Source organism: Perissodus microlepis, chromosome 23 (assembly GCF_051167445.1).
Source record: "Perissodus microlepis isolate ML-2025 ecotype Zambia chromosome 23, ASM5116744v1, whole genome shotgun sequence".
Taxonomy (NCBI): domain Eukaryota; kingdom Metazoa; phylum Chordata; class Actinopteri; order Cichliformes; family Cichlidae; genus Perissodus; species Perissodus microlepis.
The window spans coordinates 1,461,920-1,598,886 of NC_140482.1; the positions used below are offsets into that span (position 1 = coordinate 1,461,920).

Genomic DNA, 136,967 nt, shown 5'->3' on the forward strand with positions numbered 1-136,967 from the left:
GGGAAACAGACACAAACGGCTCCTCACAAACCGTACACAAATTAACTCCACGTGGGCCTCGTTTTTCTTCATTTAAAAAACAAACAAACAATGAATTAATTGCATGAACTGCTGCACACTTTCATTTTTTTTAAGATACTAGAAAAGGAGTAAGCAAGGGACAGAAGATGGTTGCAGTTATATTGTTATATATCGTTATATCCCCCTGAAGGCAGGGGAATGCAGTTGGTTCCATTTGTTTGCAGTCTAGTGTCCACAGGTTTCAAAAATATTATTTTCACATTTTGTGTGGTGACAGATACCTATAACAGCAACAGCTAATTTAATTTTGGTGAAAATTGAGTCAATGTCAAAATCAAGTTCAAGGTCAGACCAAATGTAAAAGTTGGTAAAAAAAAAAAAAAAAAAAAAGTTCACTCTAAATTGAAACTTTTATGCAAAATATTTTATGCATAATCTTCAAACATCATAAGAATGTACTAAATTTAACCTTGACATTGAAGGTCAAAGTTGACCTTGAAAAATTTGTTCAATAAACCATATTGGGGCGACCGTGGCTCAAGAGTTGGGCGTTCGCCTTGTAATCAGAAGGTTATCGGTCGTTGTGTCCTTGGGCAGGACGCCATCTACTGGTGGTGGTCAGAGGGGCCGATGGCGCGATATGGCAGCCTCGCTTCTGTTAGTCTGCCCCAGGGCAGCTGTGGCTACAACTGTAGCTGCCTCCACCAGTGTATGAATGTGTGTGTAGATGACTGGGTGTGTAAAGCGCCTTGGGGTCCCTAGGTGGGACTAGTAAAAGCGCTATACAGGCAATTTACCATTTGATTAATTCATCACAGGAAAGGGCATACAGAGAGCTCTACAGCACACTTTTTAATTGTAATACATCGCTATAACGTCGCTACGACGCGTCTTTTACTACAATGTCACAATGCCATAACAAGCCGATGTCATCACGCTGTAATTAAAACATCATAAAACTATAACGTTTTTTTTTTTTAATAAAAAGGAATAAATAAAAACATTTTTTTAGCTGGACTCATTAAATAAAGGAGCATATAATATCACACTAATTCAGCATTACAAACAGCACAATCAATTAAACATACACTATACAACATACACAATATAAAATAAAGTGCAGCTCGCACTCTTATACTCTTATGGTATTTTTGAGATTCATGAACATTTCTTTTTTCAGTTTTCAATCAATCATTTATCTTAGTTTTTGATATGATAATGATAATATCATATCATAGAGCATAAAAAATAAATAAAAAAAATTATAATGCAGAACAAAACTGACTGTCAGGAAGGTGAAAACAAACTGATGATTCAAAGTGAAAGCAATCTGCAGGGAAGTATAAAAAACATAAAACATATCAACAACCCCCTCCCAATCCAGACATTCACATTTTACATTCTAAATTTTTCCCTGTGCTAATTTAGAAACAAACTCATTAAGGAGAGGTACTTAAATCTATTGTCTGTAGCCGCTGGCATTAGCACTTGAAGGGATGTTGGTGGCAGTCTGCCGAAAAGAAAATCTGACTTCGCTGGAAAAAGACAAAAAAGAACCGAGGTGTCAGTCAGGCATTTGACAAAAACACCGAAGTCTTCCTGGGAACCTGAGTTCCCAAGAAGTCAGAGCTGTGTGTCAAATTTCACATTGATGTTTACGTCTTTTAATGTGTGTGTGAATGGGTGGATGACTGGTTGTGTAAAGCGCTTTGGGGTCCTTAGGGACTAGTAAAAGCTCTATACAAATACAGGCCATTTACCATTTTTATGAAAAGCAATGCAAATTGCAAAGTTTGAACTGTACAGGTGCGAGCAGTTGGCACAACAAACATGCTAAATGCAAACTTACAGGGCTCACTCAAGTCTAGTTGGACATTTTCAAATATCATTGTTACTATGTTTGACTGTCTGTAAGTATAATATTATAGATACATGAAATATGTGTTTTTAGCAGAGGAATTCAGTTAATTTTTACTGATTTTTTTTTTGATCACAAGCTAAAGAAAGCAGAAGAATCTAAACTGAAACTAAACTACAAAAGCATCTCCTTTTACCCTGATGTCTTTGTAGTTATTTAACCGTAACACTGCAAACACTTGATCAGTTGAACTCCAGGTGTGACACACGCACACACGCACACGCACACACACACACACACACACGCACACACACACACACGTGCGCGCACACACACTCACACACGCACACACACACACACACACACACACACACACACTGTTGACCTAAAATTTGTTTGCCAAACTAACATTAAATTAAAAACAGGCCATTAGGGGACAGTTGAGCTTATGTTCTCAAACAGATGAAGCCTACCGGCTGATTATTGTGTGCTTTCCCTCTGAAAGCCTGAAATGATTCATGGAGCCGAAGAAGAGGTAGAGGACCCATGTTTTTTATATATACATGAGCATGACGGGCTGTCATGGAGGCACTTTGGTCCCCTATCATTAGATGTATGAGTTTCATTTTTCCTCTTCGTACTCATTGGTGTTTGACACGACATGTATAACAGTGCTCGGCCTAGAAATTCTCGTGAAAATAGCTGAAATAGCGATGCATATGCATAAACATGTAGCCCACCTGTTAACTACCATTACCTAACAGCAGCCACAGTGTGAGAAATGAGTGAAAGGAAAACAGGACTTTTGAAATAACATGTCAGTGTTTCATTTCCAGAAAGTGACACAGCTGATATCCTAACCCACTGATTTGTGAAACACCTTATAGTTAATTACCCAATGAATTCCTGTAGTCAGTATTAGTGTGACATAAAGATTTTTTAAGGACAGAAAGGAAAAAAAATCTTTCTTTGATAATTATCAGCAAGTTTACAAAATGTGAGTGTCTGATTGAGCATGCGTGTCTTTTTTCTTTTTCTTCACAGATACAATGGCATTAAAAATGGAGGAAATGAGCACGGTGGGATTTTTTTTCTTCAGCAATGTGGAAATGGAAAAAAGCCCCATCAATTTTCAAAATAAAGTTTTCCTGTAACACTTTGTATTTGGGTGACGGATGATTGGGATCCAGAGAAGAAGAAAAAAAGAAGAAGAAACTAGCGTGAGACAAAAACCAGTAAACGACACACAACAAAACACAAAATGGAAAAAAGTTTAATGTGACAGAAGTAAACTGCTCTCAATCATCACCCTTTGAACAACATTTAGTTGGATCATCTTATATTTATTTCATTCTTCTGCTTTTATTCTGTTGTTTTAACAGACAATCTTATGATCTACTGAACTGCTTTAATATGCACTCACCAACCACTTATTAGGTACACCTTACTACTCATTTCTTCATGGTTCAGCGAGCTGCTGGAAATATTCCTCAGAGATTTTGGTTCATATCATTGTGACAGACACAGCTGCTGCAGATTTGTCCATGATGTGACTCTCCTGTTCCACCACATCCCAAATGTGCTTTGTTGGACTGACATCTGGTGACTGTGGAGGCCGTCTGAGTGAACTCACTGTCATGTTCAAGAAATCAGTTTGAGATGATTTGAGCTTTTTCATGTGGTGTGTTATCCATCAGATGATGTGTACAGTGTGGTCATAAAGAGAAGGAAATGGTCAGCAGCAATACTTAATTAAGACCAAGATTTAAATGATCCTCAGCTTGAACTAAGGGCCTCAAAATGTGCCAAGAAAATATCGCGAACACTATTACACCACCAGCAGCTTAAACCATTGATACAAGTCAAGATGTTGTTTACACCAAATGCTGACCTGATCATCTGAATGTCGCAGGAGAAATTAAGATCGACCAAGCAATCGCCAAATTTTGATGAGCCCATACTAAATATAGTCTCAATTCTGAGTTGTTAGCCATCGTTAGTGGTGCGTTGTGATCTTCTGCTGCTCAAGGTTCGATGTGTCGTGTGTTCGGAGATGCTCTTCTGCATTCCTTGTTTGGAACGAGTGGTGGTTTAAGTCGCCTTCCTCAAAGCAACCTGCCTGCTCTCTTCTGAGCTTTGGCAAAAAACAATTCGTCTTCGCTCAGAGAACTGACGCTCACTGAATATTTTCTCTGTGTTCACTTATTCGGTAACCTCTGATTGGCTGATCTGATATTTGCTTTACCCATGTTAATGAGCAGTTGAACAGGTGTTCTTAATAATCTGAGTGTCATAGTTTGCTAATTAGAGCTTCTTTAATATATTTAACTGATTAATACATTTACATTATAATGGGATTATAGGTTAGCAGTTTATTCCTGTTTTTCATATAGCTTAACGACCAAACAGGTGAGCTTCACTTATGCCTGATACCTTGTGATTAAATGAACACAAATAAATTCATGAAATACCAGCCTGTCTCATGTGTGGTTTTTTTTAACCAGTTCACCATATTTTCAGACCGCAGTTCCCCTCTGGTACAAAGAATGTGAAAAGTCACAGATGTTAATAATTACCTGAAGAGAGTTGTTGCTGCTGTAAACTGTCACCGTGAGCAATCACTGTGACACAAACTGGAGAATTCATTTTATATTTGCATCTGTGCTCTAAGAATATGTCGCAACGTCTTCATTTAAAGACATTTCAAAAACATGTGATGACACAAGCTGGGGGGGGAGGAGACAGGACATTGGGTCAGTGCTGTGCAAAATCCCCAAATTGTATCATGTTTAAAGAGTTGCTCTTGAACATCAGACTCATTTGGGTGCCCAGCCTTTGTCATCTTTAGAGGTGAGTGTCTGATTTAATACATTCTTCTTATATAGATGGGTACACATGAAAAAACGAATAAAAGGGCAGAATTAAAGTGATAAACTGGGACTTTTTATATATAAAATTACATCATATATACCAAATATCATACCAGAAAAAATGACAAAAGACTTTTAAGCTATGAAACATATTTTAAGCCTTCCACTTAGGAGCTGATACAATAATCGTAGCTTATATTAAACAGATATTTCTCTGTAATCTAATTACTGAGTCACTGTATCGGTGTTTCCTAATTGTGCTGCATCTCATTTAACTTTAAGTCTTATTTTCATTGGACAATCACGCTATGTACAATAGTACAACAAAATTGGAGTACTGAAAGCAATTTATAATAAATAAATACCACATATAGAGAATAAAATATATATAATATGTGAAAAAATAAAATGAGTTAATCAGATCAGGTCAGGCACTTCTCTGGAGGTTATAATTTATTAAAGATGTTCTTTAAACTGTCACAGTGGTAGCTGTTTAGTTCAGCACAAGTTTGATTTAAAGCTACGAAAGGCAACTTTTGCAACCACAAATTATACCATTTTTACAAGTCAAAAAAAATTTACTTATGTCCATACACTTCCTGTTTTTGCATAGTGTTGGTAGTGCACTAATATCATTCTGTTTTCCATCTACAGCCATGTCAATTTTCTATGTCTTTGAAGAAGATTTCTTTGGAAATTTCAATGGGTCCAATGAATCCAGCACATACACTCCAGATCCAGTTATCTTAAAATGTGGATACAAACCAACGGAACCTTCAGCAGCTATTACCCTATGTTTAATCCTCATAGGCATCTTCTTACTGGCTATACCAGGAAACATGCTGGTAGGATGGGTGATCATGACCAGCCAGCAAACTCTGACTCCATCAGATGTGTACCTGTTCCACCTGACCATAGCAGACGGACTGATGGCTCTGACGCTCCCGTTCTTTGCTGTAGCACTGATCCAAGGATGGATCTTTGGAGACTTCCTGTGTAAATTCCTCAACCTCGTCATGGATGCAAACTTCTACACCAGCATCATCTTCCTTGCCTGTATTAGCATAGATCGTTACCTTGTGATTGTGCACGCCAGGGAGACACTCAAGAGCCGTCAGAGGATGTGCAGCAAAATGCTCTGCACAGCGGTGTGGGCCCTCGGTTGTGCCCTCGCTCTTCCTGCTCTTTTTAATGATGTCAATAAGAAACATGCCGAGAAGATGATTTGCTCTGTGAGCTTTGACATCGGCAGCTCCACCGTATGGCGGATCGCCACTCGGGGTTTCATTCATATTTTTGGCTTTTTGGTCCCTGCGATTGTCATGATCTCCTGCTACAGCATCACTGTTGCACGGCTGCTGCTCACTCGTGGTTTCCAGAAGCACCGAGCCATGCGGGTGATCATAACCGTGGTGATTGCATTTCTGCTCTGCTGGACACCATACCAAATAACCATCATGGTAGACATACTGCTGAGGGCTAATGTAGTACAGTTCAACTGTGCTATGAGGAGGTCGGTGAGCACAGCGGTGGTTGCAACCCACTGCCTGGCTCTGCTGCACAGCTGCATCAACCCTTTCCTCTACGCCTTTGTGGGAGAGAAGTTCAGGAAGAAGATGAAACTGCTTCTTCATAGAAAGCTCAGACAGGAAAGGATGTCAGGGTCAAGGTTCAGCAGGTCAACATCTCAGACCTCAGAGGGCATTGGAACAGTTCTCTGAGCGCTGGTTGAATTTTTTTTTTTATCTCAAGACTTCTAGAAAACAAACTGCTTTTAAATATATAAAAGAAGGAAATATTGGTCGTTTTAATTTGTCTAGTTGTCCAAAGTTTAGTTATTAGAGTAAATCCTCTCTGCACCATTTAATACATATCAATGCCACTGAATTTGGACCAAAATCATGGACTGAATAGCAAACATGGCCACCAGTAGAATCTGTGCTCCATTAAAAAAATGCAAGAGCCATATTTTTTTTATTTGGCTCATGTAAACTATTTAAAGTCTTATGTAGGGGAATTTGGACCTGATGATGTCATCTTACAGCTGTAAATATCTTTTATTTCCATTTCCTGACTTATTTTTTTCTTTTTAGGTTTTTTTATTGCTTCTGTTCTTTTTTATATTGAACTTAAAAAAAAATCTTAACTTACCTTTAATGTATCTAGTCTTGTTTGCCCTTACAGTTTAGATTTCAGATTTGAATGACTTCCTGCTTTTGCTTGTTTGCCAAATCACGTTGGAAACCATTTGTTTTTAAAGGTGCTGTATGAATAAAACTGTTATTACTATCATGTGTGAGCAGCTGGAAAGAGGATTAAATACATATTCAAGAAATAAAATGTAGCTTTTTATGACAACTGGTTTTTAATTGACTAACATTTTTATCTATTAGCTACTATTGCTACGCACAATCAACTAAACCAACTGCGACTTATGGTAGATTACTTATAAGGGTTTAAAATAAGATGAATAATTACAAAGTCTAGGTCTCTTTTCTCTTGCTGCAGGGCAGTGTGGATATTGTGTATTATTTAAATGTCCTTGCCCAGATTTCATATTACGTTTACGTGCTGCATTGCTGCCATCTAATGGACTCACTTTGGTAATAAGGAATTTCCTCTATCTGGATCAAGTCCATGTTCATTTTTACACACAACTGAATTCTGTGTCATTCTGTTTCAAATCAAATTAAATCTACTTGTTACAACTTGTATAAACATTTTATGGTATAAAGTTTGAACATATATAAAAAGTTTTCAAGATATATATTTTTCAAAAAGGCCCATTAAAGCACGTTGAATGTATATATAGTGTATAGTATTTTTTTGTTTCCCAAGAGACGTTTTACTGTATTTGGAATTCGGGGGTGACTACTTATGTAAACATGCCTGGTCCATGACTGGTACAGGCGTAACTGGGACATAATAATGCCCCACTGTACCACTGATCAGTGGGCCTTGATCAGTGGTTGTTGATCACTGGTCATGAGAATTTGCATAATTATGATTAAGGAATTGACCTCCCAGCCCATTGTTCCTTCAGTGGGCTGGTTTCAGTCATTATGCAAATGTACTGTTTATAAGATTGAAACCTGCAGTCAGCTGAGACTGAGGAAGTCACTTGGATGAGTGACGAAACGTTTCTCCCACTGAAAACGCTGGAAACTTTTGGAGACATAATAATGTGGCCTGCTAACCCCCCCGCCAGCCTACCAATTTACCTCCAACCTTTTATCACCAATCGGCAGAAGCAACAACTTCACAGCAGATGGCGATGAAGGCAAAGGAAGTTCTGCTCTCTTGTCTCAAGGGTTACCGCAGCTTCACGCGGGATACCCTTCCTGGCGAATATGCGATATAAATAAAAATGAGAAATAAATAAAAATCAGAATTAGAAGAGACTCTTGTGCATGTATAGTACACAATTTACGGGTTACTGTTGTATTAAAAATCCAACTCTATTGGCTTTAGTAAGCGACATGGTAGAGATCAAGGCTAAAACTACTTTTCCCAGAAGTCAGAGCGAAAGAAAGAAGGCGCTGCATCTCAAAAGGAACGCACAAGGTATGCCTTGTTCCTCTTCGTATTTACCAGGATTAGAGATATGTAAACTCCACTTCATTAATCCAAAGTCTGTCTGATGGCGTGACACCAGATAGGTCAGCTAATAGCTTCAAACACTGTCATTTATTAGTGGCAGTGAAGGCGTCACGACGGCACTGTTTTGTATGCCCATGTGCTATTAGCCAGTTGGCTAGCAGCCTCAGTTCGGGGTGATTGAGCTACAAACTGAAGTCGGCACGTCTCGGTCGTTGTTCCAGCAGCACAAACAAATCTCCTAAATACAGCCAGGTTTGGCAGCTAACGTAAGAATAAGTCGAGCTAATGTGAAACACTGACATGCTAACACACTTTGCTTCCCTGTGAAGTAGTTGTGTAACTTGTTGTTCCCTAAAATTTGGAAATGAGGCTGAAGTTCAGTCAGGAGAAAGCCAGATCAATCCTGGAGTTGTGCTGATGTATCACGCTAAAATAAATAAATAAGAGGTAAGAACGGTAAGAAAATTGTTTGGTAAATTTTGCCCAAAGTTTAGCAACATTAGCATATAAATGCACAATATTTGCGAGTTTTTTAATAAGTCAGTAAACAAGATTAGGCTAACAGTCTAATTGAAGAAAAAAAAAACTCAGATTATTTTCTTAAAAACTCATTTTTTTCACTTCGGTGAAGGAACTGCCATTAAAAAGTCATGCTTCAAGTTACAACAACACATACTGGGAAAACATTACATAGGTGAATACGGTTTTCCACGTCTCTGCGCATGCTCCGTTTAACCTCCGCCTAACCAGTGTTGCCAACTCCTCAGTAAGGAAAATCGCTATTGGTTGTCCTAAAAGTCGCTAGAAGTCGCTAAATGACGTCATCGCCTAATTTGCATAATTGGTCACGCTAATCTAATTGTAACCTATGTTGTCGGAGAGAGAAATAACATAGTGGAAGAGACATAAAGTGAGTAAAAAACGTCCTAAATGCATTTAGAGTTTATTTAGAACTACAAATTAAATTTCTTTTAGCAATTATTGTTTTTTTTAATGTCACAATTCCAACCCTGCTCCTTTACCCGGGCTTGGACCGGCAAAAGTGACCCGAAATAGGCACTCTGGGGGAGTTACTTTGTGTGTGTGTGTTTACAAGTAGTTTTAAACCTTGTGATCCACAAAACAGCATAAGAGTAAAAGAAGAACTGACTGCGTTACAGCACCCGCTGCTTGTTGAGAGTAAAAGCGATACGCGCTTTCACGTCTTTTTTTAGCGACTTTTTTTAGAAGAAAAAAAAAAAGTCGCTAAGGGGTCTGAAAACTCGCTAAATATAGCGACAAAGTCGCTAAGTTGGCAACACTGCGCGTAACCTGCCATGTATCTGAATGTTTCTGCCGCTCATTTATATGGAGTAGGTAGCAACAGTAGCACCAGGTTACAACCAGCAAGATCCACGGTTTCCCTCGGAGTTACTCGAGTTCAGGAGCTTCTCCTTCTCAGTGAGCCTCACCTGGCGATTCTTCGAAAGAGCAACAGGGTTTGCAGCAGCACCAGACACACTTATCAACTAGAAACAGCATGCTTTTCTCATCTATCTGTCTGTCTATCTACAGCCCTCCATTGAATAAGTGGAAGAAATTTAGTGCATTAATTATAAAAAGCTTCACCGGTTGTGGTTATTTTTTTTTATCCCGATGTGATTGCTTATATAGAGCTTTTATATATAAAGCTTTTAATACTAGGCTGCAGTTAAACAAGGCCACTGCGCTGTTGTTTTCCTTTTCACCCACAAATTAAAACATATTGCTTTTGTCTTAATATAACAAGGAGGCAGTTTCTGCCAGATAGCTAGCTGAGCCTGGATACTACTTCTAGTAGTGCACAGCTACATATAACAGTGCAGATACAGCCATGTAGGGGCATGCAGGGTAATATCTACGCCAGTTAGAACAAGCACAATTAGCCACTGTGGCAACACCTTGGAATATAAGGGAGCATCTTAAATTACCCTTAGCGGTATCTGTGGCTGGATTATTAGTAGTATGTTGAGGCCATGGCTTAGGTACGACATAACCATATAAACCAGGTGTGTAAAAGATAAGGCTTGGGGCCCAAAATCGGACAGCAAAGACTCCAGTCTGGCCAGCTGGATGTCTTTGGAAAATATAAAAAAGGGTGTACATTTTGGACTTTCACCTGTATTTTCATTAATTTTACAGTTTTGCCGACTGATTGTACCTGATATAAGCTATAGTTTCTGCTTGCCTACTCAGATGTGACACTGACACAGACTAAGAACTATAATAGATTGTTTTTGTGGTAAGATGCCTCGTAAACACAGTGTATGGTTATCACAAAGCAAAGCACATGAATGAAAAACTTGAGTAGAAAATACAAAAATTAATTATAACTTGGATTAAACATCGTGGAAGAACTGCCTTCTTTTTTGTTTTTTTTAAAAAGGCTTTCATGCCCCTCAGGCGTGCAAAAGTTGCACTGCCATCACTGTTTTGGAAGGCGCAGCAGACCAGCATTGATAAGAGTTATTGATAAGTATGGAGACACACAGGTCAGGTGGATTGCAGTTCTAGGAAGTGTTTTTCAATATCTTCCAATATTCATTGAAATGCACAGAAACATTGGGTTTACTGTAACACGTGAAGAAAACTGTCAAATCGGGGGTGGGGGGGCTTTGCATGAAAATCTTGTTTGTCACACAGATTAATAGTAAGAGTTAAAGCTAAGACCTGCTGTGTCAGAACAGACTGCGCAGCTCACATGATTGACTGTGTTTTTCAGGTGAACAATGACATTGGACTGAGCGGCTGGAAAGCTTTCTGTCTCACAATGTCAGAGAGAGGAATGGAGCAAAGGTCAACATTTTCTCTTACACGCCAGCAGCAGCATGTAGCTTTTTAACCAGCTCGTCGGATGGTTCGTTCTCACCAGTTCAGCCCTCTCTGACACAGAGAGGCAGAGGAGTTGAGTTTGTTTTCTTCATAAATTCCAGGTGGAAAGTCGGCAGCTTTTCTTATCGAAAAGAATCCTCGCATGCTGATTCGATAGCGTGAGGGGGGGGAAGAAAAAGTTACACGCCTGTGCAATGGTAGCAGAGGACACAGCAGGAAGTGGGGACAGATCAGATAGGGAGAAAGAGATGGATCAGAAAGCATCTGAAGACGCCGAGCGGCAGGAAGACGGGGATGTAGCGATGGCCGCCACTGCCGCAGAGTCTCCCTCTGGAGAGGATGAAGCCAGAGATCCCAGAAAGTGGAAGTGGTCTGTGATTTTCTTGTGTTTCTACGGGTTTATGTCATCCATAAAACCCGGGGAGCCCTTCATCACGCCATATCTGCTGAGCCCTGAGAAGAACTTCACCAGAGAGCAGGTGAGTGATGCACATTTCTCTGCGTAATTTGATGAAAGTTTGTGTTGACTGGTAACCTTCCCATTAGGGCTGGGCCATATCATATCGTTCACGGTAATACCGGTATAATGAGGCAATGATAAGAAAATGAAATATCGTGATAAAATATGGGTAAAACGCACATTTGCAGTGCCTTTGTTTTCATACGCGCATAGCGGAAAAAGCACAGCGGCAACAGAGAATGAGAAGGGCGAAAGCGGATCGTTGAATGAAACAGATGAGCCAGAATTGGTTTATAAAAATGCTGCAACTTCAGTGGTGTGGAACTGGTTTGGCTTTCGACCGTCAGATACACAACAAAGCACATTATTTGGTAGAGCATGCTAGTGGGCCGTCGTTATTACCGAACCGATTTTATGTGCTATACGGCGCTCGAAAATCTGTCAAAAAATGTTTTAGTACGACTTTGCTAAGCTAAGAAGCCGCTTGGCTTTTTGGATTGTCGGAGCATTACGGCTATCGTAGTCAGGAGCCTCGCGCAATAATACGTACTGTGCTTCAACATAATATTACCGTATTGTGTGTGGATAACCTCTTTTTAAGTTTTGTGGATATTATACATGGTTATGCTGAGGAAATGTCTGAGGATAAGTGAAAATACATTGATGGAGTTTTTTTTTTGCACTAATAAAGTTGTGGAGTTGTACAATATTTTGCCTCACATCAATTATATCGTCAGTTATATCGTTATTGCAAATTTTCAAATGTATATTGTGATAAATATTTTTGGCCATATTGCCCATCAACATTACGAGAGACAAGACCTTCCAGTTACAGTCCTGCTTACAGGAGTTTTGCAGAGTTGAAAGTCACGAGCAGTCCAAAAAGTTAACCTCTGAGACTCTAACAAGCTCTGCAGTTAAGCATGTATTGCACAATAGAATTAATGAGTTCCCTGTGGGGAGTTTACTGATCCATCTTACTGTGGTCAAAGTTCACATTCCTTCAGAGTGGGTCAGTGTAACTGCATATGTGGAGTTAGACTTGTTTGTAGAGTGGGATCACTGGAAAGTGATCACTATTCTTGTTTTCCTATTGGCCTGGCCATAAGCAAGAGGTGAGCTGCCAATTTGTCGACAGCATGTGGAAAAACACTTCCAAAGACCACAATAGCAGGTTTACAGCAGAGCCGAACTCCATGTAGAAATATCTGTTTACCTCTGAGTAGAGCTGGGCGATAGAACGATAACGATATGTATTGCGAAATAACTTTTTCTTGATAGAAAAGTTAAACTATTGCGATAGACCTCACCGCTCTTGTCCTCTTAAAAAAAAGAAAAACAGCCAATCCAAATTAAGTAGCGCAGAGCCGAACCAATCACAGCTGCAGCGTCACGTCACGTGACTTGTTACGTACAGCACAAGTGCCAAGCCGCACATGTGTATTTGTTTGGGAAGCAGCCGGCCGCCGTGCCGCCCGGATAATGGAGGAAATGAGTGTGCAGACTAGAGAAAAATCAACCGAGAGCGTGAGCGAAGGTTACTGAAGAGAAAACAGATGATGGTTCTAATGCCGGAGAGATTGTCGAATGGAAGAGCCATAGAAGTTCCGTAGTGTGAAGGTATTTCAGCTATTTCAAGTCTGACAAAAAACAGAGCAGCGCGCACTGTAAATTGTGCCGAAAGCAAGTCTGGAAGTACAATAAAGCGGTGCATGCTCAATCTCTGACTGGAAGCGCTAATTCGTCATTCGGCTTTTGTCAGACTAAAGTAACTGTTAAAACTGTTTGAAAAGCTAAGCTATACAACAAGGAGAGATTGAGAATTTCCTTTTAGTTCTCAGTTTATTTGATATTGACAAAAGTTAGTCAATTTTGTCTGTTCTTCTGTAAAACAAACTAAGATTTATTTTTAGAATTAATATTTTGTTTCTAAGTGGAATTGACAATTTAGTCTGTTTTGTTTGTTCTATTTTGAAACTTAAAGGCTTTAGCGGCTGCCTTTTGTGTAGTTTGCAATATTTGCCTTTATTTATCTGAAAAAGTCTCATGTTCCTTAAGTACATCTACCCTGTTGAACTTATTATGGGAAATAAATATTTAAATCAAAACAAGCTGCTGATTATTTCACATTTTACTTGTGAGCAACGGCACATTTAAATCTTACAAATATAGTTATTTGGCTTGTATCGTGATATATATCGTTATTGCCTGAAATGGAAAAAAAAAAACCATATCGTGATATGAGAAAATCTTATATCGCCCAGCTCTACCTCTGAGGTTATTTAAGAGCTTTAGTCCATCGATTTTCCTGTTTTTGGGATTCCAGGGAACAAGCAGTTTATCTGTCATCAGTCCCGGTGAAGCTGGTATTTGTGAAACAATCATCAGTGCCAGACAGATGTCGATGCTTTAACCAGTTCCACTGTCATGAAGTCAGCTGTGATAGAAGTCAGATAAACAGAAGGTGATTGGGGTGAATGGTTTTTCAAGTACTACGTAAGGTTTCTCAAGTTCCAGCTTATCTTACATGATTGTTTACATTTATGTAAAAAGAAAGTTTTCACAGTTTTATGTTTACAGGCGTTAACTTATGCACAGTATTTCAGTCAGGATGCGGTCTGGACTTTAACTGGACCTTTGCAAATCTTCATTCTTTTCTTCTTATCTCTTTTTTTTTTTATTTTTTTTTTTTAGCCATTCTTTTGTTAATTTGCTGCTGTGCTTGGGACATTGTCCTGTTGGATGATCCGATTCAGGCCAAACTTTAGCTGTTGGACAGATGGGCTCACATTTAGAGCAGGGCGATATGACCAAAAATATTCATCACGATATACATTTGAAAATTTGCGATAACGATATAACTGACGATATAACTGACACTAGACAAAATACTTTACAACTCCACAACTTTATTAGTGCAAAAAAAACCATCATTGTATTTTCACTTAAACAAGCAGCTGTTTTATGTGAATTAAAGTTATATAAAAATTTAACAGTGCAAATTCCTCGCTGACAGTTTAACCAAAAGGCATTTCCATTGGAAATTGGCCGACATTTCCTCAGCATAACCATGTATAATATCCACAAAACTTAAAAAGAGGTTATACACACACAATACGGTAATATTATGTTGAAGCACAGTACGTATCACTCCGCCAGGCTCCTGCCTATGATAGCCGTAATGCTCCGACAATCCATCAAGCAGTCCGGGTTCGTAGCTTAGCAAAGTCGTACTAAAACATTTGACAGATTTTCGAGCGCCGTGTACATAAAATCGTTTCGAGGTCAGTAAACACAACCAGAATTCATACATAAGGCCCATTGGATTATAAGGGGCACTCTCGATTTTCAGAAAAATCGAAGGATTGATTTTAAGTGTGCTGTATTTTCCAAAAAACACGGTAATAACGACGGCCCGCTAGCAGGCTTAACCAAAAATAGTGCTTTGTTGTGTGTCTGACGGACGAAAGCTAAACCAGTTCCACACCACTGAAGTTGCAGCATTTTTACAAACCAGTTCTGGTTCATCCGTTTCATTCAACGATTTGCTTTCGCCGCCATGCTTTTTCCGACGTGTGCGTATGAAAACAAAGGCACTGCGCATGCGCGTTTAACCCATACTCTATCGCGATATTTCATTTTTCTATCGTTGCCCAAAATTATACCGGTATTACCGTGAACAGTAGGATATGGCCCAGCCCTACTCACATTTGACTCTTAAATACTTTCCCTTTGCTTATGAATAATCTTTCTGACTTGAGATTGTGTGGAGATGCCCTTATAATCACTGAAATGTTGATGGGAAGTAACAGTACCTTCTTTAAGATCATTGCTCAGGTGTTTCCTCCTTGGTATTTTAACACGTCTGAGTGCTTCAGACCAGCAAACTGCTCACATTTCTGCTTTTACAGAGTTGGTCACACTTCCTGATGATAAATCAGTTAATAAATCATTTGATTAGCAGCAGCTGGCTGCTACTTACCCTCTTAATTCATGAAGAAACACAAAAGGTTTCTTTATTTTTTTCACATGACTGCACAAAGTCATGTAAAATTTCTCTTTTTCACCCACACTGAAGCCACAGCTGTTATTCATCAGTAAAAAAAACCCTCCCCTTTATCTTGTACACTGTTACGACTGTTACTGTGACCATAACAGTGTGCATAGTTAAGATAGTAGGCTGGTATTTGCAAAATACTAAAGTGATGCAGAATTGTGTTTTGCATCAAAGCTCTTCAGCAACTACTCCGGCAAAAATGCGGAACATTTGCTTGATGAGTGTGGTCAGGGGATTTTGAATTATTGGTTGGCCAAAACAAGCAATATTTGCATTTGCATTCATGATCTTTGTCATATTTTAATTGTATGTTAGTTGTATCCTTACAGATGTGAAGACGAATGCCAGCAATGTTGGTTTTTATTTACAGCTTCGTTGAACTTTCTTTAAACCTTCTTTTAAAAGTAAATAAACTGTATATTTGAAGAAAATAAGTTGGCACTATTTAGGGTAGAAAGTGCACTGTCAGAAAGGTTCGTGTAAGACTCAAGCTTGATTTTGCTTTTTTTCCCCCCCCCCACACCTTATTTGATTGATTTATTTCCAGGTGACCAATGAGATCACTCCAGTGCTGACGTATTCCTACATGGCTGTGCTGGTACCAGCCTTCCTGCTAACGGATCTTCTGCGTTATAAGCCGGTCCTGATTATTCAGGGCGTCAGTCAGGTGATCATCTGGATCATCCTGCTGCTTGGCGGTACGCTGCTTCAGATGCAGTTCATGGAGTTCTTCTACGGCATCACCATGGCCTGCCGTGTCGCCTACTCCTCCTACATCTTCTCCCTGGTCAACCCGGTCCTCTACCAGCGCGTGGCAGGCTACTCGCGCTCCTCAGTCCTCTTGGGGGTTTTCACTAGCTCTATCCTGGGCCAGCTGTGCATGTCCTTGGGAAACATCACCTTCTACACCCTCAACAGTATCTCTCTGGGGTTTGTCAGCTTTGGTTTGCTGCTCTCACTGTGCCTGCCCTGGCCTAAACGCTCCTTGTTTTTCAATCGGACGAATCAGGAGGAAAAGGAACTGGCAGAAGTAGCCACCAAATCTGAACTGGACAAAATGAACCCAAAAGATGGAGGGCCATCCTTTGCTGCCCCTCCATGTCCTGCGTCAACCTGGAAGGATTCTGTGTTTATGCAGATGCTTCTGGAGGTTAGAAATGTGCTGAAGAGGCCAAACCTGAGGCTCTGGTCCCTGTGGTGGGTGTTCAACTCCACAGGGTATTACCTGGTGCTCTTCTACGTCCACATCCTGTGGAACAAAGTCTACCCTGCCACTGAGAACAAGAACGTTTACAATGGGGGAGTGGAAGCAGCTTCTACATTGCTCAGTGAGACATTTCCAGACATTTTAAAAAATATCTTTACACAAATAGTTTTATTGAAATTTAATCTGTTTTGTATCCAGCTCGGTGTTGCTGCATGTCCACATGCAGCAACTTGCTACATTTAGATACAAAAAATTTAACAACTTGTGCAAAGTATAAACTAAATATCAACCATTGTCTAATTTAAAGGCTGGCAGGATGTATTTAGCTTTGCAGTGATAGCATCAAACAACTACTTAATGTAGGACACAATCTGCAGGACTTTTATTTTTTAGGAAGAAAAATCTATGATAATGACTCTGATAGACCCACATCTTCATGAAAGACTCGGATTGAAGCAAAAGTGTGATAGAAGATAATTGGGTGGTTTTTTTTCCAGGAACCAATTTGAGAGGGTCAGGAAGAGCTGAAGAATGATGATATGTGTTGTTATTTAAGACTAAAGTAAGGACTTGTCCACACATATACAAAAGTAGCTTTTGGAGTTTTAGGCTTTTATTCAATGCAAATTCACTTTTAGATAGCTGAAAAAGGATGGTTTGGGTCCAGACTAGATATAAAAGATTGACATAGCCAATGTAATGACACCCAGGCTGGTGTTTTTGTTCACCACATCTAGTGTTTTTTTGTAATCAGAGGGTCTAGCTGGGGAGTAACTCACTAGCTTTGTTAGAAAGATGGTCACATCCTCAAACTTAATTACACTTGTGTATTGAGTTTGTTATGTTCTCTGTGCAAGTGGCCAGTGTTGTTACCAGCATACTGATGTGTGGGGTTCTTGGGTTGCTGTAGTTGGTGAAGTTTGTCTTTGAGTCGATCCCTTCTGTTCCAGTTTATTAGAAAAAATGGAAGCAGAAGTAGCATCAGGGAATACTCAAAAGGAAACAATGGTATTGAATGGGCCAATCAATGTGACTGTGCCGTTACTAGGGCTGGGTATCGTCACGGATTTCTAGAATCAATTCGATTCCGATTCACAAGGTCCCGAATCGATTTGATCCACGATTCGATTTGAATCGGGGAAATTTTGCCTCAGTCAGAAATATTATAATTCTGATCACGTATCAGTACATTTCCATATTTTTATATCTATAAAAAGAAAGCTGACACTTGCGAGACTTTATCAAAGGTGTGAGCATCACAGCAGATGCCTTTGTGTCAAAGTAATTGAGGATAAAACAGAAAAACATGAAGGGGATTTTCCTGGCCTGGGATTTTATGAAAATATTCTGCAGTAGATCAAAAACGAAAGAAAACCGTTAATCAACATATGAACATTACCTGATGCTGCTGAAGTGAAGCAGCATCATGTGCCCCACCCCTAGTCATTACTAGGGCTGGGGCACATTATACCGTTCACGGTAATACCGGTATAATGTTAGGCAATGATAAGAAAATTAAGTATCGCAATAGAATATGGGTAAAACGTGCATGCGCAATGCCTTTGTTTTCATACGCACCTGGCAGAAAAAGCATGGCGGCGACAGGACGAGAAGGGCAAAAGCAGATCATTGGATGAAACCGATGAACCAGAATTGTTTTTTAAAAACGTGCTACTTCAGTGATGTGCAACTGGTTTCGTTTTTGTCCGTCAGATAGCCACCAAAGCACTTTTTTTTGTAGAATATGCAAGCGGGCCGTCCTTACTACCGTATTTTTTGGACTATATAAGACAACCAAAAATGTGATGTCCACATATGTGGACGCCAGGCCCTAGGAGGTTAATGCACATAAAAAAACAGCTGCTTGTTTAAGTGAAAATAAATTGATGGGTTTTTTGCACTAATAATGTTGTGGAGTATTTTGTGTCGCATCAGTTATATCATCAGTTATATCGTTATCCCAAATTTTAAAATGTATATCGTGATAAATATTTTTGGCCGTATTGCCCTGTCCTAGTAGTCACATTTCTGGGGTGATACATCAGTCCTCCCCCAAAGCCATGTTCTGTTGGAAGGTTTTTCTCCTGCTAAAAGGGAGTTTTTCCTTCCCACTGTTGCCAGTTGATTACTCATAGGGGCTCATCTGATTGTTGGGGTTTTCTCTGTAGTATTGTAGGATCTTTACCTTATAATATAAAGTGCCCTGAGGTGACTGTTGTTGGGATTTGGTGCTAATATAATAAATACAGTTGAATTGAGCTGTAACCACTTGAAAGCATGCTCTAAAGTTGGGCTTTTAAATATGGGAGTCTGTGGGGACAAACCTCAAGTTTTAAGACCATTAGAGGATCTGTAGTTCTTGGAAATTAGCACGTAGAAGGGTGACAATGAGCATTTGACTTAGGATATCATCTATCAGTGCTTTTGATTGGGTCATATTGTTGGCTGCTGGCTGAAAATACTTGACAGTATTGAGTATTATTATTATTATTATTATTATTATTATTATTATTACAGGGAAACACAGATTCAAATCTGTTTTCATGCGGTACCCTTTCTTTTGAATCTTTTTTTGGGCAAAATCAGATGAAATGAACTGTTGGATTTCTACCTATGATTCTGATGATTAGCTTTTTGAAATTATCTTTTAAATAATGTTTGTAAAAAAGGTATAGGCTCAAAATGGTTTTCTAAAAGTGTAGTCCTGAAAGTGACATGTGTGTTAACATAAACAGATGAGCAACTGGTGCCTGCAGTAAAGGGTACGCTCAGCTGTTTGGAAGAAGCTTAATAATTGATTGGCCAGCCCTACTCTGTAAGGGGATTACGTCAGCTTTAGATAGCAATAATTGCACTTTAAACAGTTGTAAAGATTAAAGGTAGCAGCTTCGATAATCTGGATGTCATGTGTAAGTAATGGGGTTTGATGACAAAAGTCTGATAATTGAACAGTGATTAGGAGACTTCTGTGCTGCTGCTGATATTTTTATGACAAGAACAGACTAACTTATGTCCAATATGAATAACTTTCATTTTACTGGTGACAGCAGTGCTTAGCTGACTGCTTACTCAGTCCCTCTCTACAGATTACTTGCTCTGTGCTTTAACTTAATCAGTTTAAAGACTATAACCTGTTTATTTTTCTGTAGGTGCTATAGCGTCCTTTACAGCAGGCTTTGTCAAAATTCGGTGGAACATCTGGTCAGAGCTGGTCATTGGTATCATCACAGCAGTGCAGGCCGGTCTGCTGCTTCTTATGAGAACCACAGACGACATCTGGGTCTGCTATGTTTGTTATGTACTCTTCCGAAGCTTCTACCAGTTTCTGGTGCCTATTGCCACGTAAGTGCCAAAAACAATCCCTAAGCCCAATGTATTATTTAAGATGCATCTGCTTATGATGATCTTAGTTGTAACTATGCTGGATTAAAGTTAAGTGCTATAGGAATGTGGCCAAAACTGTGGTGCTTATTATTGGAAGATTTAGGCTAGAAATATTTGGGGGGAAAAGGATCAGAACTCTGAAACTGTACTTTTTTCTTCTTCTTTTTTTCAGTCTTTGCTCAAGCAGAATGCCAAAGAAGGATAACGATCTATTATAATGACATAAGCTGACATGTTTTGTGCTGTTGATCGTACAGAATAGGTCCTCTGGTGTACATTTTTTGTTGTTTTCAGATGATTTATACCAAGTGATAACAGCATAATAATGAAGAAAATAAATGTAGCCCTCAGCTAAACTCCTAATGAAAACGTTAATGAGATAACACAGCTTTAAGTTTGATCTGATAAGCCTCAGTACGTTGTGTCTGTCTACACGTATTTTATTGCTTTAACTTCATGTAATTTCAAATAGCCTAAATACATCTACAGCGGGTAAGAATATACAGCGTATCATACATTTATACAAGACAGTTGCTCATGCTGGATGTTATTGTCTTGCCAGTTTCCAGATTGCATCGTCACTCACCAAGGAGCTCTGCGCTCTTGTGTTTGGTATCAACACCTTCTTTGGGACAGTGCTGAAGACCATTATCAGCCTGATCTTTACTGATAAGAGGGGCCTGGCCTTGGACGTGCACTCTCAGGTAAAACAGTCAAACAGCAGTGATGTTTCACACCAGTGTTTCTTGGATTTGAGAGTCCACATGCAGTAGTATAACTGGAGTTATAGTTGTCAGAAGTTTCGTGCTAATGGTGAATGATTGTTAAGTCCTGATAATTTTGGTCTATTAATATTTTTTTTTAACTTAATGACTTAAAAAAAACAAGAATTGGGTGCACACGTTGGAATTTATTTTAAATTTTCTCTAATCCACAAAGGATGAAAAGTGTACGTACAGATTTCAGAAATATACATACACCCCCAATAATATTAGATTAAATTTTAAATGTCTCTTAGTAAGTTGCACCTTGACCAGAGGTAGCTTTCAGTAAGCTGATCGCTCTTCTTGTCAGACTTGATATAGTTCAGTTAAACTAGTTGGTTTCCTGGAATGGGCGCAGCTTTTAAGTATAGTCCACAGATTTCTTTTCAGTAAGGTTGAGATCGGGGCTTTGGGATCGTCATTCCAGAAGCTTAATGTTAGGCTGCTTTATCCATTCCAAAACCAGTTTTAATATGTGTTTGGGATCATTGTTCTGGTAGAACACCCAACACTGACCAAGTTTCAACCACCTAGCTGTTGATCTGAGGTGAAGTTGAAGAGTTTGGAAGTAGTCCTTCATTATTCCATCCAATTTGTGCAATGTTCCAGTGCCACGACAGCAAAACAACCCCAGAGCATAATGCTACCACTACCATGCTTGACAGCTCATACCCAGCTCTTAGGTTTTGAAGCCTCGCCTTTACTCCTCCAAACATACCTCTTGCCATTGTGGTCAAAGACCTTTGCAAAGTGGTGAAAAATTAGAATAATTTGTGGCTGCATGCAGTTGCAATCTGCAGTTGTTTAGAAATGACTCCAAGAGACCTCCCCAAATTGTGTAACTTAACAATTCTCCCTAGTTGTTTACTGAGTTCATTGTCAAACAAATGCTGCTTATGCTGCATAGATAAACTCCCAGTTATAGTAAATCATGATCATTAATGAGAAGTTGGTAGGCATTGGCCATGTGAAATTAAGACATTGTAGAAACTTCAACACTTTATTAAAATATTCAAGTGAGGGTATGTCTATATTTGAGTCCGTATGTATAATATCGACCCTCTGTGGGTTAGAGAAAGTCTAAAATAAATTCAAACTTGTTTTCTGAAGATGTATGCTGCACAATCACTCCACCCTGGAAAAAGTTCAATGAAATCATTAAAAGCTCAAAATTATCATGACATTCATGCTCATGATGAGTTTTTGTAAACTTCTTACCACAACTGTATCCTTAATGTGTTCTGTTGGTGTAGTTTTATGTTGTACGTCAGGGGTGTCAAACTCAAATACACAGTGGGCCAAAATTCAAAACTGGATCAAAGTCGCGGGCTAACATTAATATTCATTGAAAAAAATCTTCCTCCACATATAACAAGGAATCTTTTCTTATGAACTCAAACATGTTTTGCTGAAAAACTGAGTATGGAACAAGCAAAGCTTAACACTAAACAATATATTTAACTTGTATAAACGTAAATATAACTTAATGTTGCACACATGCAAAATCAAAGTTCCAATTAAATAACACATCAGTGGAATTCATTTCTTAAATAAAAATTGTATTTGCAGCCTTCTGAATTAAATTTTATCATTCATCAAATTTTCATCATATTCTCCCACCTGCTCCTGTTTTCTGCCTTTCTTTTAGCCATTTTGGGATCAGTAGCATGGCAGTATTTGCATGGTTGCTATGACTATGGTCAACAGAGAAGAGGGTGCTAATGAGTCCTGTTGTGACTGATGCACCAAAACACCAACAGAGCATTCTGGGAATTGTAGTATTAGCAGTACATGACCTGTGTAATACCAGCAGGCCAGCTCTAATAGTAATTTTGTATGGCTTCACGGGCCAAATGTAATTAGGCTGCGGGCCAGAGTTTGACACCTATGTTGTACGTTAAAACATCTGGACAGCACCCTCAGTTGTATGTGGAAGAACCATACACATCCATGGGTGTAACCCACATGCTCAACTCTGCTGCTCAACCCACAATGTAATCAACCAAACAAAGATTTCCTTGCTTTTGGGAAAACTTGGTAGGGGGCTCGTTTCTGCTCCCTCCTGACAGCTGTCAGTGGCCATATTTCCAAACCATTATTTTGCCATTTAACAGGTTCTTTACTTCATTATCGTATTGAAATGAGAATAGTGTTTTTTTTTTGCCAGTTTAGTGGAAATTGGATTAAAATTTTGTTTGGGCTGGGATCTCATGAGGTGCAGGATAAAAAGCCTCATCCATTGCACATCTCTCTTACAGTTTCTGGTGTACTTCTTTTACTTCACTCTTCTTACTGTCGTCTACTTTGTCTGCGCTGCTGTGGTCATCTGCCGTCACTACCGAAACGAGCGGAGGGGAGGAGTAACCAGGGACCAGCCCACGCCCACAGAGCTCAGCCCTGTGGTGACAAACAAGGAGCTAGAACCTTTGTCTAATGGCAAAAGTGCCTAACCCTAAACACAAGAGGAGAAACATGTAGTTCCATAACATTGTTAGGCCATTTTTACTAATAAGCTCTTGAGAGTCACTGAGATTAGTGTTTTAGCCCCTTCATACACTCAGGTGGGTTCAGTGATGCCTCTGAGCCTTAATCAGAAGTGCCTCATGTGCAGCGACTCCAAGAGTGCAGCAGCTTGTGTCTGATGTCTGAGGAGAGATTTTCTAGAGTAATTTGCTTTAAAAAAAAAGTCACTTTGGTGTTTTTAGACATTGCTAAAGCAGCCTGGGACCTTTACTATCACAACCAAGATTTCTTAGAAAACACGAAACAACCTTGTGATATATGCTGGAGTGATTCTTTTCTATATTAGGCTATATAGGCTCACGAGACATGACCACACTTGTTTTTAACAAAACTCTCCTATTGTACTTTGTTACAATTACTGTGTTAGTGGCATTTTTAAAGAACATATGAGTATGAATGCACCTTAGTTATTGATGATGATTATCACAGTCTGACATCAGTAAGATCTTCACTGCCGATCATTTCAAGCAGCAAACTGCAGATTTTGTGCAGTGTACTCTGCTCAATGCAATGTCGTCTGGTGTCTGTTTGTATTGCAGGAGCAGCACCACAGACGATTGTAATAATCTTCATTTGATACAATGATTTCTTTTTTCTTTTTTTAGGACTAATTAACATTTATACACATCTTTACAGAAAATTAAAACCTGTTCTCAAATTCCAGTACCTCAGTCAACTGGAGCTGCTCGTGAGTTTGTCGATAAGTTCAGTAAACAACAAACCAAGTGAAATTTGTAAAACCTGATTTTATTTATTTTTGGTCAATGAATGGCTGTTTTTCTTTCTTTTCCTTGTGTTTAACATTTAAACATGCTGGGTCAGCGCTGTAGAGCAGTGGTTCTCAAAGCTGGGTCTGTGATTCTTTGGAAAAGCAACATGTCAAGCTTTTTACTTCCACACTTAGTAACTTTGGCAAAATAGAAGAGCATGTTACATATCAGAAGATTTAAACATTAATAGAAAACATGCTTAATGAGGGGATTCCTTTGAAAGACCCCAGAGAATTTCAGAGCCCCTGCTCCGGAGAACACTAGAGCCAACAGGAAGTTCAGTGGAAATGTTAAGTAAGTTTTAAAATGACTTTGCTTGATCACTTAAACAGAAGATTGAGTTATTTCTTACAGCAGATGCAATGGTAGTTTGTGTTTACTGCATTGAGTATTCAGTGGGATGATACATTTACAGTATAGATTTGTTCTCTAGCTCCAGTTCAGTGTTAAGTGCATTTTCACTTGTGTTGTAAAATCAGGAATATCTGCAATGCCATTGTGTCGTTTTAGTATTTGAAGGCAGAATTTTGTGATTGAAATCATTGCTGAAAAATGGCTATGAACATGTCTGAGTGCTGTAACAAGGAAATGAGATGTTTATTTTTTATTCACAAATAAATTACTGAGTGGATAAAAACATGCTGCCTCTGTCTTTTTTTGAGTGCAATAAACCACATTTACAATTTGATACCATGTGATAGAGCTTTAGTGTCATTATAGTTAATTATTGGACATAAATACATGACTGTAATGGAGAGTCAGGTATTACAGTGTGATCAGTAACCTTTACTATGATGAGACACTCATCAATTTAGCCCATCCTTGTCAACAGTTATTTTTTGTGTGTAGTTTACTTGCATTTATACACTAAGCTGGTGATTTACAATCGGCACAACTGATATGAGATTTTTAGGACCAATAGCAATAGTTGGTGATGCAGAAACCTGATACATTGGTTGATATTGTTAATGTTTTTTTTTTTCTTTTAGGATTTGCCTAACATTTGTTATTGTGTAGTTATTTGCAATATGTGTGGGGTTTTTTTGTTTTGTTTTTTAAAAACTCTTGTTTTTTTGTCACAACAATCGCTTGCTCGGATCAGCTGGTGGTAAGTTTGGGCTTTCAAAGCTGTTGCCAACAAGCAAGATGCAGCATTTCCTCTGGTGGACAAACTTTACAACGTCAACACTGACTATGATTGAAAGGCATTTCTCCTCTTTCTACTTTAAAAACGTTCATTTATCTGACATTGTAAATGCTGATGCCGATATCATTAAATACAATAGCCAATATATCAGGCTGACTCTAATTTATAACTTTTTTGGAGCTAAGATTCAGTTGAGACTGAGCCACTCGGTGGGCAGGAAAGGTGATGGGAAAGCCGAGGGATGCATTTATCAAACGGGGCATAGCAGCTTTATCTCAAACTGTGAAACCATCCTCCTGTGTACGTCTGCAGCAAAAATATAAAATGTAGATGTAACTCAAAAAAATCTCTGTACTGATATGGGTTGATATTTTGTTGATTTTAAGCATTTAAATAGCTGATATTCTTGTAACCAAATTTGCAGATATGAATACAGTCGAGTGTTCAGTTTTAGTTGCTTCTAGTTACACTGTGTTAAATGACCAGATATACAGATGTTTGCTCAGCTGCAGTTGCTGCTCACAGCATGATCACACAGAGCTCTTTGATTCTTATTTATTTTTTTGTACATTTCTTAGCAGGAGGCCACTTATTAACTGGACTGTTTGTACAGCTGGTGTGATGATCCTCCCGTGTGATGAATGTTTAGCCTGAGAATCTGCACATCACCTGGTTTCTGCTTCTCTAAAAGTACAAAATAAATTATGTTGAAAAGTACACACTGAATCCCCCTTTTTCAAGTGATTATAACATAGTGGATTGTTACTGTAATATGAGTAAACAGGCCCAGATTCACATTTTTTGTGTTACCTTTGTACTAAATTCATTGTCATGTTGATGTTTAAAGGAAAGACTGATATTGTAAAAACACCTGGGAACAGATCATGGTCTCAGTAAATCTGCTTTAAGGAGTAAAACATATAATCTGGAGCCTCAGGTGATGTTTCTTGGCCTGCTCGCAAAGAAAAATCCTCCTTTTGGAACTATATATTCATGTGTCATAGTTTTCACATTTCTTTACATAGTTACCTTATGTGACACATTTGTGGTTAATTGGGTGAGTAGTTTTCATAGTCTCCGTGTGCTTTTCTTATTTGGTTCATTTATTGTGTCTATGGACACTACGTTATACACTACGGAGAGTTTACACTGTACAGCACCGTGCTTCAGATGTGCTGTATTAGTAAAATATGGAGATCGAAGGCACCCTGACTTCAATCATTTGGTGAAAATCTTCTCTCAAAAAAGTTTGTGGATTTATTTATTTATTTTTATTTATTGATGGCCGGATCATGATTCCTCATAACTAAATGAAGTGGTTTCCACATGTAACCGGCTGCTGTTTTCCATTAAATAAAAGCTTAATCAGAAGCTACAAGATGAATTATGTTCCTGTATTAATGAGACCATGTACGTTATTCTCTTGCATTTTTAACAAGGCATCCTGGTTATTCTACAAAGAAACTAGCAAACCGCTGTCATCGGTCAGACTGCACTGATTTGCTGCCCTCAAGTGATGCGTTTTTTTTTTTTAGCAACACAAATTTTGAATTATTACCTTTACCAATAAACTCAGTGATTACTCTGTTTGTGTGTCTTTAAGTACAATTACAACAAAAGCTTATGGATAGCTTCTATGGGCTCAAAATGTGGTCATAAATATTTTGTACTTGTAAAAAAGATTTGTATGTGTAAAAAAGATTTGTGTGTGCGTAAAAAAGATTTGTATGTGTAAAAAGAATTTGTGTGTGCGTAAAAAAGATTTGTATGTGTAAAAAAGATTTGTGTGTGCGTAAAAAAGATTTGTATGTGTAAAAAAGATTTGTGTATGCGTAAAAAAGATTTGTGTGTGCGTAAAAAAGATTTGTGTGTGCGTAAAAAAGATTTGTGTGTGGACTTAGAAAAAAAACCCTGCAAGTTACAAGTACGAATTTTGACCCTGTTTTTCTTCCTTTCATCTGATTGGTCAATGTCATGTCAATCACAAATGTAACAATCCAATCAGAGAACAGATGGGTTTGGCTGTCGGAGGGGCGCTCTTTTGAACTGCAGGTCCTTGAAGGGTGATACAGTTTGAAGCTGGAGGATCTCTATATAAATATCCGATAGCAGCTAGGTCCGCTAACTTTCAGTAGCTGTTGAAAGGAAAAAGTTGTGGTATATCAGTGGTTAGAAATACCATTATTACTTTAGGATTAGTTTAACACAAAGTCAGGGCTGACCTGGGACCATGGCTGTGAGTCACAGTGCGCAGCATAAAAGTTCTTTCACATCAGACGCAGGATGTGCTGCTAATGCTAACTGCTAACTAAAAGCAAAGGATCCAGAATTTGTTGCGCTGGCTGCTGGGCTCTGTGGGTTTTTGCAGCAGCTCTACCTGTACTAGATGCACCTGCTCCTTGTTGTTTCTATCTCTGACTTTATGTCCTCTACAAGAGTTTCTGTTTTTTTTGCTGGTCCTTCAAATGTTCAATAAAAACATGTATGCTAATTCATAACGAAGAAAGCTTTGTAATGAAGACTGTCATTTCCAAAACACTGCCCGCCCCCACCCCGCGGTCCGCAGCGCTGTTGAAAAGGCTGTGGAAGTCCCTATATTAAACACGTAGACCTGTGACACAAAAATCACCAAACTCGGACGACCACAGACTGTTTTCCTTCGTGGTGATGAAGGAAAACGCTGGGTTGGCATGTAAAAGGGCATTTATTCCCTTCAAAGACCTGCAGTTCAAAAAAAGCGCCCCTCCAACAGCCAAACCCATCTGTTCTCTGATTGGATTGTTACATTTGTGATTGACGTGACATTGACCAATCAGATGAAAGGAAGAAAAATAGGGTCAAAATTCGTACTTGTAACTTGCAGGGGTTTTTTTTCTAAGTCCACACACAAATCTTTTTTACGCACACACAAATCTTTTTTACGCACACAAATCTTTTTTACGCACACACAAATCTTTTTTACACATACAAATCTTTTTTACACACACACAAATTCTTTTTACACATACAAATCTTTTTTACGCACACACAAATTCTTTTTACACATACAAATCTTTTTTACGCACACACAAATTCTTTTTACACATACAAATCTTTTTTACGCACACACAAATCTTTTTTACACATACAAATCTTTTTTACAAGGACAAAATATTTATGACCACATTTTGAGCCCATACGCTTCGCGTGAGCAGCAGTGGAAGATGGAGACATTTGCACATTTCACAAATAATCATCAAAGACAAAAAACAGAATCATCATTACCTTAATACTATGAAGAAAATATAAAGTAATCTACATCCACGTGTCCTTTTGGATCCAGTGATTGCATCGTATAGAGGAAATAATCAGTATTGTGTACAGACTGTTTTTGTTAAAGTGAAAACTGGTAGAAAAAAAAAAGGTTTTTGTAGGTTTTTAACATAGCTCATAAAGACACATATATATTTACATTATTTGCATCCTCACACACTGCAGCTTATACTTGACTTCCAGTTAGTTTGTGCCTGACAAAAGTCTGACAATACAGCTACAGTACATCCTCCGCACACACAGTAGGTTTGAAAGAGACAAAACATTGTTACAAACAGAATTAAAGTTCAGTGAAACACAGAAGATGAGCTAAATAAGATCCACGGTCAAAGAAGAATTAATAGAAATAATAAGACATGTAAATAGAAAACCTGCAACTTCATCCAGGCTTCAATTTTCTTAGTAGCGCACACACATGCATGAACTGTACAAAGCACTGACTGTTGTTTGACCCTGCGGCCCAAACCAAACAATGGCGTTCCTTTCCCCTCCACACACACTGTGTTTAAGGTCCTCCTCACCACACCTGGCTCGAATCACAGATCATCCCCCAGCGTTCCTCTTTAACGTGGTTGATGTGTCATTTGGTGTCAGGTATGCAGTCAATCACAGGAAATGGCACTTTGCTGAGTTTCCTACTATTGTTTAAATCTTTACCTCTTTGGAAACTCCTGGAACAAACCTCATGAAGATGTGAGATCTGCTTCAAGCCTGAAAACCTTTATGACTCCTGTTATATCTCATGTATGTATTATTGTAGGGTCTACTTTACAATATAACGCCCCTTAAGGTGACTGTTGTTGTGATTTGGTGCTGTATAAACTAAGTTAAATTGAATTTAAGGTTAAGCTTTTTGGGGCAAGTTAAGTTTTTACATCTAACTCCATCTATAGTGTTTTAAACAGTAAAAGGAAAAGAAAGAGTTGATCTTCACTGCAACGATGCAGTGCAGAAGATGACCAAAGCTGATTCTTGATCAATATCCGATTATGGTTTCTGTTCAGTTCTTTGCATCAAAAACAATCAGAAAATAGCTTTAACTTCTTACAGTAGTCAAGGTCACATGACTTGTTTGCTTAGGTTTCTGCACAGATACAAAACCGTTTAAGTGCATTTGTGTTGTTTGGATCCCACTGCTGCTCAACTGCTACGTCTGCACTTCCTGATTTTCTGAATCTAATTTTAGAAATCTTTCAGGTCATCTCAGTTCCCACCTGGCTGGTCCTCATATGATAATTGTCTCCTCTTGCAGAACAACAGCAATTTTCTGTAACCTGTACATTATTTTATGAGATATAAATAGTTTAACAGCGGTAAAGTATTTATATGATAAAAAAATGATGTTTTTTTACTGTACAATCAAAAATACTTCTACCCTTAAAAGTTTTTAAAAAAACAGAGCTGGAAATAGGCTTAATACTGTATGTCCTTGTTAACATTTGCTCTCAGATTTACTGCTGTCAGTGGACAGAAGCTTAACTAGTTTGAAAGCGTCTCACCTTGAGCCTTTTTATGCTTTTGACGAGCAGAGGCGCCGTTATCCCCACAAGCTTCTCCTGTTGTTTCAATGACAGCTTTTTAATACCATGAAAAAACTGAGGAAAAAAAATGTAAGAATCCCAATGTGGCTGAAACGTACTCCGGTGGAAAAACTCCCATAAAGAATGGTGAGATTAACAGAAAACACCGCACAGTACTGTGGACATTTTGAGACCCCTTCAGATGCTGTAAAAGATGACAGCAGCAGTAAGTGGTTTTTCACAGTTGATGACGAGCAGCATCAAGGAGTTTGAAACGAATGCTTTGAAAGGAATGTACAGTTTCCACATCATTGTTGATGCTGCCCCCAATCCATTTGTCAATCATGCTCCACTCTCCCCATATTCGTGAAAAAGACCCCAAAATACTTGAACTACACCATCTGGGGTAGTGACTTGTCCTGGACCCGGACTGGGTACGTCAACCTTTTCTGGCTGAGAATCATGGTCTTGGCCTTGGATGTCCTTTCATTCCCGTCGCTTCACATTGGCGAACAGTGCACTGCTTCAGTGCAAGTAGGAGTCCACCACTCGATGAAGCCAACAGAAACACTGCAAAAAGCAAAGATAAAATCCTAAGGCCACCAAAGTGGAAACCATCCACCACCGGGACACGCCTGTTCTGTACAAAAAACCCCAACCAAACTGTACAGAATAGGCCTTTTCGATTATTGCCTTCTCAAAGTCCACAAAACACAAGTAGACTGCTTGTGCAAACTCCCATGCACTCTGGAATATCCTTGCGGGGATAAAGAGCTGATCCAGTGTTGAAAACAGCATTGTTGCTCCTGTGTCCAAGATTCGGATGGGCTCTCCTCTCTGGCATAGACTTTCCTGAAGACGCTGATGAGTGCGATCCCCTTATAGTTCTAGAATACCCTCTGGTCCCCCTTCTTAAACCAGGAAACGCCAATCCAGCCTGCAAGTTAAGGGACACCGCCCCGGAGCTCCTCACAACGTTGCACAGATACGTCAACTAGCACATCCTACAACATTCAGCGCCTTAAGGAACAAATATCCACCCCAGGGACTGTCCACCATCTTGTTCTGGGATTACCGCCACAAGAAGAACAAGTGACTAGTTCCATTATGTCCCAAACATCCAGAACTGGGTCAACCCAAAACAATCAACTCACTGAACTCAGTTTTCTTCTTTTTGTCTGTAGGAATGATTAGTAAAAAAACAAAATGTATAAATGTTTTGCATAAACAGGCTGTGCTTAGAACAATTTTTGGAGACATTCCTAACCATTGGAAGATGGAGGCATCTGTGCATTTCACAAATGAACATCAAAGACAAAAAACTCCCTGAATCACAATCACGTTGATGCTGTGAAGAAAATATAAACGAACCCAGATCCACATCACCTTTTGGATTCAGAGATTCATTTCTTGCATGGTATAGAGGAAATGATCAGAACTGCCAGAAGTGTACAGTCTGCTTTTGTGAAAGTAAAAACCGATAAAAAGAGTGATGCATACATGTAAACACTGCAACCTGCATTTTTGTAGGTTTTATTAAACATAGTTCATAAAAACAACACATATATATTTACATTATTTGCGTCCTCAGACACTGAACCACAATAAATACAAATCCAAGGGAATAAAAACAAATATTAGTGCTTGCTGTATGAAGCAATGTGGAAACTTTAGTGTATCTGGAGATTGTTAAAGACCGATGGCGGCAGCACTGCAGCTCATACCTGACTTTCAGTTCGCTACCTGTGCCTGACAAAAGTCTAACGCTACAGCTACAGAACATCCTCTGCACACACAGTAGGTTGGAATGAGACAAAAAAAACTGTTACAAAAATAATTCACTGTACAATTCACTGTAACAGAGAAGACAAGTCAAATAAGATCTATGTTCGAAGATGAATTAATAGAAATAATAAGACATGTAAATAAAAAACCTGCAACTTTGTCCAAGCTTCAATTTTCCCAGAAGCGCACACATATGCATTAACTGTACAAAGCATTGACTGTTGTTTGACCCTGTGGCCCAAACCAAACAATGGCGTCCCTTTTGCCCCCAGAAGCTGCCAGTTTAACATCCTCCCCTCCACACTGTGAGGCTGCACCACACCTGGCTCTTATTATAAATCATCCCCCCGCGTTCCTCTTTAACGTGGTCAACGTGCCATTCGGTGTCAGGTATGCAGTAAATCACAGGAAATGGCACTTTGCTGAGTTTCCTGCTATTGTTTAAATTTTTTTTTGCCTCTATGGAAAATCTTGGAGATCTGCTTTAAGCTCGACTCCTGTCACATCTCATTCAAGTTACCTTTTTACATCTAACTACATCTGTAGTGTTTTTAATAGTAAAAGCTAGTAATTAAAATACTTCAGCAGCTTTAAGCAGGACAAAAAACAAAACAAAACAACAAAAAAAACAATACTTTCATGTCAGATTAAACATCGGATTAAAGTGAACATGAAACACTACATTTATAAAGGCTGATTTACACTGTGGAGCCCTACTCTAAACTGTCATCCTGAACTCAGATTTCCCACCTGAAAAGTCAGATCAGCCCCACCAACTGTGACTTAACAATCCAAGATGGCGGAAGTGAATGTAAACAGCAGTAAAAATGTAAAACTTATAATCTGGACTGCCACTGCTGTGATTTCAGATGAATCTTATAATCATACTCACAGCACTGAACAGGCTCTATCCACGAAGGGGCCACAGCTGTGTTCTTAAGCACCTCAGGATTCCTGATCTGTGCTTCGATAAGAAACTCAGTTGTGTTTGAGATGGGCATGTAGTAACTTATGTTGTAAACTGGTTGGGTGTGTTTGAGGAAAGAAAGACTGTTTTACTGCATAAAATAACGCTGATCACATCCTCTGAACATCTGCTCTGCCAGCTGATCGTGTGCCGTGTGTCTACATCCAACCAAAGGAGGAAAAATCAAAGACAACGGGGACAGTGTCAGACTTAAGCTTCTCGTCCTTGTAAATCACTAGTCCACCTAACTCCAACAAGCTCTGCTCATTTATAAAGTGCTCCACAAACCCTAACAATACGGCTAACAGGTGGATTCCCATATTTCAGTGCAGCTAGCCAATAATGAACGACCACTTAGTGCTGAAGAGACAGAGTGAAAGGGGACAATATATCTTTGGTACTTTAACATAAAACTCACTGCAGCTGTCACTAGTTAGCAACATAAACTAATGTAAGTCTATTAGCACCAACCAACCACATAACATCACTTTCCATACTGGCACTAAAAACCTTAACTTTAGACACATATTATTATTAAATCCAGCTTCATAGCCATTTTTTAAGAGTAGGACTCGATGCTGTAAATCAGCCTTTATACATGTAGCACTTCCTGTCCGCTTTAAATGTGTTCACAGTAACAATGCAGGGTACACGAAGAACAAAGCGGAGTCGTGAACACAAATGTATTCATCTTCTGATGGAAATGACTTCAAAATATTACATGACTCATTCATTTCAAGTCTCTAGACAAATTAAAACAACAACAACAAACAAGTAAAACTCGTTTTATTGTTGTGTGGTTTGGAGCCTCCCCCCGGTGAACGTCCATTGTACGTCTGCACTACTTGACATTCTTAAACATTTTCAGTTCGTTTGGATCTTTCAGATCATCTCAGTTTTCACCTGACCTGTCCTTACTTGATGTTTAGCCGTTTGTCATTGGCGTCTCCTCTGACAGATTTCAAAAAGAAGACAAAGAAGAAAACAGTTACACACAGCTGTTAAAAACCTGAAGGCCTTATAAATATGGCCAAAGTTTTAAATTCAATTAAATGCCGATTCAGGTGCCCCGCAACTCTCAGCTCTGTATCATGTGACTAAACCATACATTTGTGAGAGGAGGACGAAAAGATGAAAGGTGGCTCACATGGAGCAGAAAAGGAAGTGAGAAAGGAAATGAACTGAGGGACAGTATATGATGAATAAGTATTTTTAAAGCTGTGAGTCAGTCGAAGCAACTTTCACAGAGTCCAAGATCAAACCACAGAGCTGGAGATATGCTTAACACGTCCTTTATAAACTCTATAGCCAGAGTGATTTACTGCTGTGTAAGTAGTTTGAGACAGTTTTACCTTCAGTTTTTTCATCATTTCGTTGTTGAGCAGTGGTGCCGTTAGCCGCAGGAGCTCCTGTTATTTTAATGACAGAAATATACACATCAGCTTTTTAATCCCACACAAAGCCCCACTGTGAACATAAAAATAAATACAGTTTTGGGCTGAAACTTACTCTGATGTTCATCACTCCTCCAGAAATCTGAAGTGGATGAAAACCCCCCAAAAACAAAACATAAAGAACAATGACATTAACAAGAAACAGCACACAGAAGAACCACAGGTATTTCTGAGTTCTACTTTCTAATAGACAGTGATTAAAAAAAAAAAAAAAAAAAAAAAGGACTATAATTGATTTGTTACTGACCTCCTTCCCACGGCATGGACTCTGCAGAGAGAATTACAGCAAAGGACAGTAAAAGACACCAGTTTTTGTTTTATTGTTCGTAGTCATCACTGAGCTGCCAACACTTTGATATTTATATCATAAAAAAGGACAATATTTTCTTTATGATGCTATTATTATGCTGCATTTCATTGCCTGATCAGAGAATCTGATTTTGAACTAAAAATACATCCACGTTCACTAAAACGCTGCAGCATTTCTTGAAGCCAGTCAGTTCTGTTAAAGCTTCAGCTATGATGGTTTCAACATTAGAGCTGAAACTGAAGAGAAATGCTCCTTCAGTCACGTTCTGAGATCATTTATATACAACACAAACTGTTTGCACGTCTCTCCATGTTGTTCTTGTTACCAAGATCCACCACGGGCACGTGGTTTGTAAAACTAACGCATCAGTCTAAAGATGAATCACATGTGATGTATCCTTAAACTGACCGAAAATATCAGATAGTACTGACAGATAATTCACCATTTTAAAATAGAGAGTAACTGACAAAGCAAATCATACAAATAAAATTAAGCAAATGAAAACTAAATGTTTACTTTGCAGCTTCAGATTTGTTTAGGAAGCACTTTGTTTTAGACTTCTTACCTTTTTCAAAAAACCACATTCCTGGAAGAAATCAAAAGAAAATTACAACATTAGATTAGCGATCCACCATTATCAATCAGAAATGAAACTCGAATACAACCTCAAATAGACTTAAACGAAAAACCCTTATTCTGAAAGATCTGGGACAAACCCTACACTCACTAGCGACTTAATTTGTTACTCGCTAATATCGGGTTGAATCCCCTTTTGCCAAATGCACTAATTAATCAATCACCAGCAAATGTGAGCCCCTCTTTAAAATCAGAGGTTTTGACGGTGTGTCGGTCTGGAGCATTTAGGTGTCTTCCACCTGAACAAATTCACTCCAGTCAGACGTGAAATTCCAAAAAACCCAAGAGCTACATCTCAGACTCTACTGATCTCAATTAGCAGGATGAATGTTGAAATTCATGACAGTACAATTAGCAAAACACTGAACGCGTGTGTGTTGTTTGTATGAAAGTGTCTTCATTCTAAATGAACATGGCAGCGTGGATTAGGTTTGTAAAATTGCATCTGAATAAACCACAAGATATCAGAAAAATATACTTTGGATGGTTGGACTGAAGTGGACATGTTCGGCCATTAAGCACAGCACCACATTTGGTGAAAATTAAGCAAAGCAGATCAGCACACAAACCTCAACTGTCATCACGATAGTGGAAGAGTGATGGTTTGAGTTGGTTTTGAACTCAATGAACTCCTCTGTATACCAAAGTATTCTAGAGTCAAATGTGAGGCCATCTGTTGCCTTCAAAACTGTCTGAAAATTTTAATGGCACAAATTCAACAAGTTGCTGGAAACATTCAAGCATAATTTGGTTATGAGAGGTTATTTGACTTGCTGTTATCTTCAGCTGGAAGCAGTCTGAGCACTGACAACAATGAGACATTTAGACCCACAGAGCTCTGAAAACTTGAAAATCCAAGTAGATTACCAGCTTGTGAAATACTCATCTGGCACCAATAACCACATCAAAGTCACTTTAGTCACCTTTCTTTCTCATTCAGCAGCCACCTTTGCCATATATATAACGAGCAGCTGAGGAGGTGAACATGTGTATATGCTTTGTTTAAGTTCGATGCCAGCAATGCGTTTAAATAAATTACTACAGAGCATCTTTCCTAACATGTTGCATTAGCTTGTCTTTTAATAGCAAGTTGTAAGCATTAGCAAGCTGAGGAGACTGTTGTAGTTTTGAATTACATTGAGGTTCATTTCATGGTCAAGGTCATTTTTTAAAATGTTCTGCTGGCATCTGAGTAGGGATGGGTGCCGGTATCCGGTGCCATTATGGCATAAATGGTAGTAACCAGACCAAAAAGCAGCACACATTTCGGTGCTTTTTTCCCCCTGAGATGTCATACACTTCAGATTCTAGCCAATCATTTTACCTTTGAGAGCGTAGTAGGCGGGTCCAGGTACGTACGTTCTTTTAGAGCAGAGCTACAGATTAAAAATGCCCAAAGCGAAGCGGTCAAAAGTCTGGCTGTACTCCACAGCAAAAGATGCAAACTCAGCAGCCTGCAACAAGTGCTTTAAGCTGATACTGTGATACTGTCAAAGGAGGTAACACCTCGAATCTGATGAAACACCTGGCGACACATAGCGTTTTTTTAAAAGCTGAGAAATGCACCGTATTTGATAGCTTGCTGCGAGACCTCACATCATGCACATCTACTGCGGGTGTGGTGCCTGTTATCGGACCCGGAGTTAGCAACATCCCCCAAAAACCCGAAGAGGAGAGTCCTGGCCCCTAGCCCTGCCAGTGTAGCAGAAATGATGAGGATGATGATGATGCAGCAGCAGCCGTTCTTCTCTGCGTGAGTAGCTTAATGTTGTTCGTGTGTAATTTACGTTGAGTAGGCTAACCACGTTATTACATTAATGCATGTAAGGTGAACTAGCAAACACCGTCGTAGTTACATGCGGCTGTCTTCTTGTTTGATGGCAGGTACTCCCTTCACCCTGGCCAAAAAGGCTAAAATGACCAAAGAAAAGAGGGAAACAGCTGAACATGAGAGGTTTTTAGACAAAGTTTGTGTTTTTTTTCCATTGTTTAAGCACTGCTTCCAGCCAAGAGTGATACCATATATGCCCCATAGCTGCAGAAAAGGCTAACATTGTTATTTTTTTTTACAAAAAAAACAGCTGAACATGAGAGGTTTTTGGACCAAGTTGGTGTTCTCCATTCTTTAAGCACCGGTTCGAGCACCGTTTAAGCACCGGCATCGTTTCAAAAGTACTGGTTTGGTACTGGTATCGATAAAACCTAAACGATACCCATCCCTACATCTGAGCCTATGAGTTTGGGGGACAGGGGGATCACAATACTGAATATCAATATGCTGATAAAAAACTGTATTTATTTTGTCACCTGTTTTCCATTTATGAAAGGCAACCAGCAGTATGACGACAACCAGCAGCACGATGAGCACTGTAAGTCCCATGTAAATGTTTGGAGCTCCTCCAGGTGCTGTAAAATAATGACAGCAGCAGTAAGTGGCTTTTCAAAGTTGATGACCTGTAGCATTAATAAGTTTGAAAGGAGTGTTTTACAGAAATAACTCACGAGGTATCAAAGAGAATGAGTCTGAAGAGATGGTGATCGGTTCACTTCTCTCCCGGCTGATTGGGTTTTGTATCTCACAGCTCAACTCATAACTGCTTGAACTGTTCACCTGGAACTGCAGTGAAATTGTTAATATAATTGAAACCACAGAGAAGAAGTCTTCACACCTTCTAAAGTCTACTTAAAATACCTTATGAACAGTATATTGTTTCCCAGATGAAACATGCATCCCAGTATCATCTGACATCCACGTGTAGCTGACTGCAGTGGCTCTGGCTGTGTTTCCTTCACAGATCAACTCACATTTGCTCTCATCACAGGATTTGTTAACACTGGGTACAGGGACGGGAGCTGTTGTTAGAAAAGGAAACAGGAAAATTCATCATGTGATTCACTTTCATTAGTTTTGATGTAACATACTAAACACTTTCAGTTTTACTTGATAAGCTGAACACAGTTTGATTTATCCACTTACAGAGGACGACGAGGCTAACTGGAGTGAGTCGCCTGTTGTTGATCTCGGGTGTGTAGCTGTTGCTGTCATTATGTAACAGACCGCTGATCGTCATCACACCAGTGGAAGTGTCCAGGTGGCCACGATCTTCAAACACATATGATACTGTTACCTTTAACTCATCACTGATAATCAAAGATGGGACCACTGCACCACTAACACAGCTTACCATGAAACTGACGATAGCCTGTTGCATTCGTTTCACCTGTCTCCCACTCCATGGCTTTGTTAGAACCTTCTTTCCATGAGATTTGTGTGATGGGGCCAGACACAGAGTTGGCAGGTGGTTTTAGGACAGCTTCTCCTCCCACTTTTCCATAGACTGTATCTGCCCAGATAAATGATCAGATTAAATACTTTAAAGTTTCTATTAGTAACTGGTCACATATTCAATAATGAAGATCAAACTGTTCTTTAGGAAAAAAGTGACTAATTCTTTAAAGTAGTGTGAAAGTTTCATTCTGAATAAAGCTAAACTGCACACATACAACACGTTTCTATAAAACTGCTTTGGCATTTCAAACATGCATCGTGCTGCTGTGTCACGCTGCTGTCTGTCTCATTGTATGCTAACTAATCCTGACTTATTTATCACCTGTTTGACACACGCTGTTACAGCTGTAGCTTCCAGTTCACCTCCTTTATTCTGGAGTCTATAAGGACTCAGTCCTGGTGTGCTAGCTTTTGTTGACTGTAAGAAACTGGCTGAAAACACTATGTGAACGCCGGTTTGCACTGGGTGGGGTCACAAACAGGGAAAATCACTAAACTACGATTCAGCTTTCATAAAAACACCCACCCACTCCGCAAAAACACAATTTTCACTATGTGCTACAAAACGAGCTGCTTCAAGGATCCTTCAAGAGGACAGCAGACTTACCCGCATGTACTGAAGGAGACACGGCAGCTAGGAGGACACACAAACAGCCGAGCCACACGATTAGCGTCTCTGAAGGCCACATCTTCGTCACTTAAACGGTCATAAACAACGAAAACTCCAGGCTGGAAGTACCGAGAAACATGCCAGATAAACTCAAAAACCAAACGCACAGTAGTTCAGACGAGCTAGCATAAACAGTCAAGCTAGCATAAACACCGAACAGCACAGGGCGAAAAAAAACGATGAAAGTGAAAGCAGGGTGGGAGTCCCCGCCACAACCCGGACATGCCTCTGTAACTAACACCCACAACGTGGTTATATTGTTGGATAATCACCATAAAGCGTTTGATACCAATAAAACTAACTTTAAACGAGGTTAAGCAAAGTTAAAGTACTTTTTAGAAAGTAAATGGAAAGTTAAAAAAAAAAAGAAAACAAACGTCATTTTCTCCCCCTGGCGACAATAATGTGTTACTGCAACCTAAGAAAAAGCTCCACTCAATCTTATTTACGTCTTCAGAAATATGCATCCTGTGGTTATGAGATAAAAACTCATATTGCAGCACACTTACTAGTGACCAACATTTCTCATACCCATGTGTGGACACTCCAGTCAAATCTGATAAAGAGGAGTAATGCTTCCCTTTGCTGTACTACAGGTATTTTTTTTAATCTCAGGTCTTATTAAATTCAGAAAAGTGCTTTATTTAAATTACAGCATTCACTTTATTTACTTTGACTGTTGATTGTACAATATAAATGCTCTTTTGTGTCCCAGTAACCACTGAAGTTAAAGTTAAAATAACTGCCCAAATAAATGCCAAAAGACATTTCATTTCATATAAGCAAAGAAGAATTAACAGTGAACCGAAAGACAAAAAGTAAATCTTAAAAATGCTGTCAAAAGTCAAATGAAAATATAACCAAGTAGATTGCAGCCAAAAGAGTTTTTAAATAGTTTTTTCTTTCAATGTTTTAGGTTCTAGTGGTTATCACAAACACAATGAAATACCTATGTGGTTCCTACCTGTTTTAATGAATCCTGGTGATAAAGAAAGGAGCTTTTCAAAAGGATGAAACTGAAACAGACTACACACATTTCCTGAAATAATGGACACTGTAGTAATTATTTTAATCCTTTTGAAATATAACAGAGGGACTAGGGTGAAAATCAATATTTAACCACATTTCAGTGGTTGAGCTGTCAGTTTGTCCATTATTAGCAGTGTAAACTTGTCACACACACTGACTGGGAGCCCCTGTCAGAGAAAAGTGAAGGTATCACAAAGCTTCCTGCAGTATTTCTTTCTGATCCTTAACCTCCTAAGACCCGAACTCTTCCATGGCATGTATTTTTAATTTGTCTTTGATATTTGGGCTGATTGGGACCTCATGAATGTAAAAACAAAGAATCACCAGATTTTTTTTTACCCGATTTTTGTTTCTAAGAAAAATAAGAGCCACATATGAAGACATTCATTTTAAATTTTGATAAAACAGAAGCAGTATAATGTCCTCGCAAGGGGATATCAGGCCCTTGTGGAGCTAAATTTAATATTTTGGTCTAGACAACCCAAAATGTGATGTATTTTAATAAATTAAAATACTTTAAACAAAACACAATTACATTATTATTATTATTATTATTATTATTATTAATAATAATAATAATAATAATAATAATAATAATAATAATAATAATAAAAACAGCGCGTATCGATGTTGATGACGCTAGACGTAGATCGAATGCTGATTGGTTGAAACACTGAGTTGACCAGGGAAAGAGAAAAGCTTCACGGAAGTGGACAAAAATGCAGGCGCTCGAAAGTTTCGAGGAACAGTTAGCTGAACAAATTGCGTTACACCACAACCTTTATGACCCTGGACACAAGTATTACAAGAACCCGCACGTTAGCATCAAGTCGTGGCAAGAAATAGCAGCCGCCCTCCAGACAGAGCCGGACAAATGCCGGGAGAAGTGGAAGCAACTTCGGGACAGGTATGTTCGGGCCAAGAAAAAGTTCAACAGCAAAAGCAGCCAGCCAGCGAGACCAGCGAGAACCCCTCCGCTGCTGAAGTCCCTGTCGTGGCTGGACGGGTACGTGAAACACAGGAATGCCGTGACGAGGTACACAATAGAGGTACGAGACGCAATAACTTCCAGCTGTGCAGGAAAATAAAATAAATAAAAATAAACAAACTATAAGAAGGTTTGGGGTTTTTACAGTTCATGTGTCCTTAATAGAGTCCCGAAGACTTCTCATCCTCCCCCGCAGGGCCGGCCCAGGTGCTGGAAGACATGGCTAACCCTGTAAGTGTTCCTGTTTGTGTGTGATGTTTTGATGCCCTTCACCTGTATGTTTAGCTATGTACAGTCATAGCGGAAGTGTTTGGTGGTGTTACTGAATCTCAGTATTTTTACACTGGTGCTTTTTTCCTTTAGTATCCCGATAAATCCCAGAGTTCAGCTGCAGCATCCCCTGGACCGTCACCACATAACAGCAGCCAGGGAGGCGAAATACAAGTAAGAGCTTTTACAGGACTAGCCTGACTGGCACAGACATGTGTGGTTCATCTGTTATGCTATTTTAAATATATTTGTTATAGCACTGTGTATAATCAGATGACAAAAACTTGGTTGCTTATAAACACTTAACAGAACCATATTTACATATGGAAAAAACGGGAATATACACATGCACAAATGGAGAATGTAACATTACATTGACAAGGTGATGATGAAATAAACAAAATATATGTGGAAATTAAAAGAATTAGGATTTATAAGAAGTTTTTGGAAAAAGTTATTAATAATTGCCTCATGTCAGATATGTTTCTGCAAATTCATCTTCACCCATTGAGGAGGAGATGTGGTCCATACAATACAGTCATTATGGTAAGGTTAATAACTGCTTGATGATGCTTCCTTGACTAGTAATTTCCCATTCTGTTTCGTTGCAGTTGATGGAGTCGACTCTGCCGAGCCCCTCCAGGTCCGAGGGCAGCCCGACACGGCGCTGCATCACCCCGACCCCACAAAGCCGGCCTAATAAAAGGAAGGAACACGATGAGGACCACGCCACCACCTCCATAAAAGACCTGCTAACGGACTGCTCCAAAATGGCAGCATTACGTGACATGTGTGTTGTGCAAGGGGACGAGCTGGACGAGTCGCACTACTTTGGAATCGTGGTCGCAAAGGGGCTGCGGACATTGCCGGACAAAATGCGGGCAGATGCCATGGCACAGGTGATGGTGCTGTTGAGCAACTTCCGTCAACAAGCTTTCGAGCTGCAAACAACAAACGACAACAAGAAAACCTGATGGCACGTCTTTGTTGTCCTTTTTTTTCATCCATTCTTACGCGTTGTTCTTAATATCATAAAACCTTTGCTTCCATCTTCTGCTTTTGTCTGTGAGGCTCGTGGAGAGAAGCTGAGAGTTTCTCTGACAGCATGCTGTGAAGTGTGAGCTCGCTACACTGACTGTTGCTGACAGTTTCAGGACATTTTTATAGTTGTCAAGTGTTTAGTTTATATGTGTGCACATACATCCGCCAAGTCCCGCAATAGCTTTATTACAAAAATACAGGAATTATAGCACAAATGTATATATTATATGTTTATATTAAATATGTAGTGTATATTTATAAAATCTTTGAACTTTTATTTATAATTATGTGCTTTGTTTGTCTGGTACACTAGATGACTGACTTTGATTTAGGAACTAATACTGTGACGATGATGAGAAGCAAGACAATAGTTACCAGGATGTCGCCGCTCTTTGTAGTTTGTATAGACAACGGGAAAGAGCACTGTTACTACACTGTACACACCATAAAACTGGCAAGTGTATCTTGATCATGGTCCCTGTGGTGTTTTGCCACAGCGCCAGTCTGATAATAGCTGACTGCTCTGGCCCAACAAATCGTCTTAAATGTCGAGACTTTGTTGAATGTAACTTTAAAGCCTAATGAAAATCAGGGTGGTATTGCTCGTATAAAGAAATTAGCTTCCCACTTTTCCTTTCAAGAAACTACAGAAAAGAATTTGTTTACTGCAAAATTTGTAAATTTGAAACAGCCCGATTTCTTAGTAATTACAGCAGTAATTTAACATAGTAGAGAAAATGGAGAAACAGTTTTTGATACCCAAATGTGCACATCTCTGTGAAATTCCTAATGATTTATGTCTCATAATGTGAGAGCTAGCAGACAGCTGTTAGAAAAAGGAGAACAATGCACAGCTTATTTCTTTCTTTCTTTTAATCTGAAAAAGCAAGAGGAACAGTTCAATTCCATTCATAAACCTATTGTTAATAGTGTGATTACATATCCTGAATTAATAGCAAAATACTGTTCTGCCTTTTACAATGAACTGTTCAAATCCAGCCACTCATCCAGTCATCTACATATAATGTAATGAATATTAAGATTTGTAGGAATCAGTCAGCTGAATGGAAGAGTGGATGTGATGCTCTTCTCACTCTGGGAGAAACAAGAATAGCCATTTTGAAACTGAAGTCCCTAAAACTTCTTGTTTTAAAGTCTCGAATTATTACAGTTATTAGATATCGGTGTCGTTTTGGTTAAAAAAAAGCTAAAATGATTTCTGTCGTTTGAGACTACAAAGTCAAGTTTGCAATTAAAACCCATGAGGCCTGCTGTTAAAATAGCTTTATTAAGCTGGTTTTAGTCTTGCAGTACTCTGGATAGTAGCGTCACCTTCACCTTGCTCCATGTTAGAAACTCCATGATATCGTGTTCCCTGCTCAGGGTAGCACACTGATGCGCATTTATTCAGTATTCTTCGGGACTGCAGTCGGCAGCCAATAAGAGTTAAAACTGGTTGCACATGGGTGTCAGGTTGACACTGCGCCCGCTGCACGCTACAAGGTTAACAAGTTCCTCTCTACTGAGCCCAGACGGACTAGCCACAGACATTTTCTACATTTACAGAATAAATAAGTTTGTGTATTTCCTAAATATTTTGTTCTTGTTGTTTTTTTGTTTTGCACAAAAGCGAAATGCAATGAGGAGCGTTGTCATGAAGCTTTTCCTGAAGCTGCCTCCACTGAGTGAGCAGCGGCGCCCTCTGCAGTTTGTGTGTGGAAGTGCAAAAGCTTACAGCACCTGGTATTCCCAGGCGGTCTCCCATCCAAGTACTGACCAGGCCCGACCCTGCTTAGCTTCCGAGATCAGACGAGATCGGGCGTGTTCAGGGTGGTATGGCCGTAAGCGAGGGAAGCCCGCAATAAAAGACCTTTTATACTTGGCAAATGTCACACACTTTAAAATATAGTATTGTGCTAAGCTTCACATGTTACAGCGAAAACATGCAAACCTTTGTTGCGAACTGCAGCTTCAACACTGAGCTGCAAAAATGCTTTTCCCGCGGTAACGTCACCATAATAACACATGTTAGTTTCTCACAGCACAGTGTTAAAGTGACAGAGAGCACACAGTGTGTTAGGACCATTTGGAAGTCCAACATTTTTGTGGTTTGGACAATTCAACGTATATACAGGACATTAAAAAAACGTAAGCGTGACTGTGTCATCACAGCATGTATAAAAAGGCTGTTTGTGAAGCAGTCCCTCGCTTACGGCCACACCACCCTGAACACGCCCGATCTCGTCTGATCTCAGAAGCCAAGCTGGGTCGGGCCTGGTCAGTACTTGGATGGGAGACCGCCTGGGAACACCAGGTGCCGTAAGCCTTTGCACTTCAACACACAAATGACAGTTGAAACGGATCTGAGGCACTCTTTAAGCTCATTTTCGAATAGGATGGTTAGTGAGTCTTGCGCAAAGAGCTCTTCCACTGATGTAGTAATGTCAAATTCTTCAAGCGTTACATCAATATCACCGTACGTGCACAGAGCACCTGTAGATGTTTTTGTGCAAACACTCACAATTGTTTATGACGTGAATATTGCAGCATTAAGTATGCATTATAACTGTGCTGTCATGTGCAGCTATTAAAAAAAGTAGAAACTAATCAATATCCTTCACTCTAAATTGTTTTTTAAATCCCAATAAATGGGTTACAGTATCTACATGAACCCCGTTCTCGAGGAAGCCTCTCGCTTACGGCCATACCAGCCTGTTCTCATCTGATCTCTGAAGCTAAGCAGGGGCGGTCCTGCATAGTAGCGTCACCTTCACCTTGCTCCATGTTAGAAACTCCATGATATCGTGTTCCCTGCTCAGGGTAGCACACTGATGCGCATTTATTCAGTATTCTTCGGGACTGCAGTCGGCAGCCAATAAGAGTTAAAACTGGTTGCACATGGGTGTCAGGTTGACACTGCGCCCGCTACAAGGTTAACAAGTTCCTCTCTACTGAGCCCAGACGGACTAGCCACAGACATTTTCTACATTTACAGAATAAATAAGTTTGTGTATTTCCTAAATATTTCGTTCTTGTTGTTTTTTTGTTTTGTTTTGCACAAAAGCGAAATGCAATGAGGAGCGTTGTCATGAAGCTTTTCCTGAAGCTGCCTCCACTGAGTGAGCAGCGGCGCCCTCTGCAGTTTGTGTGTGGAAGTGCAAAAGCTTACAGCACCTGGTATTCCCAGGCGGTCTCCCATCCAAGTACTGACCAGGCCCGACCCTGCTTAGCTTCCGAGATCAGACGAGATCGGGCGTGTTCAGGGTGGTATGGCCGTAAGCGAGGGAAGCCTGCAATAAAAGACCTTTTATACTTGGCAAATGTCACACACTTTAAAATATAGTATTGTGCTAAGCTTCACATGTTACAGCGAAAACATGCAAACCTTTGTTGCGAACTGCAGCTTCAACACTGAGCTGTAAAAATGCTTTTCCCGCGGTAACGTCACCATAATAACACATGTTAGTTTCTCACAGCACAGTGTTAAAGTGACAGAGAGCACACAGTGTGTTAGGACCATTTGGAAGTCCAACATTTTTGTGGTTTGGACAATTCAACGTATATACAGGACATTAAAAAAACGTAAGCGTGACTGTGTCATCACAGCATGTATAAAAAGGCTGTTTGTGAAGCAGTCCCTCGCTTACGGCCACACCACCCTGAACACGCCCGATCTCGTCTGATCTCAGAAGCCAAGCTGGGTCGGGCCTGGTCAGTACTTGGATGGGAGACCGCCTGGGAACACCAGGTGCCGTAAGCCTTTGCACTTCAACACACAAATGACAGTTGAAACGGATCTGAGGCACTCTTTAAGCTCATTTTCGAATAGGATGGTTAGTGAGTCTTGCGCAAAGAGCTCTTCCACTGATGTAGTAATGTCAAATTCTTCAAGCGTTACATCAATATCACTGTACATGCACAGAGCACCTGTAGATGTTTTTGTGCAAACACTCACAATTGTTTATGACGTGAATATTGCAGCATTAAGTATGCATTATAACTGTGCTGTCATGTGCAGCTATTAAAAAAAGTAGAAACTAATCAATATCCTTCACTCTAAATAGTTTTTTAAATCCCAATAAATGGGTTACAGTATCTACATGAACCCCGTTCTCGAGGAAGCCTCTCGCTTACGGCCATACCAGCCTGTTCTCATCTGATCTCTGAAGCTAAGCAGGGGCGGTCCTGCATAGTAGCGTCACCTTCACCTTGCTCCATGTTAGAAACTCCATGATATCGTGTTCCCTGCTCAGGGTAGCACACTGATGCGCATTTATTCAGTATTCTTCGGGACTGCAGTCGGCAGCCAATACGAGTTAAAACTGGTTGCACATGGGTGTCAGGTTGACACTGCGCCCGCTGCAAGGTTAACAAGTTCCTCTCTACTGAGCCCAGACGGACTAGCCACAGACATTTTCTACATTTACAGAATAAATAAGTTTGTGTATTTCCTAAATATTTTGTTCTTGTTGTTTTTTTGTTTTGCACAAAAGCGAAATGCAATGAGGAGCGTTGTCATGAAGCTTTTCCTGAAGCTGCCTCCACTGAGTGAGCAGCGGCGCCCTCTGCAGTTTGTGTGTGGAAGTGCAAAAGCTTACAGCACCTGGTATTCCCAGGCGGTCTCCCATCCAAGTACTGACCAGGCCCGACCCTGCTTAGCTTCCGAGATCAGACGAGATCGGGCGTGTTCAGGGTGGTATGGCCGTAAGCGAGGGAAGCCCGCAATAAAAGACCTTTTATACTTGGCAAATGTCACACACTTTAAAATATAGTATTGTGCTAAGCTTCACATGTTACAGCGAAAACATGCAAACCTTTGTTGCAAACTGCAGCTTCAACACTGAGCTGCAAAAATGCTTTTCCCGCGGTAACGTCACCATAATAACACATGTTAGTTTCTCACAGCACAGTGTTAAAGTGACAGAGAGCACACAGTGTGTTAGGACCATTTGGAAGTCCAACATTTTTGTGGTTTGGACAATTCAACGTATATACAGGACATTAAAAAAACGTAAGCGTGACTGTGTCATCACAGCATGTATAAAAAGGCTGTTTGTGAAGCAGTCCCTCGCTTACGGCCACACCACCCTGAACACGCCCGATCTCGTCTGATCTCAGAAGCCAAGCTGGGTCGGGCCTGGTCAGTACTTGGATGGGAGACCGCCTGGGAACACCAGGTGCCGTAAGCCTTTGCACTTCAACACACAAATGACAGTTTAAATGTTGAAACGGATCTGAGGCACTCTTTAAGCTCATTTTCGAATAGGATGGTTAGTGAGTCTTGCGCAAAGAGCTCTTCCACTGATGTAGTAATGTCAAATTCTTCAAGCGTTACATCAATATCACCGTACGTGCACAGAGCACCTGTAGATGTTTTTGTGCAAACACTCACAATTGTTTATGACGTGAATATTGCAGCATTAAGTATGCATTATAACTGTGCTGTCATGTGCAGCTATTAAAAAAAGTAGAAACTAATCAATATCCTTCACTCTAAATTGTTTTTTAAATCCCAATAAATGGGTTACAGTATCTACATGAACCCCGTTCTCGAGGAAGCCTCTCGCTTACGGCCATACCAGCCTGTTCTCATCTGATCTCTGAAGCTAAGCAGGGGCGGTCCTGCATAGTAGCGTCACCTTCACCTTGCTCCATGTTAGAAACTCCATGATATCGTGTTCCCTGCTCAGGGTAGCACACTGATGCGCATTTATTCAGTATTCTTCGGGACTGCAGTCGGCAGCCAATAAGAGTTAAAACTGGTTGCACATGGGTGTCAGGTTGACACTGCGCCCGCTACAAGGTTAACAAGTTCCTCTCTACTGAGCCCAGACGGACTAGCCACAGACATTTTCTACATTTACAGAATAAATAAGTTTGTGTATTTCCTAAATATTTCGTTCTTGTTGTTTTTTTGTTTTGTTTTGCACAAAAGCGAAATGCAATGAGGAGCGTTGTCATGAAGCTTTTCCTGAAGCTGCCTCCACTGAGTGAGCAGCGGCGCCCTCTGCAGTTTGTGTGTGGAAGTGCAAAAGCTTACAGCACCTGGTATTCCCAGGCGGTCTCCCATCCAAGTACTGACCAGGCCCGACCCTGCTTAGCTTCCGAGATCAGACGAGATCGGGCGTGTTCAGGGTGGTATGGCCGTAAGCGAGGGAAGCCTGCAATAAAAGACCTTTTATACTTGGCAAATGTCACACACTTTAAAATATAGTATTGTGCTAAGCTTCACATGTTACAGCGAAAACATGCAAACCTTTGTTGCGAACTGCAGCTTCAACACTGAGCTGTAAAAATGCTTTTCCCGCGGTAACGTCACCATAATAACACATGTTACTTTCTCACAGCACAGTGTTAAAGTGACAGAGAGCACACAGTGTGTTAGGACCATTTGGAAGTCCAACATTTTTGTGGTTTGGACAATTCAACGTATATACAGGACATTAAAAAAACGTAAGCGTGACTGTGTCATCACAGCATGTATAAAAAGGCTGTTTGTGAAGCAGTCCCTCGCTTACGGCCACACCACCCTGAACACGCCCGATCTCGTCTGATCTCAGAAGCCAAGCTGGGTCGGGCCTGGTCAGTACTTGGATGGGAGACCGCCTGGGAACACCAGGTGCCGTAAGCCTTTGCACTTCAACACACAAATGACAGTTGAAACGGATCTGAGGCACTCTTTAAGCTCATTTTCGAATAGGATGGTTAGTGAGTCTTGCGCAAAGAGCTCTTCCACTGATGTAGTAATGTCAAATTCTTCAAGCGTTACATCAATATCACTGTACATGCACAGAGCACCTGTAGATGTTTTTGTGCAAACACTCACAATTGTTTATGACGTGAATATTGCAGCATTAAGTATGCATTATAACTGTGCTGTCATGTGCAGCTATTAAAAAAAGTAGAAACTAATCAATATCCTTCACTCTAAATAGTTTTTTAAATCCCAATAAATGGGTTACAGTATCTACATGAACCCCGTTCTCGAGGAAGCCTCTCGCTTACGGCCATACCAGCCTGTTCTCATCTGATCTCTGAAGCTAAGCAGGGGCGGTCCTGCATAGTAGCGTCACCTTCACCTTGCTCCATGTTAGAAACTCCATGATATCGTGTTCCCTGCTCAGGGTAGCACACTGATGCGCATTTATTCAGTATTCTTCGGGACTGCAGTCGGCAGCCAATACGAGTTAAAACTGGTTGCACATGGGTGTCAGGTTGACACTGCGCCCGCTGCACGCTACAAGGTTAACAAGTTCCTCTCTACTGAGCCCAGACGGACTAGCCACAGACATTTTCTACATTTACAGAATAAATAAGTTTGTGTATTTCCTAAATATTTTGTTCTTGTTGTTTTTTTGTTTTGCACAAAAGCGAAATGCAATGAGGAGCGTTGTCATGAAGCTTTTCCTGAAGCTGCCTCCACTGAGTGAGCAGCGGCGCCCTCTGCAGTTTGTGTGTGGAAGTGCAAAAGCTTACAGCACCTGGTATTCCCAGGCGGTCTCCCATCCAAGTACTGACCAGGCCCGACCCTGCTTAGCTTCCGAGATCAGACGAGATCGGGCGTGTTCAGGGTGGTATGGCCGTAAGCGAGGGAAGCCCGCAATAAAAGACCTTTTATACTTGGCAAATGTCACACACTTTAAAATATAGTATTGTGCTAAGCTTCACATGTTACAGCGAAAACATGCAAACCTTTGTTGCAAACTGCAGCTTCAACACTGAGCTGCAAAAATGCTTTTCCCGCGGTAACGTCACCATAATAACACATGTTAGTTTCTCACAGCACAGTGTTAAAGTGACAGAGAGCACACAGTGTGTTAGGACCATTTGGAAGTCCAACATTTTTGTGGTTTGGACAATTCAACGCATATACAGGACATTAAAAAAACGTAAGCGTGACTGTGTCATCACAGCATGTATAAAAAGGCTGTTTGTGAAGCAGTCCCTCGCTTACGGCCACACCACCCTGAACACGCCCGATCTCGTCTGATCTCAGAAGCCAAGCTGGGTCGGGCCTGGTCAGTACTTGGATGGGAGACCGCCTGGGAACACCAGGTGCCGTAAGCCTTTGCACTTCAACACACAAATGACAGTTTAAATGTTGAAACGGATCTGAGGCACTCTTTAAGCTCATTTTCGAATAGGATGGTTAGTGAGTCTTGCGCAAAGAGCTCTTCCACTGATGTAGTAATGTCAAATTCTTCAAGCGTTACATCAATATCACCGTACGTGCACAGAGCACCTGTAGATGTTTTTGTGCAAACACTCACAATTGTTTATGACGTGAATATTGCAGCATTAAGTATGCATTATAACTGTGCTGTCATGTGCAGCTATTAAAAAAAGTAGAAACTAATCAATATCCTTCACTCTAAATTGTTTTTTAAATCCCAATAAATGGGTTACAGTATCTACATGAACCCCGTTCTCGAGGAAGCCTCTCGCTTACGGCCATACCAGCCTGTTCTCATCTGATCTCTGAAGCTAAGCAGGGGCGGTCCTGCATAGTAGCGTCACCTTCACCTTGCTCCATGTTAGAAACTCCATGATATCGTGTTCCCTGCTCAGGGTAGCACACTGATGCGCATTTATTCAGTATTCTTCGGGACTGCAGTCGGCAGCCAATAAGAGTTAAAACTGGTTGCACATGGGTGTCAGGTTGACACTGCGCCCGCTACAAGGTTAACAAGTTCCTCTCTACTGAGCCCAGACGGACTAGCCACAGACATTTTCTACATTTACAGAATAAATAAGTTTGTGTATTTCCTAAATATTTCGTTCTTGTTGTTTTTTTGTTTTGTTTTGCACAAAAGCGAAATGCAATGAGGAGCGTTGTCATGAAGCTTTTCCTGAAGCTGCCTCCACTGAGTGAGCAGCGGCGCCCTCTGCAGTTTGTGTGTGGAAGTGCAAAAGCTTACAGCACCTGGTATTCCCAGGCGGTCTCCCATCCAAGTACTGACCAGGCCCGACCCTGCTTAGCTTCCGAGATCAGACGAGATCGGGCGTGTTCAGGGTGGTATGGCCGTAAGCGAGGGAAGCCTGCAATAAAAGACCTTTTATACTTGGCAAATGTCACACACTTTAAAATATAGTATTGTGCTAAGCTTCACATGTTACAGCGAAAACATGCAAACCTTTGTTGCGAACTGCAGCTTCAACACTGAGCTGTAAAAATGCTTTTCCCGCGGTAACGTCACCATAATAACACATGTTACTTTCTCACAGCACAGTGTTAAAGTGACAGAGAGCACACAGTGTGTTAGGACCATTTGGAAGTCCAACATTTTTGTGGTTTGGACAATTCAACGTATATACAGGACATTAAAAAAACGTAAGCGTGACTGTGTCATCACAGCATGTATAAAAAGGCTGTTTGTGAAGCAGTCCCTCGCTTACGGCCACACCACCCTGAACACGCCCGATCTCGTCTGATCTCGGAAGCCAAGCTGGGTCGGGCCTGGTCAGTACTTGGATGGGAGACCGCCTGGGAACACCAGGTGCCGTAAGCCTTTGCACTTCAACACACAAATGACAGTTGAAACGGATCTGAGGCACTCTTTAAGCTCATTTTCGAATAGGATGGTTAGTGAGTCTTGCGCAAAGAGCTCTTCCACTGATGTAGTAATGTCAAATTCTTCAAGCGTTACATCAATATCACTGTACGTGCACAGAGCACCTGTAGATGTTTTTGTGCAAACACTCACAATTGTTTATGACGTGAATATTGCAGCATTAAGTATGCATTATAACTGTGCTGTCATGTGCAGCTATTAAAAAAAGTAGAAACTAATCAATATCCTTCACTCTAAATAGTTTTTTAAATCCCAATAAATGGGTTACAGTATCTACATGAACCCCGTTCTCGAGGAAGCCTCTCGCTTACGGCCATACCAGCCTGTTCTCATCTGATCTCTGAAGCTAAGCAGGGGCGGTCCTGCATAGTAGCGTCACCTTCACCTTGCTCCATGTTAGAAACTCCATGATATCGTGTTCCCTGCTCAGGGTAGCACACTGATGCGCATTTATTCAGTATTCTTCGGGACTGCAGTCGGCAGCCAATAAGAGTTAAAACTGGTTGCACATGGGTGTCAGGTTGACACTGCGCCCGCTGCACGCTACAAGGTTAACAAGTTCCTCTCTACTGAGCCCAGACGGACTAGCCACAGACATTTTCTACATTTACAGAATAAATAAGTTTGTGTATTTCCTAAATATTTCGTTCTTGTTGTTTTTTTGTTTTGTTTTGCACAAAAGCGAAATGCAATGAGGAGCGTTGTCATGAAGCTTTTCATGACGCTGCCTCCACTGAGTGAGCAGCGGTGCCCTCTGCAGTTTGTGTGTGGAAGTGCAAAAGCTTACAGCACCTGGTATTCCCAGGCGGTCTCCCATCCAAGTACTGACCAGGCCCGACCCTGCTTAGCTTCCGAGATCAGACGAGATCGGGCGTGTTCAGGGTGGTATGGCCGTAAGCGAGGGAAGCCCGCAATAAAAGACCTTTTATACTTGGCAAATGTCACACACTTTAAAATATAGTATTGTGCTAAGCTTCACATGTTACAGCGAAAACATGCAAACCTTTGTTGCGAACTGCAGCTTCAACACTGAGCTGTAAAAATGCTTTTCCCGCGGTAACGTCACCATAATAACACATGTTAGTTTCTCACAGCACAGTGTTAAAGTGACAGAGAGCACACAGTGTGTTAGGACCATTTGGAAGTCCAACATTTTTGTGGTTTGGACAATTCAACGTATATACAGGACATTAAAAAAACGTAAGCGTGACTGTGTCATCACAGCATGTATAAAAAGGCTGTTTGTGAAGCAGTCCCTCGCTTACGGCCACACCACCCTGAACACGCCCGATCTCGTCTGATCTCGGAAGCCAAGCTGGGTCTGGCCTGGTCAGTACTTGGATGGGAGACCGCCTGGGAACACCAGGTGCCGTAAGCCTTTGCACTTCAACACACAAATGACAGTTGAAACGGATCTGAGGCACTCTTTAAGCTCATTTTCGAATAGGATGGTTAGTGAGTCTTGCGCAAAGAGCTCTTCCACTGATGTAGTAATGTCAAATTCTTCAAGCGTTACATCAATATCACCGTACGTGCACAGAGCACCTGTAGATGTTTTTGTGCAAACACTCACAATTGTTTATGACGTGAATATTGCAGCATTAAGTATGCATTATAACTGTGCTGTCATGTGCAGCTATTAAAAAAAGTAGAAACTAATCAATATCCTTCACTCTAAATTGTTTTTTAAATCCCAATAAATGGGTTACAGTATCTACATGAACCCCGTTCTCGAGGAAGCCTCTCGCTTACGGCCATACCAGCCTGTTCTCATCTGATCTCTGAAGCTAAGCAGGGGCGGTCCTGCATAGTAGCGTCACCTTCACCTTGCTCCATGTTAGAAACTCCATGATATCGTGTTCCCTGCTCAGGGTAGCACACTGATGCGCATTTATTCAGTATTCTTCGGGACTGCAGTCGGCAGCCAATAAGAGTTAAAACTGGTTGCACATGGGTGTCAGGTTGACACTGCGCCCGCTACAAGGTTAACAAGTTCCTCTCTACTGAGCCCAGACGGACTAGCCACAGACATTTTCTACATTTACAGAATAAATAAGTTTGTGTATTTCCTAAATATTTCGTTCTTGTTGTTTTTTTGTTTTGTTTTGCACAAAAGCGAAATGCAATGAGGAGCGTTGTCATGAAGCTTTTCCTGAAGCTGCCTCCACTGAGTGAGCAGCGGCGCCCTCTGCAGTTTGTGTGTGGAAGTGCAAAAGCTTACAGCACCTGGTATTCCCAGGCGGTCTCCCATCCAAGTACTGACCAGGCCCGACCCTGCTTAGCTTCCGAGATCAGACGAGATCGGGCGTGTTCAGGGTGGTATGGCCGTAAGCGAGGGAAGCCTGCAATAAAAGACCTTTTATACTTGGCAAATGTCACACACTTTAAAATATAGTATTGTGCTAAGCTTCACATGTTACAGCGAAAACATGCAAACCTTTGTTGCGAACTGCAGCTTCAACACTGAGCTGTAAAAATGCTTTTCCCGCGGTAACGTCACCATAATAACACATGTTACTTTCTCACAGCACAGTGTTAAAGTGACAGAGAGCACACAGTGTGTTAGGACCATTTGGAAGTCCAACATTTTTGTGGTTTGGACAATTCAACGTATATACAGGACATTAAAAAAACGTAAGCGTGACTGTGTCATCACAGCATGTATAAAAAGGCTGTTTGTGAAGCAGTCCCTCGCTTACGGCCACACCACCCTGAACACGCCCGATCTCGTCTGATCTCGGAAGCCAAGCTGGGTCTGGCCTGGTCAGTACTTGGATGGGAGACCGCCTGGGAACACCAGGTGCCGTAAGCCTTTGCACTTCAACACACAAATGACAGTTGAAACGGATCTGAGGCACTCTTTAAGCTCATTTTCGAATAGGATGGTTAGTGAGTCTTGCGCAAAGAGCTCTTCCACTGATGTAGTAATGTCAAATTCTTCAAGCGTTACATCAATATCACCGTACGTGCACAGAGCACCTGTAGATGTTTTTGTGCAAACACTCACAATTGTTTATGACGTGAATATTGCAGCATTAAGTATGCATTATAACTGTGCTGTCATGTGCAGCTATTAAAAAAAGTAGAAACTAATCAATATCCTTCACTCTAAATTGTTTTTTAAATCCCAATAAATGGGTTACAGTATCTACATGAACCCCGTTCTCGAGGAAGCCTCTCGCTTACGGCCATACCAGCCTGTTCTCATCTGATCTCTGAAGCTAAGCAGGGGCGGTCCTGCATAGTAGCGTCACCTTCACCTTGCTCCATGTTAGAAACTCCATGATATCGTGTTCCCTGCTCAGGGTAGCACACTGATGCGCATTTATTCAGTATTCTTCGGGACTGCAGTCGGCAGCCAATAAGAGTTAAAACTGGTTGCACATGGGTGTCAGGTTGACACTGCGCCCGCTGCACGCTACAAGGTTAACAAGTTCCTCTCTACTGAGCCCAGACGGACTAGCCACAGACATTTACAGAATAAATAAGTTTGTGTATTTCCTAAATATTTCGTTCTTGTTGTTTTTTTGTTTTGTTTTGCACAAACGCGAAATGCAATCAGGAGCGTTGTCACGAAGCTTTTCCTGAAGCTGCCTCCACTGAGTGAGCAGCGGCGCCCTCTGCAGTTTGTGTGTGGAAGTGCAAAAGCTTACAGCACCTGGTATTCCCAGGCGGTCTCCCATCCAAGTACTGACCAGGCCCGACCCTGCTTAGCTTCCGAGATCAGACGAGATCGGGCGTGTTCAGGGTGGTATGGCCGTAAGCGAGGGAAGCCTGCAATAAAAGACCTTTTATACATGGCAAATGTCACACAGTTTAAAATATAGTATTGTGCTAAGCTTCACATGTTACAGCGAAAACATGCAAACCTTTGTTGCGAACTGCAGCTTCAACACTGAGCTGTAAAAATGCTTTTCCCGCGGTAACGTCACCATAATAACACATGTTACTTTCTCACAGCACAGTGTTAAAGTGACAGAGAGCACACAGTGTGTTAGGACCATTTGGAAGTCCAACATTTTTGTGGTTTGGACAATTCAACGTATATACAGGACATTAAAAAAACGTAAGCGTGACTGTGTCATCACAGCATGTATAAAAAGGCTGTTTGTGAAGCAGTCCCTCGCTTACGGCCACACCACCCTGAACACGCCCGATCTCGTCTGATCTCGGAAGCCAAGCTGGGTCGGGCCTGGTCAGTACTTGGATGGGAGACCGCCTGGGAACACCAGGTGCCGTAAGCCTTTGCACTTCAACACACAAATGACAGTTGAAACGGATCTGAGGCACTCTTTAAGCTCATTTTCGAATAGGATGGTTAGTGAGTCTTGCGCAAAGAGCTCTTCCACTGATGTAGTAATGTCAAATTCTTCAAGCGTTACATCAATATCACCGTACGTGCACAGAGCACCTGTAGATGTTTTTGTGCAAACACTCACAATTGTTTATGACGTGAATATTGCAGCATTAAGTATGCATTATAACTGTGCTGTCATGTGCAGCTATTAAAAAAAGTAGAAACTAATCAATATCCTTCACTCTAAATTGTTTTTTAAATCCCAATAAATGGGTTACAGTATCTACATGAACCCCGTTCTCGAGGAAGCCTCTCGCTTACGGCCATACCAGCCTGTTCTCATCTGATCTCTGAAGCTAAGCAGGGGCGGTCCTGCATAGTAGCGTCACCTTCACCTTGCTCCATGTTAGAAACTCCATGATATCGTGTTCCCTGCTCAGGGTAGCACACTGATGCGCATTTATTCAGTATTCTTCGGGACTGCAGTCGGCAGCCAATAAGAGTTAAAACTGGTTGCACATGGGTGTCAGGTTGACACTGCGCCCGCTGCACGCTACAAGGTTAACAAGTTCCTCTCTACTGAGCCCAGACGGACTAGCCACAGACATTTTCTACATTTACAGAATAAATAAGTTTGTGTATTTCCTAAATATTTCGTTCTTGTTGTTTTTTTGTTTTGTTTTGCACAAAAGCGAAATGCAATGAGGAGCGTTGTCATGAAGCTTTTCCTGAAGCTGCCTCCACTGAGTGAGCAGCGGCGCCCTCTGCAGTTTGTGTGTGGAAGTGCAAAAGCTTACAGCACCTGGTATTCCCAGGCGGTCTCCCATCCAAGTACTGACCAGGCCCGACCCTGCTTAGCTTCCGAGATCAGACGAGATCGGGCGTGTTCAGGGTGGTATGGCCGTAAGCGAGGGAAGCCCGCAATAAAAGACCTTTTATACTTGGCAAATGTCACACACTTTAAAATATAGGATTGTGCTAAGCTTCACATGTTACAGCGAAAACATGCAAACCTTTGTTGCGAACTGCAGCTTCAACACTGAGCTGTAAAAATGCTTTTCCCGCGGTAACGTCACCATAATAACACATGTTAGTTTCTCACAGCACAGTGTTAAAGTGACAGAGAGCACACAGTGTGTTAGGACCATTTGGAAGTCCAACATTTTTGTGGTTTGGACAATTCAACGCATATACAGGACATTAAAAAAACGTAAGCGTGACTGTGTCATCACAGCATGTATAAAAAGGCTGTTTGTGAAGCAGTCCCTCGCTTACGGCCACACCACCCTGAACACGCCCGATCTCGTCTGATCTCGGAAGCCAAGCTGGGTCGGGCCTGGTCAGTACTTGGATGGGAGACCGCCTGGGAACACCAGGTGCCGTAAGCCTTTGCACTTCAACACACAAATGACAGTTTAAATGTTGAAACGGATCTGAGGCACTCTTTAAGCTCATTTTCGAATAGGATGGTTAGTGAGTCTTGCGCAAAGAGCTCTTCCACTGATGTAGTAATGTCAAATTCTTCAAGCGTTACATCAATATCACCGTACGTGCACAGAGCACCTGTAGATGTTTTTGTGCAAACACTCACAATTGTTTATGACGTGAATATTGCAGCATTAAGTATGCATTATAACTGTGCTGTCATGTGCAGCTATTAAAAAAAGTAGAAACTAATCAATATCCTTCACTCTAAATTGTTTTTTAAATCCCAATAAATGGGTTACAGTATCTACATGAACCCCGTTCTCGAGGAAGCCTCTCTCTTACGGCCATACCAGCCTGTTCTCATCTGATCTCTGAAGCTAAGCAGGGGCGGTCCTGCATAGTAGCGTCACCTTCACCTTGCTCCATGTTAGAAACTCCATGATATCGTGTTCCCTGCTCAGGGTAGCACACTGATGCGCATTTATTCAGTATTCTTCGGGACTGCAGTCGGCAGCCAATAAGAGTTAAAACTGGTTGCACATGGGTGTCAGGTTGACACTGCGCCCGCTGCACGCTACAAGGTTAACAAGTTCCTCTCTACTGAGCCCAGACGGACTAGCCACAGACATTTTCTACATTTACAGAATAAATAAGTTTGTATATTTCCTAAATATTTCGTTCTTGTTGTTTTTTTGTTTTGCACAAAAGCGAAATGCAATGAGGAGCGTTGTCATGAAGCTTTTCCTGAAGCTGCCTCCACTGAGTGAGCAGCGGCGCCCTCTGCAGTTTGTGTGTGGAAGTGCAAAAGATTACAGCACCTGGTATTCCCAGGCGGTCTCCCATCCAAGTACTGACCAGGCCCGACCCTGCTTAGCTTCCGAGATCAGACGAGATCGGGCGTGTTCAGGGTGGTATGGCCGTAAGCGAGGGAAGCCCGCAATAAAAGACCTTTTATACTTGGCAAATGTCACACACTTTAAAATATAGTATTGTGCTAAGCTTCACATGTTACAGCGAAAACATGCAAACCTTTGTTGCGAACTGCAGCTTCAACACTGAGCTGTAAAAATGCTTTTCCCGCGGTAACGTCACCATAATAACACATGTTAGTTTCTCACAGCACAGTGTTAAAGTGACAGAGAGCACACAGTGTGTTAGGACCATTTGGAAGTCCAACATTTTTGTGGTTTGGACAATTCAACGCATATACAGGACATTAAAAAAACGTAAGCGTGACTGTGTCATCACAGCATGTATAAAAAGGCTGTTTGTGAAGCAGTCCCTCGCTTACAGCCACACCACCCTGAACACGCCCGATCTCGTCTGATCTCGGAAGCCAAGCTGGGTCTGGCCTGGTCAGTACTTGGATGGGAGACCGCCTGGGAACACCAGGTGCCGTAAGCCTTTGCACTTCAACACACAAATGACAGTTGAAACGGATCTGAGGCACTCTTTAAGCTCATTTTCGAATAGGATGGTTAGTGAGTCTTGCGCAAAGAGCTCTTCCACTGATGTAGTAATGTCAAATTCTTCAAGCGTTACATCAATATCACCGTACGTGCACAGAGCACCTGTAGATGTTTTTGTGCAAACACTCACAATTGTTTATGACGTGAATATTGCAGCGTTAAGTAATCATTATAACTGTGCTGTCATGTGCAGCTATTAAAAAAAGTAGAAACTAATCAATATCCTTCACTCTAAATTGTTTTTTAAATCCCAATAAATGGGTTACAGTATCTACATGAACCCCGTTCTCGAGGAAGCCTCTCGCTTACGGCCATACCAGCCTGTTCTCATCTGATCTCTGAAGCTAAGCAGGGGCGGTCCTGCATAGTAGCGTCACCTTCACCTTGCTCCATGTTAGAAACTCCATGATATCGTGTTCCCTGCTCAGGGTAGCACACTGATGCGCATTTATTCAGTATTCTTCGGGACTGCAGTCGGCAGCCAATAAGAGTTAAAACTGGTTGCACATGGGTGTCAGGTTGACACTGCGCCCGCTACAAGGTTAACAAGTTCCTCTCTACTGAGCCCAGACGGACTAGCCACAGACATTTTCTACATTTACAGAATAAATAAGTTTGTGTATTTCCTAAATATTTCGTTCTTGTTGTTTTTTTGTTTTGTTTTGCACAAAAGCGAAATGCAATCAGGAGCGTTGTCATGAAGCTTTTCCTGACGCTGCCTCCACTGAGTGAGCAGCGGAGCCCTCTGCAGTTTGTGTGTGGAAGTGCAAAAGCTTACAGCACCTGGTATTCCCAGGCGGTCTCCCATCCAAGTACTGACCAGGCCCGACCCTGCTTAGCTTCCGAGATCAGACGAGATCGGGCGTGTTCAGGGTGGTATAGCCGTAAGCGAGGGAAGCCCGCAATAAAAGACCTTTTATACTTGGCAAATGTCACACACTTTAAAATATAGTATTGAGCTAAGCTTCACATGTTACAGCGAAAACATGCAAACCTTTGTTGCGAACTGCAGCTTCAACACTGAGCTGTAAAAATGCTTTTCCCGCGGTAACGTCACCATAATAACACATGTTAGTTTCTCACAGCACAGTGTTAAAGTGACAGAGAGCACACAGTGTGTTAGGACCATTTGGAAGTCCAACATTTTTGTGGTTTGGACAATTCAACGTATATACAGGACATTAAAAAAACGTAAGCATGACTGTGTCATCACAGCATGTATAAAAAGGCTGTTTGTGAAGCAGTCCCTCGCTTACGGCCACACCACCCTGAACACGCCCGATCTCGTCTGATCTCGGAAGCCAAGCTGGGTCTGGCCTGGTCAGTACTTGGATGGGAGACCGCCTGGGAACACCAGGTGCCGTAAGCCTTTGCACTTCAACACACAAATGACAGTTGAAACGGATCTGAGGCACTCTTTAAGCTCATTTTCGAATAGGATGGTTAGTGAGTCTTGCGCAAAGAGCTCTTCCACTGATGTAGTAATGTCAAATTCTTCAAGCGTTACATCAATATCACTGTACGTGCACAGAGCACCTGTAGATGTTTTTGTGCAAACACTCACAATTGTTTATGACGTGAATATTGCAGCATTAAGTATGCATTATAACTGTGCTGTCATGTGCAGCTATTAAAAAAAGTAGAAACTAATCAATATCCTTCACTCTAAATTGTTTTTTAAATCCCAATAAATGGGTTACAGTATCTACATGAACCCCGTTCTCGAGGAAGCCTCTCGCTTACGGCCATACCAGCCTGTTCTCATCTGATCTCTGAAGCTAAGCAGGGGCGGTCCTGCATAGTAGCGTCACCTTCACCTTGCTCCATGTTAGAAACTCCATGATATCGTGTTCCCTGCTCAGGGTAGCACACTGATGCGCATTTATTCAGTATTCTTCGGGACTGCAGTCGGCAGCCAATAAGAGTTAAAACTGGTTGCACATGGGTGTCAGGTTGACACTGCGCCCGCTGCACGCTACAAGGTTAACAAGTTCCTCTCTACTGAGCCCAGACGGACTAGCCACAGACATTTTCTACATTTACAGAATAAATAAGTTTGTGTATTTCCTAAATATTTCGTTCTTGTTGTTTTTTTGTTTTGCACAAAAGCGAAATGCAATGAGGAGCGTTGTCATGAAGCTTTTCCTGAAGCTGCCTCCACTGAGTGAGCAGCGGCGCCCTCTGCAGTTTGTGTGTGGAAGTGCAAAAGCTTACAGCACCTGGTATTCCCAGGCGGTCTCCCATCCAAGTACTGACCAGGCCCGACCCTGCTTAGCTTCCGAGATCAGACGAGATCGGGCGTGTTCAGGGTGGTATGGCCGTAAGCGAGGGAAGCCCGCAATAAAAGACCTTTTATACTTGGCAAATGTCACACACTTTAAAATATAGTATTGTGCTAAGCTTCACATGTTACAGCGAAAACATGCAAACCTTTGTTGCGAACTGCAGCTTCAACACTGAGCTGTAAAAATGCTTTTCCCGCGGTAACGTCACCATAATAACACATGTTAGTATCTCACAGCATAGTGTTAAAGTGACAGAGAGCACACAGTGTGTTAGGACCATTTGGAAGTCCAACATTTTTGTGGTTTGGACAATTCAACGTATATACAGGACATTAAAAAAACGTAAGCGTGACTGTGTCATCACAGCATGTATAAAAAGGCTGTTTGTGAAGCAGTCCCTCGCTTACGGCCACACCGCCCTGAACACGCCCGATCTCGTCTGATCTCGAAAGCCAAGCTGGGTCGGGCCTGGTCAGTACTTGGATGGGAGACCGCCTGGGAACACCAGGTGCCGTAAGCCTTTGCACTTCAACACACAAATGACAGTTGAAACGGATCTGAGGCACTCTTTAAGCTCATTTTCGAATAGGATGGTTAGTGAGTCTTGCGCAAAGAGCTCTTCCACTGATGTAGTAATGTCAAATTCTTCAAGCGTTACATCAATATCACCGTACGTGCACAGAGCACCTGTAGATGTTTTTGTGCAAACACTCACAATTGTTTATGACGTGAATATTGCAGCGTTAAGTAATCATTATAACTGTGCTGTCATGTGCAGCTATTAAAAAAAGTAGAAACTAATCAATATCCTTCACTCTAAATTGTTTTTTAAATCCCAATAAATGGGTTACAGTATCTACATGAACCCCGTTCTCGAGGAAGCCTCTCGCTTACGGCCATACCAGCCTGTTCTCATCTGATCTCTGAAGCTAAGCAGGGGCGGTCCTGCATAGTAGCGTCACCTTCACCTTGCTCCATGTTAGAAACTCCATGATATCGTGTTCCCTGCTCAGGGTAGCACACTGATGCGCATTTATTCAGTATTCTTCGGGACTGCAGTCGGCAGCCAATAAGAGTTAAAACTGGTTGCACATGGGTGTCAGGTTGACACTGCGCCCGCTGCACGCTACAAGGTTAACAAGTTCCTCTCTACTGAGCCCAGACGGACTAGCCACAGACATTTTCTACATTTACAGAATAAATAAGTTTGTGTATTTCCTAAATATTTCGTTCTTGTTGTTTTTTTGTTTTGTTTTGCACAAAAGCGAAATGCAATGAGGAGCGTTGTCATGAAGCTTTTCATGACGCTGCCTCCACTGAGTGAGCAGCGGTGCCCTCTGCAGTTTGTGTGTGGAAGTGCAAAAGCTTACAGCACCTGGTATTCCCAGGCGGTCTCCCATCCAAGTACTGACCAGGCCCGACCCTGCTTAGCTTCCGAGATCAGACGAGATCGGGCGTGTTCAGGGTGGTATGGCCGTAAGCGAGGGAAGCCCGCAATAAAAGACCTTTTATACTTGGCAAATGTCACACACTTTAAAATATAGTATTGAGCTAAGCTTCACATGTTACAGCGAAAACATGCAAACCTTTGTTGCGAACTGCAGCTTCAACACTGAGCTGTAAAAATGCTTTTCCCGCGGTAACGTCACCATAATAACACATGTTAGTTTCTCACAGCACAGTGTTAAAGTGACAGAGAGCACACAGTGTGTTAGGACCATTTGGAAGTCCAACATTTTTGTGGTTTGGACAATTCAACGTATATACAGGACATTAAAAAAACGTAAGCATGACTGTGTCATCACAGCATGTATAAAAAGGCTGTTTGTGAAGCAGTCCCTCGCTTACGGCCACACCGCCCTGAACACGCCCGATCTCGTCTGATCTCGGAAGCCAAGCTGGGTCGGGCCTGGTCAGTACTTGGATGGGAGACCGCCTGGGAACACCAGGTGCCGTAAGCCTTTGCACTTCAACACACAAATGACAGTTGAAACGGATCTGAGGCACTCTTTAAGCTCATTTTCGAATAGGATGGTTAGTGAGTCTTGCGCAAAGAGCTCTTCCACTGATGTAGTAATGTCAAATTCTTCAAGCGTTACATCAATATCACCGTACGTGCACAGAGCACCTGTAGATGTTTTTGTGCAAACACTCACAATTGTTTATGACGTGAATATTGCAGCGTTAAGTATGCATTATAACTGTGCTGTCATGTGCAGCTATTAAAAAAAGTAGAAACTAATCAATATCCTTCACTCTAAATTGTTTTTTAAATCCCAATAAATGGGTTACAGTATCTACATGAACCCCGTTCTCGAGGAAGCCTCTCGCTTACGGCCATACCAGCCTGTTCTCATCTGATCTCTGAAGCTAAGCAGGGGCGGTCCTGCATAGTAGCGTCACCTTCACCTTGCTCCATGTTAGAAACTCCATGATATCGTGTTCCCTGCTCAGGGTAGCACACTGATGCGCATTTATTCAGTATTCTTCGGGACTGCAGTCGGCAGCCAATAAGAGTTAAAACTGGTTGCACATGGGTGTCAGGTTGACACTGCGCCCGCTACAAGGTTAACAAGTTCCTCTCTACTGAGCCCAGACGGACTAGCCACAGACATTTTCTACATTTACAGAATAAATAAGTTTGTGTATTTCCTAAATATTTCGTTCTTGTTGTTTTTTCGTTTTGTTTTGCACAAAAGCGAAATGCAATGAGGAGCGTTGTCATGAAGCTTTTCCTGAAGCTGCCTCCACTGAGTGAGCAGCGGCGCCCTCTGCAGTTTATGTGTGGAAGTGCAAAAGCTTACAGCACCTGGTATTCCCAGGCGGTCTCCCATCCAAGTACTGACCAGGCCCGACCCTGCTTAGCTTCCGAGATCAGACGAGATCGGGCGTGTTCAGGGTGGTATGGCCGTAAGCGAGGGAAGCCCGCAATAAAAGACCTTTTATACTTGGCAAATGTCACACACTTTAAAATATAGTATTGTGCTAAGCTTCACATGTTACAGCGAAAACATGCAAACCTTTGTTGCGAACTGCAGCTTCAACACTGAGCTGTAAAAATGCTTTTCCCGCGGTAACGTCACCATAATAACACATGTTACTTTCTCACAGCACAGTGTTAAAGTGACAGAGAGCACACAGTGTGTTAGGACCATTTGGAAGTCCAACATTTTTGTGGTTTGGACAATTCAACGCATATACAGGACATTAAAAAAACGTAAGCGTGACTGTGTCATCACAGCATGTATAAAAAGGCTGTTTGTGAAGCAGTCCCTCGCTTACGGCCACACCACCCTTAACACGCCCGATCTCGTCTGATCTCAGAAGCCAAGCTGGGTCGGGCCTGGTCAGTACTTGGATGGGAGACCGCCTGGGAACACCAGGTGCCGTAAGCCTTTGCACTTCAACACACAAATGACAGTTGAAACGGATCTGAGGCACTCTTTAAGCTCATTTTCGAATAGGATGGTTAGTGAGTCTTGCGCAAAGAGCTCTTCCACTGATGTAGTAATGTCAAATTCTTCAAGCGTTACATCAATATCACCGTACGTGCACAGAGCACCTGTAGATGTTTTTGTGCAAACACTCACAATTGTTTATGACGTGAATATTGCAGCATTAAGTATGCATTATAACTGTGCTGTCATGTGCAGCTATTAAAAAAAGTAGAAACTAATCAATATCCTTCACTCTAAATTGTTTTTTAAATCCCAATAAATGGGTTACAGTATCTACATGAACCCCGTTCTCGAGGAAGCCTCTCGCTTACGGCCATACCAGCCTGTTCTCATCTGATCTCTGAAGCTAAGCAGGGGCGGTCCTGCATAGTAGCGTCACCTTCACCTTGCTCCATGTTAGAAACTCCATGATATCGTGTTCCCTGCTCAGGGTAGCACACTGATGCGCATTTATTCAGTATTCTTCGGGACTGCAGTCGGCAGCCAATAAGAGTTAAAACTGGTTGCACATGGGTGTCAGGTTGACACTGCGCCCGCTGCACGCTACAAGGTTAACAAGTTCCTCTCTACTGAGCCCAGACGGACTAGCCACAGACATTTTCTACATTTACAGAATAAATAAGTTTGTGTATTTCCTAAATATTTCGTTCTTGTTGTTTTTTTGTTTTGTTTTGCACAAAAGCGAAATGCAATGAGGAGCGTTGTCATGAAGCTTTTCCTGAAGCTGCCTCCACTGAGTGAGCAGCGGCGCCCTCTGCAGTTTGTGTGTGGAAGTCCAAAAGCTTACAGCACCTGGTATTCCCAGGCGGTCTCCCATCCAAGTACTGACCAGGCCCGACCCTGCTTAGCTTCCGAGATCAGACGAGATCGGGCGTGTTCAGGGTGGTATGGCCGTAAGCGAGGGAAGCCCGCAATAAAAGACCTTTTATACTTGGCAAATGTCACACACTTTAAAATATAGTATTGTGCTAAGCTTCACATGTTACAGCGAAAACATGCAAACCTTTGTTGCGAACTGCAGCTTCAACACTGAGCTGTAAAAATGCTTTTCCCGCGGTAACGTCACCATAATAACACATGTTAGTTTCTCACAGCACAGTGTTAAAGTGACAGAGAGCACACAGTGTGTTAGGACCATTTGGAAGTCCAACATTTTTGTGGTTTGGACAATTCAATGCATATACAGGACATTAAAAAAACGTAAGCGTGACTGTGTCATCACAGCATGTATAAAAAGGCTGTTTGTGAAGCAGTCCCTCGCTTACGGCCACACCGCCCTGAACACGCCCGATCTCGTCTGATCTCGGAAGCCAAGCTGGGTCGGGCCTGGTCAGTACTTGGATGGGAGACCGCCTGGGAACACCAGGTGCCGTAAGCCTTTGCACTTCAACACACAAATGACAGGTGAAACGGATCTGAGGCACTCTTTAAGCTCATTTTCGAATAGGATGGTTAGTGAGTCTTGCGCAAAGAGCTCTTCCACTGATGTAGTAATGTCAAATTCTTCAAGCGTTACATCAATATCACCGTACGTGCACAGAGCACCTGTAGATGTTTTTGTGCAAACACTCACAATTGTTTATGACGTGAATATTGCAGCGTTAAGTATGCATTATAACTGTGCTGTCATGTGCAGCTATTAAAAAAAGTAGAAACTAATCAATATCCTTCACTCTAAATTGTTTTTTAAATCCCAATAAATGGGTTACAGTATCTACATGAACCCCGTTCTCGAGGAAGCCTCTCGCTTACGGCCATACCAGCCTGTTCTCATCTGATCTCTGAAGCTAAGCAGGGGCGGTCCTGCATAGTAGCGTCACCTTCACCTTGCTCCATGTTAGAAACTCCATGATATCGTGTTCCCTGCTCAGGGTAGCACACTGATGCGCATTTATTCAGTATTCTTCGGGACTGCAGTCGGCAGCCAATAAGAGTTAAAACTGGTTGCACATGGGTGTCAGGTTGACACTGCGCCCGCTGCACGCTACAAGGTTAACAAGTTCCTCTCTACTGAGCCCAGACGGACTAGCCACAGACATTTTCTACATTTACAGAATAAATAAGTTTGTGTATTTCCTAAATATTTCGTTCTTGTTGTTTTTTCGTTTTGTTTTGCACAAAAGCGAAATGCAATGAGGAGCGTTGTCATGAAGCTTTTCCTGAAGCTGCCTCCACTGAGTGAGCAGCGGCGCCCTCTGCAGTTTGTGTGTGGAAGTGCAAAAGCTTACAGCACCTGGTATTCCCAGGCGGTCTCCCATCCAAGTACTGACCAGGCCCGACCCTGCTTAGCTTCCGAGATCAGACGAGATCGGGCGTGTTCAGGGTGGTATGGCCGTAAGCGAGGGAAGCCCGCAATAAAAGACCTTTTATACTTGGCAAATGTCACACACTTTAAAATATAGTATTGTGCTAAGCTTCACATGTTACAGCGAAAACATGCAAACCTTTGTTGCGAACTGCAGCTTCAACACTGAGCTGTAAAAATGCTTTTCCCGCGGTAACGTCACCATAATAACACATGTTAGTATCTCACAGCATAGTGTTAAAGTGACAGAGAGCACACAGTGTGTTAGGACCATTTGGAAGTCCAACATTTTTGTGGTTTGGACAATTCAACGTATATACAGGACATTAAAAAAACGTAAGCATGACTGTGTCATCACAGCATGTATAAAAAGGCTGTTTGTGAAGCAGTCCCCCGCTTACGGCCGCACCACCCTGAACACGCCCGATCTCGTCTGATCTCGGAAGCCAAGCTGGGTCTGGCCTGGTCAGTACTTGGATGGGAGACCGCCTGGGAACACCAGGTGCCGTAAGCCTTTGCACTTCAACACACAAATGACAGTTGAAACGGATCTGAGGCACTCTTTAAGCTCATTTTCGAATAGGATGGTTAGTGAGTCTTGCGCAAAGAGCTCTTCCACTGATGTAGTAATGTCAAATTCTTCAAGCGTTACATCAATATCACTGTACGTGCACAGAGCACCTGTAGATGTTTTTGTGCAAACACTCACAATTGTTTATGACGTGAATATTGCAGCATTAAGTATGCATTATAACTGTGCTGTCATGTGCAGCTATTAAAAAAAGTAGAAACTAATCAATATCCTTCACTCTAAATTGTTTTTTAAATCCCAATAAATGGGTTACAGTATCTACATGAACCCCGTTCTCGAGGAAGCCTCTCGCTTACGGCCATACCAGCCTGTTCTCATCTGATCTCTGAAGCTAAGCAGGGGCGGTCCTGCATAGTAGCGTCACCTTCACCTTGCTCCATGTTAGAAACTCCATGATATCGTGTTCCCTGCTCAGGGTAGCACACTGATGCGCATTTATTCAGTATTCTTCGGGACTGCAGTCGGCAGCCAATAAGAGTTAAAACTGGTTGCACATGGGTGTCAGGTTGACACTGCGCCCGCTACAAGGTTAACAAGTTCCTCTCTACTGAGCCCAGACGGACTAGCCACAGACATTTTCTACATTTACAGAATAAATAAGTTTGTGTATTTCCTAAATATTTCGTTCTTGTTGTTTTTTCGTTTTGTTTTGCACAAAAGCGAAATGCAATGAGGAGCGTTGTCATGAAGCTTTTCCTGAAGCTGCCTCCACTGAGTGAGCAGCGGCGCCCTCTGCAGTTTGTGCGTGGAAGTGCAAAAGCTTACAGCACCTGGTATTCCCAGGCGGTCTCCCATCCAAGTACTGACCAGGCCCGACCCTGCTTAGCTTCCAAGATCAGACGAGATCGGGCGTGTTCAGGGTGGTATGGCCGTAAGCGAGGGAAGCCCGCAATAAAAGACCTTTTATACTTGGCAAATGTCACACACTTTAAAATATAGTATTGTGCTAAGCTTCACATGTTACAGCGAAAACATGCAAACCTTTGTTGCGAACTGCAGCTTCAACACTGAGCTGTAAAAATGCTTTTCCCGCGGTAACGTCACCATAATAACACATGTTAGTTTCTCACAGCACAGTGTTAAAGTGACAGAGAGCACACAGTGTGTTAGGACCATTTGGAAGTCCAACATTTTTGTGGTTTGGACAATTCAACGTATATACAGGACATTAAAAAAACGTAAGCGTGACTGTGTCATCACAGCATGTATAAAAAGGCTGTTTGTGAAGCAGTCCCTCGCTTACGGCCACACCACCCTGAACACGCCCGATCTCGTCTGATCTCAGAAGCCAAGCTGGGTCGGGCCTGGTCAGTACTTGGATGGGAGACCGCCTGGGAACACCAGGTGCCGTAAGCCTTTGCACTTCAACACACAAATGACAGTTGAAACGGATCTGAGGCACTCTTTAAGCTCATTTTCGAATAGGATGGTTAGTGAGTCTTGCGCAAAGAGCTCTTCCACTGATGTAGTAATGTCAAATTCTTCAAGCGTTACATCAATATCACTGTACGTGCACAGAGCACCTGTAGATGTTTTTGTGCAAACACTCACAATTGTTTATGACGTGAATATTGCAGCATTAAGTATGCATTATAACTGTGCTGTCATGTGCAGCTATTAAAAAAAGTAGAAACTAATCAATATCCTTCACTCTAAATTGTTTTTTAAATCCCAATAAATGGGTTACAGTATCTACATGAACCCCGTTCTCGAGGAAGCCTCTCGCTTACGGCCATACCACGCCTGTTCTCATCTGATCTCTGAAGCTAAGCAGGGGCGGTCCTGCATAGTAGCGTCACCTTCACCTTGCTCCATGTTAGAAACTCCATGATATCGTGTTCCCTGCTCAGGGTAGCACACTGATGCGCATTTATTCAGTATTCTTCGGGACTGCAGTCGGCAGCCAAGAAGAGTTAAAACTGGTTGCACATGGGTGTCAGGTTGACACTGCGCCCGCTGCACGCTACAAGGTTAACAAGTTCCTCTCTACTGAGCCCAGACGGACTAGCCACAGACATTTTCTACATTTACAGAATAAATAAGTTTGTGTATTTCCTAAATATTTCGTTCTTGTTGTTTTTTTGTTTTGTTTTGCACAAAAGCGAAATGCAATGAGGAGCGTTGTCATGAAGCTTTTCCTGACGCTGCCTCCACTGAGTGAGCAGCGGCGCCCTCTGCAGTTTGTGTGTGGAAGTGCAAAAGCTTACAGCACCTGGTATTCCCAGGCGGTCTCCCATCCAAGTACTGACCAGGCCCGACCCTGCTTAGCTTCCAAGATCAGACGAGATCGGGCGTGTTCAGGGTGGTATGGCCGTAAGCGAGGGAAGCCCGCAATAAAAGACCTTTTATACTTGGCAAATGTCACACAGTTTAAAATATAGTATTGTGCTAAGCTTCACATGTTACAGCGAAAACATGCAAACCTTTGTTGCGAACTGCAGCTTCAACACTGAGCTGTAAAAATGCTTTTCCCGCGGTAACGTCACCATAATAACACATGTTAGTATCTCACAGCACAGTGTTAAAGTGACAGAGAGCACACAGTGTGTTAGGACCATTTGGAAGTCCAACATTTTTGTGGTTTGGACAATTCAACGTATATACAGGACATTAAAAAAACGTAAGCGTGACTGTGTCATCACAGCATGTATAAAAAGGCTGTTTGTGAAGCAGTCCCTCGCTTACGGCCACACCACCCTGAACACGCCCGATCTCGTCTGATCTTGGAAGCCAAGCTGGGTCGGGCCTGGTCAGTACTTGGATGGGAGACCGCCTGGGAACACCAGGTGCCGTAAGCCTTTGCACTTCAACACACAAATGACGGTTGAAACGGATCTGAGGCTCTCTTTAAGCTCATTTTCGAATAGGATGGTTAGTGAGTCTTGCGCAAAGAGCTCTTCCACTGATGTAGTAATGTCAAATTCTTCAAGCGTTACATCAATATCACCGTACATGCACAGAGCACCTGTAGATGTTTTTGTGCAAACACTCACAATTGTTTATGGCGTGAATATTGCAGCATTAAGTATGCATTATAACTGTGCTGTCATGTGCAGCTATTAAAAAAAGTAGAAACTAATCAATATCCTTCACTCTAAATTGTTTTTTAAATCCCAATAAATGGGTTTCAGTATCTACATGAACCTGTTCTCGAGGAAGCCTCTCGCTTACGGCCATACCAGCCTGTTCTCATCTGATCTCTGAAGCTAAGCAGGGGCGGTCCTGCATAGTAGCGTCACCTTCACCTTGCTCCATGTTAGAAACTCCATGATATCGTGTTCCCTGCTCAGGGTAGCACACTGATGCGCATTTATTCAGTATTCTTCGGGACTGCAGTCGGCAGCCAATAAGAGTTAAAACTGGTTGCACATGGGTGTCAGGTTGACACTGCGCCCGCTACAAGGTTAACAAGTTCCTCTCTACTGAGCCCAGACGGACTAGCCACAGACATTTTCTACATTTACAGAATAAATAAGTTTGTGTATTTCCTAAATATTTCGTTCTTGTTGTTTTTTTGTTTTGTTTTGCACAAAAGCGAAATGCAATGAGGAGCGTTGTCATGAAGCTTTTCCTGAAGCTGCCTCCACTGAGTGAGCAGCGGCGCCCTCTGCAGTTTGTGTGTGGAAGTGCAAAAGCTTACAGCACCTGGTATTCCCAGGCGGTCTCCCATCCAAGTACTGACCAGGCCCGACCCTGCTTAGCTTCCGAGATCAGACGAGATCGGGCGTGTTCAGGGTGGTATGGCCGTAAGCGAGGGAAGCCCGCAATAAAAGACCTTTTATACTTGGCAAATGTCACACAGTTTAAAATATAGTATTGTGCTAAGCTTCACATGTTACAGCGAAAACATGCAAACCTTTGTTGCGAACTGCAGCTTCAACACTGAGCTGTAAAAATGCTTTTCCCGCGGTAACGTCACCATAATAACACATGTTAGTTTCTCACAGCACAGTGTTAAAGTGACAGAGAGGACACAGTGTGTTAGGACCATTTGGAAGTCCAACATTTTTGTGGTTTGGACAATTCAACGTATATACAGGACATTAAAAAAACGTAAGCGTGACTGTGTCATCACAGCATGTATAAAAAGGCTGTTTGTGAAGCAGTCCCTCGCTTACGGCCACACCACCCTGAACACGCCCGATCTCGTCTGATCTCGGAAGCCAAGCTGGGTCGGGCCTGGTCAGTACTTGGATGGGAGACCGCCTGGAACACCAGGTGCCGTAAGCCTTTGCACTTCAACACACAAATGACAGTTTAAATGTTGAAACGGATCTGAGGCACTCTTTAAGCTCATTTTCGAATAGGATGGTTAGTGAGTCTTGCGCAAAGAGCTCTTCCACTGATGTAGTAATGTCAAATTCTTCAAGCGTTACATCAATATCACCGTACGTGCACAGAGCACCTGTAGATGTTTTTGTGCAAACACTCACAATTGTTTATGACGTGAATATTGCAGCATTAAGTATGCATTATAACTGTGCTGTCATGTGCAGCTATTAAAAAAAGTAGAAACTAATCAATATCCTTCACTCTAAATTGTTTTTTAAATCCCAATAAATGGGTTACAGTATCTACATGAACCCCGTTCTCGAGGAAGCCTCTCGCTTACGGCCATACCACGCCTGTTCTCATCTGATCTCTGAAGCTAAGCAGGGGCGGTCCTGCATAGTAGCGTCACCTTCACCTTGCTCCATGTTAGAAACTCCATGATATCGTGTTCCCTGCTCAGGGTAGCACACTGATGCGCATTTATTCAGTATTCTTCGGGACTGCAGTCGGCAGCCAATAAGAGTTAAAACTGGTTGCACATGGGTGTCAGGTTGACACTGCGCCCGCTGCACGCTACAAGGTTAACAAGTTCCTCTCTACTGAGCCCAGACGGACTAGCCACAGACATTTTCTACATTTACAGAATAAATAAGTTTGTGTATTTCCTAAATATTTCGTTCTTGTTGTTTTTTTGTTTTGTTTTGCACAAAAGCGAAATGCAATGAGGAGCGTTGTCATGAAGCTGCCTCCACTGAGTGAGCAGCGGCGCCCTCTGCAGTTTGTGTGTGGAAGTGCAAAAGCTTACAGCACCTGGTATTCCCAGGCGGTCTCCCATCCAAGTACTGACCAGGCCAGACCCTGCTTAGCTTCCGAGATCAGACGAGATCGGGCGTGTTCAGGGTGGTATGGCCGTAAGCGAGGGAAGCCCGCAATAAAAGACCTTTTATACTTGGCAAATGTCACACACTTTAAAATATAGTATTGTGCTAAGCTTCACATGTTACAGCGAAAACATGCAAACCTTTGTTGCGAACTGCAGCTTCAACACTGAGCTGTAAAAATGCTTTTCCCGCGGTAACGTCACCATAATAACACATGTTAGTTTCTCACAGCACAGTGTTAAAGTGACAGAGAGCACACAGTGTGTTAGGACCATTTGGAAGTCCAACATTTTTGTGGTTTGGACAATTCAACGCATATACAGGACATTAAAAAAACGTAAGCGTGACTGTGTCATCACAGCATGTATAAAAAGGCTGTTTGTGAAGCAGTCCCTCGCTTACGGCCACACCACCCTGAACACGCCAGATCTCGTCTGATCTCGGAAGCCAAGCTGGGTCGGGCCTGGTCAGTACTTGGATGGGAGACCGCCTGGGAACACCAGGTGCCGTAAGCCTTTGCACTTCAACACACAAATGACAGTTGAAACGGATCTGAGGCACTCTTTAAGCTCATTTTCGAATAGGATGGTTAGTGAGTCTTGCGCAAAGAGCTCTTCCACTGATGTAGTAATGTCAAATTCTTCAAGCGTTACATCAATATCACCGTACGTGCACAGAGCACCTGTAGATGTTTTTGTGCAAACACTCACAATTGTTTATGACGTGAATATTGCAGCATTAAGTATGCATTATAACTGTGCTGTCATGTGCAGCTATTAAAAAAAGTAGAAACTAATCAATATCCTTCACTCTAAATTGTTTTTTAAATCCCAATAAATGGGTTACAGTATCTACATGAACCCCGTTCTCGAGGAAGCCTCTCGCTTACGGCCATACCAGCCTGTTCTCATCTGATCTCTGAAGCTAAGCAGGGGCGGTCCTGCATAGTAGCGTCACCTTCACCTTGCTCCATGTTAGAAACTCCATGATATCGTGTTCCCTGCTCAGGGTAGCACACTGATGCGCATTTATTCAGTATTCTTCGGGACTGCAGTCGGCAGCCAATAAGAGTTAAAACTGGTTGCACATGGGTGTCAGGTTGACACTGCGCCCGGTGCACACTACAAGGTTAACAAGTTCCTCTCTACTGAGCCCAGACGGACTAGCCACAGACATTTTCTACATTTACAGAATAAATAAGTTTGTGTATTTCCTAAATATTTCGTTCTTGTTGTTTTTTTGTTTTGTTTTGCACAAAAGCGAAATGCAATGAGGAGCGTTGTCATGAAGCTTTTCCTGACGCTGCCTCCACTGAGTGAGCAGCGGCGCCCTCTGCAGTTTGTGTGTGGAAGTGCAAAAGCTTACAGCACCTGGTATTCCCAGGCGGTCTCCCATCCAAGTACTGACCAGGCCCGACCCTGCTTAGCTTCCGAGATCAGACGAGATCAGGCGTGTTCAGGGTGGTATGGCCGTAAGCGAGGGAGGCCCGCAATAAAAGACCTTTTATACTTGGCAAATGTCACACAGTTTAAAATATAGTATTGTGCTAAGCTTCACATGTTACAGCGAAAACATGCAAACCTTTGTTGCGAACTGCAGCTTCAACACTGAGCTGCAAAAATGCTTTTCCCGCGGTAACGTCACCATAATAACACATGTTAGTTTCTCACAGCACAGTGTTAAAGTGACAGAGAGCACACAGTGTGTTAGGACCATTTGGAAGTCCAACATTTTTGTGGTTTGGACAATTCAACGTATATACAGGACATTAAAAAAACGTAAGCGTGACTGTGTCATCACAGCATGTATAAAAAGGCTGTTTGTGAAGCAGTCCCTCGCTTACGGCCACACCACCCTGAACACGCCCGATCTCGTCTGATCTCGGAAGCCAAGCTGGGTCTGGCCTGGTCAGTACTTGGATGGGAGACCGCCTGGGAACACCAGGTGCCGTAAGCCTTTGCACTTCAACACACAAATGACAGTTGAAACGGATCTGAGGCACTCTTTAAGCTCATTTTCGAATAGGATGGTTAATGAGTCTTGCGCAAAGAGCTCTTCCACTGATGTAGTAATGTCAAATTCTTCAAGCGTTACTGTCCGAAAGCCTCCTTATATTTCAATCGCATCGCTATAAGTGGAACGTTAATTTCTGCCGATAAGTTCCACTTTTTTCTTACTGTTTGCTGCGGTGATGACGTCACATGCTTTTACGACGGTCCTGCCGTATCACGAGTCGGAGGAGCACTAGGCATGTTTTTCTTCATGAGTGTGGGGGAATAGCGATCTCCAGCCGTGTGCGTTCCTGTGCAAATGTGAGTCAAAATCCCTCCAGTTCTACGAGTCTATTTCCACTTATAGCACGGGTTGTACTTTGACGTTAATTACAGGTGGTTTATGCTAGGAGATTTATCGAGATTGGTAGAGGCATGTGACTTACCACCGTAGCATTTGTTGCGGGTTGGATCTGTGTACCGCAGTCGTGTTATTTAGCCACTAGAGGGCACTGAAGACCATGTAATTGCTGACCTTTCCTAATTTGGGGGCATTAGGTCTTTTCTGTTGTCTGAGATATGCAGATATTCTTGTTTCCTGCCTGTTCAAATGGGATTGTGGGACTTTCTTATGTCAGAGCATTCAGCTGATTATTTGTGTTACAGTTCATTATATTGGCATGATGTTGGGAAGTGACGATTGTTATATTTACATGTGAAAATTGTTTCTCCTTGTTTCTTGTTATTCAGAACCACACGTCTGTCCACCCCTCCCACATTTGTTAAGTATGCCCACTGCTGTACTGTTGAGCTGCTGTTGACTTCCATTAAAGTATATCCGGACATCACTCTCTGTGCCTCACTCTCTGACCGGAGTTTAAGTCCTGAGGGAGCTATCATCCCAGCATCCCAGAGATAACTCTCTAACAAGTGGTCCTTCGAGCCGGATGATAGCTACACTGAGGACGACATGGAGTTTAAGCACCAGGATATCCCTGACATATCCGTGCGACGGAAAACTCAGCGAGAGAGACATCACCCGGCTTACTTTGATGATTATGAAGTTGAATACCAACCCAAATCAGGTACATCCACTGATAAACCAACAGCAGGTGCAGAGGCAGGGATGGCTATAGATCAGCGCTCTGCCAAGCAGCGCTCGACCTCTTCACGATCACATGCCTCAGGTTCTCAATGCAGCAAACCTAGATCCCAGGCTAGTGGTCACTCACCTTCGGGAGGCTCTATCATCGCAGGGCTAACTGATTTGCAGACAGCGATGTTGGAAGAGAAGATGAAGGGCATGGAGCTAGCAGAATTGCAGCGGCAGATGATGGAAGAGAGCCTAGCTGAGGAACAGTGTTTAATCTTGGATGCTCAGGCCCGGGAAGCCCTCAGTAAGAAGGAAGAACTATACATGCAGCAAGAAAGGCAATGACGTCAATTAGACGAAGAGGCACGTACTGCTCACAACACCAGAGAATCTATTATCAGACGTCTATCAATGCAGCGTCGACTCAAAGAGAAGGAGATGGAGCTAAAGAAAGCTTCCCTCATTGCTGCTTTTCTTCGTGATCAGGAAGATGGGCTGCCACCACCTAGACCTTTAAATAACTGTGAGTATGACTCGGGGCTTCAGGCTTACAGCAGTGGTGTAAACTCCCAAGTGAATCTGTCAGAGCAGCCAGCACATAACGGACAGCGACGTAATATGACCAGCAATGCGAATGCTTTCCCACCTTCGATCTTGCCAGTGGATGCATCAGTACCAGATACGCAGCCCTTACATCCCACCAGCTCCTCGGCTGACCTGGAGCCAGTATCTGAACCTCTCCATGGGTGTCCAACGCAACATACCAGTCCCACTATGGATACTCCCTCAGCTGGTCATCAGTATGGTCAGCAGCTAGGTGGAAATCACCCCCCTATTACCTACTCGACTCAGACTCTCCAACCTGCAGCAGAGGACAGCTCTAATATCCCTAACCGACAATCACAGCCTCCTGGAAAGGTGAAACATCAGGGATGGCTTCCTCCAGTGCCATACTCAACACCTAATCAGTTTCTACCGCTTCCTGATTTACAGTCCCGCCTGCGGGATAAAGTCGGACCAGCTGGCTGTGGGCCCACGGCGCCGTCTTTACAGTCAGAGATACCGTTGCCACCTACTGACAGCAATGGCAACAACTTGATGGAACTGCTAATTGCCAGCTCGTATGGGATCCCCAAGCCAGCACTACCTTCTTTCGCCAGTGGTAAGGAAAGTGATTTTGCACTTCTTAAGATGGCTCTGGACAGTCTGCTTGGCAGCCATACTCATCTCACAGAGCAGTTCAAATATCAAATCCTTCTGGAGCAGTTAAAACTACCAAGTGCTTACAAACTAGCACAAGCATATATGCATGATCCCCTGCCATATACTACAGCACTCCAGGCTCTCCAAGACAAATATGGTCAACCTCGTCAGCTCGTACAGAGTGAACTTGGATCTATCCTGAACTCTCCCCAAATCCGGGTGGGGGACCCAGAAGCCTTCGACAATTTTGCTCTGGATGTGCAGGCTTTAGTAGGTATGCTTCGATCACTGGAAGGTGAAAACGGCTACGAACTGCGATGTGGCTCTCATGTCAATAAGTTACTGAGTAAGCTCCCAGCAAGCTACAGAGATGGGTTTGTTGAGTACAGCCTCAGTCGTGGGATACTGAGAACTGGAACTGACAAGACATATACCCTGCCAGATTTTTCGGCCTGGCTCCAAGTGAAGTCGCAGGCCAAGCGCATATCCAGTAGGGCAGCTGACATGTTTCAGGATCAGACCAAACAAGGTCAGAAAGGCAGGAAAAGCCAAAGATATCCTTCCACTGTGTATTACAACACAGACAACAGGAAGGGGGATGGAGCTCAGCTGGAACCAGGTCATTGGACACCTCCCATTAAAGGGAAGATTAAGCCAAAACCTTACTGTCCATACTGTGACAACCGTGAGCACTACCTTAATCTTTGCCCCAAATTTAAGACACTGTCCACCACCCAAATTGCAGAGTGGATGAAAGATAAAGGTTGTTGGCGTTGTGGACGGAATCACGCACCTGATGTGTGCACCCTGAAGGCACCCTGTAAAGTGTGCAAACAGCAACATCTTACAGTGCTGCATGAGGTTTGCCAACAGGAGCCCAGGAAAGTCCTGATGGTTGGCACTGCCCCAGATACGTCCACCATCTACATTGATCACCCAAACCGTCCTCATAAGGTCCTGCTAAAGGTTGTGAAGGTGTATCTGTACAATGCTGAGTATTCATTAGAGACCTTTGCTGTACTAGATGATGGTTCTGAACGATCCATCATCCTACCACCAGCCGTGCAGCACCTCAATCTAGGGAAGGAAGCCGAGACACTTCCATTAAGAACTGTTCGTCAGGATGTGATTCACCTGCAAGGGGCCTCGGTCTCCTTTGAGATTTCCCCTGCCCATGATCCTAAGGTGAGATACCACATCCATCATGCCTTCACTGCTGACAAACTGGGCCTCTCCAAACACAGTTATCCGGTTAAGGCACTCATGCAAAAATATGCACACCTGCAGGGACTCCCACTTTCCCCTGTCGACAGGGTGCAGCCTTTAGTCCTTATTGGCTCAGACTTCCCTCATCTGCTTGTCCCAACGAAGCCTGTACGGTCTGGCCCTCCTGGGGGTCCATTGGCAGTCTGTACCCGCCTTGGATGGGCTCTGCAGGGTCCAGCTAACTTAGCCCAGTTCGCTGTGGAAGAGCAACAGTGTCTCTTTACTGGGACCACAAGCAATGATCTCCTTCAACATGTAGAGCGATTGTGGAAGGTGGATGTACTCCCATACACAAATGTGAAGACCGCGACACGTTCTAAGGAAGATCAGAAAGCACTTGAAGCTCTTGAGCTGCGCACAACCAGGATGCAGGTGGAGGGAGCGACGAGATATGCAACGCCCCTCCTCCGTCGCAAAGACAGTCCTCGCCTCTGGGCACCCAGGCTGACCTTGCTACCACAGCTACGGAGTACTGAACGTCAGATAGCGAGAGACCCAGGGCAGGCTGAAACCTATTGTCAGGAAGTGCATAAACTGGAGGTGGTAGGCTATGTTGAGAAACTATCACCTGAGAAGGTGGATTGTTCGGGCGAGTCATGGTATCTACCCCACCATGTAGTTCACCACAACAACAAGGCTAGACTTGTATTCAACTGCTCATACCAATACAACGGGCTAAGCCTCAACAGCCAGTTGCTTCCAGGTCCAATTCTGGGACCTTCACTGCTTGGGGTCCTCCTCCGCTTCAGGAAGCATACTGTGGCCATAAGTGGTGACATCAAGGCAATGTTCCACCAAATTCGGTTGCTGCCCGAGGACAAACCTCTGCTCCGCTTCCTATGGAGGTCTATGAGGAAGGATGAGGAGCCAAGCGTGTACGAGTGGCAGGTTCTGCCTTTTGGTACAACGTGCAGTCCTTGTTGTGCCACCTATGCCCTCCAAAGACATGTCAGGGACAACAGCCAGGGTAATGAAGATATCTTGGACATGGTGGAGAGGGCCTTCTACGTCGATAACTGTTTGCATAGTCTCCAATCTGCAGAGGAGGCTAAGACACTCATAGATCGGATGCGGGAGTTACTCGCCAAAGGGGGATTCGAGATTAGGCAATGGGCCAGTAACATTCCATCAGTGGTGGAGCACCTGCCAGTGGAAGCCAAAGCAGCCAGCACAGAGCTTTGGCTCTCCCAGCACAACCAAGACCCAGAAGAACCAGCTCTGGGCCTTCGTTGGAACTGTCTCACTGACCGCCTTGGATACAGGCATCGACTTGTGGAGTACTCTCTGCCCACACTGAGAAATGTTTACCGGGTGATGGCATCACAATATGATCCTCTGGGCTTCCTCATACCCTTCTCAACTCGAGCAAAGGTTCTAATTCAGGATCTTTGGAAGGCAGGAGTTGGATGGGATGAACAAATCCATCCTACGGCCCTACTAGACAGATGGACACAGTGGGAGAAGGAACTAGTGAACTTGCCACAGGTGGAACTACCAAGATGCTATGTCCCACCAAGAGCAGACGTCGGGAGACCAGATAGAGGGGCTCACATATTTTGTGATGCCTCTGAAAGAGCCTATGGAGCAGTAGCCTATCTGCGAACACAGGACTCCCAAGGCGACGTCCACGTGGCATTCATGATGGCGAGGTCAAGAGTAAGCCCCCGGAAACAGATTTCTATGCCACGTTTGGAGTTATGTGCCGCTCTTGCCGGAGCCCAACTGGCTAGAGTACTGGAGACCGAGCTGGCATTTCAACCCAGTGACATCACTCTATGGAGCGACTCAACAACAGTTTTGACCTGGATCCAATCTGATTCATGCCGCTATAAGGTCTTTGTTGGTACCAGGATTGCCGAAATACAAGATCTTACTGAGGTGTCAAGTTGGAGATATGTCAACACCAAGGACAATCCGGCTGATGACCTCACGTGAGGGAAAACCCTTCTCGAGCTGAGTCAACCAAACCGTTGGACTCAGGGCCCACCTTTCCTTTTAACGAACCCTGATACCTGGCCAACTCTCCATGAAGGTGAAGGTCAAGAAGACGATGGGGAGCTGAGAGGAACAGCATTCTGTGGAACCACCACCACATGCAGTCCACAGCAAACGGTGCCAATTTCCAATTTTGGCAAATGGAGTGAAGTGGTTAAGGCTACCCATCGGATCCTTCATGGGGCGGCTGCTGATCACGAAAACCATGTCATGACTGCTACAGATGCATCAGCTGCTGAGCTGCATCTCCTGAAACAAGCTCAAAATGATAGCTTCCCCGAGGAATTACAGGCCCTGGCTGCTGGTAAGGCAATTCATAAGCAGAGTCGCCTGCTAACACTTGCTCCAGAGTATGACCCGACTATTGGACTGATAAGAGTTGGGGGAAGACTCAGAAGAGCAGAAGGTCTGGACTTGGATGCCATGCACCCCATAGTCCTTGACCCGCAGCATCCGGTGACTAAACTACTGATCAGACAATATGATGAGCAGCTGTTGCACCCTGGGCCAGAACGAGTGTTCGGGGAGATGAGGAGAAAATATTGGATTCTCCGAGGAAGGGAGGCAATCAAGTGGCACCAGCACAGCTGTGGTGAGTGTCGAAGGTGGCGAGCCAGTCCTGATATTCCTCGGATGGCAGATCTACCCCCCGCGAGGCTGCGCCTATACAAACCACCCTTTTGGTCCACTGGAGTCGACTGCTTCGGCCCTTACAACATCAAAGTGGGACGGCGCACCGAAAAGCGCTGGGGTATCATATTCAAATGCATGACTACGAGCTGTGTGCATCTTGATCTGTTGGACAGCATAGATACCGATGCCTTTCTCATGGCTCTGCGTCGGTTTATTGCACGCCATATGAGATCCTATCTGACTGTGGTACCAACTTCAGGGGAGGAGAGACCGAACTGCGGTCTAGTTTCTCAGCTCTTGAAGCCCCCATTAAAGAGCAGCTGGCGGAGCAGAGGATTGAGTTCCAGTTTAATCCACCAGTTTCTCCCCATTTTGGAGGTACTTGGGAACGGGAGATAAGATCTGTGAAGACAGCTCTTCAAGTGGTGTTGGGAGGCAATACGGTCACAGAGGCAGTTTTGCAAACTGTGCTGATCGAGGTGGAAGGGATCATTAATGCAAAGCCTCTCGGGTATGTCTCTTCGGATGTAGCGGATCTGGATCCAGTCACACCCAACTTATTGCTAATGGGGCGACGAGATGCATCACTCCCCCAGGTGATTTATGCTTCGAGTGAGATGCTGGGAAGACGGCGATGGCGCCATAGTCAGATTCTGGCGGACCATTTTTGGTCCAACTTCCTGCGTCACCATCTGCCGAATCTTCAGAGGAGACAAAGATGGCAGGGGGAAACTGACAACTTAACCACATGACAAGTGGTTATGGTGGTTGACTCACAACTACCGCGAGCGCAGTGGCCTATCGGAAAGGTGGTCAGGGCCTGTCCAGGACCAGACGGTCGGGTGAGGACTGCTGAGGTGACAATCAAGGGACAGACATATCTTCGACCAGTTGCCAGATTAGTCAGACTCTCGGCCTGGGAGGACGATGAGGACTGTAAACCCAATGATGCTTAGACTTTCGGTTGAAGAGCAAATTTACTACTTAAATTTGGGGGCGGCTGTGTCCAAAAGTCTCCTTATATTTCAATCGCATCGCTATAAGTGGAACGTTAATTTCTGCCGATAAGTTCCACTTTGTTCTTACTGTTTGCTGCGGTGATGACGTCACATGCTTTTACGATGGTCCTGCCGTATCACGAGTCGGAGGAGCACTAGGCATGTTTTTCTTCATGAGTGTGGGGGAATAGCGATCTCCAGCCGTGTGCGTTCCTGTGCAAATGTGAGTCAAAATCCCTCCAGTTCTACGAGTCTATTTCCACTTATAACACGGGTTGTACTTTGACGTTAATTACAGGTGGTTTATGCTAGGAGATTTATCGAGATTGGTAGAGGCATGTGACTTACCACCGTAGCATTTGTTGCGGGTTGGATCTGTGTACCGCAGTCGTGTTATTTAGCCACTAGAGGGCACTGAAGACCATGTAATTGCTGACCTTTCCTAATTTGGGGGCATTAGGTCTTTTCTGTTGTCTGAGATATGCAGATATTCTTGTTTCCTGCCTGTTCAAATGGGATTGTGGGACTTTCTTATGTCAGAGCATTCAGCTGATTATTTGTGTTACAGTTCATTATATTGGCATGATGTTGGGAAGTGACGATTGTTATATTTACATGTGAAAATTGTTTCTCCTTGTTTCTTGTTATTCAGAACCACACGTCTGTCCACCCCTCCCACATTTGTTAAGTATGCCCACTGCTGTACTGTTGAGCTGCTGTTGACTTCCATTAAAGTATATCCGGACATCACTCTCTGTGCCCCACTCTCTGACCGGAGTTTAAGTCCTGAGGGAGCTATCATCCCAGCATCCCAGAGATAACTCTCTAACAGTTACATCAATATCACTGTACATGCACAGAGCACCTGTAGATGTTTTTGTGCAAACACTCACAATTGTTTATGACGTGAATATTGCAGCATTAAGTATGCATTATAACTGTGCTGTCATGTGCAGCTATTAAAAAAAAGTAGAAACTAATCAATATCCTTCACTCTAAATTGTTTTTTAAATCCCAATAAATGGGTTACAGTATCTACATGAACCCCGTTCTCGAGGAAGCCTCTCACTTACGGCCATACCACGCCTGTTCTCATCTGATCTCTGAAGCTAAGCAGGGGCGGTCCTGCATAGTAGCGTCACCTTCACCTTGCTCCATGTTAGAAACTCCATGATATCGTGTTCCCTGCTCAGGGTAGCACACTGATGCGCATTTATTCAGTATTCTTCGGGACCGCAGTCAGCAGCCAATAAGAGTTAAAACTGGTTGCACATGGGTGTCAGGTTGACACTGCGCCCGCTGCACGCTACAAGGTTAACAAGTTTTGTGTGTGCGTAAAAAAGATTTGTATGAGTAAAAAAGATTTGTGTGTGCGTAAAAAAGATTTGTATGTGTAAAAAAGATTTGTATGTGTAAAAAAGATTTGTGTGTGCGTAAAAAAGTTTTGTATGCGTAAAAAAGATTTGTATGTGTAAAAAGAATTTGTGTGTGTGTAAAAAAGTTTTGTATGTGTAAAAAAGATTTGTGTGTGCGTACAAAAGATTTGTGTGTGCGTAAAAAAGATTTGTGTGTGGACTTAGCCCAAAAAAACCCTGCAAGTTACAAGTACGAATTTTGACCCTATTTTTCTTCCTTTCATCTGATTGGTCAATGTCATGTCAATCACAAATGTAACAATCCAATCAGAGAACAGATGGGTTTGGCTGTCGGAGGGGCGCTTTTTTTGAACTGCAGGTCTTTGAAGGGAATAAATGCCCTTTTACATGCCAACCGAGTTTGGTGATTTTTGTGTCACAGGTCTACGTGTTTAATATAGGGACTTCCACAGCCTTTTCAACAGCGCTGCGGACCGCGGGGTGGTGGCGGGTAGTGTTTTGGAAATGACAGTCTTCATTACAAAGCTTTCTTCGTTATGAATTAGCATAGATGTTTTTATTGAACATTTGAAGAACCAGCAAAAAAAACAGAAACTCTTGTAGAGGAAATAAAGTCAGAGATAGAAAAGACAAGGAGCAGGTGCATCTAGTACAGGTAGAGCTGCTGCAAAAACCCACAGAGCCCAGCAGCCAGCGCAACAAATTCTGGATCCTTTGCTTTTAGTTAGCAGTTAGCATTAGCAGCACATCGTGCGTCCGATGTGAAAGGACTTTTATGCTGCGCACTGTGACTCACAGCAATGGTCCCAGGTCAGCCCTGACTTTGTGTTAAACTAATCCTAAAGTAATAATGGTATTTCTAACCACTGACATGGCACAACTTTATCCTTTCAACAGCTGCTGAAAGTTAGGGGACCTAGCTGCTATCGGATATTTATATAGAGATCCTCCAGCTTCAAACTGTATTACCCTTCAAGGACCTGCAGTTCAAAAAAGCGCCCCTCCGACAGCCAAACCCATCTGTTCTCTGATTGGATTGTTACATTTGTGATTGACATGACATTGACCAATCAGATGAAAGGAAGAAAAATGGGGTCAAAATTCGTACTTGTAACTTGCAGGGGGTTTTTTGGGCTAAGTCCACACACAAATCTTTTTTACGCACACACAAATCTTTTTTACACACACAAATCTTTTTTACGCACACACAAATCTTTTTTACACATACAAATCTTTTTTACACACACACAAATTCTTTTTACACACACAAATCTTTTTTACACATACAAATCTTTTTTACGCACACACAAATTCTTTTTACACATACAAATCTTTTTTACGCACACACAAATTCTTTTTACACATACAAATCTTTTTTACGCACACACAAATCTTTTTTACAAGTACAAAATATTCATGACCACATTTTGAGCCCATAGTCTCCCATCCAAGTACTGACCAGGCCCCACCCTACTTAGCTTCCGAGATCAGACGTGTTCAGGGTGGTATGGCCGTAAGTGAGGGAAGCCCGCTATAAAAGATCCATCCATCGTATTATTCAAGGCGGGGTGGGGGAACCTATTCGAGGTACCATAAGGCAAGTGGTGGGGCACTCCCCTGGACAGGCACCAGTCTATCACATGGAGACAGGCAGTCATTCACACTCACATTTGCATCTTTGGTCCAGTTGGCCAAATAGGATCTATATATATATATATATATATGTGTGTGTGTGTGTGTGTTAGGTTAAGCACAACTAGCAGTAATTGCCTTGATTAACAAAGTAGTTGTTCAAACATCAAGATTTCATTGTGTTTTCCTGAAGTTTTTAACTTGTGTAGAATGAATTAAAACAAATTTCACTCTACATACTTAAATAAATCACTTCAAGTCAATGCAAGTATACTGCGTTGATCCAACATAATCTGATTACATTAAACCACCAAATGCAAAATGTGTTGGTTTGACATGGTCAAAAATGGGTTATTGTACTTTGTTAAATCACGTGGAAAAAGGTGCCATGATTAAATTGTGTTCATCCAACAACAGATTTTTTTTAGTGTAGGAGATGATCTGTTTGGCCTGCATCTTATCTCTAAGTCGCTTCCAGACGTAGGCCTCCTTCTGTGGGTCAGTGAACCCTCTAATCAAATCAAATCAAATCAATTTATTTATATAGCACTTTTCACAGGATAAAAACCACAAAGTGCTTCACAGTAATATAAAACAGAAATACATAAAATACATTAATAATAAAACACACAGCGCAAATCTAATTAAAAGCCAATCTAAATAAATGAGTCTTAAGCTGCTTTTTAAAAGAATAAATACAATCAAGGCAACGTAATGATGGAGGGAGAGCATTCCACAACCTGGGGGCCACCGCTCTAAAAGATCTATCACCTCTGGTTTTAAAATATGTTCAAGGGACTACCAACAGCCTTTGATTAGATGATCTCAGGCTGCGAGAGGGAGTGTGGGGTTCTGAAAGATCAGAAATGTAAGCAGGGGTATCACAATTCAAAGCTTTAAAAGTCAGTACCAAGATTTTAAAATGAATTCTAAAATGTACTGGAAGCCAGTGTAATGAACGTAACACTGGTGTTATGTGCTCTCTTTTTCGTGTCTTAGTTAAAAGCCTTGCAGCAGCATTCTGGACTAACTGGAGACGGTCAAGATTCCTTTTGCTCAAACAAAGAAAAAGGCTGTTACAATAATCTAAGCGAGATGAAATAAAAGCATGAATAACCATTTCTAACTCAGATTTAGACAGCAAAGTTCGCAGTTTGGAGATGTTTCTTAGCTGAAAAAGGCAGTTCCTAATTAACTGGCGACAGTGTTGTTCTAGGGACATGGCAGAATCAAACATCACACCAAGGTACCTGAGGCTCAGGTGAACAGATGAGCCAAGAGAACCAAGATGCTGTTTGAGTAGAGATATCTGGTTGTCGGGGGCAATAATTAATGTTTCTGACTTCTCAGAGTTCAACTGAGGTATCTCATTGGCTGCTGCAGGTCGTGTGGTTATCCAGAGGCGAGCAGAGGGAAGTAAGTTCCCCCTGTTGAGGTTCGTCTGCAGCACATCTACTGAGGTGGACTTTCTAGGGTCAGTTAAGATCTCAGTATTGTGGAAGTCCAGAGGAAGCTGACACTCATCCAGGCCATCAAAGATTAATATAACCTTAAAGTCTTCAAATCTGCAGATTCCTGCTTTTTTGGTTTCAGTGAAGAAATGATTAACAAATCCCACCAAGCTGAAATGTTCTTCTTTCAGCACATTAAGTTCTCTGAAGGTGATTGGAAATGTGAATTCGATGTCCTGATTGGCTTAATCTTCTGCCCAGTCCAGAGTAAACTGAGTCACTCTCCAACTCTCCTATATCTCTCCCCCACCTGCAGAGTGAACTCCTAGAGAGCAGAGACCCCCTGCAAGGATGTAAAAACCTCCCCACCAGCTGAAGAGGCCCCTAGTTCTGCCGATGCACCAGAGGCCCCCTGCGCCAAGGCTGTGCATGCACCCACCCAAAACCCAGCGATACACCAACCAGAAACCAAGCCCCCAAGGCTCAGCCAGAGCCCCGGCCCAGAGGCGGAGCACCCCCAGAACCCCAACAGTAGTTCTTTAATGTTAGTGGGGAAATCATAAACTCTTAAAGTCACCATGTTTCATATTTGACTCAGTTTTCCTGTTAATACTCCATCTACATCTACATCTTTAGTTTCAGTGTCTGAACTATGAACATTTTTGGGTCTGTAGTCTTACAACTGATAATTTACCCTCGCACCCACGCATGCCTCGTGAGCTAAACGTGTATTCACTAGAGTCACCCAAGTTCTGCTGACATGCTATTCTCTCAGTGAATTTGAGTATCTCACATGAACATAGTACTCATCTTAACTTTATTCAAATTAAAGCACTCACCTTCCAGGTATTGAGACTGATAATAGCATACAGTCAATAGCTGAGCATAATAAAGTGTTACTCTTCCCACTAAAAAATGTTCAGAGAGAGAACAAAAGGGAGAGATCGAGATGCAACTAAATCTTTCCTTTTTTTAACTTAATGCTTGAATATAAAATGCATCATTTCAAGGTTTGAGCTCATTTTTTACTGCATTCTTTCTATAAAAGAGGTGTTCAGGAAAAAGGAGCACTACATATATTTTAAGAGATTCCCAAGATCAGTCCTCCTAACTAGTCTAATCACAAAATTATCAAAGGAGACGGTTATTTGCGATTGTGGCTCAAGAGTTGGGTGGTCGCCTTGTAATCGGAAGGTTGCCAGTTCGAGCCCCGGCTTAGATAGTCTCGGTCGTTGTGTCCTTGGGCAAGACACTTCACCCGTTGCCTACTGGTGGTGGTCAGAGGGCCCGGTGGCGCCAGTGTCTGGCAGCCTCGCCTCTGTCAGTGCGCCCCAGGGTGGCTGTGGCTACAATGTAGCTTGCCATCACCAGTGTGTGAATGGGTGAATGACTGGTTGTGTAAAGCGCTTTTGGGTCCTTAGGGACTAGTAAAAGCGCTATATAAATACAGCCCTTTTACCATTTAATCCCTCTTGGATAAGTATAAATGTGTCAATAACAGGAACTATAATAGCATGTGTAAAAAGTTGTAGATTTATTTATTTTTTGCTGTGTTTTACTTGCATCTATCTGAAAGAGCGAGTATAAAAACAAAAAATTATTTTATATGACATGCTGGAATATGCAGAAAATAGGTTTAAATGTTAAACAAATATCTTCAAGACAAAGACTGCTGCATGTAATTTAATTTATGCTTAATGCAATGTGCATAAGGTTAAAAGATTAAAACTAACATAACAATTTTTAAAAAGAGACTTTTTCATTGAATTCAATTTTATATGATGGATATTGCAGAAAAAATAGAATTGGGCTGAAAGATCTATTGCTTTAAGTGTTCAGGCTGTGTATCATGTTTTTAAATAGAAACTAAGTAATAAGTAACTAATTACTTTTGAGAATAAGTGATCAGTGATGTAACGGGATTACTTTTTTGGAGAAGTAATTAGTAATAAGTAACTAATTACTTTTTTCAACTAACTTAAACAAAACTGGTCATTATACAGCTGTTAAACCGAGCTCTACAAGTCTTAAGTTGTGAAAAATAACTGGAGATAACTTATTATATATATGGAGATAGGCTCAAATATCACCTGTTAAAAATTGTGTTTTTGCTTTCTCCAGGTAAAAGTATCCTCCAGGTCCAGTGTGTGTGCTGTCTTTTGCTGACATCGAAACAGATTTCTGCAGGGTATAAGCAACTTTGCAACTTCAAGGTGAAGAAGTGTGATATAGTTTACAGAAAGTTTACACCCTCTATTGATTTCTGTTGAAATAAACTTTTTTAAATCTCACCTGGATATGGTTGAGCTGTATTCTTGCCAAACACTTCAGCAAAAGACACAGAGATCCCACTACAACATAGAGCTAAAGTTTAATATGACATTAGCATACAACAGGGAAATGGTTCTCAGAATATGCTAATATTATGGATGTCTGCTTCTGATTTGAATAAAGAAAAGTACTGTGGAGAAATTTGTGTATGAACAAAGATGTTGCAGTTAGCTCGTTTTGTGAGGTCTAATTTACATAACAGTTCACTGAGTAAAGAACAGCATAACTTTTGTACTGTACCTCCATGTGATCTGACTATAAAAGAAAAATGCTTTAAATTCCTGGATCACTTGACATTTATGAGTTAGTTTGCTTTAGCAAATTATATGTTTTGACATTTTTGTCAAATGAATATCAGATCACATGGCCAATATAGGATTCAGTTTTGTGTTACTGTATTAAATTCAAGCACCAAAATCTACATAATGATTAAATAATATCCCCCAAATGCGTAAAGGTTTAAAACAATGACAGGACAATACAGATATACTGGGATCACAAGAGTAATTCATAATGTTATAGCTCAGTTGCCTTTTGTATCAAATAAATTAGCTTCGTACATTGAATGCAGAGCTGTCTGTGAATATAACTGACTTCCACTGTCCAGATATGGATTTCGTCCCATGCTATCCTGAGCTAGATTATGTGAGTAGGCAAATTTTGTATAACCTACATATCATACATGCAGGGCTGCCTCTAGTGATTTCTGTTGAGATAAACTTTATTTTTCATGCAAAATGTAGAGGCTATCAGATGATGACCTTTCATGCAGACACTATATAATGAATCCACAGTATCCATTTACCAGCTTCAGAGAATTTCTCTTCCTGAAGACATCTTCGTCTACTGGTGTTTCAGCCAGTTAACCCACCACTCATCAGTCAATCAAAAGATTAAGGTAGGTGTCCTAACGTGGAAAAGTTTGGATTACTTGGAAAGCTATGAAAGCCAGAGCAGGATGTTTATTCAGAGTAATTACAGAGCATTAACCAAATACAAACAATATTTGAATATAAAAGTATTTAAAAGTCACGTATTGTTCTGTTTAAAATCTTGTTGGTTGACAAAGATCCACAAAGTAGATTTTTCAGAGCAATGTGCTGCATGTTTTTAATGATTACTGAATTAAATAAAATCAAATAAACTACTGTCAACTGCTCCACTAAAACTAAAATGAAACAGACTAATGTAAATGTTTTTGCTGCTTTTCTTCACCAGGGAATCATGATGGTTCAGTGCACCTGTTTACTGCTGCTGCTGCTCTCCACTGCTGTGTTCTCACAAAATTATGACAACTTCATAGTGAAACACACACTTGTGAAGGCAAATGATAAAAAAGATTGTGATACTTTGATGAAAGTTGTCAAAACACCTGCAGGAGAGTGCAAGGGAAAAAATACTTTCATTGACGAACGTGACGAGAAAATAATTCAGGACATGTGTAAAGATGTATCTAAAAAGCAATTCGTTAACTTAACATATAATTGGTTTGACTGTGTGACAAAAACTATAACGGAACCTTGTTCATACACACAAAAAAAACCTAATGAGAGGAAGAAGATACTATGTGAAAAAGACGAATCCAAGAATAAATTTCTACCTGTACACCTTGAGAAGGAGAAAGAGAAGACTCAGCAGTTGATTCCAGTTTGAAACTGTTGTGTTGTCTTAATTACTTGTTCAAAGAATTTCTTAAAATGTGTTGATAATCACTGACTGTCTTCTGACAAACATGAAGAGGAATCGTAAGGATTTGAGTTGATCACATGTAAGAATCCAGAATAAACTTCTTTCATCCAATTTAATGCTGCAGAAGATTTGTTGCAGAAAAGTTGTCTCTTTATTTCTCAATCTCAGGGTTCACAAATTCTTATATGATGTTAAAATCTAAAGAAAAAAATGCTCTGTCCGTCTTGTCTGTGCTATTTTGGGGGGCTTTTAAAAAAATAATATTCATAATTTTATATTGAAGAATTTCAGAAATGTTGAGATTAACTTACCAGAATTCTCCAATGCTGCAGTTCACTGACATGTACAGTTCTGGTTAGAAGTTTTTATCCTCTCGTCATGGGCATGAATGTCATGGTAATTTTGGGCTTTTGATGATTTCTTGGAACGAATCTTTTTCCAGGGTGGAATGATTGTGCAGCATACACCTTTAATGACTTTAAGAAAGCAAGACTTGGGGGGACAAGTTGGAATTTATTTTGGACTCATCCACACAGGTTCAAAAGTCTACATACAGCCTCAAATATATACATGCACCTCCACCAATATTTGGTAAATGCCTATAGTAAGTGTATGTAAACTTCTGACCACAACTCTATCTGTATTAAAAGGGAGTGGCAACAGAATTTCAATAGCAAAACAGCATGCATGACTATTCTTATTGCAGGCACACCTACAAACAGTTCTGGAGTGCATATTTCTCCTCATGAAACACAAAAAAAATAAACCTCACTAAATTTCCACTGGAAAAAAGAAATCGCAGCAATGTTCATTTTTGCACAAAGCATGAAAGCTGTCAAATTTTGACCTTCACTGGGGAGTAACGGAATACATGCACCGGCGTTTTGTATTTAAAATACAAAATATGACTGTATTCTGTTACAGTTACTGTTTAAATAAGTGGTAATCACAATACAGTTACTCTGTTGAAATAAATAATTTCACGGCAGTCATTTCCAGTTTCAAATATTATGCTATCCCCTCTCTATCCTTATCCAATTTTGATGATTTGGCACCGTTGGGTGCAGGTTTAGCTGCCAGCCCGGGTTTGAGTACAACCCGGAGCCCTTTTTTTAATTATAGTTTTTTATTTACTCAATTTCCATCTGGGATGAATAAAGTTTCTCTGATTCTGATTTCTGGAAACCCAAACAAAACACGCAAAAAGAGGCAGTAATGTAAGCGTCCTGTTAATGGTGGTGGGGTCAGTTACACAATGGACCCAGAGCCAGCAGTGCACGGGCAGGAATGCATTTACAACACCACTTCATAAGAAAAATGGGATGGGATGAAAAGTCAGTACCTTCAATGTACTATGCTGTGTGATTTTTGTTACTGTTAATTAAGGAGCTTACATTGTTAGCTGGCATTACACGAGGTGAGTGCATAGACTGCAGACTGTTAGGCCGTTTCTAAATACTCATGTACGCAAGTTCTCGCTAGTCCAGACTTCATAAGTTCACACAGCAGTCCAGACTTCCCAAGAACCCAGTGCAATCGTTCTACAATTGGAAGTGCAGTGTACTTGATGACATCGCTGCTGTCCCTTCTTAATTTAACTCTGATTAAAATTAATTAATTAAGGAAATTAATTTCCTGCAATGGAAATTACACATGACATAAAAACAATATACATGATGTAGTAGATTTCTTTGAGAAAAACCAATATCATTTGAACTGAACAAAAATGTAAAATATAATCTGATCATTTTTGGAGCAGCCTTCGGGATCTAAATGTATTAATATGCTGTTTTTAGACTTGATGTATTAACAACCTGCTAGCTGACTTTTCCAGGCAGCTTTTCACCATTACTAACCAGGTTAGTAAACTGTGACAGACAGTTTAGTTAGTTTGAACTGGTTAAATGCAAAGCTGTTTTACTGAAAGCATACATTAACTTAAAGGAGAGCCAAAACTAACATAAACAAAATGGCCCCAGTCTAAACAAAATCCCATTAATCTAACTAAATTACAAAAAAAACCCCTTTCAAACCTACAACTCAACTCCCTAATATATCAAGGAAAAAGAGGGTGTCTGTCACAGATTTCAACTGTATTTCAATAGCATTTTTCTCTGCCAAGGACTTGCAGGTGGAAATTAACTAATCTTTAAATCTGGGACAAGCCATCTTTTACTACTGTGAGGTTAACTTACTGTGTGCACGATCCTTGAAAAAATAAATAACATTTGCTCTGACCTTGAGTGATTCCCCTGGCAGCACCATGTCCTGGATGTCCTTCCTTGTCCTTCCAGCCTGTACAGGGGAGCAGGGTCTGGGGTTTTCTTTCCATTACTTTATATAGTAATGAAAAGATGACTGGACTCCCTTTAAAAGGAAAAGGCTTGTTGGTACAGCCAAACACCATTAAAATCTAAATCTAATTTTTTTTACTTTTGCATTTACCTTTCATTATTTACTTACATGGTATGCTGCTGATATTCCAAACAAAATCTTTCCTGCCTTGTGGTGTTTGGATGAGCTCAGACTGTGATCTGTCTCCCTCTGTTGGTCAATGTAATATCACACAGACCCTAAATTTACAAAACTATGATAATCTAATGTTTATTTTTCTACAGTTTATTACTGCCAAAAGGTGAAAATCAAAGTCAGATTCCTACATGATTTGTGTTACTTGACTACAAACAGGTCAAATCAGAGCACCTGCTGTGTCTTCCAGTCAATCCAGGATCAGTGGTTTAGAAATGTTTTGTTGCTGATCTATTTTTAGGGCAGTATGACTGACACACAGTCACAACAAATGGAAAAGAAACTGTCACCTTGATTCTGATAGACTTTATTTGACAGTCATTATAGATGACAAACATTACAGTTCTTGAGATTCTTTCTATTGTGATATGATACAGCAAACTAGTAAAGTTATTAACTGCAACTTCAATATTCAGAGGTGAATTCTTTTACAGAGATGTGCATCAGTGTTACAGTGACAGGGGTCTGCATCATCTAAAAGTTACATTTGTTAAGGTAAACTATGGTATATGTCCCACAATCAGAACACCCTGAATACGCCTGCCTACACAAGTGAAATTGTGCTAGGCCTGTTTTTTCACTTCTCTTTACAAGCTGCAGAGGTCGCCACTGCTCAGGAAGCTGCAGGGAAGAATGTAGGCCATATATATAAACAGGTTCTCAAAATCAAAAAATAAATATATTTTATTCAAATGAACGAAACTCTTTAATTGTCAAAATGAATAGCTGAACCCAAAACAGATGACAAATATAGAAACTGAAACAAACTCTCAAATAAAGTCCAAATACATCAAAATTACACCTAAAAAGGACAAAACTGACAAATAAATGCAAAAAACCCGAGTAGGAATCTATTAATTAACCATTAGATTTTGAAAATGTAGAACAAAAATAAACTGCTTCAGTGGAAACATTTCCATTTCGAGACACCTTGTAGTTTTAGGTAATATGATCTTACATTCCGCATAGAAACTGACTTCCAACAGGGATAGAAATAATTTCTAGTAAATATTTATCAAATTTTTAATCCACTGTTTATATAAAATGTCATTTTTAGTTAAAAATGATTCCTGACACAAAGACGCGTGTTCGGATGACTTTGATTTATTCATCAGAAACTTGTTTACGTAAATTAACTCGAGGCCTCTGATCAACATCTGTAAAAATCTTAGAGTGGAAAACACTGCATGAGAATGCAAAATGTCTCATAAGAAGTGTGCTCTCACAGCATCACACTGTGGCTGGACAGAAGGTTTACTTGTGGTGTGTTACGCCAGTTTAGCAAAGATATGTCTAACCACATTCTTCCTTTCATGGCCACAAGTAAGCACCTAATGACTCACTGCAGCCGGGTGATGCATCCTTACACAAAACTCTGCACAACTAACACTTTTTAAGAGCGAAATAGATCCTAGTATTGATATGATAATTTTAGAAGTCATTGCATTACATTTGATTTAATATGATATAAGGCTTTGTGTCTTTTTAAAATGTTTACCATTTGTTCCTTCTAACCATGATTGCCATCATTCATTTTAAATATCACACAGGGCAGCTCATGTCATTCACGTCTTTACGTGTTTGTTCTGTTCTGACTGAGCCGTTTTGATTTGAGTTAGGATTTTGTGATCAGTGCATGAGAATGACTGCTTGGTTAGCAGGAAGGTTTATGAGAGCTGATCAGAAAAAATAAATAAAAATAAACACATTTACGTGTTCCACTTTAAAAAAAGTGTTGTGTAGGTGTGAAGACAAATATATTTACCAGCAGGTTTTACATTTCAGAGACCCCAGAGGCAAAACAGACCTGATTAAGAGCAAATAAGAAAACAATGTCAGAAACACTACATGGCAATTAAAGAATATACTCTAATAATATAATAATATGGTGAAGGTACATGCAATGACAGAAAATGCTAATCAAATCAGAATGATGGTCACAGGTGATGCATGGTGTGAGAAAATGTGCTGACTCACTCCTAGGTGCTGTATGAGTCTGAGAGATGAAGCAGGGAGCACAGTCTGCTGGTCAAAGACTGCATGTATGCACTGACACCACACACTATTACACACTATGACTTCATCTGCTAAACTACTTCCACAAAATTTGGGCACTTCCAACAACCCTCAAGTAAGGCCTTACTATGGTAAATATGGGTAAAATTGATCACCACATGCAATAATACAGTAAATTATATTAATTAAATAAAAATGGGGATTTAGGAAACAATAAAAGAGAGTGGAAAACCCTTTTTATTTCCAAATATCCTGTAATTTAATGATAAATTCTATTTCATTATGTAGCAGGATTGTCACAGCGTTTATTTCTCTGATTGACGTGTTCCAGTGGACTTCAAAGTCAGGAAAGTCATTCAGTTGGAGAGTGGAGTTAAATTATCATCCACTCTAATTACTTACAATTTGGAATCTGTATAATCAGCTCCTCTGTTCTTAAATCTGATAGCGTGTCCTTTTTGTTTGGAGCATGGAAGTATGCTGTACATGTGTTTACCTGCTCATGATCTGAGTCATACCAGAATTATAGCTTAAAGGCTTTATTCTTGACAAAAAGTGAAGCAATGATGCTAAACAGTCATTCTGTCAAGATCTCTGTTGGTAGCTCATCACAACCTGATGCACCGCTGCAGCCGCTGACATGGGTCAGAAATGCTGAGTTCAACACTCGTGTCGTGCTATTGAGCGCAAGCATAAAAGCTCAAATGTGCCTTTCATAAGGTAAATGTAGTTTTTACTGAACAATTGTGAAGACATGTTTTGATAGCTTAATGAAAATCACGTCTCTCTTTTTCAGAATACAGAAAGCACTTTAAGGAAGAATAGCATGTAGCAAGTACTCATTTTATATTATTTGATCAGTATGTGTATTTTTTTGTTCTTTAGCACAATCACACGAAAAGTATGTGAACCTTTTAACTGGTTACAAGACAGACACACACACACAAAATAAGGCTTTTCTGCCTCTTTATTTATCACACAAGCGGATTTCGAATGATCAAAAAACAACTTCAGAGAAGCCTTTCAGATAGCTGCAGACCAGACATGCATAGAGAGAACCGATGTCCGGAGACGGTCCTCAGAGAAGTACTCGCTCATTTTGTGCTTTAAAGCAAAATGTGAATGTGGTTTATTTTTCAGAAATATGCAGATAAAACTCAAAAATACTCATTAGCAAATTTCATCACTTGCAAATACATTTTTAACACGTGTAACCCATAAAGGTTACACAAAGAAGTCCAAAAAAAATGCATGAATAAACAATGAAACAATCGAAAACAAATAATCAAAATATAGCAATGGCAACATTAAAGGGTTTGTGGCACAGGTAAAATTCTTTGTTCAGCTCCATTCAGATTTATTTAAACAGCGCCAGATCACAACAACAGTTGTGTCAATGCGCTTTATACTGGAAGGTAAAGCTCGTACAGCATTACAAAGAAAACTGAAAAAAGCACAACAATCTTTAATTTTCACTGTCATAATCAAAATTGGCATATATGCCCTGCTCAAGATGTACTGGTAGGCCATTTTCACATTTTACCTTCTTCTTCTTTCCTTTGAGTGCTAGAGACTTGTATTTACAAGGCTTCACACTTTTCATCTTACAGTCAATAACATCAAATTTGTGGGTGATGTATTCATTTTTTTTACCTTTACACAAAGCCTTAACCTTTTCTGCTTTCTGGTTGATAAACGTATTAATTCGCTTGCACTGATTGATGCCATTAACGTTTTTCATCATGTCATCACATTTACGAGAGCCGTTTTCTGGAAGGATGTGTTTCTTTTTGAAATCATTGTAAGTTTGCGAGAGCACAGCAGCACAGAGCAGCAGCAACAGCAAACAGGCACTCTGAACCCTCATGATTCCCTGGGGAAGGAAAACAGAGAATATTTAAATGAGTCTCTCCTCTGTACTGTTTTGGTTTCATTGATGTAATTCAACAATCATAAAAAACCTACTTAAAAAGCTTAAGATCAAGATTAAAAAAAACATTTGTAGTAATCTAATCTGGAAAATGAACTTTGTGGTTATTTTTCTAAAAGCTTTTAGATTACAGGTACAATAAAACAATACTCACAGAAAATGATGTGTAAAATAATGAAAATAATACTGCATAGACTTACCCTACTCTTTCGACTGTTAGTGTTACATTAGAAACAACCACAATTTTCTTTGCTGCACTTCTCAAAATTATCTTAGTTTTTGCTTTACTGACAGCAGACTTACCTTGACTTGTGAGTTGGTTGCTGGTTTGGGCACAAGGTGGTCGTCTGCAGCACCAGCTGGTAAAGATATCTTCAGTCAGTGAATTTCCCTGAATGTGGTGAATGGTTACAGTGAATTAATTCTGTGTCAAACTAGACACAAATCAATGGAGACATTTCAGATATTAAGCTTTAGCAAAATCGACCTAATCACAGAAACCACATCATGTTTATCAGATATGCAAATTCACTGAGACTAGAATATGAGCGGTTCCTGTTGTCTTCCTGTCTTTATTGTCTGTAGAGTAGATTCAAACAGATTAAAAGGATTTATATTTAGCATTTAGAGGATATTATTTCAAAGTGCATTTTATTAAATACATTTATTATAGTATCACAACAAAAGTATGGAAACCTGTTTAATGTCCCATAAATTTGATCGGGTCTTCATTTTGACACAGAAATTTCACTTCAAAATCTTATGAACTTAAATAATGAGTCAAACACAACTTTTTCTTCATTTGCATTTTAAGATGATGAAACCCCAAAATCTGATGTGGATACCGATGTAGACGTGACCAAAGGGCCTAGACCGATTACTGCTGGCTTGGAGCTCTTTGAAGAACAAATACTGAAGAGTTTTCTGACAGACAGAACACCTGACACATACAGACGATGACACCTCTGACTGAATGGGAATAACTACCTAAGAGCTTCCAACTACAAGATTTACAACAATAACAACACAGTCCTTTACTTTGAGTGTTTCAGTGTGTATATGTGCTGCTGGTATCAGTATCCAAATACTGGTATCTGATGGCAAAACTAAAGTTGGTGTAGTTATTGAACTAGGTTTAACACTAAATTAGCAGGTATTTCAGCCCCAGTGCTCTGATTCCCATCATGGTGAAGAGAGGTTGATTAAATTGGAACATGCAGAGGAATGTTAGAACAGATGAATTTTTATCCCCCCCCCAATAAATACATAAATGAATAAATAGAATAAATAAAATAATAATAATAATATCAGGATGCAAGGAGATTAAATGATGATTAAGTAGGTCTAAAGATCTCCGTAAATTTTATTACACTTGAGCAAAAAGTTACACAAATGCAAACTTTTGTTAAAATCAAAATAGTTCACAGACTGACCTGTGTGCAGCTGAGGCTCATCCGAAAAGAGAAAATTAGAAAGAGGTTAAATGAACCCCGATTTCTCTGTGTCAGCCCCTTTTATGCTACACAACTTGTACTACTGCCCTGGTTACCACTCACACTAGCACACATAGCTTAGCAACCACATTTCCTGTCCACTTCATGTCTGTACTCTGAGCCTTTATGTGATATACACAAAAACCACACCAGCAGAGTCACAGCAATGTGGCTGCAAATGAAGGAAATGCACCTACTTTCTAGAACTACTTTCTTTCCAGCACGTACAAATATTTGTTTGTGTACTTTCCATTTTTTATGTCCATTTACAAAGACATGCTTGCTTTAATACTTAATCACATCCTTGTAAATAACAAACACTTACAGACACTTCAGCAGAACTACTAAACTGTATTCACATTTAAAAATAGTTAGAAAGCAGAAAATAGAGAAGACATATTGTCATCTGCTTTTGCATTCAGACCTGACTTGTTCTCCACTTTGGTTCAGGAGGAGAGAGGAGTGTAGTGGTGGCTACTCGTGGTGGCTGCGAGTTACGGTACATTATTATCATCATTATTATTAAAGCTATGCATTATATCAGATAGCTGTAGTTAGCACCCTGCTAATCCAATGTAAAAGCAAATCAAAGCTGAAAGTCAGATCATAGTGTTGTATTTTGAATTAAAACCCTTCAAGTAACGATAGTGTTACACTGTCAGTTACCACCATCGTGGGCATCTCTATGAGTTTATGAACAAAGAAACTGTGAATGCTAATAATCTACTTACAGCATCTATGGATGTCACAGTCACAAACCCAGATGTCTACTAGAAAATACCCGAGTTGTTTAAACTGTCACTTTTAACTTTTAAATCAAGGTTTTAAGAGCTCTCATCGTTATCAAGTATTTCCAGGTGCAGCTTTTTCATTGAATGACAGGAGCGCCCTCTGCCGTTTGCATAGAGAAGGGAAAAAGTTCACAGCAACTGGCATTCCCAGGCAATCTCCCTCTCCCACTCAAGATTTATAGTTGAAATGGTAAAAAGGCAAGGGCTAACTTGACAGAATACAGAATAAAGTGAGAACAGAAAAAATATTTCTTTATTAACAAAAGAAGAGATGCAGTTGTTATTGCTAGATCGAGACTTGGCTACTGTTGGCTCTGATAGGGAAACACCGAGATGGCAAATGTTAATGTGAAGCACTGAAAGTCAAGGAACATCCTAACTGAGTGTGTCAATCAACTAGAGCAGCTGTCTTTAATATGCACACACTTACAAAAACTTACACTTACAAAAACAAAGTAATTCTTGCTTAATTGGAAGACAGTGTCTTTTTACACAGTGTGTTTTTTGTCCTGTCTTCCCTCCCTCACCCCCAGTCGATGGCTTCCCCGTTCTAGGTCTGGTTCTGCCGGAGGTTTCTTCCTGTTAAAAGAGAGTTTTCCCTTCCCGTTGTCGCCAAGTGCTTGCTAACAGGGAGTCCTCTGATTGTTGGGTTTTTTCTCTTTGCTATTGTAGGGTCTTTGGGATTTGGCTCCCTCTGTTGGTCAATGAGATCTTGTGTACTTGCAAATAACTGTTGTTATAAATAAGACCCTACTAGACTGGAAGTCCTATGTACAATTGTGCATTGAACTGTACTATATGCGTTATTTTTTTTAGTTTTAGTTTTGCACTTGGTAGTAATAATTTGTCATCTCACTTGCTACTTGTCACAGCCTCCTGTGTTTCAGTTTTCTTTACATACCACCAATTCACAACCATGGTTACATCAAGGTGCTTTATGCTGTAAAGAATCGACACTATTACAGAGAAAACCCCCCAAATCAGATGACTCCCTATGAGAAGCTCTAGGTGACAATGGGAAGGAAAAACTCATCATGCGAAGCCCACCAAAGCATAGCCTTTTGCAGCATAATTAAGAAATGGGTCAGGGTCACCTGATCCAACACTAACTATGAGCTTTATCAAAAAGGACAACTGAAAAAAGACAAAGTGCTTAAACAAACACCACACACATAATAAGGATTTCTTTGCGTCTTTAGTTAACCAGAGGTGGAAAGAGTACTAAAATATTTTACTCAAGTAAAAGTACTATTACTTTGCTGAAATTTTACTCAAGTACAAGTAAAATTACCTGTCTAAAAATGTACTCAAGTAAAAGTAAAAAGTAGCTCATTTAAAATGTACTCAGAGTAAAAGTTACATAGTTACTTTTCTGTCAGCAGGAGGACAGCCGCTTCTGAGTAGTGCAAAAAAAGACAGTGGGATATAAATCTCAAAGTAGTTCTTTTTTAGTGAAAAGAAAAACTTTACAAATTAAAGTGCAGTGGCAGTTAAACTGCAAGTCTATACATGAAAATGGATAATGGTCACCAAACCAATCAACCAAACTGTCAGGTATCACAGTGTTTTCAATACAAAACCATATCATTCGTTCACATGAGAATGTGTTCTAAACTGTCAAATAAGAGAACAAGTACTGAACTGAACGGCAGCTGCTTTAAAAATGTTTTTTCATTTTTTAAACTTGGCCCTGCCCTACTGTACCTCTAGATTAAAGTTCCTGTATCCATCCTAGAGTGTTACTCTCTGAACCTCCTGTTAATTTTGAGGAGCAGTTGATTTTCAAAGTTAGTAGAGTTCATCCTTGCTCACTTTGCAGTGAACAGTAGTCCAGCACAGCTAAAGAGACGCTCGCAGGCAGCTGAGGCAGGCAGGCCAGTGTTAAGTTTGAGAGAAAGTTTTTTGACGTCCCTAATAAGACATCAATGCATTACATAGCTACCGCTGGTAAATTATACCAATATACCTCGTGTTTTGTTTTATTGGACAGTAACAGGCTAGTTAACGGGAGGTTGCAAGTGCTAATTAACAAGTAACAGAAGTCAGCTGTCTTTGACTAATCTAAGGTAAGTGAGCGCTCTGTTATTCTTTTGCCTGCAGTGTGAACATATGTGGGTTAAGTAAGAAAGTAGCCGCTTCTGTCTTTAATTTAACTATTTTTTAAAATAAATTATTATTATTAACAAACAGGAAAAACGTAGGTAAACACATTTTCTTTTGGCAACTTACCAACCCAGTAAAAAAAAATGTAAGTTGCGTGGACAACAACGTGCCCGATTACAGCAAGTTGCTATACCAACCAACGTTATCTGTGTTCTTCACAGATGTGTTAACGTAATGTGATTAATTTGAACACAGCCTCTTTGCTACCATAACGGTACGAGTTGTATTTAACTTACCTCTACATGCTTGCGCAGGTTTGATGTGGAATTTTTAAAAGCTGCTAACTCGGTCTCTCTGGACAAACACAGCTTACACTGCATAATAAAGCTGTTGCCTTTCTTGCACTTGAAGCCGAAATGGTCCCTTAAATACGGCCGGGGGTTCACATCCGTTTCTTCGAGTTCAGGGTCAGCAGAATTCGACGGGGCTTCTTTTTTCACTGGATCCGTAACACCGATGTCAGACTCCATCTTTAACGTGACCTTAGCACCAATTTGTTCTACTACCCATTGTTCCCTGCAGTATTTCCGATGTTTTTTTTTATTTTTAATTTACTCAGTAACGGGTGTGATTGAAAACGTAGCGAACTACAATACTTTTTAAAAAATATACTTAAGTAAAAGTAAAATTACAGACTTGAAAAATTACTTTAAAAAGTACAAATACACAAAAAAACTACTCAATTACAGTAACGCAAGTAAATGTAATTCGTTACTTTCCACCTCTGTAGTTAACACACCATATAGGCGACCAACAACACCTTCAAACGAACCTTTCCGGTAGCTTCAGATCAGACATGCACAGCGTTCAAGAGGACAAATGTGTAGAGATGCTTACTTTAGTTTATTCATGATGTGGGTGTCACCATCTTCCTCACAGGAAAGCAGCTTCAGTTAATAATTTCATGAGTTTCGTCCATAAGACATCAGATAAACATTAGAATAAAACATAGAATAAAAAGTATGAGCACAAGGTTCAAAACAGATATGAATCTGCAAGTGAAATACAAGTATCTTTACTTTTTATTTCAAGTTATTTACCAAGTTGTGTAAAAAGTCAATTTCTGATCAAGAATGTCGTTTACATCCATGACACCCTGAACAAATTCAACCTCATGCTCTCTGAAGCTAAGCAGCATTGGGCCTGGGTGGCACTTGGATGGGTTGACAGGTTCCTGCAAAGATATCAGTTTAATCCTAAATACAAGAAAACAACCCAGCATAATCAGGGAACGTGCTGCTGTGCGACTCTGAGAATTAACAACATGATGAGTCTCCTTATAAAAAAAACAAACAAAAAAGAAACTAGCAGGAGATCTTGTGAGGGCAACAAGGTAACAGCAGCGCTATATGCAAAATAAGTTTGGAGACATTAAAGAATATCTTTGTCATTCATATATGAATACACCTGTGGATGCATCGGTTATTAAAATAAAACTCTTGTGACTGTCGTGAACCCTCTTGTTATGGCCCGTCTAGGGGTGGCCATACCACAACATAAGGGTGATCCATCCTCATCAGACCCCAAGCAGCTACATCACATAACTGGAAAAATTTGATAATGATTTATTTACAATGAGTTGTTTTGTAAGATTATTTGACACAAAGGAAGGAGCTGATTATAACTTCAGGGTACACCCAATGCCAAAACAACAACAAAGAAAGGAGCCTGTCTCAAGGATTTAACAAACTTACCTACTCTAAAAGATTAAACCAAATGACAGCAACCTGCCTCCCTAAGAAAAACATGAGAAAACGATAAACAAAAAGGCAGTCCACTCCTACATAAGACGAACAGCATTGGGCAAGTAACAAAGGTCTGCTGGTTGGGATGAGCTGAGGATGAATGACTGGCCGTCCATGGCATTGGAGGAAAACAACACATGTAATCAGGAATTTCTGTGTCTTTATTGAACACAACATAAGCATTCCCAGTATGGTGAAAAATACAAGGGGACTTCATAAATAAATAATCAATCAGCAGCTTCTAACAAGACTTTCTGGTAGCTGAAGACATGCACAGCTTCAGGAGGATCAACAGGTGGACCTTAGAGAAACAAGTGTTTGTGGCACAGGCAAAGCTAAGCTAATATTAAATGTAACATTGTTTATATCCATTTTTTACACATGATTTTATATGGACTCTTTGATCAATCTGGTTGCATTTGATAACATCTGTACTTAAAAGGATAATTGTAATTACAATAACACATAATATGTTTTTTAAAAGGTAATTCCATTAACATTAAGACTCATAATAACTTTTTACCTGTTAAGATCTGGCTGATCTTTTCATAACTCTTAAATGCAGTTACAATATTATTTTAGTAACTCATTCCTCTGACTACTCCTTCTGTGTGACTCTGTTAAGAGGCTCCAGCTGCAGCCACAGGCCTCCCTCTGCACACAGGGCGATTTGGGGAAGACGGCGAACTCTCCCCGAGCTGCTCCCGAGTTCAGGGTTGACCCCTGGGATCAGTCGAAACCTGAGCAGGGTCAGCGCTACAACAACTCGAAGCTCCGTAAAAGCTATGTAACTTGTGTAACTCAGCTACAGAAATGTCAGAAGGTCAGAGCATTACCTGTGTACAGTGTTTAAGGCTTGTTTGAATCGTTCCCCCTGCTGAGTCTTCCAGTAAATCCAGTCCCAGTGGTGAAAAATGTTTTCTCGCCGATGTGTTACAAGGTCACTGAGCTCCACTATGGCTGATACGTACTCACTGGGAGACCTGAAGGGACAATCTTCTTAGAAACTGACAACTACAACAAAAATGAAAGATATCAGTTGAAATAAATGGCTGTTCTCACTCCTGACAGTTGCTGTCATAGCTGAAGGCACATTTTAGTAAACTGTCCAGAGTCAGCAGAGTGATGTGGTCAAACATCTCCAGATTAGTTTTGCCTTCTGCTACAAGTCGGCACCACTTGTCCTGAAGACAGAAACAAGGACGGATTAACAGGATAAAGATATCAGCATAAGCAAGGAAAGAAAATCACATTTGGGGGGTGATTCATGCAGTCTAAGTTTTCAACTTAAAGCAGCTGAACTGTTCAGGATCGGTTTAAGATGTTATTGGACAAACAGTGAACACTATGATTTGATCTCAAATACGGTAACTTATGTTATACACATGAATTTTAAAGATCACCTAAGTTCTGTGCAGTCAGTGTAGATGTAGATTGTGCGTTTGCCTGTTCAGCCTCCTGGATAATTTTTTAAAAAAAGTTTACAATTTTTTTTTTTAAACTAAGAATAAATAAAAACGAATGAATAAAATACGTATTAGTCTATTAGTCCCCCCCACACACACACACACACAAAACAAACAAAAAAACAAACAACACCCCCCCATGTAATGTTAATATTACCATGCTTCAACACATTCTGCACTTTCATGAATCTAAAGTAAACAGTAATTTTTTTTCCACTCGTCTTTACTCGATCTGTACAAATCTAAGTTATTATTATTATTATTAATAAAAGATATAAACATCTCATCAGTGCCACTGTTTGTGTATTGTTTTAAATGACAGCAGTTTGAAAGCATGTGAAAACGTCGGTGTATCCTATGAAAATTGCTGATAAGGAAACATTTGATCTTCTTGAAAGAGTGGCTGCTAAAAGGTGTGGTGCACTAAAACAAATGAATCATAAAACTGAAAAATTTTAAAAGGAAAGAAGAAGAAAACTCCTTTCTGGAGGTGAAGGAGTAACTGATGACTGCAAGTCATCAGTGTTATCAAGATGCTGTCAGACTGCTGGACAATTCTGGAAATCACTACAGAAAATTATGTAGTAGTTTTGTAGAGGGTGTGTTACTCTTCACCAAAAGAAATATGAATAGCAGGCATCACATTGATGAGTCTTATTCTGCTGAAAGTTTCTTCCTGCTGAATGTAACTTTTTCCTTCCGACCCCCAGAATGTGCTTGCTCATAGCAGTTCACTTAATTACTGCTGGATTTTTTCCAATACTGTAAGTTGTTTAACTAACAGTCTAAAGCATCTTAAGGTGGCTGTTACTGTGTTCTGTGTGCTCTTACTGCAATTAAAACCCGAATGACTAATTTAGAATCTGAAAATAACTGAAAAACGTATTTTTCTGATGGTTGTACCAGTTTTAACAATGTTTGCTTGTCTTGTTTGTGACCGGTGGTACCCCTGTATACACTAATCGTATCAACTTCTTAACCCTATGTGACTTAATTTAACATTTTCAGAAAACTTGACCTGTGACCCCTGACTTTGAGGCCGAGGTCACTGAGAATCGAACTTGTCTGAGCTTTTTAGTAGATGCACCTATGGTATCGATTTCAAAACTCCATGTAGCCTACGTCTCAAGTTATCGCATTCACAAACTTGGTTGTCCACATTGCCCGCTTGGAGGTATGACGATGAGCTGAGGGATAAACTCAAACTGTCATGCGATCAGCTTTGTGTGCATAACTGCATGCGTGATTGTGTGTATCTTACATGCATGATTTTAGATGAGGAGTTAAATACAGCAATGTAGCTCTTCAATATATCAAAATGAAAACTGGTATAAAGTCCACACTTTTCCCGTCAGTCCTGCTCACATCTCCAATGGTTGTACACGTTGTCATTAACATGGCTTCACTCCACATCAGCCGCTTTGCTCGCTAAAACACCGGTGTCGGCACATAAGGACGCTGTCATAGCCTGTCAACCACGTTGATTAGCTGCGTATATACGAATGCGATATTGGCTGGACTATGGGATAAGGTGGCATCGTTCTAATCCCATACTAGAGCAGCCAGTCACTCACTGACTAACACTGCAAAACAGAATTGTTAAAGTTTTAATTTTAATTTCAATTCAGGTAGATTTTTTTTGTGGGCAACACAGATTTTCTGTGCGCAGAGACGTGCCAGCAGTGTGCAATTGCACACGCGCAGCTAAGAGGGAACATTGGTCATGAGTGCACGTAGCAGCAGCTTAGCAACCACATTTCCTGTGAACTTTTGATGCCTGTACTCTCAGCTTATATGCAGCACATACCAGGCAAACAGAGTTACAAACATATGACTGCACACAAGGGAAATGCATTTGCTTCCTGAAACTACTTTCTTTGCGAAGACAAATATGTTCAGACATTTTTTGTAACAGACAGCTCTGCATATGACACTTTTCAAAATCAGTGAGCAAGGGACACTTTATCTTTTGCAAAAATGATTAAGCGATTTTATTGTTGCCAGAAGTCTCTTCTCTGAAGAAGTAGCAGCATCTTGTGCAGTTTGTACAGAGAAGTGGAAACGCTTACAGCACCAGGTATTTGCAAATCCAAATCCTTTTACTAAAACAAATGTTTTCATGCTAACACTAACAGAACTGTGACTCTGTTTTGCATTTTGGGCATAACTGATGGACTAATTTGTAGAATTATTTTGTATGTGAGTGTTCAGCTTCAGTTATTAGCTTTATGCTGTGCGGACTCCTTTCATCTGAAGTAAGACTTCAGATAAATATTGTTGAGTGAAAATTAACAACACAAAGTTGAGAAAATTTAAAGTCTTGATTTTTTTATTTAAAGTTATTCACTAAATCTTCCAACATTCACCTTCTGAAGCTTTTTTTATGACAGAGACCAAGTTGTGTACCACCCTCAATACGTTTAACCTTATCTGATCTCCAGAGGTGGGAAGTAACCAAGTATTTGTACTATGTTACTGCTGTACTTAAGAAGATTTATCAGGTATCAGTACTTTGTTCAAGTATTTATTTTTCTGACAACATTTTACTTTTACTCCCTACATTTTCAAACCAATATCTGTATTTTTTACTTATAATTTTCAAATCAGGCTCGTTACTTTAAGTGTAGTGGTGTCATTTATAGCTTACACTCAGTGGTTAAAGTGGGCTGGAGCAAGTGCAGGTGTCTATTTGCTATACTTAGCATCTTGCTAACACTACAGAAGAGGAATGAGCATAAAGGGAGTAATATTTTTCAGCTCAGCAAACATAAGCAAAAACGTGCTTACACGTTATTTCAATTATTCTAATTATTAATTCATTTACATTTAAAATGATGATGCTTAGAGTCATTCACTGAACTCAGTCATTATACCAACTTTAAACAGTTTAGTAATATACAGTATACCTTTAGTGTAGGGAATAGAACTCAGCCAAGATAGCTGTGAAACATCAGGTTACATCTTGTTGAGTTTAATCCACAAAGAGTAACAGCTCATTTAACATTTGTATTCTCATGTACTGATATTAATTTTGTAGTATATTAATATAGAAGGTCTAGTTACATGTGCATAAAAATAGATAGTAGAACTGTCTACTTTTTACTTTCGTACTTTGAGGACATTTCAGAGCCTGTAATTATTCACTTTTGCTCGAGTAAAGAACTTGAATCAGTACTTCAACGTTCAGCATTGGGCCCGGTTAATACTTGGATGGGAAACCTCCTGGAAATACCAGGTGCTGTAAGCTTTTTCACTTCGACACACAAACTGCAGAGGGCGCTGCTGATATCTATTGTAGCTGGAGACACAATTCAGTAAGACATGGTCAGACTGTATCAGTCCTTACTACAAATCAGGAAGGCAACAAATATTTTTTTCACAGCACTGTAAAACAACACAGAGTTACACACATTGTGTGGCATCATCGTAATAGTTACTAATTGTGTTGAGCAGGTGTTCATTTTCAAATTAATGTCAGCAGATTTTTGCTAATTTACTGTATAGAGTAGGTAATAGATAGCCATGCAGTGATACAAGCAATCCAAAACTACATGAAACACATGACATTAGACATAATAGGCCTTCCTCATTGGAGACGTGTTGACTTCTCAGTCACATGATTAGCAACAATGATCATGCTGATCTGTGTGTGCCTGTGAGCTGTTGGCAAAACTTATTGTTGCTGCTGTTTTCTTTTTACCCTCTTTTTTCTAAGTTAATCAGAAAAAAGTTTTCCGCCATAATTTTCTTTATTACTCCATTTACATAAATTCAACTGGAGTTTTGCTTTTTCAGTTCAAATTTAGGCTACGTCCACACGTACACGGGTGTTTTTGAAAACGAAGATTTTCCGTTTTCGTGTATAAAAAAAATCCCGTCCACACATAAAAGCCAAAAACGAAGGAAAACGCTGCTAGGAACATGCCAAAGCAGCAGGTGGCGCTATATTCCTATCCGTGATGCAAAGATGCAAACGCATAGAAAAATCTGCGTTTTCAAAAATACCCGGGTACGTGTGGACGTAGCCTTAGACTCTTCAGTTCTGTGTACTATAGCTGGCATTTATTGTAAAATGCCAAAGTGAGTACTTGATTCTTCTGTTTCTAGTAGAGGTAATACAGTAACATGGCTATTAGTGCAATACCAGAGATAGCATTTATCCACATAACAATGCTGTAAGAATTGTGTTTAAGTAAAACCTGAAGATATTTCACTTGAGTAGCCCGTGCTACATTTTAATACCACAATAACTATTTGATTAGTCTCACCATCAGTTTATGATTATGCCAGTACTGAACACAAAAATGTAAGAGACAAATCAAGAGAGCCTGGTTTGTCAGATTGCACATTTTTATTTTAGTTAAATGATCTCCAGATGATCAAAAAGTGAAGACATACAAATGTTAACTTATTAATAAATGTTGTTACAGTAGTTTTGATTGTGACTGCCAATCACAATCATGTTCTCAGAACTGTTAAAACACACATTATACACGATAATGTCATGTAAGGATAGTAACTGATCCAAAGGACATCTTCAGAGATGGTCTTCAACAAACTCAAAGTGCTTCAACAAGCAACACACACATAATCAGGAATTTCTATTGTTTATTTAAAACAGCATTAAATTGAATGACATTTTATTTATATAGCACCAAATCACAGACCCTACAATGATTAAACATTTCAAACTATTTTATGATATACTTGAGATAGTACATGTTCAAATTCACATTTTTTATGAACTTATTGCTTCCTCATAGACACATTTCAAACAATTTCATACTTTCTATCTGTTAATTTTGTGGTTTTAGAAAGCCTTTATTAAATCAAATGTAAATGTTTATAAAGGAAGGTCAAAATTAAAGGCTTGTGGCACAGGCAAAGTTTGGGCAGAGCCTGACTGATGGGACTCTTTTTGTGACTTATTTACTCAGATTCAGCATCACACAATAAAATATATAACTGATAAAGAAACAGAAAGGCAGAGAACCGTTTAAGGCATCATTGAAACCTGATACTTCAGGCCTCAAGGTGTACAGGTAGGCCATTTTCACATTTTATCCTTTTGTTTTTTCTGAGTGTTAGCATTTGGTATAAACAAGGTTTGCTGCTTATCATTATGCAGTCAATGACATCAAATTTGTGGGTGACAAACCCCTTTTTGTTAGTGCTACACAAAGCAACTACTAAGGTCACCTTATCTTTCATGAAAGTATTTATTGACTTACACTGATTTATGTCATTGACATTTATCATCATGTTATTACAGTCATGAGAGCCCTTTCTTGGAAGGACGTGTTTCCTTTTGAAATCTTTATAAGTTTGTGAGAGCACAGCAGCAGAGAGCATCAGCAGCAGCAAACAGGCACATTGAACCTTCATGAGTCCCTGGTGAAGAAAAACCAAACATTTATATTAGTCTGTCCTCTTTAAAGTTTTGATTTTAGTGGGCAGTTGTCTGTAGAAAAAAGAAAATATAATATTGTTTAACCAGTCATAATAAAAACAACATTTTCTGAGTAAATGACATCCAACACAATACTCTGGGAAATGAACTTTCTGAATTTTTGTTTACATTTTTGTGGAATTCCAAGAAAAATAGGACCTTTTTAGTACACTATAACAGTAAGTAAAGAAAAAGAAGAAAACAAAACAAACTTTTTATAATATACTAAATTTTTGTAATGCAAACTTGCTGAATTACTTAGTTTTGTGACTTGACTGAGAACGGGTTGGTTGGTTAATCTGCGGTGGACATAAGCTGGTCGTCTGAAGCACCAGATGGTAAAGATGTCTTTTTAGATTAAATCTGATGAATATGGTTTAATTATAGTAAATACATTACACAGTGACCTGCTGATAGACTCTTTAACTTTAACAAAAGCAAAGTAACCACTAAAGTCAGCTGTGTATGTGAGATATATGACTTGAACAACATCCAACAACGAGTCACTTATTTTCACAAACAGCTCTGTGTGTAAGTTATGGAGGTCATTTATCAGATATACAAATTCACTGAGACGCTATTACTTTTGTTTTCTTTAACTCTGAAGCATTCCAAGGATATTACTTAATTAATGTAATACTTTTTTTGTATACAACTTCTAGTCTTCTTCTTCCCCTTTCAGCTGTTCGCTTTAGTTATCATCCTATCCTTAGCATCCTCATCTGTCACACCAGCCCTCTCCAGCTTTGTCTCCAAAACCTGTCCCTCTGATGTAATCATTTTTAATCCTGTCAATTCTGGTCAGTCTTAGTACTAACAAAATGCAACTGCCATTATTATTATAGTTTTATCATTAATGATGGACTAAAAACACAGTATTCATGCAGTTTTATGATGTACATTTTTCAGATATCAGTGTTTATAACCAAAAGGCCTACGAAAATGTTATTACCCACTAGCAAAAGGTTACACAAAGGCAAAATGGTAAAATATAACAAGTCCAAAGACTGACCTGCTTAAAGATGAAAATCACCAAAAAAGGAACAAAAAGTCAAACAAAACAGCCAAGGGAAAAAGAACCCTGATTCCTCTGTGCAGCTCCTGCCCTACTCCTGTGGTATGCAGAGCAACAGTTTAGCACCCACACTTCCTGTCCATTTCATAGTGTGTATTTTAAGCCCATATACGGCATATAAACAACTAACCAACAGAGTTACAGAGACATGACCACAAGCAAAGGAAATGCACTTACGCCCTTCTCTGCTAATGCATATATATATATTTGGTTTAATACATTAACATTATTATTATTATTTGTGACTTAAACTAAAACAAATATTTTTTTATCATGATGCAAACCATAAAGGGCCAAAGTGCTCAAATAAAAAGTCCTTTTATGTTGTCAGTCATCACACCATGTGCACCTTTATGAGTTTACATGAGAAATATGTCTTATCTGATCATAACAAAACAAAAGCTGTTTTCTAGACTCCAGTGGTGTTGCAGACAGGGGGTGTACAGTGTGTTCACAAGAGTCACACGTCCTGCAGACGTGACATTGACTCAGTGAATTTTGACCATGTGACATGCAGAGGTGCTTATCTCTCTACAGAGATGGAAGTCACAAAACAGTTTTGCCACTTTAGCTTTTCTTTCTTTATTTTTAAACTTCTGTACCGCATTAACCATTTCCCGCAGTAAGCTATTGTAATAGGTAATGGCAAAATAAGTCATGTGTACATTACAGCTGAGTGAATATGAACTTTGAAATGTTTCATCTGAAATTACCATGGCCAAATCTTTAATGGGGCCACAGTGTGTATAAAGTGTAATTAATAATACAAGAAACTACATCATGAAACTTCTAACACAAGACTTTAATACTGGGACATTTGGCATCTTGATAAGTTGAACTTTAACTGTTACTACATATTGTTACTCCCAAATAAATAAGAATAATCAAAAATATTTAACTGGAACATGTTTTGATCAAAAATCTAAGGGTTTAGTGTCCTCAGACAATCTAAAAGTGTAATTACTTCTATTTTGTTTTTAGCTTTTCGAGCATATACTATATGATATGCAATGTACCTTGACCTACATTAGATAGATGTCTGTCATATACAGAAGAGACAACAGAGATGTGCAAATAGTTTATTGGCAGACTGGCAGAATATTATTTGATGTATATATTTTGTGGCAGAATAATTATAAATTGTAGATATATTCAGAAGTATAGAGATACGTGTCATGTTAGAGTCATGCCTGTGGCCACAAGTGCAACTGGTCTTCTGGTTTAAAATGCGGAAATATGAGCAAACTGTCAAAACATTTCACAAGTCTGTCAGTCACAGAATAAATGCCACATCATAGTTCATCTGTTGTTGCACCAGATATGTTAGCAGAGTGTGCACGAACTGTAGAAATCATCAGTTATATAAATATAGTGCTGTGAAAAAGTGCTGTCACAGTTTGGCCAACAAACATGCAGGAATACCTTGTTTAATGTAAAACCAGCTTTGAATAGTAAACTGTGTCTACAAGCTGTTGTGGTCATTTGTTGTGACAGTTGCATTGTTTCCTAATCACAAATAGAGAAGTGCTAAAGCGTCTCAGGAAGGTTGCAAAAGTGATGCAAATAATTATCTGAGATGTTTGTGCTTTTATGTATAAAAGCGGAAGTGCACAGAGTCTACGTTCTGACAAAGGCAAGCTATAACTTGTAAATGTAAAATATAATATCGGTCTTCAGTCTTCACTTCATGTTTGGTAAGAACATTCATTTATCATATATTATAGGTAAGAAACTCATTGATAGACAAAACTCTTAACTGAAGTTCACACACAGGTGTAAAGACGTGTGTTGAAAGTCTGAATTATTGATTCTGCTCCACTTTGCAGATTACCAACTCATTCCTGAGCCACTGCAAGTTAACCAAACAACTACAAGCAAAAACAAAAAAAGGTAGAGTGCTGGGTAACCGATATTTTTGTATGTGAAACTGCATTTAGCAAAAGCAGTGTCTCTGTGGCTCTGTTATTACAGAGCATCAAATAAAAGCAAACATTTTGATGGAGGCTCAACACTGTTTTACTGTAAATCTACACATTTTCAGATAAAACCAAAGTAAAATGTGATCAGTGTCATCCAGTTGATGTGCACTATATCAAATTTATGACAGATCTACTACACCAGTAACAAGAATGAGGAAATATTAATGTAAATGCTCTGTTTTCTTTATCAGGGGATCATGAGGTTTCAATGTGCCTGTTTGCTCCTGGTGCTGTTTTCTCCTGCTGTGCTCTGTAAAACTGATGACAAGCTCAAAACTAAACATATTGTTGTGAGAAAGGGCTCCTGTGATCAAATGATGAAAAACATCAATGGCAGAAATGAATGCAAGGAGAAAAACACTTTCATCAAAGAAGAGTATTTGGAATCAGTTCTGACTGTGTGTGTAAAAACAAACACAGGATTCATCCCCAGAGAGTATGACGTTATTAAATGTAAACAATCGAGCAAGAACCCTTGTTCATACGAGTACACTGAAACCAAACTTAAGGTGATAAAGTGTAACAATGGAAAACCTGTACACCTTGATGCGTGGAAGGATTAAAGTTGAAAGTGATGCTATTCGTGCTTCTTTACTTGGCAGTAACATTTATCAAAATGTTAATTATGTGGCTATGTTCAGTTAATTCTGGAAATTAAAGGATGTATTTTGGAAGTGTAAGAATTTGGGAAACATTGAATATAGCAGAATAAACTTTCTTCCTCCAGCAATCTTTGTTTGTCTTTTGATTTATTGGATTTACAGCTATGAATATGTTTTGAAGCAGAATACATGCTTGCATTTTTCACATTGTCAATTTATCTGGACACAAACCAAAAACAAAACTGGAACTGGGAGGACTGGGAGTATTGTGTTCTGGGCATTTTTGTAACCTGTGCTAGAGCAAAACTGTTTTTTTGGTTTTTTTTACAGCACATTAACAAAACGGAAACAAAATTCTTATAGAGTTCTTGTATACGCTGTAAAAAAAATCTGTAATTTTACATTTTTCTTCTGTTAAATCTTTGCAGAATTTTACCATTATATTTAAATACAAGAAATATATGAAAAAATTACAAAAATAGGGAATGAATTAACATGTCAAATGTAAAATAACATTTTAAAAAGCCCAAACTGTTTATAAACATTTTATTATTTTAAATTAAAAAAATAAATATTTATAAAATGAGATTTTATTTTTAAGTGTTATTGTATTTACCAAGAATTTAGCTTTTTTTTTTTTCAGAAAACGACTAATTTAACATAATTTCACAAATATGTAATGTTTATTTAACAGAAACTGTGAAATTCTCATTTAATTTTCTCATTGAATATTATTAGTAGACTGTCAAAATACATATATAATTATCTTTGAAAACTATAATTACTGTACAGTAGTTGCCAGATTCAGAAATGTATATTGTATACAGATTATATATAGATTTGTTATTACGGTATTCACAAATTTAATGAGTATGAACAATTGCATGTAAATTACAGGTTTGCATTATTAAAATGCAATCAATCATTTAATATTATTTTACAGATGGCTATTGAAATAATAATAATAAAAATAATAATAATAATTATAATTAAAGTACTATCAGTTATGTAACACTAAAAATTAGCAATATTTTTGTACTTATTTTTTTTAATTGAAAAATATCAGAAGTGAAAGGGTTATATTGAGAAAATTGTGCCGCCAATCAGTCAAAACATTTTGAATCTTAGTTCTTAACAGAAGCAGTGTTAGTGCTGGTACTCTGCCGCGCAACCTCGACAAGATCTGAAATGATGTGATTGTAAATTGAAAACTTTTATCCAATAGCCAGCAATAAGGAAAAAAATTTGGAGGAAGGAAACAGGCCATTTATAGTTTGTACCTGGTGAAGGATGACAAACAGGATTAAAAAAAAGGATTAAATGTTGGGACACAGGAAGTGTGATTAAAAGCTGTCATTGGAAAACTGAATTTCATAACTCTATAATGTTTAAGTAGGTAAATGTTTATATAAAAATCAAAATGCCATGCCGTATTACTGCACTGTTATGATAGTATCAAACAAACCAAAGCTAATATTAAATGTAACTTTCAGTGTTTATATGGAATCCAGTCTGATTCGATAAGATTTGTATTTAGCAATGTAATTACATGTGGATGTGATTACAATACCAATAACATTTAATAACATTAACATTTTTACATTTTTTAAATTAAACGTCATTTTAAACTTTGTAGGTTGGAATAACTTTTTAAAAAAAATATTTATTAAATATCACGATTTCTTACATAAAGTTAGAAATAAATTATATCAATAACAGTTGATAGAATCAACAATGACAGTAGATTGTTATAATTACAAACCCAGATGCTAGTTTTACAGTATTTAAGAGCATTTTGACTTTTAAGGGTGGTATGTAATATTTGTAATTTTTATGATTAAATAAGATTATAATAACAGTACTTTTCTGCAACTCTAAGGTTGATCAGTTGTGCTGTAGCAACATTTCATCATATTAATAGTTAAATGTAATCATTTTTACACATGTAAATACCTTTTACCATTAAAATTTAAATCTGTAAAAAAATATTGCAGGTAAAAGTTAAAGCTATAAAGCCGTATATTTATGTTATATCTCAAAAGTTTTTTTTGAAATTCACTTATTTTTTTTCTTAACAGTACTTAAATACAGAACTGCAGTATATCGAAGTTATGACAGATCAACTGTGCCACCAAAATGTAAGAAAGGAAACAAAATTGTGAATGCTATGTTTCTTTTTATGTTAAAGAAGATAATTTTTTTATTTGCCCAGTTAAATGTTGATTTCTGACAAGAAAATTTCAGCCCTTATATTAATGTGTGAAACCTCAAAACCAAACTGCTAATTACGGTCTGAGAGGTACATTAAAGAGTTGCATGGTTATTATTGCATTTGCCTAAAAAGTTACTGCAGACAGATAACGTTTGTCAGTGGGCATCAACATAGATACTGCATTAAGTTTCACTTCCTGGCTGATCTTTTCTTTACTCTTTTCTCAAAAAAACAAGTTACTATATCATCTTATTGGCTCATTCATCTGACTGCTCCTGCTATGTGGGTGTGTTCAGAGGCTCCAGCTGCAGCCACAGGCCTCCCTCCGCACGCAGGACGAGTTGGGGGAGACGGCGAACTCTGCTGCTCCCGAGTTCAGGATTCACTCCTGGGGTCAGTCGAAACCTGAGCAGGGTCAACGCCACAACAACACGAAGCTCCGCCATGGCGAATTTCTGACCAATGCAGTTCCTGTTAAAATATACTTGTTATTTTGCTACCAAAACATTTCCTAGTTGTACTGTTGGGAATAATTCTGAAACTGAACCTGGGGCCTGCGGAGAAGGGGATGAAGGCATGAGAGGTTTGGCTCTTTTTGTTGCTTGGGTCAAATCGCTGGGGATCATATTCCTGGTTAGAGAGCAAATGACAAAGATTCAATATGATAGATTTGTATCAAAAATTAAGATGATCTTACTAAGTGCTTACATGTGGGTTTGTCCAAACAGTGGGGTTACGGTGTGTTCCATAAATGCTTACCAGGCAGATTGTACCTGGTTTACAAGAAACAATTAGTTGAGTTAGTTAAAGCTTAAACTTTCCTTTTACAACTTCAACATTTATTCGTTATCAGCTTCTCTCATTAAGTGTGTAACGACATTAAAAACTGGAACTAATATATAGTAATCTCTCCTTAAATAGTATCCCTTAAAGTACTGTCTCACAAATGAAAGTTAAAGCATGATTTATGACAAGACACAGCTCTTGAATCTCCTAAGTCTATTTGGAAATCTTGAAAGAGAGTTTCCCCCCTCACCCGCTGGGATTGTTCGATTTCCTGGCAGCACCATGTCCTGGGTGTAACTCCGTGTTACAGCCTGCACAGGAGAGTGCAGTCTGAGGCTCTCTTTGATGCACATGGTGGTGAAGGGAAGGTTGGACAGATCCTCCCTTAAGATCAAGTCATGTCAGTGCACTGAGATAAAATTCACATGTAAACATCTGAAACTACCAATAATGTTCTTGGCATTTGTATTTTCTGACCACTGGATTTCATGTCCATCTCGTCCCTCCATCAAGTCCATCACTTCCTGTCTGCATTTTTCCTGATAGTGTTCATGGCGTGCTAAATTATACAGCGTCCAGCAGATGGCACTGGCTGTTGTGTCATGACCTGCAGAAGAAGAAGGAAGATTTGCAAAGTGTGAGGATAATGACAACAAACTACCCATATGGAAAAGAAATAGTAAAAACTTCTATGTGATTACTCATGAAAGTGGCCACTTTCATGAGTAAATCATATCAGGCTTACATGATTTACTCATGAAAGTGGCCACTTTCTCATTACTTTCATATATTGTTTTAGTAAGTATCCAAAACATACAAGTTTCATTATATAATTTTTCAAGGGATCTTATATCTGTTTTCACTCTTATATGCTTTTCATACAAGTTTCACACAAGACAGATACAAACTTTATAAGATTTATAAATATCTTTTCCATATGGGTATGAGCTGCAGCTTTAAAGAGACATCCTAGAGTATACAGCAGCAGTTACCACTATGGTGTAATTTTTATGTGTGATCACAGATGTTACTGTAACATGTCACCTGCAAACATGAAAGTGTTGGCCTCAGCCTGCATTTCCTCGTCCGTTATTCCTTGCCCATCTTCATCCTTCAACACACAGACATCTTGCAACTAATGCAGTGCCAAAAATGTAATGCATGTTAAAATGCCCTGTTTCACTTCTAGCTATTTACCTACACTGTGGCCAATTTCAAAGTGTCCCCAACACCATCTTCCTACACACTTTCACTTAGTTTACGCATATGTGTGGAAGGTCCATAACATCACCTGTTCCAGGCCACTAATGACTGTCTGCACAGAATTCCACATATAGATCAGCTCTACATGATTATTTCAGAGCTGTCTCAGTAATAGTTCAAATAAAATGGCTCTGGAAGCGAATAACTGATGCATACTCAATAATCCAGCTAATTAAATCCCAAAAGGTTGATTTTGTTCATCTGGATGTAGCCTAAAACACTACATCCAGATGAACAGAAGCTTAACCAAGAATATATCATATGGAAAGGGTATTATTATATAACTGCCTGAAAACACACCACAAACTGCAGGATAATTAATATGCGGAGGCCCAGAAAAACAAGTCATTGGTCACTAAAAGGACTTATCCAGCACCCACTCAGATGCCCATGAGAGCGAGCCTGTATAGCATATATATATATCCAACCAGCTCGAAGAATATGCAATGAAATCAATACAGTCGAATTCCATTTGGCCAAAGATATGTGTCATCTAAATATTGTCTTACTCCCAAAGCAGCAGAAACTGTGCTGCATGCTAAAACACACGGGGAAAATGTAGAGAGATCTAACAACTAATATTTTGCTATGAGATTTGCTATGATACATTCTTCATGCAGGTAGAATGAAGTGAAAGATTTAATTTTTCTGCAAAGAGGTTTTAATAAACAGTTAATGTAGTACAATGTGAACAAAGTGCCTTGTTGATTTAATCATTTTTAAACATGAGTGTATACATATATATACACAGAGTAACTTTTAATGTTTAAATGTATGAAAAGTTTTAACTTTAATGTGCAGCTGTATGAAATATACAGCAGCAGCAAAAGTGCACGAAGTAGTAAACTAAATATGACTCCAGGTAATTTATTTTTCATCTCTGTGAGATTTTGACATCTAGTATTGTGTGAAGTCAGCTAATGCAGAGAAAGTCTGGCTATGTTGAAATTTCCTCATTATGAATCATCTACATGTTACAAACCCTTATTTAAGAGACACTTAAGCCGATGCAGTATTTAAATAAAAAAATGGCTCTATATACTCCTTTTTTCCACTACTACCTCCTCCTGGTATCTACTTGGCTCAGCCCGGCTCATTTTCTTTCAGTCGCTTTCTATTAAAGTTGAGTACCAGCCTACCTTTGTCAACAACAGGATGTCTACAAAATCTTTCCTCTTCTGGGCTGTTGGAGCGATTTCAGATTGTGCTTCTGTCTCCCTCTGTTGGTTAAGGAGGGTGCGGCGCTTCTCAACCACATCCCTAGTGAACCTGTAAACCAGAATGCAGCAGTTTACATCACTAGCCTGCCTTTACCATACTCAACAGTTCATTACACATAATTACAAGTTACTATTCAAGAATATTACAGCATCAAAAGTATCTAGAACATTAGATTTGCCCTCAGGCCTCTGGCGTCTGGGCCTGAAGCTCGGTCCTCTCTGGCACAGCTGGCTGCCGGCAGAGCCCGCGGGCACGCCACTGCAACCCCCTCTGGCCTCTGCTCCGTAGCTGCTGGGTGACCTCTCGTTTGGGGCTCTACTCAGCTCTTCCCAGGAGGGTGGCACGGTTCCCCCCCCTTTGGTGGTCCTCCTCGGGTCCTCGTACTCTGGGCCCTCTGGATGTCTGGGGCCTGGATCTCCTCCATACCTGCTTCATACCCTGGGGGACGGGGCTATGGCTCCCCACACTCCCTAGCAGATCGTTACATGGAGAAACCTTTGGAATACAAGCATGCTGATCCACACAGGTGTGCACACAGGTGTACACACGGGTGTTCACAGACGCGGACTACACCTTTCGTGGCTGCTGCCTCAAAGCACATTGTGCGCTGTCTATCTTGCGTGCTGCACAATAGCGTTTAATATTTAGTATCTACTGTTATCTACTGCTAGCTAGTTTATTGTGATGGTGCTGTATTTATTATGTTGCTCTTTTTTTGTTTGCTTTCTCTTCTGTTTTTTTTCTCCATACAGGTGATCCAGGCGTTTTGTTTGTTTGTTTGTTTGTTTTTTCCTTTCTTCCCCCCCTTCTCACCGTCTCTTCTCCCCTTTGGTTTTCTTTCTCTCCTTCTCTTTCTTTCATTCTTTCTCCCTGTCCTATCCCCCAGTCATGTCTGTCCCGTTTGTAGCAACCGAAAATAAAATAAATACATAATTGTAATAAAGGTCAATCAAATGGACCAATATGGCAAGGCCATGATGATCCACTTGGTAAAATAAATCCGCTTGGCATCTTTCTTGGCCTTAAGACAACAATTCTGATGGCTAAAGATCCAAATGGGACAACAAAAAAAAAAAAACCATTAGATTTAAATAGATTTTTTTTCAACAGCATTGCACAAGGAAAAGAAGATAAGCAACATAAAGGACGGTAACAGTTTAGTTTTCACCATTTGGGAGTAACAATGTGTCATCACAATTGCAGCCTTCTATGTGACTTGTGTAACTCAGCTGCAGAATGTCAGAAGGTCAGATTATTACCTGTGTACAGTGTTTAAGGCTTGTTTGAATCGTTCCCCCTGCCGAGTCTTCCAGTAAACCCAGTCCCAGTGGTGAAAAATATTTTTTTCTCTACGCTCTATTATCAGGTCACTGAGCTCCACTATGGCTGACACGTACTCACTGGAAGACCTGGAGGGACAATCTTCTTAGAAACTGACAACTACAACAAAAATGGGAGATATCAGTTGAAGTAAGTGGCTGATCTCACTCCTGACAGTTGCTGTCGTAGCTGAAGGCACATTTCAGTAAACTGTCCAGAGTCATCAGAGTGATGTGGTCAAACATCTCCAGATTAGTTTTGCCTTCTGCTACAAGTCGGCACCACTTGTCCTGAAAACGGAAACAAGGAGGGATTAACAGGATAAAGGTGTGAGCATAAGCATGGAAACAAATCATATGTGGTGTGTGATTCATATGGTATATAAGTCTTCAATTTACAGCACCTGCTCTGTGCATGATCAGCATACGTTTTTGACAATACTGGAAAATATCATAATATAATATTAAAATATATAAATAAAAAAATATACAAATATAAAATCTATAATCTCCTTAGGGATTAATAAAGTATTCTGATACTGTTTGATTCTGAAATCTGTAAAAACTATGACTTGATTTGTTTTGCAAGCAAATATGGAAAATGTATTTATATCACACGCATACGCAATTTTGAAGGTCACTTGTAATTCTGCAGTTTGGAAGCAGTGTAGATGTAGATTGTGTATTTGTCTGTGTTTGGCCTCCTGGACTATTTCAGGACTATTTCTTTACTGAGATTAAATATCATACATTGATTAAAGCCTATAAAATAAAACATCTTTTTGAAGATAAAAACACTTGAATTTGGGTAACAATTCCCCACAGCAACATGGATTTTATGGAATTTCTTCCTGTTAAAATGCAGTTTTTCCTCATCACCATCGCAAAGTGCTCTCTCATAGAGGGTTGCTTGATTGTTGGGGTTTTCTTCATTACCACAACAATCAAGAATTAGAACATGAATTCAGTTAAATTCAAAACACTTGAAATCACAACAACAATCACCTCAGGGCGCTTTATGTTGTGAGGTAAGAACCCTACAGTAATAACCCTGCCAATCACTCAACCCCCTATGAAAAAGCACTTGGTGACAATGAGAAGGTGAAACTCTTTCTTAACAGAAAGAAACCTCCAGCAGAACCCGGCTCAGGGATGGGCAGCCATCTGCAGGAAGCGAGACAGGACAAAAGACAAGAAATGCTCAGTGCATCGTGGAATGTTTCTAAGATTTTTAGGTCAGAAGACAAAAATAAAAACTTTATCTGGATTTAGAAGCAGGAAATTAGAGGTCACTCAGTCCTTTAGGTCTTTGAGATATTTCTGTTGTTTAACTAATTGGTGTGTGTCGTGTGGCTTGATAGATAAAGCTGGGTATCATCAGCATAGCAATGAAAAATGCATGCTAAGCCTTCGAATAATACTGCCTATTGGAAGCATTATATAATGTAAATAGAACGGGTCCAACCACAGAACCCATGGAGTTCCACATTTAACCTTAGTGTGTATAGAGGACTCCCCATTCACATGAACAAATTGTAGTATGTTACTGTGGATAAACCACAGCAGTGCATTACCTTCAATGAAAAGGGCATGTTCTAATCTCTGTAGCAAAATATTATGGTGAGCAGTATCAAATGAGGTCTAGCAGGATAAGCACAGAGAGGAGGCCACTGTCAGAGGCCATAAGAAGATTATGGGTAACCTTCAATTAACTTAATTTGTAACCTGAAGTTAACTGGAAACCTAATTTTCCTCATTGCTGTACCAGTTTAACCATATGCAGTTCTTAAAGGTTTCAAATGTTTGCTTGTCTAAATATGTCAGTAAAAACTAAAATTAGCATGTTTTGTGTATGTGTATGTGTGCCTGTGTGTCTCTTACATGCATGGTTTTAGCTGAGGAGTTAAAAATGGCAATGTAGCTCTTCAAAATATCAAAATGAAAAGCTGGAGTGAGCAGCCGCCTCTTGCGAGACCACACCTCTCCGTTACTGATCAACACACTGTTTCCTGAGAGAAAAAAGAGAGTTTGCAGGAATAATTCTTTCCTGTATTTCCTATGTTCTATTAAGACTGGGTAATTTAAAAAAAATTGACAGTGATCCTATGTTGCAACCATGGATGAGAAAAACTGAAATGTCTGACTTACCCAGCCATGGCTGTAGATGGTGATAAATGAGTTCATCTTTCACTGTGATGTTGGCTGAAAAAAGTAAATAACAGATGATGTGAGAGAAGAACAAAAGCTTTGGAAATGTGGTTTAATACTGACTGACTGTTGGTGTTTTACCCTACCAGGTGCCATAAGCAGAGGTTTGACGTAGTCAGGGTGGAAGAGTCTGACCAGGTGATAGAAAGGACCGAGGAACCAGCAGCAGGAGTGTTTGTATGTCTGCACCAGGTCATCCACCCGCTGAAGACCTTCTTCTGTGCTCTGCATCTAAAATGTTTCATCCCAAAACAAAATTTAAAGTTTTGCGGTGTTTAAAACAGTCGAAGAGGAAATAATGGTGATATTTTGCAACAGAAAGTAAACCCTGTTTAACTCAGAACTCTACAGTTATGTTATGATTTAGAGATAAATATGTCAAATAGATCATAAAAGTCTAGATGATTGCTGTGTGTCGTACCTTCCCAAGATGGCCCAACAGCCATGAATGTGTCTGTGGTTTGCTGAAACAGGACAACTTGTGAGTGTACCAGGCGTGACGCAGCAGCAGCCTCGCAGTCCAAAGTGCAACCACAGTAAACAGTCCAGTACTGAAAATGTACAGGACTGAAGAGAGACCTGTCCAGCTGAGGACCAGAGCAAGGACAGTGTGCAGGAGAGTCATCACTAGGAGAGAGAAATTAGCATTCAGAAGTCCAAGTTTCTCACCACTGATCCTGCTCTGTTGTGTTTCTTATAGGGGGAAGTTGCTGATGTTGAAACATGTAGAGAGGAAACTGCTCCACCCCACCAATTCTGATTGTAAATACTGAAAGGTTAAAGTATTACACTGAACTGCATTGCTCTAACTGCATCAATTTGTTGAAACCACTGAAAGGCATTGCATTGTTGTACTGTGCAACAGTGCTGGAAGCAGTTTGTACATAGAGAAGCAAAATATTCCAAAATATGCAGTTGTAGAAATATAAACATTATCCCATCCTGGAAAAAAGCTTGCTAAAAAAGTGAAATGGCAAAACACACAAAAAAGCAAACAAACAAACAAAAAACCCTAGAAAGCTAATAACCAAATTAAATGTCCGCCCCCAGAAATGTAAAATAAAATTGTATGTGTATGTAAGAACAAAGCTAAATTTTGACATAGTGTCTTAGAAAGTGTTTCAGAAAGAAAGCTTAAATGAAGAAAGTGGCATGCATTTCTCGTTCTCCTTCACAGATCAAATCACATGGGGCAACATGTTTACCACAGAATTCACACAATTGGTACAAGAGGAAACATTTTTAATTCAAGATTAAATTCTCGCAGTACATTTTTTTTAAGTTGTGGCTTTAATAGAATAAAAAATCCAGTTTGGGATGAGCCTATTGTAGTTGAGCTCTTGTTAGTCTCTGTCATTTCATAAAAACTCCACATGTCATGTTTCCTCTCAAAGGAAATCTCAATGACAACTGCACCATGGGCACAACAATTCCTAAACTTTTAAATGAGCACTAACTAATCACAGCATAGAATAAAAATGACAATTGTAATCATGTATCAGATTTTGTGTACATGATGATAATCTTTGCAAAAAACACAATTTTTTCATTTAACAATAATGTTAATATCTGTTGATATCACCAACTGTCTTTGTCAAATTCACTCAGATTGTTTATTGCACATCTTTTTTGTTTTGGTAAGTGAATCACGTTGAATATGAGGGAGCTCCAGAGTCTAATAGCATAAATGTGCAAAATATATTTTATTGATGTGTCTTAAAAACATATCAACAAGCATTTTTAAATACCACTATCAATCATTTATCCAGGTCTGGGTCATAGGGTAGTACTAACCATACATGCCCAGACCTCACTTTCCCCAGCTGCCTCTTCCAGCACTTCTACCATTTGGTTTCCAGGCCAGTCATCACACATAATCTTCCCATCCTGCCCTGGTCTCCTATCTGTGGGACAAGCCCAAAACGCCTCATCTAAGACTCCAATGCAGGATGCATTAGGCGTCCTGATCAGATGCCTAATGCACCTTAGATGATTCCTTTTGATGGAGACCCTGTATGTGTCAGGACTCACCTTATTGTGATGAGATGTTAGATTTCAGGAGCAATGTTGTCAGGGCAAATGGTCCTGGGTGAGGGGTCAGACTAAGTGCAACTCAAAATCTGAAATCAGTCCATAAACTGATTTCTGAATATATAAACCTTACTGGAGATACCCAGGGACACCGGTGGAGACCCCATCCTGATGCTAGGTCTGGTGAGGGAGCTTGTTTGGGAGTGCCTGGTGACCAGGCCTTAACTCAATAGTGGTCTGTTCTTCTCTGGGCCAGTATTTGAACATTCAAAAGCATGAGGCTAAACACACACACAAGAAAAGCCAACAGTTTTCAAAAAGAGGCAGTCTTCCTTTCAGGTTCTAACCAGGCCGGATGGTGCTTAGGCTCCTGACATTGTGAATATTCAGAGTCGTGTGTTAGTGGCAGGATCAGACACATGCCAGTCATTACCACAAAAACCATCTGAGTGTGTTTATGTCCACAGAAGCAAGAAAACACATCTGAATACAGTGACGCAGTGAGTTAGTACACTACATACAGAGAACATAGTAATGCATTAGTGAGACATGACTTTAGGTAGAATAATGTTAAAACGAAACGCAGCTGCACAGTTACAGAGGCAGCATTGCATGTAATTGTTGTTACAGCCTCTATAAAGCACTGTTTGTTATTGTGAGGATTCCTAGAACCATTCAGGACACTGAAATTATAGAAAACACTAAGAACACACATACTCTTAAGTACTACAGCATGCAATAATAACAAAGTTACAGTCATTGACTTTTGTTTGTATACAGACTTAAAGGGATGAGCAGCAGTAGTGCTCAGCAGTGACACTGCTTTACAGCTTAATAAGAATTTGACACCCACTTGAATAAAGAAGAGCAGTGTATTATATTTCAACAGGAAAAAGCCACAGACAGTATTGCAAGATCACAGCCGAAGTCAATTTCCCAAACTAGAAAACAGCTTGTTCTTCAGTATAATTGCAAACACAGACAAATACATCCTGTTTTTCTTCTCTTTGGGTTCATACCCCACGACGTGGTTTTTATGTTTAAGCATAAAAGGCTTCCATGATGTTCCTGATGGCCACATCTGGATTTATTTGCAGTAACTGCTCTGCCAGTGTGCATTACAAGTCAGGCTCAGGCCTGCACTATATCAGAATCAATACTACAGCTACAGTTGCATCATTTTTTCTCATCCAAAGAAGAGCTTTGAGTGTCCTTCTCCTATTCCTGAAGACTACTTAAAAGCTGCCTAAAATACTTCAGGCTGTGCTAAGCATAAAAGTACTACAACTGTTTTTGCGTTATATCCTGTATTTCCACGTATGCTTGCAAATGGTTCATTGCACCCATTTTCCTAGCAGAATATAAAGAAATAAGGGGGTGGCTCAAGACTTTTGGACACTACTGCATGTTGCAATACAACAGTGTTAGGTCATTGTCCTCATTGTATTGATGATACAGGAATAGGAAATGTTCCTACATTTGAATTTAATTAGAGTATTGTAGAGTACTACACTTTATTTGAATGGAGATAGCCCACACACAGTTGTGCATATGATATACATGTTCACAAATCCATCGACATGGTAGCATATTAAAAATCTATTTTGAAGCTAGAAATAAGCTTAACAGTCACCGGCCTCACATGAAGACTTAAGCTACACTCAACACTTAATTCCCTACAGTTTTAAATATAGTTTTAATATGTGTTAAAGTCTTGCTAGAGAACAGTTAGTGACGTGTTAACAGACGGATTAGATATAATGCATCACTTGCATTTTATCAACTGGCATTTACAATTTTTACCAAACAGGGGAAGAAAAACTTTTAGAAAAACTCAATTTATGTCATTTTATTTAACAATTTTTTTCTCCACGAAACAACAAGACTCCAAGCAGAAGAAACCCCCCAAAACAACACCCACTGACAAAAAGAGGCACACTGTGCGCTTTTACAGACAAACTGTAAAACAACAACTTTATTTTTCTCAAAAGTATACTCATTACTAAACTGTGTAAAGACATTAGTCCCAGCTTCTCTTTTCATGTGCAACGACTGCAAGTGATCAAGTGCAACAAGTGTCAGCAACAATCTCACTGAAATATTTCTTTTCATTTTCAAGTTTTTCATTTGTAAAGTGACCTATAAATAATCAGCTTTTCTTTACACTACTGAGATTCAAACAAAACATTAAATCATTACAAACACTCAGGATGCGTCCTCAGCTTGAAGGCAAGCAGGCAGAAGCAATGACAGCCAGCATCTTCTAATACTAGACTGGTCTGGTACAGCTTGGAATTGACTAGACTGATCTGTATCCAAGTTGAAACTAGCCTGGATCGGCCCACTACAGCCTGATCCAAATGTGACAAATGGAATTTTCAGGTCAGACCCATCAATGCTCCCTAAAGAAGAAGTGACTCCAGTCTGTGCTGAGCTTTTACTGCCTTCCTGCTTTGTATCAACTTGTGGTTCAGTGGAGCAACTGATGCTCATCTGCGATTGGTCAGCATCCATTTTTGACTGTTGGGCTGGTGTCATCAGCCAGTGTGGCCGACTGTGCTCATTGGTCAGATGATGAGGCGGGTCCAGGGGAGAGCTGCTGTCAGAGGAGGAGCTAAAACGACAAAAGTTTTACTCTAGAAATTACACAACTGGCAGCCAAGGTTAACCAAAAAAACAAAACAAAACAAAAAACATGTTGATCAATTCTGACATTTTTATTTGCGGTACCCTCTGTCAAAAGTATTTCAGCCATTGTTTCAAGATCATATATTCTACTAGTACTAATATAGGTAAGAAAAAGACTTGCCTGATGAATGATGTCTGCAGAGAAGCAGAGGATGACGAGTAAGCTGGCTGGCTATTTTTATGTGGGCTTGCCATGGTAACATAGTCATCATGAGATAACACAGATGAGCTGCGGCTAACATGAGGGGACATGATCATGTATCCCAGTCCCTCCCTGTCGTCAATGGACTCCTGCATCTCACAGGCTGCGGCATCACATTGGTCCATCTTCATTTCCATGTCACTCCAAGTTTCAGAAATGGACCTATACTGAGATCTGCAAGGGCTGAAATTAAAGCTCGAGCTTGGAGATGATTCAGGATTTGTTTCGTCTGGTTCGAGGGGCTTTACACAAGACTGTGCAGGACTAGTCTGTATGTCAGGACTTCTGGGGAACAAGACTAAGGGACGCTGTGGTCTTACATTCACCATTCTGTTTCTGTATTTAGGTCTGCAGCGTTTTGAGGCCAGAAGGCCTTTATTCTGACTCTGACTGGAGACTGGAGAGCAGCTCAAATCTGGAAGAACTCGTAGTGCCCGAACTGCCTCCCGAACTGCCTCGTGAATATGCTGGGCCAGTATTCTGTTTCCTGTAAAGAACATATACACCAGGATGACTCACACTCTTTACTTTTATCCAGTCAGGCCTCAACACAACATTTTTTGTTTGTTTAATTACCTTGGTCATTTGTTTCCATCCAAATCTCTCCAGGACCATTTGGTGCAGACCTGCCGAGCTCCAAGTAGAACAAGCCCTCCAAGTGGCCAAAGCGGCGAACGCTCAACAAAGGTATCGTGACGGATGGCAAATCATTTCCTGCACCCACTCTCACCAAGATCAGAGATGTTGCTGTGAGGCAGAGCCGATTCTCACCAGTGAGGGACTTGGAACTACCCAGACCTCTGGGCTTCACCGTAATGGGCCAAACCTTAGACAATGTGAAAGAAACAGGTTGGAGCAAGACAGCTGGGAGGTCTTTTTAATTATTATTTTGAATTTGCTGAGGGTGTCAAAGCAGCCATCTGATGAAAATATGAATTCTGCACAGTCCTTTTTTTATGTTTAATCATTAGATTAGGTTTCTTTTTGAAGGAGGTACAGCACTTGTGTGGCATAAATGTGTCCTATTGAGAATAAGGTTGTCATATTTGCCATTTCTGATTGATTCTGAGTATCAGGGAAGCTACTCGCTTTGATCAAGATGTTATTAAATTCAGTATATTTAATCAACTGCTTATGATCTTAACTACAACCGAAAAGTGCTCTAACCTCTTTAAAGAAAGCAGCAGGGGGCAGAGTGCAATAGCCATCATCGTCTTCATCAGCCCCTTCGCCATACTCTTCATCGTTTTGCTCTTCCTCCATCAGTTTCTTAAGGGCTACATACCAATCCTCCTGCTCCTTCTGGTCCTCCATCACCAGCACCATGGTCTGATCCTTGGGATACAACGCCACAGTGTGGCCTTTCCGGGAACTGGCAATCCGGCTCACGCCAAGACAGCACCGCAAGTAAATCACTCTGGGGAATTAAATACAGTTAGATTTTAATGCTTCTTCAGATGAGAATGAAAGACATACATCCTATAAACCCTCTACAAACACACCTATTTTTGGACACATGTTTTGAGTATCATACTTTTTAAATTTAGGACTACCTGCTAATAGTTGAAATATTTTTAACTGTATTATTATTTAGAGATTTATAAAGAAACTACTAAAAACATCAATTTGAGGGTGCTGTATTACAGTACATTTTACAACAAACAAATACACTAGTATAATAATTTTGTACCACTTAATGTGACTTAATAGAAACTACGAGCCTCGGTTAAAGGCTTCACATATAAAGTCACTTTTACCGACCCTTGTTTGCTCGACCCAAACAGCGCAGTTTTGCCAGAAGACTTCTCCTTTGCCATGAACTTCTCCTGGCTCTTGTACCACTCGAGTCGGCTCGGCCCAGTGTGACTCCCTGCTCTGAGGACAAAATATCTCTTGTGGTTCCGCTCCAGCTTCCCCAGGTAACCTTGTTTCACCACATCAGTCTGCAGCCCAGACGAGGTCATGAGGGCACTGGCCAGATGGCCCAGAGGGATGGAAGTTTGACCGGCACAGAAAAGTTCCTCATACAAATGAGGCGAAGGACCCTCATTCAACTGACGGCTCCCAGAGTCTTCGTCATGCTCAATTTTACCATCATTCGAGAAAGGCTGCAGAGTTTTCACTGGCAGACATTTTTGGATGGAGCTGCTGTCATGACATGAAAGAGGGGAACAGGAAGCAGGTGGAGATTTTCTTTGGTTGGTGAACCAGTCGTACCCTTCTGCCATTTCATTCAGGACAACCTTTAAACCTGCTGCATGCAGAGAGGGAAAGTAAAAGTGGAGTTAATGAGATGACAGAGGCTCTACCAACAATATTATTAATACTTAATTTAAAAATAACAAAAACAACTCAGTGAGTTGTGGCTCATTTTATTTATTGCTTCTAGAATGGTGAACATTTACTTTATGATTTATGACAATATTGTAGTTTTGAATTTAAATCTGATCAACACAAGTCACTGTATCTTTGTCCCTGTTTAGAGTTAAAGTTTGATGATGTATCCCACAGGTGTGAATAAAAATAAATCAGATTTTACAGTTTCTCCAACAAAACAAACATCCTCCATACACTGAAGTGTTTTGTTCAGTTTCTAATTGCTGGGGCCCAGCAGAGTACCAGTCTGAATAGTTGTTTGTAGTGAACCAGACAGTTGTTTTGTTTTAAACTGTGTGACTTTTGAGCATTATTGTTGGCAAAAACCTGGGAAATTATGAAAAAAAAAGTGTGCAAAAACAAAGCAAATCACAGAAGGGGAATCAAAACTAAGAAATTAAGAGTAAACAGAATCACAAAAGTTCCGATGTTTCCTACGTTAACAGCGTGCAGGCATTCTGTAATCAGATTATGAGTTTGAACTTGGAGCTGATGAAGTTATCTTTCCTGTGACCACAGAAATCTGGTGGATAGATGAACTAAAGATACAAAGCTGAGCCAGGTTTTATTTATAAAAGCACCTTAAAAACAGTCACAATTACATATAAGAATAATTTTTTTTTTTAAAAAAAAGTGCAAGACACAAAAACATGGATTGACACAATAAAATAAAACAATAAAATAAACATTTCACACTTGGTCAAACGCCACACAGAAAAAGTGGGTCTTCCAAGCAGATTTAAAAATGCCTTTGAATGCAGACTAAGCCTACGTGTTTATTCTGGTTTCTTTTAATACTAAACTACTGTAAACTGCTTTTTCTCTCACTCAGCTGGTGTGTCTGCAGCAGCAGTGTTATTTTCGGTCTGTATTGGGCGTAACAGTTTCATATCTTTACTATAGCATAATTTTATCATCAATTCTGCTGCCAGTAAACTTCATTTTTGTGATTGGGTTAACTTAGCAATCTGATAACCAGCACTGTGTGCCTGTTCCCGCTGATTGTTGATGTTACACTAAAGAGAAGCCAGATAACAGAATGGCACCCTGGGTATGATGAACTCAGTCTTTAGTACAGGGACCAGATCACTACTGAACACTATCAAAACAAACAACAGACACTAGATGATGAGATTTTCCTTCATAAATCATTTTGAGCATTATCACAACTGCACAAGGTATTACAACCTACTGAATTCAGCTCAAGCTACTCCAAGAACTGCCTCTTAAACTAAGGTCTCTTTATGATGCAAGCTTTCAGCAGTTCAATATTAGAATGGATTGCTCCCTATGGATTTAAAGAATGTCTAATATGATAGTGGAGTTCAAAGCACACATACCAGAGTCATTCACAATACCCTGCAAATAATGAAACGTGCTATAGCAATGCATAGGGTGCGTGGGGTTCATCAGAGGGTGGGGGTAATAGCAGCAGTGAGGCTCTTAGGTTCATGGCCAAATGTCTCAGGTCAGCAGACGGTCAATGCAACAAGGTCCTCCACCCAAAGAGCGATTCGTTCCATTCTCTCCATTTTATAGCCTCTATAACGAAGGTCAGTTAGCTAAGATGATAGCAAAGCAGCAGGAATGTCCATTTCGTAACACAAAACAAAGCAAAAATATATTGATGACTCTACCCTGGAAACAAGCAAATAACAACTGACACAGAAAAGTAATAAAAAGATTTCTGGACACCGTTAACTAATTTGCCTGTTTCTTTTGGCATGCCAAGTTCTCCACAGAAAGTAAGCCTTAGGGGGAGAAAATCACTCAGTGCTTTATGTAAACGAAAAAACAGAAGAATAACCCGAGGGCAAACTACTTAGACTGCTAAAAACATGACTGTTCAGCTAATTTGTGGAGTAAAACCGTTTGCGTACAAGAAATGTGACAAATTACAGATTTTCGACGTAAAACAACTTTTTAAATGTACTAAAATAAAACTACACATTTGTGAATAGTACAGTTTAGGGTCTCACTTCGGAGTTAACAGCTTCTTCCCATCAGCTAGCAGAGTTATCCACTGTGGAGGTTTCCCACATTTCTTAGAGTGAAACTTACCTGTGGCAGGCAGCTATAAGTATAACAGCTGTAGGTACGCGCTTTCCCGGCTGCTTTCATAACACGCCGCTGTTTCCAAAACCATTTCACGTCACTCTCCGGGCTCAGTGTGTTTGTCTCTCAGCTGCTCCGAGATTCCAATCAGTGTGGCCTTCAGGGGTCTCTCGTGAAAAACACAACTGTATGAAACCATACAGTCCATGGTGGAAAAGAAAAGAAAAAAAAACTGGACAGATGCGTTGAAGTACAGAGCAAAGTCAATAGCTTGGCTGTATTGAGCTTTAAATCTGAGCTTTCAGTAGTATGAAAGTGAAAGTTTTACCTGGCTTAATCACCATGGTAAGCTATGCTGTGAATTAGAGGCGAGCAGATCGAAACAAATATAACCTGATACCGGAGCAGAAGCTTAAACTACAAAGCAGGATTTTGGCTTATGTAGGTAACTTCAGGGTTACCTATACTATGAAGGGGGTTCACTTCTCACAGGATTAAATCGCCATGGTAACTTATGCTGCGAATCAGAGGTGAGCAGATCAAAACAAATACTGCTTATTTCAGTTAAAACAAAGTCTATTGTATCGATACCAACATGTATTGGGTCGATACTAGCATAACAGGGCTGATATTTTGTTTCAATCCTCTATGTCCAGTATGTAGCCCACTGTAGCTGTACTATGAAAAATGTCAGAACTTTTTTGCACTGACTGTCACATCTATTTTATTTATAGCCTCGCTTTTAAACAATGGAAGTTAACACAAACTCCTTAAGAGACAGGTATGTTTACATTTCAGGTCTCCAAAAACCCCAGTTTCAAAAAAAACCTGAAAACCTGAGGTGTGTTTTGTTGTGTTAACAGTGATTTAGTGCTCATTAAAATGTGTTAAGAATTTGTAACTTGATGATTAATCTCATAAGTCACGACGCACTGCTCACCCAGACATAAGCTGCCTTTGTAAGATCAAAATATCGGTATTGGTACCGGCCATGTAATTACTTAGCATCCGATCAGTACCAGAAGTTGCACTATTGCACATGCCTGCCTTGAACCAAACCTGCACCAGAGCAGATTAAGATCTATCTTAGAGATTAACAGGTATAAAATCGCTGCCTACTGACCCATCAGTTTTACAGAATATAGTGTCACCATCCCTGGAAGATCTTTCAGATCTCTGTGCGTGACACCCTGATTAGAAGTTTTTTTCATTCCCAGATGAGCATCTCGTTGAATGTCTCCATTACGAACAACTTGCTCCAACCCTATACATATCAAATATAACACAGCGAGGTCGTGCTTTTCACATCAGACTAACCTCTTTGTGTGGCAATTTGCTTTGTTACCATCAGGGGTTTCCTTTATGACACATAAACTATGCACCAGTTAGAAAGATTTACTTTTCTCTTAAACATGAGCTACAAAATTTTGTAGTATTTCAAAAAAGAAATCTCGTAAGGTAAGAAGGAGTATTAAAGAGGAATTCTGTAGCACAGCAGGTGACTGATGTACAAATCCTTCAGTTATACTTCATGATTATACTTGGGATTGTAGCTGCTGTATTTAAACTTCCCCATCTCTGGGTGGACATGACTCTAGGAATATTCAAATCCTGGTTCCAGTGCCTGCATAGACTCAAGGTATCATCAGAGAGAACTGTGGCATGTGTTGTTCTCCATAATATTGCCTCTCTTAGCAGCACCCTGCCATATGAGTGGATGAACCTGGGGAAGAGGATCCTGTTCACCCTGAAAATGTTCATGATGCAAGAGCTGTCAGAGAAACCATTTGCTAAAATCGCTTTTCAGATTAGTTTACCCCACCCCCAGAGGATAAATGAGGACTCTTTATTCAACATTTTATTTGTTCTTCTTTATTTCCTACAAATACAAAACCAACCATTATCATTTGTGGATTTATCTGAGAGTAACCACCTGTAACATGTTACCCACCTCTAACTGGTGCTCCAGTAATTCAATTTCCAGATCTGTCTTTCTAATCTGACGATCCAAGTATGTGATTTCTTTGTCAGTTTTCGTCATTGTTTGGATGAGGTGCATTTTGTAAATTTCTTTAACTGGTAACTGTAAAATGTAAGAATGGCTTGAAATGTATGCATGGTGCAGTTTAAATAAAGCTATGAAAATGCAGAATGGCATTGAACGTCTCACTGTGTTAATATGTGCTGGGGTAGTTGATGGAGCTTCCTCTTGATAATGTTCGGCCTTGCTCTGTTAATTTAAAAGATAAAAACATGAATATGAAGGTTGTTTTCCAGTCATCGTCATCACTTCACTGCACATTTCAAATACAAGAACACACAACTAAAACATACCTCTACTGTCATGGTGTGTACCTCACTAGGTCTATCTGGTTCTATCTCAGCAGATAATGTATCCTTATCGTCATCTTTGTCTGCTTCCTGTGATGAAGAGCAACATTCTGTTTTAGAAACCTTTCTTTAGAAATATCTCAGGAGCACTCAGTCACCTACTTACAGATGGAAGGGATGGATATGCTTCTGCTGAAGTAGGAGTCTCATCAAGGCCATCAGCAACTGTTGAAATAAATATGCAGATGTGTTATAGCACATGATGGCATTATGAATAAGTCAGCAGGGAACAGCATTCCTAAGTAATAAAGACATTATGGAAAATGCATGTCCAAGCTAATACTAGTAACAAGGATCAGTACTGCACTGCTGATGAAGAAATGTAGCTACTGTTTCACCAAATGCACTGAACCTTTAGTTGAGACAATGCAGACAGAAATGATCCCATTTCAAACACTTGTGATTTGTAATTTGTAGTATAACTCACTATGTACTTTGGTCAGACGTGGCCAAAGAGTCTGGCTGAGATGGTTCCTGAAGTATTGCTTCTTTTTAGTTATTTTTTTAAAGAGATATAAATGAATTCGATTTTTTGTTTGTTTGTTGCATTGTATTTGAACCTTTATGCTTTGTCTTTTACTTCACTCAGTGATTCATTAAATTTTCATTCACTTTTTACTTTCACTTTAACACTTAAAACTGTTGGCACTAAAATTTACTTGGTTATGTTTATAAAAAGGAAGGAAATGAGAATTTCATCCCACATATTCAAATTTCATGTATGTGTGTGCTATAAATAATTACATTTTATGCAGACACTTGCGCTCTGTGGGGTGACGGGCTCAGCCACCGGGCATCCAGTATCCTTACTCTTGGAAAACTCTTCTGCCTCAGTCAGCATGAATGGAGGTGCCCCTTCAACCACTTTGCGAGCCTCTGCCTTCTTTCTGTTAGCTAAATTGAAGCCATATGTTAATCTGAGCAGGATATTAGGCCTGTGGGTTTAAAAAAAAAATTATGGACTCATATACAAAAGAAAAGGTGGGCCTTACCTGTTTGAACTATGTTTTTATATTTCATTTTCAGTTGCTGCCAAGTCCTTTTTGTTCCCGTGGGATTGCACCTTAATTAAAATTATGAGTTAAAATTCGCCTGTAAATGCATCTCAGGATTCACATGTATTTTCTAGTATTTACCGTTTCAACTCACGCATTTACACGCGCTGCAATTCTCTCCCACGCCAGTTCTCTCTCCTTTGCTGCTGCAGCCGTGTTGCCTTTCTTGCTAAAAATGTGTTCGTACTCTCCATATACACTCAGCAGAATATCTATTTCAAGTGGGGTGAAGTAAGCCGAGCGTTTTCTCTGCCCGGTTTCCATGGTGAATCATAGGCTTTAATTTAAAAAGCCTATGATCCATAGGCTTGGATTTAAAAAAAAAATGGTATCACGCACGTGCTTACCTCAGGGTGGGCATACTCAGAGTTGATTAAACTAACTCTGATCAGCTGTTCTGGACGCTCAGCGTTTATCAATTCGGAGTTTCTTTTGAGTTTGTTGATCTCCCTTCCTGGATAAGAGCCCTGCTATACAGTCTTCTTCTTCTTCTTTTTATTATTATTATTGTTGTTGTTGTTGTTGTGGAAGAATTGTGTGTTTGTATTCAGAGTTACGTCATGTATTTCTATGGACATAAAACACTCCGTGGTTCTTATAGTGATGACTGACATGCCTCATGCATGCTGAACACTCCCGATATGAAAATCTCTTTCTACTTGGATGGGAGACCGCTTGGGCACTTCCTTCTACAAGCTGCAGAGGGCGCTGTTTCTCCTTTTACACATGCTACAGTGTCATGTTTTTATTGCCGCATGAAGATTATAAGTATCATTATAGAGTTTCTTTTTACATGTTTTTGTGCACCTGCCAGTTTAAAGGCACATTTATTTCAGCATTTTTATGTCAGTTAAAACTAAGTCCATTGTTGCAAATTAGAGAAAATGTTGTGTATTATGTAACTGTCTGAAGCACAATGGATC

At 40.4% G+C, this 136,967-nt stretch overlaps 7 protein-coding genes, 2 long non-coding RNA genes, 41 other non-coding genes and 3 pseudogenes across 57 annotated transcripts; 26 read left to right on the top strand and 27 right to left on the bottom strand.

Moving 5' to 3' along the window:
- Positions 1 to 5,405: 5,405 nt before the first annotated feature.
- Positions 5,406 to 7,442, top strand: LOC146360647 (C-X-C chemokine receptor type 2-like). Its single transcript, XM_084921708.1, has one exon. It carries the CDS (start codon positions 5,406 to 5,408, stop codon positions 6,468 to 6,470), a length of 1,065 nt encoding a protein of 354 aa, XP_084777834.1. The 3' UTR covers positions 6,471 to 7,442.
- A 793-nt stretch (positions 7,443 to 8,235) lies between these two features.
- On the top strand, positions 8,236 to 25,003 carry slc19a1 (solute carrier family 19 member 1). 2 transcript variants are annotated; one of them, XM_084921718.1, is made up of 6 exons: positions 8,236 to 8,313; positions 11,090 to 11,678; positions 16,264 to 17,044; positions 20,073 to 20,265; positions 20,870 to 21,011; positions 23,330 to 25,003. In XM_084921718.1, exons 2-6 carry the CDS (start codon positions 11,394 to 11,396, stop codon positions 23,519 to 23,521), a joined length of 1,593 nt encoding a protein of 530 aa, XP_084777844.1. In that variant the 5' UTR covers positions 8,236 to 8,313; positions 11,090 to 11,393; the 3' UTR covers positions 23,522 to 25,003. The 2 variants fall into 2 exon arrangements, with proteins under 2 accessions (XP_084777844.1, XP_084777845.1); XM_084921719.1 differs by lacking the exon at positions 8,236 to 8,313 and adding an exon at positions 8,337 to 9,827.
- Positions 25,004 to 31,848: 6,845 nt separating this feature from the next.
- LOC146360649 (lymphocyte function-associated antigen 3-like) lies at positions 31,849 to 39,781 on the bottom strand. The gene is made up of 11 exons (XM_084922261.1): positions 39,392 to 39,781; positions 38,681 to 38,839; positions 38,473 to 38,598; positions 38,188 to 38,348; positions 37,998 to 38,112; positions 37,803 to 37,901; positions 35,425 to 35,445; positions 34,797 to 34,817; positions 34,605 to 34,631; positions 34,448 to 34,504; positions 31,849 to 34,046 (listed from the first exon to the last, which is right to left on the bottom strand). Exons 1-11 carry the CDS (start codon positions 39,471 to 39,473, stop codon positions 34,021 to 34,023), a joined length of 894 nt encoding a protein of 297 aa, XP_084778387.1. The 5' UTR covers positions 39,474 to 39,781; the 3' UTR covers positions 31,849 to 34,020.
- Positions 39,782 to 41,157: 1,376 nt separating this feature from the next.
- Positions 41,158 to 44,334, top strand: LOC146360650 (uncharacterized). The gene is made up of 4 exons (XM_084920353.1): positions 41,158 to 41,532; positions 41,637 to 41,702; positions 41,835 to 41,915; positions 42,353 to 44,334. Exons 1-4 carry the CDS (start codon positions 41,203 to 41,205, stop codon positions 42,713 to 42,715), a joined length of 840 nt encoding a protein of 279 aa, XP_084776479.1. The 5' UTR covers positions 41,158 to 41,202; the 3' UTR covers positions 42,716 to 44,334.
- Positions 44,335 to 44,510: 176 nt separating this feature from the next.
- On the bottom strand, positions 44,511 to 44,629 carry LOC146360651 (5S ribosomal RNA). The gene has a single exon (XR_014799585.1). It is a non-coding gene; the product is annotated as a 5S ribosomal RNA (ribosomal RNA).
- Positions 44,630 to 44,989: 360 nt separating this feature from the next.
- On the top strand, positions 44,990 to 45,108 carry LOC146360652 (5S ribosomal RNA). The gene has a single exon (XR_014799555.1). It is a non-coding gene; the product is annotated as a 5S ribosomal RNA (ribosomal RNA).
- An 836-nt stretch (positions 45,109 to 45,944) lies between these two features.
- LOC146360653 (5S ribosomal RNA) lies at positions 45,945 to 46,063 on the bottom strand. Its single transcript, XR_014799586.1, has one exon. It is a non-coding gene; the product is annotated as a 5S ribosomal RNA (ribosomal RNA).
- Positions 46,064 to 46,423: 360 nt separating this feature from the next.
- LOC146360654 (5S ribosomal RNA) lies at positions 46,424 to 46,542 on the top strand. The gene has a single exon (XR_014799556.1). It is a non-coding gene; the product is annotated as a 5S ribosomal RNA (ribosomal RNA).
- An 831-nt stretch (positions 46,543 to 47,373) lies between these two features.
- LOC146360655 (5S ribosomal RNA) lies at positions 47,374 to 47,492 on the bottom strand. Its single transcript, XR_014799588.1, has one exon. It is a non-coding gene; the product is annotated as a 5S ribosomal RNA (ribosomal RNA).
- A 360-nt stretch (positions 47,493 to 47,852) lies between these two features.
- On the top strand, positions 47,853 to 47,971 carry LOC146360656 (5S ribosomal RNA). The gene has a single exon (XR_014799557.1). It is a non-coding gene; the product is annotated as a 5S ribosomal RNA (ribosomal RNA).
- An 844-nt stretch (positions 47,972 to 48,815) lies between these two features.
- Positions 48,816 to 48,934, bottom strand: LOC146360657 (5S ribosomal RNA). The gene has a single exon (XR_014799589.1). It is a non-coding gene; the product is annotated as a 5S ribosomal RNA (ribosomal RNA).
- Positions 48,935 to 49,294: 360 nt separating this feature from the next.
- LOC146360658 (5S ribosomal RNA) lies at positions 49,295 to 49,413 on the top strand. Its single transcript, XR_014799559.1, has one exon. It is a non-coding gene; the product is annotated as a 5S ribosomal RNA (ribosomal RNA).
- An 838-nt stretch (positions 49,414 to 50,251) lies between these two features.
- On the bottom strand, positions 50,252 to 50,370 carry LOC146360659 (5S ribosomal RNA). Its single transcript, XR_014799590.1, has one exon. It is a non-coding gene; the product is annotated as a 5S ribosomal RNA (ribosomal RNA).
- Positions 50,371 to 50,730: 360 nt separating this feature from the next.
- LOC146360660 (5S ribosomal RNA) lies at positions 50,731 to 50,849 on the top strand. The gene has a single exon (XR_014799560.1). It is a non-coding gene; the product is annotated as a 5S ribosomal RNA (ribosomal RNA).
- Positions 50,850 to 51,693: 844 nt separating this feature from the next.
- On the bottom strand, positions 51,694 to 51,812 carry LOC146360661 (5S ribosomal RNA). The gene has a single exon (XR_014799591.1). It is a non-coding gene; the product is annotated as a 5S ribosomal RNA (ribosomal RNA).
- A 360-nt stretch (positions 51,813 to 52,172) lies between these two features.
- LOC146360662 (5S ribosomal RNA) lies at positions 52,173 to 52,291 on the top strand. Its single transcript, XR_014799548.1, has one exon. It is a non-coding gene; the product is annotated as a 5S ribosomal RNA (ribosomal RNA).
- Positions 52,292 to 53,134: 843 nt separating this feature from the next.
- On the bottom strand, positions 53,135 to 53,253 carry LOC146360663 (5S ribosomal RNA). The gene has a single exon (XR_014799592.1). It is a non-coding gene; the product is annotated as a 5S ribosomal RNA (ribosomal RNA).
- Positions 53,254 to 53,613: 360 nt separating this feature from the next.
- Positions 53,614 to 53,732, top strand: LOC146360664 (5S ribosomal RNA). The gene has a single exon (XR_014799564.1). It is a non-coding gene; the product is annotated as a 5S ribosomal RNA (ribosomal RNA).
- Positions 53,733 to 54,568: 836 nt separating this feature from the next.
- Positions 54,569 to 54,687, bottom strand: LOC146360665 (5S ribosomal RNA). The gene has a single exon (XR_014799593.1). It is a non-coding gene; the product is annotated as a 5S ribosomal RNA (ribosomal RNA).
- Positions 54,688 to 55,047: 360 nt separating this feature from the next.
- On the top strand, positions 55,048 to 55,166 carry LOC146360666 (5S ribosomal RNA). Its single transcript, XR_014799565.1, has one exon. It is a non-coding gene; the product is annotated as a 5S ribosomal RNA (ribosomal RNA).
- An 834-nt stretch (positions 55,167 to 56,000) lies between these two features.
- Positions 56,001 to 56,119, bottom strand: LOC146360667 (5S ribosomal RNA). Its single transcript, XR_014799594.1, has one exon. It is a non-coding gene; the product is annotated as a 5S ribosomal RNA (ribosomal RNA).
- Positions 56,120 to 56,479: 360 nt separating this feature from the next.
- LOC146360668 (5S ribosomal RNA) lies at positions 56,480 to 56,598 on the top strand. The gene has a single exon (XR_014799549.1). It is a non-coding gene; the product is annotated as a 5S ribosomal RNA (ribosomal RNA).
- Positions 56,599 to 57,441: 843 nt separating this feature from the next.
- Positions 57,442 to 57,560, bottom strand: LOC146360669 (5S ribosomal RNA). The gene has a single exon (XR_014799595.1). It is a non-coding gene; the product is annotated as a 5S ribosomal RNA (ribosomal RNA).
- A 360-nt stretch (positions 57,561 to 57,920) lies between these two features.
- LOC146360670 (5S ribosomal RNA) lies at positions 57,921 to 58,039 on the top strand. The gene has a single exon (XR_014799550.1). It is a non-coding gene; the product is annotated as a 5S ribosomal RNA (ribosomal RNA).
- Positions 58,040 to 58,885: 846 nt separating this feature from the next.
- LOC146360671 (5S ribosomal RNA) lies at positions 58,886 to 59,004 on the bottom strand. The gene has a single exon (XR_014799542.1). It is a non-coding gene; the product is annotated as a 5S ribosomal RNA (ribosomal RNA).
- Positions 59,005 to 59,364: 360 nt separating this feature from the next.
- Positions 59,365 to 59,483, top strand: LOC146360672 (5S ribosomal RNA; annotated as a pseudogene).
- Positions 59,484 to 60,319: 836 nt separating this feature from the next.
- LOC146360673 (5S ribosomal RNA) lies at positions 60,320 to 60,438 on the bottom strand. Its single transcript, XR_014799619.1, has one exon. It is a non-coding gene; the product is annotated as a 5S ribosomal RNA (ribosomal RNA).
- A 360-nt stretch (positions 60,439 to 60,798) lies between these two features.
- Positions 60,799 to 60,917, top strand: LOC146360674 (5S ribosomal RNA). Its single transcript, XR_014799566.1, has one exon. It is a non-coding gene; the product is annotated as a 5S ribosomal RNA (ribosomal RNA).
- Positions 60,918 to 61,755: 838 nt separating this feature from the next.
- LOC146360675 (5S ribosomal RNA) lies at positions 61,756 to 61,874 on the bottom strand. Its single transcript, XR_014799596.1, has one exon. It is a non-coding gene; the product is annotated as a 5S ribosomal RNA (ribosomal RNA).
- Positions 61,875 to 62,234: 360 nt separating this feature from the next.
- LOC146360676 (5S ribosomal RNA) lies at positions 62,235 to 62,353 on the top strand. The gene has a single exon (XR_014799554.1). It is a non-coding gene; the product is annotated as a 5S ribosomal RNA (ribosomal RNA).
- Positions 62,354 to 63,196: 843 nt separating this feature from the next.
- Positions 63,197 to 63,315, bottom strand: LOC146360677 (5S ribosomal RNA). Its single transcript, XR_014799597.1, has one exon. It is a non-coding gene; the product is annotated as a 5S ribosomal RNA (ribosomal RNA).
- A 360-nt stretch (positions 63,316 to 63,675) lies between these two features.
- On the top strand, positions 63,676 to 63,794 carry LOC146360678 (5S ribosomal RNA). The gene has a single exon (XR_014799545.1). It is a non-coding gene; the product is annotated as a 5S ribosomal RNA (ribosomal RNA).
- An 836-nt stretch (positions 63,795 to 64,630) lies between these two features.
- Positions 64,631 to 64,749, bottom strand: LOC146360679 (5S ribosomal RNA). The gene has a single exon (XR_014799598.1). It is a non-coding gene; the product is annotated as a 5S ribosomal RNA (ribosomal RNA).
- Positions 64,750 to 65,109: 360 nt separating this feature from the next.
- On the top strand, positions 65,110 to 65,228 carry LOC146360680 (5S ribosomal RNA; annotated as a pseudogene).
- Positions 65,229 to 66,071: 843 nt separating this feature from the next.
- Positions 66,072 to 66,190, bottom strand: LOC146360681 (5S ribosomal RNA). Its single transcript, XR_014799599.1, has one exon. It is a non-coding gene; the product is annotated as a 5S ribosomal RNA (ribosomal RNA).
- A 360-nt stretch (positions 66,191 to 66,550) lies between these two features.
- Positions 66,551 to 66,669, top strand: LOC146360682 (5S ribosomal RNA). The gene has a single exon (XR_014799546.1). It is a non-coding gene; the product is annotated as a 5S ribosomal RNA (ribosomal RNA).
- An 843-nt stretch (positions 66,670 to 67,512) lies between these two features.
- On the bottom strand, positions 67,513 to 67,631 carry LOC146360683 (5S ribosomal RNA). Its single transcript, XR_014799600.1, has one exon. It is a non-coding gene; the product is annotated as a 5S ribosomal RNA (ribosomal RNA).
- A 360-nt stretch (positions 67,632 to 67,991) lies between these two features.
- LOC146360684 (5S ribosomal RNA) lies at positions 67,992 to 68,110 on the top strand (annotated as a pseudogene).
- An 836-nt stretch (positions 68,111 to 68,946) lies between these two features.
- Positions 68,947 to 69,065, bottom strand: LOC146360685 (5S ribosomal RNA). Its single transcript, XR_014799622.1, has one exon. It is a non-coding gene; the product is annotated as a 5S ribosomal RNA (ribosomal RNA).
- A 360-nt stretch (positions 69,066 to 69,425) lies between these two features.
- Positions 69,426 to 69,544, top strand: LOC146360686 (5S ribosomal RNA). The gene has a single exon (XR_014799561.1). It is a non-coding gene; the product is annotated as a 5S ribosomal RNA (ribosomal RNA).
- An 844-nt stretch (positions 69,545 to 70,388) lies between these two features.
- LOC146360687 (5S ribosomal RNA) lies at positions 70,389 to 70,507 on the bottom strand. Its single transcript, XR_014799623.1, has one exon. It is a non-coding gene; the product is annotated as a 5S ribosomal RNA (ribosomal RNA).
- A 360-nt stretch (positions 70,508 to 70,867) lies between these two features.
- On the top strand, positions 70,868 to 70,986 carry LOC146360688 (5S ribosomal RNA). Its single transcript, XR_014799552.1, has one exon. It is a non-coding gene; the product is annotated as a 5S ribosomal RNA (ribosomal RNA).
- Positions 70,987 to 71,821: 835 nt separating this feature from the next.
- LOC146360689 (5S ribosomal RNA) lies at positions 71,822 to 71,940 on the bottom strand. Its single transcript, XR_014799601.1, has one exon. It is a non-coding gene; the product is annotated as a 5S ribosomal RNA (ribosomal RNA).
- A 360-nt stretch (positions 71,941 to 72,300) lies between these two features.
- On the top strand, positions 72,301 to 72,418 carry LOC146360690 (5S ribosomal RNA). Its single transcript, XR_014799570.1, has one exon. It is a non-coding gene; the product is annotated as a 5S ribosomal RNA (ribosomal RNA).
- An 840-nt stretch (positions 72,419 to 73,258) lies between these two features.
- LOC146360691 (5S ribosomal RNA) lies at positions 73,259 to 73,377 on the bottom strand. Its single transcript, XR_014799544.1, has one exon. It is a non-coding gene; the product is annotated as a 5S ribosomal RNA (ribosomal RNA).
- A 360-nt stretch (positions 73,378 to 73,737) lies between these two features.
- Positions 73,738 to 73,856, top strand: LOC146360692 (5S ribosomal RNA). Its single transcript, XR_014799562.1, has one exon. It is a non-coding gene; the product is annotated as a 5S ribosomal RNA (ribosomal RNA).
- Positions 73,857 to 74,699: 843 nt separating this feature from the next.
- On the bottom strand, positions 74,700 to 74,818 carry LOC146360693 (5S ribosomal RNA). The gene has a single exon (XR_014799620.1). It is a non-coding gene; the product is annotated as a 5S ribosomal RNA (ribosomal RNA).
- A 360-nt stretch (positions 74,819 to 75,178) lies between these two features.
- LOC146360694 (5S ribosomal RNA) lies at positions 75,179 to 75,297 on the top strand. Its single transcript, XR_014799567.1, has one exon. It is a non-coding gene; the product is annotated as a 5S ribosomal RNA (ribosomal RNA).
- Positions 75,298 to 97,401: 22,104 nt separating this feature from the next.
- On the bottom strand, positions 97,402 to 99,775 carry LOC146360695 (uncharacterized). 2 transcript variants are annotated; one of them, XR_014799531.1, is made up of 3 exons: positions 99,699 to 99,775; positions 97,778 to 97,865; positions 97,402 to 97,417 (listed from the first exon to the last, which is right to left on the bottom strand). It is a non-coding gene; the product is annotated as an uncharacterized LOC146360695 (long non-coding RNA). The 2 variants fall into 2 exon arrangements; XR_014799532.1 differs by lacking the exon at positions 99,699 to 99,775 and adding an exon at positions 98,908 to 98,953.
- A 7,197-nt stretch (positions 99,776 to 106,972) lies between these two features.
- Positions 106,973 to 114,610, top strand: LOC146360696 (uncharacterized). 2 transcript variants are annotated; one of them, XR_014799513.1, is made up of 3 exons: positions 106,973 to 107,209; positions 113,483 to 113,546; positions 113,827 to 114,610. It is a non-coding gene; the product is annotated as an uncharacterized LOC146360696 (long non-coding RNA). The 2 variants fall into 2 exon arrangements; XR_014799514.1 differs by lacking the exon at positions 106,973 to 107,209 and adding an exon at positions 107,225 to 113,350.
- A 584-nt stretch (positions 114,611 to 115,194) lies between these two features.
- On the bottom strand, positions 115,195 to 123,996 carry cyp4f3 (cytochrome P450, family 4, subfamily F, polypeptide 3). Its single transcript, XM_084922288.1, has 13 exons — positions 123,668 to 123,996; positions 123,333 to 123,477; positions 123,187 to 123,240; positions 122,920 to 123,047; positions 121,208 to 121,329; positions 120,979 to 121,128; positions 119,638 to 119,767; positions 118,280 to 118,346; positions 117,713 to 117,842; positions 117,486 to 117,619; positions 117,158 to 117,222; positions 116,997 to 117,079; positions 115,195 to 116,920 (listed from the first exon to the last, which is right to left on the bottom strand). Exons 1-13 carry the CDS (start codon positions 123,869 to 123,871, stop codon positions 116,728 to 116,730), a joined length of 1,605 nt encoding a protein of 534 aa, XP_084778414.1. The 5' UTR covers positions 123,872 to 123,996; the 3' UTR covers positions 115,195 to 116,727.
- Positions 123,997 to 126,942: 2,946 nt separating this feature from the next.
- LOC146360698 (uncharacterized) lies at positions 126,943 to 132,912 on the bottom strand. 4 transcript variants are annotated; one of them, XM_084922697.1, is made up of 6 exons: positions 132,605 to 132,912; positions 129,929 to 130,418; positions 129,335 to 129,584; positions 128,744 to 128,993; positions 128,087 to 128,654; positions 126,943 to 127,891 (listed from the first exon to the last, which is right to left on the bottom strand). In XM_084922697.1, the coding sequence occupies exons 2-6, from the start codon at positions 130,393 to 130,395 to the stop codon at positions 127,483 to 127,485; spliced, it is 1,944 nt and encodes a 647-aa protein (XP_084778823.1). In that variant the 5' UTR covers positions 130,396 to 130,418; positions 132,605 to 132,912; the 3' UTR covers positions 126,943 to 127,482. The 4 variants fall into 4 exon arrangements, with proteins under 4 accessions (XP_084778823.1, XP_084778821.1, XP_084778822.1 ...); XM_084922695.1 differs by having other exon boundaries at positions 129,929 to 130,421; positions 132,605 to 132,911; XM_084922696.1 differs by having other exon boundaries at positions 129,929 to 130,421; positions 132,523 to 132,612.
- A 1,574-nt stretch (positions 132,913 to 134,486) lies between these two features.
- On the bottom strand, positions 134,487 to 136,314 carry LOC146360699 (uncharacterized). Of its 2 annotated transcripts, none has more exons than XM_084920543.1 (6): positions 136,139 to 136,314; positions 135,982 to 136,052; positions 135,734 to 135,883; positions 135,096 to 135,154; positions 134,933 to 135,019; positions 134,487 to 134,828 (listed from the first exon to the last, which is right to left on the bottom strand). In XM_084920543.1, exons 1-6 carry the CDS (start codon positions 136,306 to 136,308, stop codon positions 134,514 to 134,516), a joined length of 852 nt encoding a protein of 283 aa, XP_084776669.1. In that variant the 5' UTR covers positions 136,309 to 136,314; the 3' UTR covers positions 134,487 to 134,513. The 2 variants fall into 2 exon arrangements, with proteins under 2 accessions (XP_084776669.1, XP_084776668.1); XM_084920542.1 differs by lacking the exon at positions 136,139 to 136,314 and having other exon boundaries at positions 134,487 to 134,681; positions 134,769 to 134,828; positions 135,982 to 136,106.
- Between the last annotated feature and the right edge of the window lie 653 nt (positions 136,315 to 136,967).

Coding starts and splice junctions, on each gene's coding strand:
- LOC146360650 (XM_084920353.1), top strand. CDS start 41,203: ATGCAGGCGCTCGAAAGTTTCGAGGAACAGTTAGCTGAACAAATTGCG. Junction 41,703..41,834: donor TGGAAGACATGGCTAACCCT/GTAAGTGTTCCT, acceptor TTTTTCCTTTAG/TATCCCGATAAATCCCAGAG. Junction 41,916..42,352: donor GCCAGGGAGGCGAAATACAA/GTAAGAGCTTTT, acceptor GTTTCGTTGCAG/TTGATGGAGTCGACTCTGCC.
- LOC146360649 (XM_084922261.1), bottom strand. CDS start 39,473: ATGTGGCCTTCAGAGACGCTAATCGTGTGGCTCGGCTGTTTGTGTGTC. Junction 37,902..37,997: donor CTCATTCTCTTTGATACCTC/GTGAGTTATTTC, acceptor ATTATTTTACAG/CACCTGGAGGAGCTCCAAAC. Junction 34,818..35,424: donor AATGTGGTTTTTTGAAAAAG/GTAAGAAGTCTA, acceptor TTCTCTCTGCAG/AGTCCATGCCGTGGGAAGGA.
- slc19a1 (XM_084921718.1), top strand. CDS start 11,394: ATGGTAGCAGAGGACACAGCAGGAAGTGGGGACAGATCAGATAGGGAG. Junction 17,045..20,072: donor AGCAGCTTCTACATTGCTCA/GTGAGACATTTC, acceptor ATTTTTCTGTAG/GTGCTATAGCGTCCTTTACA. Junction 21,012..23,329: donor CCTTGGACGTGCACTCTCAG/GTAAAACAGTCA, acceptor TCTCTCTTACAG/TTTCTGGTGTACTTCTTTTA.
- cyp4f3 (XM_084922288.1), bottom strand. CDS start 123,871: ATGACTCTCCTGCACACTGTCCTTGCTCTGGTCCTCAGCTGGACAGGT. Junction 121,129..121,207: donor TACGACAGCAACTGTCAGGA/GTGAGATCAGCC, acceptor TTGTCCCTCCAG/GTCTTCCAGTGAGTACGTGT. Junction 116,921..116,996: donor CCCTTCTCCGCAGGCCCCAG/GTTCAGTTTCAG, acceptor ATATTTTAACAG/GAACTGCATTGGTCAGAAAT.
- LOC146360647 (XM_084921708.1), top strand. CDS start 5,406: ATGTCAATTTTCTATGTCTTTGAAGAAGATTTCTTTGGAAATTTCAAT.
- LOC146360699 (XM_084920543.1), bottom strand. CDS start 136,308: ATGGAAACCGGGCAGAGAAAACGCTCGGCTTACTTCACCCCACTTGAA. Junction 135,884..135,981: donor TAAAAACATAGTTCAAACAG/GTAAGGCCCACC, acceptor GCTTCAATTTAG/CTAACAGAAAGAAGGCAGAG. Junction 135,020..135,095: donor CATATCCATCCCTTCCATCT/GTAAGTAGGTGA, acceptor TCTTCATCACAG/GAAGCAGACAAAGATGACGA.
- LOC146360698 (XM_084922694.1), bottom strand. CDS start 131,953: ATGAACCCCACGCACCCTATGCATTGCTATAGCACGTTTCATTATTTG. Junction 130,422..131,883: donor GGGTATTGTGAATGACTCTG/GTATGTGTGCTT, acceptor CTCTGCATGCAG/CAGGTTTAAAGGTTGTCCTG. Junction 128,655..128,743: donor GATGGAAACAAATGACCAAG/GTAATTAAACAA, acceptor TGTTCTTTACAG/GAAACAGAATACTGGCCCAG.